The sequence below is a fragment of the Trichechus manatus genome, unplaced genomic scaffold, assembly GCF_000243295.1.
Source record: "Trichechus manatus latirostris isolate Lorelei unplaced genomic scaffold, TriManLat1.0 scaffold00121, whole genome shotgun sequence".
Taxonomy (NCBI): domain Eukaryota; kingdom Metazoa; phylum Chordata; class Mammalia; order Sirenia; family Trichechidae; genus Trichechus; species Trichechus manatus.
The window spans coordinates 3379597-3506808 of NW_004444057.1; the positions used below are offsets into that span (position 1 = coordinate 3379597).

At 40.0% G+C, this 127212-nt stretch overlaps 1 protein-coding gene across 1 annotated transcript; it reads right to left on the bottom strand.

Moving 5' to 3' along the window:
• Positions 1 to 8220: 8220 nt before the first annotated feature.
• Positions 8221 to 117769, bottom strand: ZNF608 (zinc finger protein 608). Its single transcript, XM_023738684.1, has 8 exons — positions 116065 to 117769; positions 72114 to 72369; positions 18293 to 18380; positions 15308 to 17762; positions 13125 to 13542; positions 12368 to 12540; positions 10041 to 10194; positions 8221 to 8306 (listed from the first exon to the last, which is right to left on the bottom strand). Exons 1-8 carry the CDS (start codon positions 116971 to 116973, stop codon positions 8221 to 8223), a joined length of 4539 nt encoding a protein of 1512 aa, XP_023594452.1. The 5' UTR covers positions 116974 to 117769.
• Positions 117770 to 127212: the final 9443 nt, after the last annotated feature.

Sequence of the window (127212 nt, forward strand, 5' to 3'; positions counted from 1 at the left end):
TATATATAGTTTCCAGAAGGCTTCAAATAATCCATTCTAGACAGCATTCATGTGAAATCAACTGGTGACAATTATTGTCATCCTCATTTTAAAGCAAGAGTTATTCTGATGCTTTGGTGTGTTTAAAATACTTCATTATAAAAGTGACTGTACAAGTTCATGTATCATATGGCAGTACTGGGGCAGAAATTGAACTCAACCATCTAATACTAGCCCAGAACTTTTATTATCTCCCTGGTCGTATTGTTCTGGTCTTGAATTTTTTTTTTTTTATTTATAGTTTTTGTAAACCATTTACTTTTTATAGTACTTCATAGGGGAACAGAATCAAGAATCTACTATGCAAAGCAGAATTCTACATGATGGGGACCATGACAAATGTAAGTTCCTTCATGTTAGGAACTATATTTTAATCATCCCAAGTGTCTCATAGGACAGTTTACAAATTGCAGAAACTCAATGTGCATTTGGATAAAGATGACATGGATATAACAAAAAATAATTATCATCTGGCCCTGAAACCCAAGTGTAGGTACCCCTTTGTATAGAAAGCTGAGAAATCAGTGAACTGCTAGACAATCTGGAGAATACACAATGATAGGATAGGTGATTCCCATTTCCTAATGGGGAGGCAGAAAAGCTTGAGCCAGACCCATGGGGCCATAGTAGGAGGAAAGGATGGGCACTGGGAGTGTTTCTTACATGTCTTGGTACTTGGTCCTGGAGTGAACATTAGGATTGCTACCAAACGCAGTTCAAGCTGAGCATCTAGAACAGTGCTTAGTTCATGGTACATGTTCAATAAATATTTATTGTATAAATGAAACATGGGCTTAATCCGTAAGTGTACTGGTCACTTAGCTGTACAATCCTGAGCCACAGTTTCATCATTAATGGGAATACATTGTTATACAACTTTACATAGAGTATCTTATTTAAGCCTATACTAACCCTATGCTCAATAATTGCTGTCTTATATTATAAATGTGCTATAGGTCAAACAGAATGTACAAACCCAAGGAAGATCTGACTAGATATCAAAACATCAGCATATAGTTTTTCCCTCCTCCAAGACTATACATGATTGGAGTAGGTCCATTTAAAAAGTCTAGGCAGTAAATATCTACTCTCAAAGAGTTTGTTTATAACTTAATTTCCTCAAGGGGACAATTGATCATTGCCTTTCACCCAGGATTCCCTATTCTTTGGCTTTAAGCCAATCCTCAATTTGCAGAAATGTTCCATTTTGGTAACTAATGGTGGTTTTGTGTGGAGGGGGTGGCAGGTGGGAGGGACATTCCATTGTTTTAAATAATGTGGCACTGAAAACCAAAACCCTAGAAAAGTCTCTACTTTTTTGCCTAGAAAGTAATCTAGGAAACAAATCTAACGATACCTACTGAGATGTTTTCCAAACCAAGTGAACTTGGAATGCTAGGAGTAAACGTAAAAGAAAGAAAACCAACTTCATAAATCAGTATAAAGATGGGTTAATAGATAACAATTCTCGTTCTCCAACTTTTCTGATTAGAGGAATAATGGTTGCTTTAAAATGCTGAAGGTGAATAAATAATGTCCAAGTTTTTCAATAGTGGAAAGGAAGTTTAGCGTTAAGACTACTGGTCTAAGAATCAGAGGGTATGGATGCCCTTACTTATCCCGGTTTTACAAACAACAGCAAGGGGCAGAAAGATAGGTCATGATTCTGTTCCTCACGAAGAACTCAGTTTGTTGCAGAGGTGCCAAACGGGCTTCATTTTGCATGCCAACTTTGATCTGTTAGCTAGCAGTGGCTGCCTGGAGAGCAGAGCTAAGAAAGTTGTAAGGCCTCACCCATGCTCAGCTGGAGAGAGACAGCTGCAATGATTAGTGATGTCTCTTGTTGACTCAGGTAAGGGGTTTGTCCCACCTGTACCTACTTGCCATTTTGTAGACAGTAGTGTGACAACAGGTGGGCCAGGGCCAGGCCATGCTCTGATCAGACCAAAAGCCTGGACTCTGAACCTGCACATACCCGTGGGCATTGCCAGTGCCTGCGTTCATGGCTCGGAGACCTTGATTTTCTCCAGATCGCCCATTTGGTCAAGTTTTCTTTCATTTTATTTTCAAATGTCTAAACTTAAGTGGAAAAAAAAAGTTTCTTTGAAATATAAAGGTATCTGAGAATCTCCCAAAGTTTATTCCTGGGCATGAAAGAAATGGCTTTTCCTGTGGGAAGAGGATTTGAGTTTGAGTCTCACAACTCATTTAAAAATTACCCATTTTCCAGTTTTCTACTTGAAAGCCTTCATTCCGTGGGAAAACAATATGTCTGTTAGAGGGCTAGTGTGAGGATTTAAAACAACATACATGAAGCATATGTTGTTAATGATGTTCCGTGAGCTGAGTTCAGCTTTCAGACATGGCTTTAAATTGAATTTTCAATCTATGTTGTTATTGTGTGCTGTCGAGTTGATTCCGACTCATAGTGACCATATATGACAGAGTAGAACTGCCCCACGGGGTTTCCCAGGGGAAGGAGCCCTGGTGGTGCAATGTTTAAGTGCTCGGCAGCTAACCTAAAGGTCAGTGGTTTGAACCCACAAGCTGCTCCACTGAAGGAAATACCTGGCGATTTTCTCCCATAAAGATTACAACCTAGGAAACCCTATGGGGCAGTTCTAGTCTGTCCTATAAGATTGCTATGAGTCGGAATCATCAAGTCAACAGTACACAACAACACAAAGATCTTTATGGGAGCATATTGCCAGGTCTTTGTCCAGCAGAGCCACTGGTGGGTTCGAACTGCCAACGTTTCCGTTAGCAGCCAAGTGCTTAACCATTTGGCAACCAGGGCTCCTTTTATCAATCTATCAAGACTGTTAATTACTATGATAAAATCTGTATCATTGAATTCTCTTTAAAAAGCTGGAAGATCTGGCCCAGCTTTGCCCACATTGGTCAAATGAGCATCCCCATTATATTTTCATAGGTTACCAGGAGCCACTGTTGGCTTTCTAATCTTCTAAAGCAACCAAAAGCAAGAGAATTCAGCAGTCCAACTGTGGGACAGGGGTTAAGCAGATGTGACTTTCATAAGATCAGCTGGTTGTCAGAATTTGGGGAGGGGGGTGCTACTGGCATCTAGTGCATAGAGGCCGGGGGATGCTGCTGACCATCCTACAGTGAACGCACAGAATAGCCTCCCCACAACAAAGAACTGTCCAGTCCAAAACGTCAACAGTGCCATGGTTGAGAACCCCTGCTTTAGAGAGTGATTTTTAAGAAAAATTTAAAAAATACATGACAGAGCACTACTAATAGTCTGAGGGGGTGCTGCTTATTTTTTTTCCCCTCTGAAAGTTAACCAAAAGTAAACACCATTTATGACTCAGGCTTCTACAGGAAGCAGGGAATGGCAGACTGTGGCTACTGACAAAAACAATAATAAATGGCTTTGCCTGTCTTGTCCCTTTTTCATAGTCAGGGATGAAATGAAATGGTCAGTAATTATCATTCAAACTGCTGTTTCATCCTGTATCAATCAGAGCTATTCACTCTGGTTATTCAGAGACACTTGGTCTGAAGCCACACTAAATCAGGGTCAGAGCCAATGTGAACATATAAGGCCTGCCTTTTTACCATGCAAGCAAGCGTTAATAACCAGGGCTAAACATCAATGGCAAGTTTCCATGAAAGAGCCATCTGAGATCCTAATCTAGGAATAAATGGTTCTATATGGAGTCTATTACCTTGTTGCTAATATTCTGAATTCAGTGGGACCATAGCTGTAAAGAACTCTTCACTCCCATTTCTGCAGGAAGTTAACTTGCACTGTGTCAGCACTGCAGGCTTTTTTGCATATGTTCAGGACAAGCTGATACGAGCAGGCCTGAAATGAATAATGTTTGGTAAAATCAATAAACCCTATTATTAGTCACTAAGGGGACTGATTTTATGTCTATAAAAGTCAAACAATTAGAACTGTATTAATGGCAGATTCATCATAGTACTATAATGGAGCCAAGTACGCTTGTCTTTTGGGAATCTTTATCATTCAGTACTATGTACTCAGCCAGAGGAACGGCACACATAACATAAACAAGCTCTGGCCTTTGGCAATTCACGTTGTCATCGGCAAAGACGACACTAACAGTAAAAGGAAGAAACAAAACTTCACTTAGTGATTAATGTAAACCAGTCATGAATAATGTTCCAGTAAAAGCCTACGGGAAAAACTATTTAAATCGCATTGCGCTTTTGGTCTTACATTTTCTGTATTTATCAGCATTCCTGTTTATTACAGTAGCAGAGTTAAGCATGGTCTAATGCACCTATTTATAGCCCTATCTTATTTACTCGCCTAACTGGAAGTGATTAAAAGCCTGGTATGTAATAAATATACATCCAGTCATTTTAACAGCTGAAAGGTAAAACTGGTTTCATTATGTTTTATAAAATACATATTACTAAAAGCAGGGAAATCATCAGTAATCCACGGTATTTCCCACTCATCAACAGGAACATGATAAATTCCACTTGTGAAGTTGTAAGTTGACCTCAGTTCTGCTCCCAAGTTTCAACAATAAAACCCGGTCAACTCAAGCAAGAACTACGGAGGCAACCATTAAACAACAGACACAGTTTAAACCATATTCTGGACAGAGGAAACATACTTGTTTAACTGGTATAAGACATCTCCAGTGAAATTACAAGTCTGAGTACCTGGTGGTACAGTGGTTAAGAGTTGGGCTGCTAACCTAAAAGGTCAGCAGTTCGAATCCACCAGCCACTCCTTGGAAACCCTATTGGGCAGTTCTAGTCTGTCCTATTGGATCACTGTGAGTCAGAACTGACTGGATGGCAAGGGGTTTTTCATTTTGGTTTTTTTTTAATCGGTACATCAAGATGTGGTCTAAGGACTGAATAAATTTGATAGCTTTAAAAAAATGATGAGACTGTTTAATGAGAAAACTATTTGTTCTGTAAACCTTCACCTAAAGTACAATAATTTAAAAAAAAAAAGGAGCTGCTGTTTATATACAAAAAAAAAAAATGATGAAAAGTATGTGAAATACTCTTACATGTAAGAATAAACACCCTTTACAATGCTGCTTATGAAATACTGCATAGATGAAATTTAAAAGAAAAAAAATTGAAAATTAGGAGAAAAATGTCCTCCTATTAAAATCTGTTAAGAAGAATATGGACTAGACCTATTAGACAAGCAGCAAATACAACAGTTTAAGGTGGTCTTGCAAAAGCAGAGGGAACATATCTTTTTGGTTGCAAACTCTATTCATTTATGAAGCAAAGGCCTCTAAGTAAAAGAACTAGTCAAATTATACTAAGACAAATTCTATCAGCTTAAAGAACTTTCTAGCAAACCAAGCAGTAGAAAGGTCATTAGTAACTACAGTAAAAGCATAGAAATTCACAGCTGTAATGAATCGTTGCAATCAACGAGTCTGAACACACTAGTCACATTCTCACTTCAGAACTTTTACACTTGCTTTTTCATCTGCCTGAAATATTCTTCTGCCACAAATGTGCATGGACACTGTTATAGGTTGAATTCTGTCCCCCCAAAAGATATGTTTAAGTCCTAACCGCCGGTTACCTGTGAATGTGACTTGATTTGGAACTAGAGTCTTTGCAGATGTAACTAGTTAACACGAGGTCAGTCTGTAGTAGGGCAGGCCCTCATCCAACAGGACTGGTGTCTTTATAAAGAGAGAACAGACACAGACAGATACACACAGAGGGAAAGACCATGTAAACATGGAGACCGAGATGAAGTTAAGCTGCCACAAGCCAAGGAATACCCGACCAGAAGAAAGGATCTTTCTTCAGAGTCTTCTGAAATAACGCGGCCCTGCTGGCACCCGGAATTTGGACTTCTAGTCTCCAGAATTGTGAGACAATATATGTTTGTTGTTTTAAGCCACAGAATTGTGGTAATTTGTTAGGGCAGCCCTAGGAAACGGAACCCCTTCCTCACCTCCTCTTAACAACGCCTTCCCTGACCACTCCATTTGCAATTACAAACTCCCACATGGGTTTCCTATGCACCCTCCCCTTGCCTCATTTTCCTCCACAGCATTTATTGAACATATCAAACATACTCTATATTTTACTTATATATTTTATCATATGTTCACCCCACTCCCTACTAGAAAATGCAAACTCTGAGGACAGGAAGTTTTGTCTGCTTTGTTCATTGCTATATACCAGCACCTAGAACAGTGTCTGGCATAAAGTGGGCGCTCAACAAAAATTTGTTGGAATGGATGAATTAATGAAGCAGTTAATTCTGCACATTTGGTATAAATACTCTGGTAAACCAATTAATGACAGGTCAAATAAATGGCTAGTTGGCTAACTGACTTTTTATACATTTTGTCTACTGTCCAAATATCACAAGATTTACATCTCTGGAATAACATAGAAACTTGTAACTACCAATTTGTATTGATATATTGTTCCATGTTTGGATGTAAAAGTAGTAAATACCCTGTATATATGCATATATTCACTGAAGTAAGAAAAATAAGTATCTGTGTACCATATCTTATGCATGGCACATTCATAATATTAAGAAACCCTTCTTTGAAAATTACGATCACCATCAGCCAGCTAGAAATAACATGAGACAGACAAGAAGCCATTACAAAAAAAAAAAAAAAAACCTTTTTTAATTCTGATTGCCAAATTATTTAAGGCAGGTATAAAAAGGAAAGCATTCAATATACATTTTACATAAAATAAACTAGATTACAGCATAAAACAAGTAACCAGGCAATGGCATTAAAGTCTCTCTCTTCTAAAACTGGATAATTGTAAACATTTAAAAAAGAAAAAGGCGGGGCGGGGGGGAGACTGCAGGACTATTCAAGTAATAGAACAATCACAGATGTCTCTGGTACGCAGGCTATTGGGTTATTTGCCATTCAAGATTATCAAAAAATGACACCTCATTATTCACAGATGCTCATTATTTCCCCATTTTAATCTTTACATTATATACAACACAGTTTTTGTGGTACTGGCAACCCCATGCCTTCCAAAAGTATATTTTCCACAATACACAAGTACAATGAAACAGTGACTACAGGAACATTTTACACTGATGCGTTTTTAACAGGAGCCACCAAATTGACATCTAAATTGTACCAAAGTGTCATCATCACAGTTAGCCTTTCTGAGGGGCTTACGGGAAATATCTGAAGGGTATGCAAGGATCAGGCACACTGATACATAACATTATTTATTTACAATTTAAAGGAAAAGGAAAAAAAGTAAACAGCCTTTTGTGGCTAACACTTTTCAACATGACAAATACATTTTTTATTTCCATTACTGAGTGGTTTGCGACTTGGCAGCAGACCCTGTGTGTGCGAGCCTGGTTACTGATACAAAAAGTAAAGAATATATATATATGTATATATACATATATGTATACGTATATATATATAAAACAGAAGTTTAATTACAGCAACATTTGTTACTCTGTGATAAAATCTGTAATTTACAAAAATGAAATGACTGGTTTTTGCCTGCCATTAAGGCATTTCAAATTAACACCATGGAACTGATGTCTGTATAAAGCGCTTCCCCATGTGATCCAGTCACATGACAACGTACATTTCCAATCTTGTTACTCTCTGCAAAAGAAAAGAAAGCCTTAACATAGGGTTCTATCAACATTTAACACTGAATACGCGAAAACCCTAAGACTGACAGGTTTTTAATTCTATTCATTTTGTAACGCTCAATTCTATAGAAAGTAAATAAACACAAGAAAATAATATAGTGTGAAAGACAAATTATTTTCCTTTTCAAAACAATTTGTGGGCTAACATCAAAATAAATATCGAAGAATAAACATTATCTTTAGCGTAATCAAATTTCTCTACGTGCAACTTTATTTTTAAATAGAATAAAGCAAAGGGAGTCATGGTGAATTATTTTAACAGAGCTGTGAGGATAATCTAAGAAAACCTCAATTGTTTAAAAAACTTGATCAGTTGATTGTTAATCTACATTACAGTTGAGGTTCATGGAATATAAATAATACATAAAGAACAGTAAGTAGCATAGTAAGCAAATCCATTTCAATGATATAAAACCTTAAGAGATAAATTTTTGGTCTAAAAAGAATATACTTTGCTGCTTCTTCCCACCCATCCATCATCTCCATTAAAGTGTCTCTGTCTAAAAAATTTTAAATGCAGAGGATATTTACCTTCTTTGTGCAGGAAACATTCCTGATGCAGATGCCTGGGCAGCCACCTGCTGAGAGGCAACTAGGGCAGCAGAAGTCAAGCCTAGTGGGGAAAAAATGCAGGGTTTCTGTGACATTTATAAAGATAAGAGTAGATACAGGCGCAGTGGTGAAGGGCTGCAGATTCAAAAGCGGCAATTCGTCCTTTCCTAAACATACACATGAAACGTTTCATGGAGCAAGGAAGGCGTACAGAATGCTTGGTCTACCTAGTATCTATCCCCTTATCGAATACACTGCAGTTTTCTTAATAGCTATTCAAAGAGAATATAGCATTGCATCGCTCAGGCTCTGCATGGTGCTAAATAGTTTGCATGCATTCCTGAATAGGAAGATCGGGAGAAATAATAGGTACCAGGTAACAAGAGGAATCAACAGTCACAGTGAACTATAGAAGTGACATGCTATTTGCTTAGAATACAATACTTTCATAGTAACTTTTATCACTTTAACATTTTTTCCAGTGATTGAACATAATGCATCCCATAAGGTAAATGGAATCAGTGAATCAAATTTAGAAATAGTCTCAACTTTTATCCTGGAAGAGAAAGGTAGCATGAATGAAACAGCTCCAAATGACATGAAGTTGCCTAATAGGAAATTCCTTTGAATTCTATAGAAAACAGTCCTGGGAGAAAATAGAAGAGATGAATGCAAACCTAGGAAAGATTATTCTCTCCTTCTATGTCTTTTACTTGGATATATTTTATTTTCCCAGGGGCAACTTAAGACATTACAATAATAACATCTTGAAAGTGACAAGATTTTCTGCATATATGTGTGCATGTGTATATATATATGTAAAACACACATACACACACTCTTTATATATATATATATATATATATATATATGGAACTTGTTACAAGTAATACATCATTTCTTTTCCAAGTTCTTCTCACACTCAATAACAAATTGATTAGGAAATAGAGATGCTCTCTTTTAACACCACTAGCTGACACCAAGTTTAACAAGAGTTAAATGAGTTGAATAAAAAATGTACAAATACACATCTGTACAAACTCTCCATTTTCAAAACACCTTCACAGTTATTACTTTACCTTATATTCACACAACAGGGTATGAAGGAACTTGCAAAGATCCTAGCAAGTGTATGTGATGTAACAGGAGTGCCACTACCCACACTCTGTGAGGTGACAGAGCCAGGACAAATGGTACATGCTCATCTAGTACACTATGAATTGAAGGCTCCCTCATGGGAATTCTGTGCCATTTAAAAAATGTTTTTCTCTCTCGATTCTCATCTTTAGTGGAGGAGTCACAGCACTCAAGAGCCATGAAGAGTCCTTGAATTAGGTTGTGTAAAGCGTTAAACTTGATCATGTCACTCCCAATACTTCCACAGGAAAAGAGCAACTTAAATGGCCAGCAGAAATCAGGACAAGTAATTTCACCTGACTCCCCCCAGCCCTCCCTTTTTATCCTACAATTCCCTTGAAGTAGATATCTGATCTTCTGAGTATTACATTCACTGCCCCAGACACTGGCCACCATCTTTAGCCCATGAGATAACAGTAAGCTGCTGATAACATCAACCAGTGACAATTATTAAGTGGTAGTTACTTCATGCCTCAACAGAATACAAAGACGCAAGAATAGCCTTAGTTCTGTCCCTGGGAAATATTGCTAAAAACCCTCCACAGAGCAAAGTTTAACTCAAAGCTCAATATTTTTATTTTAAGAGATGAAAGGCAGTTTTAGCAACCATTTTCCAGAGCAGAATGAATGAAGGCAGAATCACAATAGAGCTGCTGACCTTGAAAAGGGTCATATTGACCAGGGATGAGTGGGTAGCCCATGCCAACGTGGGTGTGGTGATGTGTATGCAGGTGCCGCTGGCCGAACGGGGAGTGGCGATCCCTTTCGCTTTCCGCTTCCCGTTCCCGCTCGGTGGTGCCCTTTTCCACAGGCTGCAATAGAAAAGAGAGAATTTTCCCTTCTTAATTATCAGAAAAGAGCCCTGGTGGTACAGTGGTTAAGCACTCGACTGCTAACTGAAAGGTCAGTGGTTCAAACCCAGTAGCTGCTCCTAGGGAGTAAGATGTGGCACTCTGCTTCTGTACAGAATACAGCCTTGGAAACTCTATGGGGCAGTTCTACTCTGTCCTATAGGGTTGTCGTGAGTCGGAATGACTCGACAGCAGTGGGTTTGTTTTTGTTTTTTTTTTTTGGTTTAATCATTTGAAAAACAACCAGTAAAAGCTCTAAGCTTCCTTTGTCCCTTTGACGATATTGGGTTAGTGATTAAAAAGTAGACCTATAAACACTTCAGATTTTTTATTAATTGAAGGTAACTCCAAAAGGCACATATTAATTTCAGTTGAAATTAGCCAACACTAAAGAATTGCTCCACCCAAAGTGAACCACGTGATATCAATGTTTTTCCTCCAATAACTGAAATAAGAAGACTTCTCTCTACACTCACTCAATTGCAGGTTTAGAACCTACCCAATTTCTTCCCAGAAGCAACGTTTGTTTACACACGCATCAAGGAAAAGCAGTTTCTGCTATTTCTTTCGGGTCAAGTTCTCTAGTTACATTTTCATTCCATTTACATTTTGTGGGGAGAACCTATCCTGCAGCTTTAAACATATCTGTATCCATTTTAAGAGGCCATGGTGGCACAGTAATTGCTAACCAAAAGGTCAGCAGTTCGAGTCCACCAGCTGCTCCTTGGGAACTCTATGGGGCAGTTCTACTCTGTCCTATAGGGTCACTATGAGTCAGAATCAACTCGACGGCAATGGGGTTTGGTATCCACACATCCAGTGTTCTATAAAATACAGGAACTCATTGCCATTCACAAGAAATGCCTCGGGAGGCATTCTGGAATCTAAAATTTTGAACGTTCACATAGAAACTCTAGTTTCCCCAAATCACAGTTTGGTTAAAGATGGTGTGTTTCTTATACTCTTCTACCCACTGGAACTTAACCAACTTTTCAGTAAAGTTCTCTTTCTCACTTGAAAAACATCTTTGCACTTGCAAAGAGTACTCACTGAAACAGACTCATGAATCTCCGTTTCTAGACTCTATGGTGTCTCCAGTGGACTCATTCACACCACAGATACTATATTCTAATTTATTCCAAACTTCTCTTTTCTAGCAGAGAACCATCACATCCTCTTCTTGGGTCTCTCTCTTCACAAGAGTCTCTAGGGCTAGCAGTTACTGTTTATGCGAAGATAGCCATCTTTCACAAAGATACAACATTTGCATTACTTCAGCAGAGTTATAGGGATGTGACAATGAGTCAAACAAAAAATAGCAGATGCAGCCACCACTCTTCAGCTAAGTGACTCACTTTTGCATATGAACTGCACACTGTGCAAAACTCAAAATCTATGCCTGAGTAAAATTACCAGCTATTACATGGCATGGACCCTTAAGCACTGCTTGCAGTGACCCTGGAAACATGTGAATACCAAGACTCAACAGAATGGGCTGAACACTCAGATCTCTACAGATGCCAAGCCAACAACAGATGAGCAGTGCAGGCTGGGCAGGTTTTACTTATACACACGCTTACAATGATGGGGAGCAAGACAAACTGTCCGGGAGGGATACCTGCTTCCATCAATTCCTGCCATGTGATTCTGGACCAGATTTTATATTGTCTTAAGACAAAGAAGAAATCTTAATTGGCATGTGAAATATCTGACTTTTAAAAGCTGACTCAAGAGAAAGACATTTTAAAAGGCTCAATTTGCCCAAGAGGTCAATAGTTTGTGGCCTCTGAATCACTTTGTCACAAAATGCTATAGCATCCTCTCTATGTTTTATCAATAATATCCTGTTGGTTTCTATAAATTTCAAATCCACCGAACAAGCATCCTCTAGTATGCAAGATATACTAGATTTTGCAACAGAAAAGCTTGCTACCACACACACTTTAACATTTTTTTCCCTCATGTGTGAAAGCATCATACTTTTGAACACTCAATTCTTTATGTAACAGGATAAAACAACACTGAAATCACAGCTGGGTTCCCAAACCATTTATATTTCAGAATTGTTCTCTAGTTTGTCCCCTTTTCTTCCCCAAAACATCACGCCTTTAAATAGCAACAAAAGGAGGCGTACAGCAGGAGACTTGCTGCGGTACTGGTTGGCATGCTGCTGGAGCAAATCCAGTGCTTTAGATTCAGTGGTTGTTTTCGTGTTGATGCTAGGGCTGGTATTGACTTTCTCTGCCTCTTCTCTCCCTGACATCTTCCCATAAACAGGATAATGAAATCCTGGAGAGAGATAGGCCCCTGCAGATAAACAACAAATGCCACATCAAGTTACAGGCTACATCTTAAAAAAAAAAAAAAGAATAATAATTTGGATTACATGAATCTGGGATAAGAGTCAGAGATCTTAAAATAGGGGATTATGTTAAGAATAAGCTATATAATTTTTAAATTTTATCTAGGTTCTCAGATTTTCTTCTCCCAGTTAATTCATCCCGATGAACAGAGGTTATAAACAGAATTGAGCTTACAGTCATTTCGTACAGTTATGTGTCTGCTTAAGTGAAAAGAATAGAAACTGTAATAATTATGACAGTAAACGCTTAGAATATTTTCATAGACAATAAAGTACGTGTCACTCTAACAACTACAGCAGACCATCAAAGACTATGGAAACTATAGTTGAGAACTGACAGTTCATAAAAAAACAAAGAAACAAACAAAAAAACCATCTTATATCAGTTTCATCTTTGGAATTTTCAGCAGCATAAAAACAGGTAAAACAAACGGCGCTCTTGAAACTTCTAATTTATCTGGAGTTTTTAACAGTTAATATCTGAACATAGCCTCTTCCCTCCAATGTAATTATAATCCACAACACGTACCAGGGTAGCTGTGCATTAGGACGGGAGAGACAGCGCGGTATGCAGGGTGGCTGGGGTCATACATCTGTGGGTAAGGATAAGCATGCAAGTACTGTATGTATGACTGATGCTGACTCATGGGTGAGGAGACAGCCACTCTTGTTCCTCGAGAGTCCTTCCAGTTCACAGGCGTCTTCCGGTCATCATTTTTCAGCTTGTTCTCTTCCATTGATTGAGAATCGGGACGCTTGGCCTCTTTGGGCTCCTCTTTGATGCTTGTTAACGACACAGGTAGGCCGGACACGCCACTCTCTTTATTAGGAGTTTTCCTGGGACTATCCTCTTTCAATTTTTTCTCTCTATCAAGTTCTTCTGACTTTTGCTGATCCAGGTATTTGGGCTGGTATACATAATGATGCCATGTCCTCGAATCTGGATCCTGATTAAAACAACAACGGTAACAATAAAAAGAGTTGTTTTAAAGTTTTAACCTTTATATATGTGCTAGGTACTATGCTAAAAGCTTTACTTATTTCTCTCACATAGTAATGACTGAAGTAGACATTATTATTGATTCCTTTCACAGAAGAGGAAACCAAAGCTTTTATATCCCACACAGGTACAAAGAATTTTCAAAACTCAAACCCAAGCTAAAAACGGTAAATTTAAGTCATTATCATAGTGTTAATATCATTTAGAGAAAAAAAATCTTGGTTTCCTAACACATTTTCCTCATCTACTACTGCAGCTACGGCTTCTTAATATATTGGCTCACTTTTCATTATGTGCTAACTTCTTAATCAAAACGAAATTTCAAATTAATGGCACACATTACAGCTTTTCTATTATAAAACAATGCCATCTTTAAACCATAAAACCTGTATACTTCTTTTGCATCCCTGTGAAGCAACAGCCTGATTAAGGCCCCCAGAAGTGGAGGAACTCAGGATCTAAATGGCCTTTGTGACCCTGTTCCATTCATGGTATAAACCCCCTGGGTATACAGGTCCTGAGTGAACACTCAAAAGTTGGGTCTAAGCCCGTGTGGCAGAAATGTGTGCGAGGAAAGGATACTGTTACTCCGACCCCCAGGGAATAGCTAAGCAAGGGGGTGCAGGGCGGGCCCTTAAGGGGGACCTGGAGCTACCAAAACTAATGTTCACCAGGCCACAGTGCATCAGGATGTCTGAACCCTGACAGAAAATACTAGCACATATGTGGTTCCATGGTGCCTGATTTGCAGGTGTTTACACCTCCTCACTTATGAAGTATCTTGTTATCTGACATTTTGCATTTAAGACAATAGTAAAAAATCTACTGTGTGATTATTTTGCACATTAATGACATACATCTGGCAGCAACCAATGTCAAGATACAAGGTGAAAGTAACACTGGCTGATGGTTAAGGTTATGTGTCAACTTGGCTTGGCCATTATGTAACAATTTAGTCATCTTCCAGTTTGTGATCTGATGTGGTCATCCTCCATTTTCGCATAACGCCGATTTCACATAATGACTAGTCTTTGGAACCTAACCATGTTGATAAGTGAGGAGAAGGATGTACACATTTAACTCAGGTTGGCTGACCCCACTGGCTCTGGGATGACTGCTGAGGCCCATGCTCCTGAACCGCCTCGCCCTCCTCACAAATGCTCAGTGCCGAGTTCCACTTTAGGGCATTTTAGACATAGTGTAAGACAGAAATATAGGTGAAACATGTCTGGGCCCCAAATTTTATTAAAAAGAGGAAATAGGAATTTAGGGACCTAGTTTTAAAATTCCTAGAAGATGGTAATAGAAATTTGGAAAGATATAAGAACACATATTTTAGAGATCAGACTCAGAATCTCAGTGTTAGATGGGAACTCAGCAGCCATGTGGTTAAACACCCTCATTTTAGACTAAGTAAGAAATTAAGGGACCTCCTTGGAGTCACAGGGTCAGGTAAGGGCATGGAGCACAGGTCTGCAAACCTCATGCTCATAGTTCCTTTTACTACACAACGTGACAAAAAGACAGTGAATCATTTACATTTTAGAGCTACCCAGTAACTCCTGAGAATCTTTAAAAATATGTTTCAAGAGAAGAGAACAAAATCTAATGCTGGCTCATTTCCTTTTTGAGAAGTCCAACCATATCAAGCCCAGACATGTACAATTCTCAGACTGCTCTCTCCCTGTTGGGGCCACACTCCACAATCTTACTTGTTTAAATCTCGAGGTTGGGTCTACACCTGTCTGCTTCATAGAGTCCATGACAGATTTCATTTCTACAGCCTCCTTAATAAGCTGGTGGTTTTCCATCTGCTTAGCTTTGAAGCTGTCGGCCTGAAGCTGCTGCTGGTGATTGGAGAGAAGCTGCGATTTACCTGTCTCCTCAGTTTTATTAGGCACTGATGGCCCTAGTTTAGAATGGTTTTTGTTAGGCTCCGGAGTAGAGGGAGCTTTTGAGATTGTGGCCGATGGCATGTTTTTCTGCTTACAGTCCTCCTTGCCCAGCTCCTTCAAAGGGAGATCACTTTTCCTTTCACAGTCTCCTCTCCCAGCTTGGGCCATTTTCTGCTCTGCCAGTCTCTGGTCCTCATAGTACTTCTCATACTGCTGTCTGTAGGCAGGGCTGGTGGCCATCAGGGACTTCTGGTCCATATAGAGCCCATAGGCATACTGGCCGTAATACAGGGACTGAGCCAGGGCAGGGTGTCTTTGTGTGATCACTGACTGGTGCTGAGGCTGTAAGGAGGCAGAATTATGGTCCACTTTCTTAGAATCTAACTGCTCTGCCCTGTCTTTCTTCTCGGCGTCTTCCTCAGACTCCTTCTTGATCTTCATTCCCTGTGTACTCCCGCTGTTGCCAGCTGCAGGGGTGCCGACCTGTCCGGGGTGCATGTAACTGGGAGAATAATAAGGATCGTAGCCATGGTAATAGGGAGAATGGGACTCTTTCATTTGAGATGATTGTGCTGTAGTTGAAGAATGCCCTTTGACAACACCGTCCTTACTAGAAATAATATCTGCTGGAGAACTGGCCTTTGACCTCATGCCCTCTGACCTGCTGTCAGAACCACCGTCATCCACAGCATCAGATATGTCCGAATAGGCAGGGCTGTTTGTCTTCGTCACTGAACTCTCTGCCCCATTTTGTGTCAACACATGCAGTGGGGCCATTGGCGCCTGCCCATTCACCAAAGTGCTGCATTCCATTCTCGAGGCACTCCCTATCGAAGGGCTGGGGGCATTGTCTGTGAAAGTGTAAACCTTATCAGCTTCGGCTTTGATACTGGCCATTCGGCTCTCTTGAGACTCTGACAGTCCATTAGCCAACCCTTCATTCTTGTTGAGATGGTCCTTTAAAAAATGCCCAGACAAATCTTTCCCAGTCCCCTTGGAGTCCTCTAGCTTCCCCAGCTTAGCATCCATTTTCGGGCTTCCTGTCTCCTTCCCTTCTTTGTCCTTTAGCTTTCGCTTCTCCTTTTTCTTTTTGTCTTTGAGTGACACAAGAGCTGGGTTTACAGTGATGGGCTCTCCCATAATTGTGGGCTTTGGCTGAATGGGTTTCAATGGAGGACTCTTTGGTGTAGCCTGAACAACAGTCGTTGTGAGGGAGGGCAGGCCGGGTATTGTCCCCGTGGTGGTGGTCGTAAAGGCTGCAGTAGGTATTGCAATTAACTGTGGGGGCGTGGGGGCCGGAGCAGGGGCAATAGGCCGGGCAGTTTTAAGTTTAGAGAGATTTTTGTCCATTTTGCAGTTGTTTGCCTTTTTGCCCTTTTCTTTTTCTCCCAAGTTTTTCTTGTCAATTAATCCTTCTGCTTCCAGCTTGGGCATTTCAGCAACCAAACTGCTGTCTGCTGTGGAGCAACTGTCTAATGTAGCTGTCATATTGGAGATTACTGGAAGGTTGTTAAGTTCATTGTTCAGGCCCTTCTTTTTGCCAGAACTCTTTCCAGCTTTAGAACTGACAATAGAACCCGGGCCATTGCTCATGAGCTCTCTCTTTCCCTTTGGGGTCCCAGGGTGGTTCCCAGAGCCAGGGGATGCTGGTGTCTTCACCTGGTCATAAGTCGATACACTTGTGCTTGCCTCGCTGCATTCGAGGGCTACGTTACTTAATGCTTCCTCACAATCTGAGATCTTGTCCTCGCTGTCAGGCTCAAACTCCAGCTTGTTTTCTGGGTCTAAGTGTGCATGAGCCTGGTGGTACCTCAGGCCGTTAATGTGCTTGTACTTTTTGTTGCAGTTTGGGTGGGGACAATCAATTAACACTGGAGAAGAGCAGCCTTGGTCCAAAAAAGCAGTCTCTGGTTTCCCTTGAGGGGTGGTAGGAGTGCTTCGAGAATTTGTGCGGACACGCTTCCCAGGCTTATTGTCTTCAGAGCTGGAGTTCAGGTCCAGCTCCATCGGAGGCTTGTTTTTCCTTTTGTTGGTGGAAGAGGGGCTGGCTTTGATGTCCTCAGCGGCACAGTTTGGGGGTGTCCTTCGGCCACTAGTGTTGAGACTGCCCCTCCTCCCTTTCCCATTGGCGCCCCCTCTGTTCTTGTTCTGTAGCCCCCTGGACTCTGTGAAGCTGGCCTCCGAGCCCGGGGCGGCTGCGGCAGATCGTGCTCTCTTGCCTCTGCCCCGGCTCCCTCTCATCTCCAGGTCGCTTGTCGGTGACTCACAAAACCTAGGAAGCAAGTAACAAAAGTTAAAACGAGCGTCTCCAAAACAGCCAGGTGAAATCACAAAGTATGCAATGCAGCAAAAAACACACAGCACCACGATAACTCGAGGGCTGGGGCCAGCCCAGCCCAGAAAGGGACACCCTATTCTTCCATTGACAATTTCGACACCTGGAAAAGATCAGGTTACCAACGGCTCATATTCTTCCTCAGAAACTCTATGAAAAACAGCTCAGATAGCTAGCTTCAAACCCAGTTTGACGTCCTCTATAGAGGGGAAAAAAAAAAGAGAGAAAGAAAACAAAGGAGGTAGAAGAGATCTCCTAATAGGAAAGAAACCCAGCATCTACATTTTACTGTGTTCAGTCCTGAATTGCTCATTTCGCTTTTGCCTGCTTTCAATTACAAGCAGACTTTTATGTATTATTAATCTCTCTATATAGTTTCCTTGTAAAGAGAGAGTGGGGGAGGGAGAGGGGAAGAAGAAGGAAGGAGGAGGAAAAAAAGAGCCCGAAACAAAAGGCCTTATGCTTACCTGGGAGGGGCCCAGTCGTGCTTGGTGCAGTCCAGTAGGGTCCCCACGTATGTTTTATTCCTCCACGTGACATTGACCACTAGGACACCTGTGGGGGCAGGAAATAAAGAGGGACCACAGTTAGTACCTATTACTCTATTTCCGGTATATTTATTATCATCATCATTATTGTTTTTACCAGCAAAGTTCTATTCTCACTTGCTTTCAAAAGCTGTGGTTTGCTTTCTTCCTCTTTCTGGTTTCAGTGACCTCAAGTTAAAACCCACAGGAAATAGTATGTGTGTGTGTGTGTGCGTGTGTGTGTGTGTGTGTGTGTGGACGTGCGCGTGTGCACGTGTGGTACAAAGGGGTGAGCCTGTGTGTAACAGTGTAATCAAGATACTGCTGACAGAAGGAAATGGTTTTTGCCATGTCCTGCTGTAAAACAGCAACACTCAACTCTTAATTTTTCTATTATTACACATAATTGCTTTCGTTTGGCAAGCAGCCAACATAAACTAAGTGCCAGTTACCAGAGCTTAAACTAGAAGGTGACTGAAAAGAATCAGTTGTGTTTCCAGTTCAGTAATATAATGGTGATTTTTATTTATTAAAAAAAATTATGCAGGGTCATAAAGACAGGAATAGAGGGGAAAACGGGGGCTCAGACAGAGTCCACATAGCAGACAGTCAGCTATGATTTCTCATTCCAAATCCCTCCTTGACCTTGTGAGACAAGAATCAGCCTTAGAATGGTATCTGTTTCACTGTTTGGTCTTGTTTCATATTAAGGACTCCTAAAATAACCTCTTAAGAAAATAAATGTGCACAATAGATTTGCTCTTGAGGTTATCTTTAGAATCAACCTTAGTAAGCATTTGCCACAGAGGATTAGGAAAAAAAATCTCAAAACCAACACACTTGTTTCCTGCAAGCCATTCTGCTTTTCCCAACTGCTTTGCAGACAATTTAATTTAGCACTGCAGCTGTGAATTCCTGAACTTAAGTGCACTTAGTATACCAAATGTCACAGAGAAACAAAATATAACATCTTCTTTATTTCTCTAGAGTACAACTGCCATATTAAAAAAAAAAAAATCAGTCCTTTAAAGCACACATTAAAAGGACCTAGATTTTGAGACATACATAAAATATTAAGGTAAGGAAATGAAATATTTAAGTGAGACTTTGTTTTCTTTTCTGCACCAACCCCCACTCTTTCCGGAAAACATCAGGGGACATTACTCAAAGTATACTTCTAGTTAGTTTACTTACTTGCCTTACCACTGCCATTCTGAATTTTACAGAAAACCTGTACAGCTCCTTTACGGTAAGGGAAATCTCACAAGGTAGGATTCATTTCCTTGGGAATATTTTAATAGCAGGTAAAATATTTGAATGTTTGGGACTCAAGTACTCAGGAAAGAAGGATTTCTTTCAAAAGTCTCTAAAGAAGATTTTAAAATTGTTTCCCACATGGCCTATGTAGCTATTACTTAGGTGACAGCTGAATTCACTCACTGTTGCAATAGTCTAGAAGACAAAAAAAAAAAAAAGCTAGGATGAAGCAAAGCAAGCATTTCCTAAAATCACCGTTGATTCTATTGTAATTCCCTCAAGAAATTTTTTTTAACCACTGAGTATAAAAATTCACATTGAGATGAGAATCGATGGTAATTAGGCATTTGGTCCAAATTTGCAGAAGACGGGAACAATTGGAGGAAAGGATTCTTTATGAGCACATCCCGTCAGGAAAAGGGAGGGGGTGGGAGAGGAGGAGACAGGGAAGACGGAGCTGGTTTTCTCATCATCTGCTCTCTGGGGCACTGTGTGTGGTGTCAAAGACCTTTACAGCTGCTTAAAATTCTTCAGCATGTCAGCTATATTTACAATCCAGGAATATATCTGTATTGCCAGAAGGTTACTGCATTTTAGCTTTAGATGCAATAGGCTGAATCACTGCGTTCCAGAGTCCCTGATGTAGCACAAATGTATAATTAAAATAGCATGAAAGGAAACATGAAAGAAACAACAAAACCTCCATTCTTGCTGTAGTAAAATTAAAAACAGGAAAAGTCTGCACAGACACTTAACATTTGTCTGCAGTGAAAGGCTTTTGTTATTGCTTTTCCCCTAAGGGTTTCGCGTTTCCAGCAAAAGCTGGCCACGGATTGGCCAGCGCCTGCTGCGAACACTCACGTCTGATTGGCTGGGCCGACGTTGGCCGTCCGAAACACCCGAGGCAGCGGCCTCGGATAAATGAGTTTCGCGGAGGTAAAAGGATCCAACCCCAGCCGCGCGTCGCCCACGTGAGGGGGCCCGGCGGAGGAGGCCGGAGATCGTGAGCGAAAGCTGGGGTTCACAGGCAGGAAGCTCCCCGCAGCGAACGCTGCCCGTGTTTCCCAGCTCTGGAAATCAGCACTGGCTTGTTTGCACTAACAAGGCCAGTCAGTGTGATGAAAGGTTACTGTCTGCTTGACCGTGTTGTGTTTACCCATCAAGCCCCACGCCACTATGCGGCTCCAGAGAACACTCCAGCTCATTCAGAACCCTCAGAACCGAACTCGTTGTCTCAAAACAGGATATAGAGAAGCCTGGGGGCTGGGTAGAAGGAAGGGACTCCAAAACAAGCAATTAATCATTGGTTATCAAGGGCTGCACTTTGAAGCTGTCACAAAGGCGAAACTGAAGTTGCAACCTCCACACTAGAAAACTATTCATATCGCCTGCTACTATTTCTGGAAGATACAAGAGCAGATCTCTTATCTAAGTACAAGTCATCTTTTTATTACTATTATTAGTTTTGCCCTCCGTGGGAATAAAATCCTGTAAAGAAAAACCCATTTTCAACTTTAAACGGCCTAAATAAGTCACCCTTATTTTTCAAGAAGCCTTCGGTATTTAAAGACGGGCCCTGGTGGCTTAGTGGTTAAGAGCTCAGCTCCTAACCAAAAGGTCAGCAGTTCGAATCCACCGGCCGCTCCTTGGAAAGACTATGGGGCAGTTCTAGTCTGTCCTATAGCGTCGCTTTGAGTCAGAATCTAGTCCACAGCAATGGGTTCTGTATTTAAAATGGTCAAAATAAATGCGCTACTCCCGGAGATTCTGAACTGTTTCCAACAATCAGTGCTAATTAAATACGTGCATGTATGTCTATTTTTCTTCTTATGTACAAGCAGCTTCGGAAGGTCACAAAGCACTTATACGTGCATAGAATTCACGTGTGAATATACACATGCACATGTTTATATAACTAAATTTGCCTCTATATTGGAATGAAAGCTTAAGGAATGTTTCTTATATAAACGACAAAGTGTAGGGAAGTCTATGTTTAGACAACATCCTATTGTGAGGAGTCAAGTATAAAGGTGGTTGGTGTTTTAGCTCGAAAAGATGTAAACAGTTTATCGTTTATTTCACTTTAGTCTCAAAATCTTGAACATCTTGGAAGCCATGGCCATAGAAAACAGACTATACCTTTTTCAAAGGAGCAAATGCTCAAAATGAAAATTAGTTCTTTAAAAGTACAAATCTGAATTTTATAAATCTGGGCATAAAGTTATACTTCTCTGTTATCTTGTGTAAACTAGAAATAAATGTACATTTAGCCCAAAAAGATTTAATATTTTCTTTTAATGTGCATTTAGTCACTCAACCACCTAGCCTGTGAGAGAGATAAGGACGCTCTATACACACTCTATACAAGTCCTTTTCATCTATATTCTGAAGTACCCCGTCAAGTTTACTATCTTCCCCTCTCTACCGGTGGAGATGTTTTTTTTTTCCTCCACATAGCTAGTGCCTGCCCTGTAACATTTTATATTTGAAAAATATCTGAATATCAATATTGAAAAATATCACTAATAAAGAATACAGCTGCAGAGAGCAATGGATAGCTTGAGCGTGTGTTTTCCACGGAGTCTTCTTCTTTGTATTGTTAACGCTTTGTCTCAGATATTGATACTGAATCTAAGATGCCCCATATGACATATTACTTGTTGTTAGTTGCCGCTGAGTGTATTCCAACTCATGGTGACCCCACATGTGCAGAGTAGAACTGCTCCATAGGGTTTTCAAGGAGGTAATCTTTTGGAAGCAGATAGCCAGGCCTTACTTCTGTGGTGCCTCTAGGTGCATTCGAACTACCAAGTTTTTCAGTTAGTAGTCCAGTGGTATGGAGAAAGTATTGAAGTCGTCAAGGATTTCATTTTACTTGGATCCACGATCAACACCCATGGAAGCAGCAGTCAAGAAATCAAGAGACGTATTGCACTGGGCAAATCTGCTGCAAAAGACCTCTGTAAAATGTTAAAAAGCAAAGATGTCACTTGGAGGACTAAGGTGCGCATGACCCAAGCCACGGTGTTTTCAATCACTTCATATGCATGTGAAAGCTGGACAGTGAGTAAGGAAGACCGAAGAAGAATGGATGCCTTTGAATTATGGTGTTGGCGAAGAATACTGAATATACCATGGACTGCCAGAACAACCAACAAATCTGTCCTGGAAGAAGTACAGCCAAAATGCTCCTCAGAAGCAAGGATGGCAAGACTTTGTCTCAAATACTTTGAGCGTGTTATCAGGAGGGACCGGTCCCTGGAGAAAGACATTGTGCTTGGTAAAATAGAGTGTCATCAAAAAAGAGGAAGAACCTCAATGAGATGGACTGACACAGAGGTTGCAACAATGGGCTCAAGCATAACAACGATTGTGAGGATGGCACAGGACCGGGCAGTGTTTCGTTCTGTTGTACACAGGGTTCCCATGAATTGGAACCGACTCGACGGCACCTAACAACAACAGTCCAGCGCTTAACCATTTGTACCACCCAGGGATTCCTTCACACATTACCTATAGGACACTTATTAAGAACATGGTCTTTATTACACAGCCTAAGTCCATTACTTCTAAAAGGCAAAATAGCCTGAGATCTCAAAAGTATTCCACAGTCACTATGTTCTATTACTTCCACTTGTCAATATATAAAAAACTCAAAACCAAACCGGTTGCTGTCGAGTAGATTTCAACTCATAGCAACCCTACTGGACAGAGTAGACTTGCCCCAAAGATTTCCAAGGAGCTCCTGGTAGATTCAAACTGCCGACCTTTTGGTTAGCAGCTGTAGCACTTAACCACTGTGCCACCAGGGTTTCCTGTCAATATATAAAGCAGTTAATTATTCCCAGGGTCTGGCCTATCCTTAAGAAGCACTGGTGACACAGTGGTTAATAAAGCACTTGGCTGCTAACTGAAAGGTAGGCGGTTCTAACCCACCAGCCACTCCATGGGAGAAAGATGTGGCACTTGGCTATAGGCAGCTCTACTCTGTTGTATAGGGTCGCCATGAGTTGGGATCAACTCGACAGCAATGGAATGGGGGCTCATCCTCATCAAGCATTTACTGTACCCATATAAGGTAAATAGTAGGTATCTATGTGGCACTAGGAAGTCAACACTGTTTTGGCTGGAACTCAACCTAACCTCTATACTCCAAGAGTGCAATTTTGTAACAGTCATATACACTATAATCGAAAAGTGGAAGTAGAGTTTTGCATATTACTCATACCTACAGACTAGTCCCCTTATTCCACCACATTAAATTACAGCCGGATGTGACATTCATACTGCCTATCCTGTTCACAGTCCTTGCTCCATGGGTAGCCCTGGGTGACCAGGTTCCTATACCAGGTAACCCTAACCCTGGCCCCAGCTGACTGGACCAGTGATGGACACCTGAAACAAAGGCAACCAAACAGGGACTTACGACCAAGTAGACAGATTCAATGTTATCTCTTCTATGAATCCTCTCTAATCATATACATATCATGCACACCACCAAAAGAACACCCATGCTGTTGTGCATTGAACTGCGTCCTCCAAAGAGAAATGTGCAAGTCCTAACCCTATACCTGTAAATAGGACCCTATTTAGAAATAGCGTTTTTGTTTTTTTTTTTAAGTTATGTTGATAAAGTCATACCAGACTTCATTAGGTCCTAAACCTAATTACTTCTGAGTAAGTCCTTCTAAAGTGCAGAATAAACACAGAGATCCAGGGGGAATAGATCATATGCGGAACCGTCTACAAGCCAAGGAATGTCAAGGAATACCCGGCCGGGGCTACTGATAAGTAGGGACCCACCCGTAGAGCTAATCCCCGGATTTGGACTTCTGGCCTCCAGAACTGTGGGACAATAAATTTCTGTTCTTTAAAACCATCCCTCTGTGGTATTTTTATTACAGCAGCCCTAGGAAACTAAGACACTCCCACCTGGGCCCCCACTGCATCCTATATGCAAGCTACTCACCAATACGCATGTGCAGTATCTATGATTCCCTCTCCTTTCTGAGTCCATAGCTGGACTAACTTTCTCAGTCTCCCTACCAGTTAGATGTGACCGCTGGCTGAGTTCTATGAAAGGAAAGCGAGCTTACATGATGCGTGCTATTTCCAGGACTATCCCATAAGCACTTCCCTTCTAGGCTCTTGCCCTCTGTCTTAGTTATCTAGTGCTGCTATAACAGAAATACCACAAGCAGATGGCTTCAACAAACAGAAATTTATTTTCTCACAGTTTAGAACGCTAGACGTCTGAATTCAGGGTGCCAGCTCTATAGGAAGGATCTCTCTCTCTGTTGGCTCTGAGGGGAGGTCCTTGTCTCTTTTCAGCTTCTGTTTCTTGGTTCCTTGGAGTTCTCATGTGGTATGGCATCTATCTTCCCAGTTGCCCCATCTGTGCTTGCGTGCTTGCTCAATCTGTTCTTTTTATATCTCAAAAGGAATTGATTTAAGACACACCCTACACTAATACTGCCTCACCGACATAACAAAGAAAATCCAGTCCCAAATGAGATTATAACCACAGGTATAGGGCTTAAGATTTACAACACATATCGTGGAGGAGGCGGGTGCAATTCAATCCATAACACCTTCGGACTGGCTAGGCTGGAGATGACTAGTTTACCTTGGAGGCCACAAGCTGAAGATAGCAGAGTCTCCATCTGGGATGCTGAACGACAAGGAGAACCTTTACCCACCAGGGATACGCAACTCAGTCTATTAGGTGAGCAACACATAAACTCTTCCTGTGTTTGAACACTGTGGAGACTATTTGTGTTACCCTAATCCAGAGTCCTTTTAACATTTTATTCCACTCATATACACAGTACGCCCATTTCTTCCAACAAGACCATACCCTTGAAGTAGGAGTAGTGCCTGCACCTACAGCACCTGTGAGCATGGTGCCTAGTGTAGGGTGAGAGTTCATTAAACTCTTGGTAACTAACTGGATGGTGACTCAAGAGAATCTAGATTTGAATCCTAGTCAGTGATTTCTTTTTGCTATTCTCATACTTTCTCAATAAGCATAATCTCCTACTAGTTTACAGATGACGGAAAGTCTCTGTGGAGAGATTTTGCTCTGAAGACATTATAAATATGGTCTGTGAATTATTATTTCTAGTATTTGTGAGGATGTTTCCTCAAGAACTAGGCAAATGCCTGATTTCCCAGTGGATCAGCATAACTCTGTATTACAGTTTAAAGACTGTTTCAGAGTGTTTAGAGTGCCTCATCCCTGGGACAGAAGTCTTTGCCAAGCATTGCAAATGCTGAATTTGGAATCAGAGGTAGTGTTTTTGAACTTTTATTCAGACTACCACATCTGGACGGACTGGGCATGCACTCAGGCTGAAAACATAAACCTCACTCTAATAACACCAAAATGTAACCTGTTAATGCCATAATCCTTTTTTAAGTTTACACATTTCCTCCCTTGTATATATATATATATATATATATATATTTTTTTTTTTTTCCTAGTAGAAACTTTAGTGACAATAAAAAAATGCCACAATATGATGGTTTAATGAGTACAGGATAAAGTTCATACATTTTGGTTATCATATTACTCTCTATTTTTACTCTATGTGACTACTGTACTAGGTATGGCTTATCACCATTCCTTTGTACACAAGTCTCTCCCCCTAATATTTTGTTGCATTGACTTTTGCCATCCTGGTACTTCTTAAAATGCTGAGCCTTTAATAGAACACCCGTTCATTGATCTAGCGTCAGAGCTTTTACCTTTAGATAGGTCTTTCTTCAAAGGACAAGGCTGAGTTTATAATTATTTGGGAAATGTTTTAACTGACAACTAAAATTGCCCATAAAATACTTGCCAGCCAAAAAGCTGACTTTTCTATTACCTACGCCAAATACATATGGAGCACTATGACAAGAAAAGTAAGCGTTGTCACGTGACCAGAAAATGCAGTATTTTTTTTAAAGAGCCCAACCGCTGGGCTGCATGTTTGAAGAGTCACTTTAACCACATCCTGTAATCAAACCATCTGGAACACAGTGCTGCGATTAGTCACCCTGAACATTGGGCTTTATCTGAACAAATAGTGTACGGCAATGGAGCTCGGGAGATAGGGCAGTACTAACAAAGGGAAGTGTAATGAAACACTTTATGCCCTAGTGTGCCGCCACCCCAGTCATAAAGCCAGAGACACACTGCTCTGGTGTTAATGTACTACATTATGAAAGCACAGTGAGCTTAAAGATTAAAGGATTTAAGGGCTAAAAATTGCTGGTTTGGGTAGATCTTCTCTGTCGGTGGCTGGAATATGTTGGCATCACTCTATCTATGTTAATTATAACCTCTCAGATGATAGTTCAGCATTCCCATTAGGGTTTGGTGTTATTTTCAGGACATTATGAACAGGGTTCCTTCACGGGGGGATAGTTATTTTTCTTTATTGGCCAGAGGTTAATCTGAACACTGAGATAGTCTTTTTGGTTCATCTCAACCCTATCCATAGATAACAAGAAAAAATAAAACCTTAATCCAAATAAATATGCTAATCCAGTACCAAAACGCAAAGAACAACATCAAAATGCTGTTCTAATCTACGCTTTAAAAGATGGTATTCTTACTCGACCTGCGCTTATTTCTTTCAAAAGAACATTTGATCATCAGGATACAATCTATGAAGATCTTTAAAAAAAAAAAAAAAATTCTGAAAGGATTTTCTCCCCTAACTACACTGAATAATCCCTAAAAAAAAAAAAAAAAACACAGCTAAAGCAACCTTGTTTCCCCATGGGCCTTATGGTTTAATACACAAAAGAACACAGAGCCACTTCCATCACTGTCACCTCCTAGCAGCCTTTGTTCTGAGGCCTGATGAGCTGTATTGATTTGGGAAAATCATTGAGCTTCTTGGAAAACTAGACTCTCGCTTATTCACTGCCATCTATTTCTTTCCCATGAAGACAGGTGGTCAATATCCAGTTGACTGGTCAGCTAAAAGAAGCTCTTCTGCTTTTCTTTTTCTTGCTTCCCTAGTAACATTATCCTTTCCCATTTCTAGAAAATACAATGGCCTGTTAAGAAGTCTTGTGAGTAAGGAGAGGGAGCAGAAATAAGGCTTTTGTATCACACCACCAGCAACACTGAAATGCTGTCCCATACATTTGCACGGGTGCCTGTGGGCATACGTGGATGTTGGCAATGTTTTCACCCACGGCCTCTTACACAAGTTTAAGCACTAATGAAAACTTTGATAATCCAAGATATGACTTAAAAATAAATCAAAACAGATCATTAGAGCTTAATTAATGTTTACTGCAGGTAGAGATGCTTTACTTCTTTTAAAGAATTAGCACATACATTTTAACAAGTTTCCTATTTATAAAACGTCATAGGTGCCATTAGACATTTTTGGAGAACAAAAAGCGTAATTTGGAGGGGAAAAAAAAAACCAGAGGTCTTTAGAAAGTAATTTTTTAAATGATCAGTAACACTGGCTGCATTCTTTAAGTTGTGCAATCATTCTCACCCTCCTAAACTGCACATGTAGAAGTTGTTGAACTGGTGTATGTTTTGCTGTGTATATTCTCAACAACAACAAAATAAATAAAATTTAGAGAAAAAAATTAACAAACAAAGAATCATCTGGGGATCTTGTCAAAATGTAGATTCTGATTCTGTATATCTGGGGTGGAAAAGCAAATTCTCAGCAGGGAGCTTGTTAGAAATGCAAATTATCAGCAGGGGTTCAAACTGGAAGGAACCAGTTCTAAGCCCTGAAAATAACCCAAGTGAAAAGACACAGGGAAGCAGATTCAAAGAACACTGCAAAGTATTTATTACCACAAGCAGATCCCACCAAAGCAGCACCAGTCTACTTGATAAGAAGGCTGAGAAGACTTTAATTCCACTACACTCAATCTAAGAATAAATCTGCAACACCAAATAAATACACAACATAATAAGAACATCAACAAGGACAAACAATAGGAATGGCATTTAAAAGGCCAAAAAAAAAATCAACCGTTGGTTAAGTTCCAGCGATGTGTAAAGGACATTGAGATATATTTCTGATCTTCGTACCAGAAAAAAAAAAAGAGGGGGCATGTTATAAAATGTATTTCACGTACACATACTTAATTTAAAAGCTCTTATTTCTCAGATACTGCCACTTTTGGCTTCTACTTTTGCAGGAAAAAAAAATGATCAGTAACAAAATTTTGCTTTAAATTAGGCGGATACACATATTCCAAAGCAGCATTGTGCTTGATGAACTGAGACCATTCACATCACAATACAAAGTCCTTAATTCTTAGGCAGTTCCTATACTAGTTTCTGCTAAGGTGTCCAGAGACCCCACTTGGGGACAGACAGCGGGACAGGTTTGGAATGTGCCTAGCTCTCCAGTGACAGTGTGTGTGGGGGGGGGGGGGGGGGGGGGGGGGGTGTAAGATGTGAGGGGGGCAAGCCCCCTGAGCTTGCTTCAGCAAGGGCAGCAAGCCACACTTAACTAGGTTGCATCAAAAGCCACCTCCTACACTCTCATGGTATCAAGGCCCAGACAGCACACAGCAGGGTATGGTGCTAAGCTCAAGTAAAAGACAAAAGACGAAGGAGGGGGAAGACAGAAAGAGGGACTGGGAGTCAGAACAGAAAAAATACACAGCCTTCAGAGACAGACATTTGGAGCAGTTTAAATGCATAAAATGTATAGGTGCATATATGTGTAAAGTATCTATACACACCTACATATACATTTGTATACAGAAGTTTCATTTCTTGCCGCTGATTAAATTTTCCAGTAAGTAACTGCCTTCCTTTGAGGCCTGGTAGCACAAAGATAAGCAAAAGCAACACTCTGAAACCTAGTGCCAAGTTCAACACTTGAATTTTCTCCCAGCTCCTTGATTAGCCATCCATTGGTTTATCTGAAATCTGAGGAGTTTAGATGATGGTTTCTAGTGCTGGCACCCCCTCCGCCACCCTCACCCCTCACCTACTTGGAAAGCACAATTTCCTCATTAGAGTAGCAGGATGATTTCTCCTTCTCCTCCTTCCTTTCTTTCTTCATGGAAAGACAAGGGTTCAATGCCAACTGTAACAGAATTGACTCCCCTCCCCCGATCCAGCCTCACAAGACTTCATTATTAGCTAGTCAGGAGATCATTTACTTTTCCTTTAAATAAAAGCACTCAAAAATTTGGAAAAGCCATTTCATAGGTATTTACCGAATTATGAGCCATAATCATAATATGGTTCTTATTACCTCCTGATACATTGTTTCTCTTTTAAGAGCGGTATGTTGGAAGACCACTATGTACAAGGAACCCCACCGGCACAGCACATGGCCGGGCTCTCCCACGGTGAGGGGGAAGCAGCCGCCACGGACTCCCACTTTCAGACTCACATGTCACTGAAGATAAGCAACTGAAAGAATGCAGGCCTTTCAAATCATCAGTCCCAGTCATTTCCTGCAGTTAATATTAATTACAGGGTCTTTTCAGCTAACAACATCTATACCCAAGCTCTCCACAATGCTATTACTTCAACTTGTAAAACAGATAAAGAGAACAACAAAACCAGACAAAAATAAACTGTCTTTAAGGCAAAAACAACACAGGATACTGCCCCAAAAGAGCATACGCTAAGGCTAATGGGAAGGGGGGAGAAGGATGTAAAATACTATGAATCTGGAGTCATTTGACTGGTATCTGCCACTTTCCTATTTTCAGGCTCAGGCAGCCAGCCTTCTTCTTGCCAAATGCTTACTCCATGGCAGGAGCAAGGGAGGGAGGGACAGGCAAGGAGGCAAAATAATCACTGAGACGAATGAAACTGGAAGATGCAAAGGAAATGAAATGTAAGAATGAAAAGCCTCATATACCTTTAGGGGAGGGAGAAGGACAAGGAAAAGGCAATACGGAGGTATCCATCCTCCCAACATTTCTAATCACCCAGTCTTTCTCACAAACCCAGTACCTCTTGTAGATCAGACACCAGTCCAGGTCATGGGTGATTAGCAGAGTTTCAGGTTTAAACGTTACTGAATTGCTTGTCAAAATATATATAATATGAGATTATAGGGCTGTATTTTAAAGTAATTTCTTATCATCCTCAGTCCTTGAGATATAGGGAGACGGTGGGAACCAATTGACAATTATGTTCCACATCAAAAAGCTGCTGCTGATCCATATATCTCACTGGGATTGAAGAGACAGGCTTCATATAAATTATGATGCTTTATTTAAAGTCAGAACGCTTATTTGCTTTTGTGCCAGCTCTGGGCCCTTTTCATCTCTAGCTCTACCGGGCCCAGGAGAGAACACATTCCTACAGCTCTGCTGGCCACCAGCTGAGTCCTCCGTAAATCATAAAACCTCTGAACAAGTCATTTTTTACAAAAGCCAGCAGCATTTACTGGAGATGATCACTGTGCTATTACTCTACTTGTTGAAATTTAGAATAGCAATTTACAGCAGCAGCTGAAAACGAGAAACTGCCTCTCTTAACCGTGTGTGTATGAGAGAGAGAGAGAGAGAGAGAGAGTGTGTGTGTGTGTGTGGACAGGAGGGATATGCATGTATATGGCATGCCAAAGAGTACATTTTGTGTGTACACAGAAAGTTACCCTCTTTGCAAATCTGAAGGGAGCCCTGGTGGTGCAGGGATTAAGAGCCTGGCTGCCAACCAAAACTTCTGGCAGTTTGAATCCACCAGCGGCTCCTTGGAAACCCTATGGGGCAGTTCTACTCTGTCCTATAAGGTCGCTATGTTACTATAAGTCAGAATTGGCTCAACAGCAACGGGTTTGCTTTTTTTTTTTTTTCCATGTTTTACAAATCTGAAAGGGAAAGAGGAATGCTGATAGAAACTAACCTCAGTGCCCTCACACTGAAAGGCAATAGGGTGAATGAGGTTTATGCCGTTGGTAAAACACCCTGTTCTCACCGGGAGGTGGCCAGGCCCTGCAGGCAGAGTGGGAGGTAGTTCACATACTGGTAGTGAAACCACATAATTATGGCTCAGGTTCAGAATGTAATAAGGAAAGCTGAAGAAATTAACTCTAATCAAGTTTAGTCTGCAGTCAATTTTACTTTGAGGACTAGAGAGGAAGAAAGAGTAAGAGTCATTGGTGGTCAAATGGAGCACCCAAAGCATCTGAAGGAGTCCCTGGGTGGTGCAAAAGGTTTAGTGCTCAGCTGCTAAATGTGGGTGGAGGTTTGAGTCCACCAAGAGGCACCTCAGAAGAAAGGTCTGGTGATTTACTTCGGAAAAATCAGCCACTGAAAACCTTACGGAGCACAGTTCTACCCTGATACACATGGGGTTGCCATGAGCTGGATCAACTCAATAGCAAACTGGGTAAGCATCTGAAAACATGGCTTTGGAGACAGAACTATCTCGTCTTTTTAGCTGCTGCTTCTTGAGCTGAACTAAACCTCCCTGAGCCTCAGTCTTCACATCTATAAAATAGGGATAATTGGAATACTAAATAAGATGTGATTTATGTAGAGTATTTAACAAGGGGACTGGCACAAAATAGTCACTCAGCAAAAGTACTTTGTCTTCCTCATCTTGTTCAACTCTCCTGCAACCCAGGTCACAAGCTGAAGAACGGAGGGAGATATACCAAAACAGTAAGAATTTCACATTCAGAAATGTAGCCAGGGGCCGAGTCCACCTGCATTCCTTCCAGGTGCAGCAGCCTCAGATATGGATATCTGCACTATTTATGTTGTCGTTGCTGTTGTGTGCTGTTGAGTTGATTCTGACTCACAGCGACCCTATAGGACACACTACAACTGCTCCATAGGGTTTCCTAGGCTGTAAATCTTTACGGAAGCAGATCGCCAGGTCTTTCCTCCAGTGGAGTGGCTGGTGGGTTCGAACTGCCGACCTCTTGGTTAGCGGCTGAGTGCTTAATCACTGCACCACCAGGGCTCCTCACTTACTATATAGATATGGTTTATCTACCTTTTAGAGCTGAGAATTCTACCCTTAAGGACTTTCATTAATTCTATAACCACCCGATTTAAACCAATACAAAGTATCTTTCCTAAAGATCCACAGTTTTTAAAGCAAAGCCTTCCTCATCTGACCACCAAACCGTAATTAAAGCCAATTGAGAAATGCAGTTCTAAATCACTGAAGCCTCCTCTCTGAACTGTTTTTTGAGAGTAAGGAAGCCTCAGTTCAAGTGTTCAAGAACAGCTAACTGAAGGCCTGACATTTGTGTAAATTATAAAAGGCAAAATTAAAGCTCCCTAATACAGGGTCAACAGAAAGACTGCGTGCAGGAAGGCTTTGGGGGACGCAGACAGACAGAGCAGGTTAAACGTGAACTCATCTTTCCAGTTCCCGTCTAAGCAGACCGTTTTCTCGACAATGGTCACAGGCTGCCTTCCCACCCTCCCCCACGCTACATTCCAAAGTTCTTATCTTTCAGAGAAGAAAAAGGCCCAACAGAGTTACAAGTATTTCAATAACGTGCTTAGAGACCAGCTCTTTTCTGTAAACAAGCCTAATGAAGTGTGACTAATAGCGTTCTCCTAGAGCAGAGCGAAGGTAAAAAGGGCCTTTGTTAGCTCTTACTGGAGCACAGTCGTCATTTTACTGGAGCAGAGCAAAACTTAGCTGGTTATTGATTGACCAGCCTCGCTCAGTGTCACTGCTTTACTATTTCTATGTAGTGTGTGTATAAATACATGTGTTTATACAGACACAGAGATGTTCTGTATATACACACACCCCAAACACAGCCACCGAAGCTAACTTTTTGTGACGTTTCTCTAGAGAGCAGAAGGCATATTCAAGGCATCTGAGTGAAATCTAATTCCTCTCCGATATTTGTATTTAAGTCCTCAATAGTACCTAAATAACATTTTCTCTCAGTGTTGTCAGGGCCAGGTGCCTCAATTTCAGAGCCTGTAAACCGATAATCCCTGTGGATATGTAATAGTTTCCGAAGTCACTATGATTTAACCTAACCTGGTTATTACATTTTAGAGGTGATTTACTTTTGTTTTTTAATAAATCCAAAATTGCTGATGTCTCCTTTCCTGAAAGCAGGATTTCATCTATTGATTCTGAAATTTGGCTCCAAATGATAATCGCTAAATGAATATTCTATGATGACTTCAATTCTCTTCTTCGGTTGTCCTAAGTGTTATCAATACACATGGCAGGAAGGTCTGAAGTTGGCCCAGACTTCTTTTTTGGGCAGACTGAGAAATTCAAGTCAAAACCTGCTTTCCTTGGGAATCTAAGCACAAATTTCCGTATAAATTATTGACTGCACTTTGGCCTCATGTGAAACATTAGCCCCGCAGGCTGATAAGTTCTGACCCCAGGTGGCACATCAGTGCTCTCAGAAGAGGCAGCAACATCAGCGCTTTGCACGGGAGACTAAGGTGTGAGAGCCAATCAATCAAGCTCTCTGACAGTTTTTACAGTCTCTGCGCATTAGGCCCAAGTCGAACTCCAAGACTCCTATTGTTCACATTAGTCTCATCCTCTCTGGTCTGACGAAGTTAGGGTTAAGTCCAAGGCTTCAGCGAGAGAAAGGCTATTGTTAGTAACTCAGTCTTTATTGACTCTGACCTGCAGGCAGGGCAGCGGACTTCAAGCCTTTTCCAGAAAGTAATGTACTGTTAATTGCTGCTCATCATCAGGGTGTGTTTTATACACCTCTTTTCACTGAAAGAAGACCTGACTAAACATTTCAACATCTTTCCAGGTTGTGTCGTAATTCTCTCAACAGTTTAAAACACACAGACGTGCACACACACACACACACACACACACACATTCTGGCCAAAAATCTGATTTGTACCCACCACAGTTCCTGAATCACTAAATCTAATACCAACGCAAACATGGAATGTTTGGCTGGACAATGCTAACACTTTTGAGTTGGCATATAGAGCACTGAATAAATTTTTTTTTATGACATATCTGTGGGGATTAGTACACAAGGCAGGAAAATGCTTGATGGAGAAGTGAAATACAAACTATTATTTCCTTCTGATGGCCTCTGCTTAAAATCACTGAAGATCTTTTTCAGCTAAAACTCTTGAGAACTTCAGTGAAAGGAGATTCTTGGCCATATTTGTGAGCGGCCAGCAGCAGACTGCATGGCCTCAGGATGAAGAGAACAAAATTCCATTCAGGTTTGTTTGAAGAATTCAGCACTCTGAAAGTGTTGCAGAATTACTGGACCGAAGGCTTTCAGGTTTTCTTTGAAAAAGGAAAACCATTATCTCCTGTTACCCAAACAGGTCTCTCAGGGCAGGAAAAGGGGAAGGGCAAAGTGGCCCAGTAAAACGTAAGCACCAGCGAGCCCAAATCTTACGTGTTTTTCACTCCATCAGGGTACCTAGACTATGTCTGCCATACAGAAGCACCAAGATGGTGTTGCACAACTGGCTAGAATCTGAACGCTTCCAAGGAGAAACCAGATGTTGACATTTTGGAACTCAAATTCCTTGGATACTGGAAACATTACAAAAACCAAAGGGCTTAGTTTTTAACTTAGCTTCTGATTTAGACATTTTCTGCCACATAATCCTTCAACATTAGCCAAGGGATTATCCTATTTTAGTAAATCTTAGCATACAAAACAGTATATATGAACTAGTGCCCACTGTTCCAAACATGTGAGTGGAAAGCCATTTTTCCAATTAAATTCTGTTCCCTTTGAATGTTTGATAGGGTATTGACTCTGAGATATGTGAACATAAGACTAGATTTGATAAGCTTTCTGAAAAGGTCCTGGTTAAGAGAATAGTGCTTTCAGTGCTGATAACGTCTCATGGTGCAGAGGATTACATTTTCTGGTGCCATTCAGTCCAACACAACTTTAATATTAGAGAGAATTAGATCAAGAAAAACTAAAATCTGCAGTTAATCCTTTAGCTTTAAATTAAAGTCTTTTATTTACCTTTTTAAGAAATCCCTAAGTTTTAACAGCCAAGAATGCATTGTATAGCATATTAAACTCATAAATACAGTGGGTTACAGGGGCCAAAAAATGTATCCAAAACAAAAGCAAATGTGTAACCTGTCTGTTATCATATAAGAGGACTTTCCCCTTGGTAGGCCCATTTCTTATAGCCCAGAAATAAGTTAGTAAAAGATTCAGAGAAAATCAACTAAAATATTCAAGGAGCTGCCGCAGAAAGACAGACTACAAATTAGGACTCTTGAGTCAATAAAGATGGGAGCCACAAGGAGACAAAATACCGCTAAAATTTTGAAGCCTGAGGACAAACTGAACCTAAGATTTGCCCACTTAATCTTGGTTTTAGCAGAATTTGGGGTCTCCTCTGAAGCTTCAAAGACAATTCAAAACTAAGCACTCTATAACAGAACAGGTAGTTAACATTGTGTTATAGTAAAGGCAGAAAATAAGTATAAAGAACATTAAGTGCTTTACTTTGTGTTGTTCTCAAGAGTAAGTGTTCTTACACAGACTATCTCATTTATTCTTCATAGCCGATGTGGTGGGTTATTTTATTACCACTAGTTTACTGATGAGGAAGTTAACTCTCTAAGAAAGCTTAACTGGCTTGCCCCGGGTTAGAAAGTCAGAGATTTGAACGTGGGCAGTCTGACTTCTGATGCCATGTTCCTAAACACAGCAGGTAAGATTATATAAACCTGTTTATAAATAACAAATTTTCATGAAGGAACTGTAAATCCATGGATGGGGACCCACAAGGGTGGGTAAGGTAATCTACATTATGTGTACTGGTCACAAAATTGTGACGCCGATGGCGCACATCTCTTCCCACCTCCGTGTTCAATGCCGTCTCCTCGGCCATGGTAGGAGTATACACAACAAGGAGAACAGCAAACACGACAAATCAGGGCTCCCACCCACCTCCAGAGTGCTGATGTCAAACAATTATTTACCAGCACACGGACAACCTTAAGTAGCTGAACTGCTATACTTCCCTCACATAATGTCACTTGTCAAAGGAAAGAGTGGACTGGGAAAAGCATGGAACCGGGAAACCCTTCCACACTTATTGTGTTTAACTGCATAAGGGTACCCATTGTCTAGAACTCACTGCAGACTACAGTTCTAACTTCTTATGATTTCAGTTATTGTTTCAAAGGAGTCACAATTCATAATCCTAGACATCTCCTTTTGCTTATGCACTCACATCTAATCGGTCATCAAGGCATGCCTATTTCGAACTAATAATTCCCAGAAGGAGCCCTGGTGGTGCAGTGGTTAAGTGCTGTACTGTTAACCGAAAGGTTGGAGGGAGAAAGACGTTGCAGCTGCTTCTGTAAAGATTACAGGCTTGGAAACCCTATGGGTCAGTTCTACTCTGTCCTATTGGGTCGCTATGAGTCTGAATTGACTCAATGGCAATGGGTTTTGGTTTGTAGTAATTCCCTACTTCACCCTCTCCTGTTCATCCACTACCACTGTCCAAATCCAGACCTGAGTTTATTTTCCACTGTACCACTTACCTCACACTTCCAGATGCCCCTAAGTGTCCTTGGCATACAACAGGTTATTTCATACTTCCATGCTTTTGCTCCTACCATTTGCAGAGAGAGCCCTGCCCTGCCTTGCCTTGCCTAGCTTAGTCTTTTGAGTCTATGTTTAGGTGTCCTGAACTCCAGGAAGCTCTTCCCAAAAGCCCCTGCCTGCCGCTGTGAATATCTCTACCATAGGACTTACTAAAAGATTCAGGATGTCTGATATTTTACCCACCAACCTCTCCTGGTAGACTGAGCACTGTTTTCAAAGTACCTGACAAAGAGTAGGTGCTCAATAACTTTTTTTTTTTGAAGACAAATGAAATATTAAAATGAATAAGGGTATAAAACAGCCCATGTATTATGATGATACATACAAAGCAAAATATAAAGGCGAAAACTGCAAAGCTGAAAAGTATTCATCACCTGATTCTCATATCTCCTAAGTGAAGGTGCCCAGCTTGGAGGATTCTTTCCATTTTTTAAATAATTTGACTGCTAATAATACAGACATAAACAATTTGGCTTAATGTATCTTTTGCTTTTTATTAGAAATTTATGTGAAGTAATTAATCTTGTGAGTTAAAGAAATCAGGACCCTTTCTCTGGGATTTTGAAAGCCATCCACTTTTAGTAAACTACAGGCAGTCCCCGGGTTACGAACGTCTGACTTACATACAACCTGTAATTATGAACCAAGCCCCATAAAGCCCATTTATTAAAAATTCAAGATACATACAGTGGTTCATGATAACAAACGGGCCACTGTGCGACACATGTCAAAACATTATTATTACTGTATTATTATGTTAAAGATGTTTTAGTGTATCTGGAAGTGTTTCTTTAATGGTTTTTTATGGATAGAAAAGTACACTATATACTATATACTAAGACAAACATTTGACTAACTGATGTTAGATACAAACCGTACCTAACTGTTCAGACTTACACGTACAAATTCGACTTAAAGGCAGACTTAGGAGTAAAACTTGTTGGTAATCCGGGGACTGCCTGCATTACAAAAGCAAATGATGAGGTAAGGCAGTGCCAGGGTTACGAACGAGATCTGTTCCTAAGTGTGTCTTTACGAATTTGTAGGTAAGTTGGAACAGGTGCATACCATTCTTATTTGGCCTTACTTTAGTGCAAGAAAAGGCTCAAAGCCTTCTCAATGATTTAAAAGCTGCACGTGCAACAAGTAAAGGTGATTGTGACGAAGAATTTGTTGAGAGTAGGGGTTGGTTCAATCATTTCAAAGTGAGGGCAAATTTACACAACATTAAACGGCAAGTAGAAGCTGTCCGTAAGTTAGATGTTCGTAACTGAGGGACTTACTGTACAGTTGTCACTCACCTGATGCAGAGACTCTAAACACAGACCACAACCTGCCAAGCCATGGCAGACTCAGGTTGTTGGCTTCTCCCACTACTCCTTGCAATCTAATGAACAGTCATAACCAACAAATCTCCTTCCAATAGCCTGCCAATGGTTCTTCTCCTAGACTCTGGGCCCCAAAGAGAGATTTGTCATTGCTTAAACAAATTTTACAGATGTAATGGATAAAGGCAATAAAGAAAATAGAGATTTTATAAAGCAAAATTGACAGGGCAGAAAGCTATCTGTCCATAATGGGCGCGTACGTCTGTGCATATGAGGCTGCTTGTGCGTACCAAAGGGAAACAGACAATGAAGCTTAGAAAGCATGAAATGACAGCCTTCTTTGGCTTTCAGGGAATGTAAATTTTATTTGCTGGAAGTAAATCTTAAAAAGCCATGGTTTTCAATCTGCATATGTGATCATCACAAATTGACTTCAAGGACACATAAAATTATTTAACTGATTGCTCAGCAAAGCAAATCCCAGGCAACACATTCCTGATTATTTATAGTGAAAAACTCAGTGTTTTAAGGTGATGTTTTCCTGTTGTGATCCTTGTAGGCACAGATTATTTCATCTAACTTTCAGCTAATGTGCAACTACCAGAAGCAGATGCATGTGTCAGTTGGCCTTAACAAGTGGCCCGTGAATTCTAATAGGGACTTTCTTGGTGCCACCTGAAATATAGAAAGACACCTTTCTTTCCCAATGTGTTTTTTGATATCTCATGTTCTCCCAATAATATAAACACAGTTGTTTCTTTTGAAATGCCAGGTCCTCGGACTATTAGGAAACATGGACTTGGCTCCTAGTATAAGGAAAGAAAGATGGAAAGAAACCTATGTCAGTATTCTTGACTTCATAATGTACTAAAAGCACTTTTATTCTAGAAAATTAGTCATTCATTTTGACTAGTCTCTTCACAACTCAAATGATCGAAATACAAACTGGGTTTGTTCTGTGTTATAAACTGTTTATACATGGTGGCCTTTAAGGTTTAATCCTAGAGTTAATCTAATTTTATGCTAAGGCATATTTTTAAATAAAAACTTGGAAAATATGTACAAATAATGAGGGCAGACAGATATTCCACAAAGTACAATAAAAACTACCAGAAAATTTTTATAATAATTGCCATTCCAAAAAATGTGACCATAATAGCAAGAATGTAAATACCAGTAATTGACACAGGAGTAAATATGGTCACAATACATGCATCCTCAATGTCCTCTGGCACGGGCGGTTACAAAGATGTAAATTTTCATTTATTTTTATTTAATACGTATTAGCAATTCAATTCAAAGTAAAAATGAATTGCCTGATCCCTGGGTGCAGGAGGTATTTAGGAGCAACCCTTTAAGATAACTTTTGCTTAGAATATAATCACAACCCCAGTCACAACTTAATAGGAAAAAAAGAAATAAATTTATTGTTACAGGTTTGGGAGTAGGGGGGAATAAATATTTTTATAAAGCATTTACACTGATAAAGCACTGTTCCCAACTGCAGGTCTTCCTGCCATTTACACTCCGTCTGACCCAGGGGGAAAGCTGCTCAGACAAGCAGTGAAACTAGGCCCCTGGGCGTGGGGCTGGCTCACTGCAGATCCCGTGATGCATTCGCTCTCTGACCACAGCTTTCTTTCCCCCTCCCCTCATGGTCATTTTTGTTGGAAAGACTTGCAGTCAGACACCAGCTAGTCTGACGGGCTGTCTGTCAGAAAGGACACCCAAAGCAACATTAAAACCACTGTCAGTAACTGAAAGACGATTTGTAAGAATGAGGGCCTTTGTCCTTTCTAGGCTGGAATCCCAAATTACAGAGAACATGCTGGCAGGTTAATGAAAAGTATCCTCTCACGGCCTAGAACAAATATTACCACATCGGGAATTGTACTTCTATTTATTTGTTATTTTTTTCAAGTGAATATAGTGCTGACTATGTGCCAGGCACTATTCTAAATGCCTTACAAAAATATTTGTGCATTTAATCCTCCTAACAGTTCAGTAAGCTGGGTACTATATTAGCTCCATTTTACAAATGAGAGACTGAGGCACAAAGGCAGAAGTTACTGCCCGAAGTATTACCCAGTATTCCCATGTAAAAGATACAAGACAGTGCACTGTGAAGATACAAAAGAGTGAAATACACTACTGGCCCTCAACTCATGGGGTTTGTCCCTTACCTTAGGGCTAAATACACATGACAAGGTACATGATTCACGCAATAAGCAGTACTATATCGTGTCCGGAATTTCCATAAAGCAAACAACCCCCAAATCATATAATCTTCAAGCAAAAAAGGATCTTAGGAGATCATTTATTCCAAGCTCACTCTCTTTATTGAGAAGGAAACTAAATCCCTGAGAGTTTGTTAAATGGCTAGTTACAGTTCCCAAGCGTAAGTAGAACACAGCCAAAACCATAATAACTAGGTCACTGACTGGCTCCTCTTCCAGTGGTCCTTTCCCTCCTCACAGCAGCCTGCGGGGCAGGGTGGCAACGGGAACAACTACTGACTAGATCTCGTGCTTCTCCAATAAGCATGAGGTCCCTTCAAAACGCATCCCACAGCTGAGTAGCCCAAGAGACAGCCAGGAGCCTTTTGGGAAGTTGGCCCCAGTGAGACTAACACACATCTGAGTGATTAGAAGTCGCATTGAAGAATAAGGGGTATCAAGCGAAGGCTTCCTTGAGGAAGGAGCCAGTGCGATGAGCAACAACCAAAACCCTGTAATAAGCCACAGAGAAGCCAGGGATGCCTCTTTTCATTTAATCAATCCTGAATTTTTTGGCCCACCTAAACAGCCTTCAAGGCAGCTAAACATGAATGTCTCAATTTTAAGGCACATAAAATGATTGAAAATAATGAATCCGAAGACTATCTATTGGCAAGGGCATACTGCTAAAATACAACCCACTTAGTGCAATGCAAAGAAATAAATGGCAGCTGCATAAATAACAAGGGACAAGACTGCCTCCAGTGAATGTGACCCTAGACTTCCTGGGATACAAAGAGAGGGGCAGGTGGTAGAGAGGAGCAAAGATCTTGGTGACTCACCCCTCACTGTCTGTCTGATGGAATGATGTACATCTCTGTGCTGTCAGATACCACATTACAAAATGGAGTTGATCTACATTTGTATTGAAGCCTCCAGTTCTACCTGCTTCATTGTATCATTTTAAGGCTCAAAAAGTAGCCATTGGGGCTGAAAGACAGGGATGGGGTGTGGGGCGCTGCATCCCCAGGCATTCCTCATTCATTGCTTTCCAAATAGATGAGATGCTCTCAGGATGGCAATCAGGCAACACACTCCCTGGTTTAATGGTCTGAGAGAGGCGGCAGGACCGGTGAGTAACACGCAATACCAAACTCAAATGAGGGGAGAAAGGGCAATCTTATAAAAACAAACTCTACAAGCTTTAAGGCTATGGCCTTTGCTGAACACTGAGAATCAGGATTCCATTTTTGAAGGAAATACAAGGCAGGTTTCCTAACCTAGATCCCTGGATGGGATCTGTGAACCCTTCCCCCAAATACACACTACACATACACCCCTAGAAGATGGTACATATGGGTTTCAAAACCAGGTCTGTCAGACTCTAGTGTTCTCCCAAATTCACCCAGTGATAAAAATTCCCTGAGCACTTATTAAAAATACCAATGCCTAGGTCCTACTCCAAGCCTATTTCCAGAAAACCCTAGGGTTCTTTATTTTTAACATGCAGCTAAGTTGACCTTTATCAGAGCCATTAGGCTAGCAAGACTTTAGAGACAAATGTACATGGTATGAAATAAGATATACATAAACCATGTTGAGTTCTTCCAGGAAAGAAATGGAGAATAACGATCCTGATTAATTACTTTCCTACATTCTGGAGGATGGAGTTGCAGGTAGGAGGTATTATGCTATTCTTGTGGGAAAAGTCACCAAGGAGCTGGGAATGGGGCTGGAAACTTTTTATCTGCCATAGCCCTTTGGCAGGAGTATTAATACAACACAACAGTTTTACTTGGTTTAAAGAGAGAATTATTTCACCATCCGCGCTAATCTCTCTGGCAGGAGGCAGAATTCTGCTGTGGCTACTCACAAAAGATGATGGAGCCTAGCAATCCTTTCTTCACCGAGTGGAATTGGGGATTTTCAAAATATTAACATAATCTCACTTATTCAGACGAAATGATGTGCTAAAGCACTTAATTCTCACACTAGAGTCGCGATCTATTTTACTTTTTTTTTTTTAATGGAAAGGATCTATAAATAAGAGTGTGTTTTCATATTATTGCCTAAAAAATATTATCATCTTGATATGCTACATAACTGTGTGCTCTTTTATCAGAAGTCAAATAACTGGACAGGTCACGGTGCAAGATAAAATAAATTATAGCTTATAGACCAGACTAATACCAAGGCTAGTGTCTGCACTGTTCTATGTATGATTCTTATGCCAGGGCCATGCTTGTATGAGAAGGGGGTGTGCCTGACTCCACCTTATCACCCTACATTAGAATTAAAGTTAACCATTACCCTTTTCATTAAGTTTATCAAAGCCCTTTTCTTTTAAAAGGAGAGAAACAAAAAATGAAAGGGTAGGAGGGAGGGAGGGAGAGGAAGAGAGAAGGAGAGAAAGAAAGAAAGAACTTACTTTTCTACACTGCTCCATCACAAAAAACCTCTTGTGAGGTCTTCAGAAATAACAATTCAGCAAAAAGTGACAGCAGAGCAACCACTGAGTCAGCCCTTATAAGTCCTTTTCAAAAGGCTGCTTTCAGGGAATCAATTTCCAATGTTGTTTCAGTTATTCTTAGATAGAAATACTTTCCTACCCCCTCCCCTTCTCCTTTGGAAATTTGGTAACCATAGTTTCTGTATCCTGCTGAGACTTGATATGTAGAGCTGTATTCTACCTGCTATTAAGCTGCTGATAGCAGTGTTTCTGTTGCAATTTATGAGCAATGTCAGTTGAAGGCAGAGAGTATTGTACACACTATATTTTCCCAGCTGGAGATCTCCGTGAATGGAAAGCAGAAACATGAATACACATGCACTGTGGGCTTGAGAGAATAAAAAGACACAAAAAAAGTCAGCAGGCTAAAATCAGGTGGGTGGTCTTGATTATAAACCAAGTAGATAATAAAATATTCAAAGGCAACACTAACTAATGGTCAGGAAATAGACATGCACAATATAAAGGGAGGTCCAGAAAAGTTTTTTTCTGCCTGCACATCTCCCGCCCAATGCCTAGATTGGTAATATGCCAGGACTCACCTTGCCACCTGGGGTTTTAAATAACTTGCCGTATCTAAAAGGTCACTTGAAACCACAAAAACAAATCCCATTCCAAATTAAGTTCCTAATAACTACTACAGCATATACTTGAGTACAATGGGTCCAATTTCCAACCTGCTCTTCCGAAGGCCTTACCCACAGTACCTCAGAAGTCCATTTTGTCTCCTTTTCCTCTAGCAGAAATATTTGAGAGACAGAAACTGGGTTTTATTTGTGTGGCTAACAAATATACAGACTGCATTTTGTCCTTGGGCTTCTATATCACAGAGCACCCAGAAAACGTAACAGTTCTTCCAGAAGTCCAGCACTACAGAGAAAACCCAATGCTGTCAAGTTGATTCCGACTCATAGCGACCCTACAGGACCCAGTAGAGCTGCCCCATAGGGTGTCCAAGGAGTGGCTGGTGGATTCGAACTGCCAACCTTTTGGTTAGCAGCCATAGCTCTTAACCACTACACCACCAGGGCTCCATGAAAGGACCAAATAATTAACAAAAAAAATTACCCAGCAAACTTATTAAAATGCAAAAAAACTTTTCTTTCTCTAAAAACTCTACTGAGGAATATGACATAAAATGTTAATAGGCAACTAATTAAATAAACTTGATTCAACTCTTCCTTGGCTAAATAAAATGCAGAATTGATTTGTCTGTATCAGTGGTTCCCAATCCTGCTGCACACTAAAATCATCGGGGGAATTTTTTTTTTTTAAATAACCATCCCACGACCTGACACCTAGATGTTATCATTCAGTTGATCCGGGTTCCAGGCCTAGCACTTTTTTAAAAAAGTGATTCTAATACATAGCCAGTGTCGAAAACCACTGGTGTATGCTCTTCCTCTACGGAAACAATGAATCTCTACAAGGACTAATCTAACTATTCCCTCAGTAACATCAATAGGATACACAGACGGGGAAAACTGCCTCTGCTTCTAAAGGGGAAAATGCATGCCAAACAGATAATTACAAAAAAGCAAAAAAAATCACTCACTTATTTTCACTAGAACATAGCTTAAGGTGTTCCCCAAAATAACACTGGAGCTGATCATCAATCTAGGTGTTTCCTGGCTTCCTAATCTGAATTTAGTTTGGTTTTGATTCAGACACTCTATCTCACAGTATCAACAAAATAAAATAAAAATACTGAGCCTGTTAAATTTACCAAGCCCAGGGCTAAACCAGGGGAAAAGTAATTACCATTTAAATAGCAACATGAAGTTCTTTGAAGGAACAGCCTTTTGATGTTAGTGTCTCTTGACATTGTTCAGAGGAAGTCCGGAGAAAACAACTATGCCTCCTAAAAAAATCTTTCGTCAAAAAGAAGTTTATGAGCCTAAGTGTTTATCATAGGCTTGTAGTCAATACGTGGTGACAACAGTAAGGTCCTATTATTAAATTAAGGTAATGCTAAGGAGAAAAAAGAAACCACTGGAAGGAAAGGGAAGTCTAATGAACCGGCAATTCTTAAACTGCAGGAAAAAAAAGAGAAAGAGGGAGAGAGAAAGAGCCTGAGAGGCTGAGCACATGCAATTAATCCATTTCAGGAACCTCCAATATCTAGTGAAGGGGACCTGAGTATAATACCTAGGAGTACTGACACACCCCACCCCCCATCATCAATATGAGCATAGTGTGTGCATCCTTTCCAATAGATTCAGTACAAAGCAGGGATGCTTGTCATTATTAAACTCAGTCTCTTGACTTACTCTGGGGGAACGTCGTCCTACAAACGATTAGAAACACCAGGCAGTGTGACATTGGTTAACCAATTGGTAGATTATACAGGTTGTACATTACATAGGTACTATCAAACGTTTATAATTTATCCTCCAGCCACTAAGGATGGTCTTATACTTTTAATTTCTTTTCTAGTGGCTCACACAATGGGCACACAAATAGAATTCAATGAATTCTATTGACTGCCCATGGCTTTTCTCCTTCTTCCCTCCCTCCCCCACCCCTTTCTTTCTTGCTTTTTAAATATTGTATCTGAACATTTCCATAAAACAAAAATCATGAAAATGATAGGGTGAAACACAAACCAGACGAGTTTTCTACAGCTCCAAATTTTACAAAGACTCAACAGTAAGAGCGGGGAGGGGACTCAAGTTCAATGAGAATTTTTCATCAGCTTTCGTTTAATTATCTGTGATATGCCTACTCATTACAATACACAGCTGAGAATTTGCCATGTTCTGTGATCAAATGTTTATCTCTAAATAGGCTATTTTTTCAAGGATTTATGCAGCATGTAGTTTATGATCATTTAACTACAGAAAGAAAGTAATTATAATTGTTCATTGAAATGGCATGATTGCATACCTTTGGATGCTTATATACATTTTCCTGAATCTGAAATTCTTTTTTTTTTTTCTTCTTAATTATTCAAAAGACAGTGCATGCCTGCAAAAGAGGTTTCTCTGCTCAGAAGCAAACCAGGTAAATGATAAGAAAATCTGCCCAGCAACCACAATACAGTAACAAGTGAAATACTGAACTAGGGCCATGTTCCCTAAACTTTCCTTATTTTAAGCAAGAACCCGTGGGGGCTTGCGGTTCTCCAACTATTCCTCTGGAGATTCTGGAGCAGTGCCCAGGAATCTGCATTTTACCAAGCACTGCAGGTAAACTGTATCATCAGGCGAATATGGGAAACTGCTAAACTGGGCCTATCTGCGTCTGGCACGACATTCAATGGTTAGAAAACTTTGTTGTACATTAGAATCACCCAGGGAGGGAGGGACTTTTAAAAATGTCCAGGCTACACCCCATCCCAATTTATATCTGAACCGCTGGGAACAGGACCCAAGCACCATGGTTTAACTTCTCCAGGTGATTCCAATGGACAGCCCTACCTTTTCAGAGATACTGTATGTTCTCAACCGTGACCGTTCATCTGAATAACCTGCAGGAAGTTGGAGGAGTTGGGGGCCAATGCCAACTTAAACCAAATTTATGAATCAGCATATCTGGACAGGAGGCCTGGTCAATGGTATATTTTGAAAGCTCCCAATGTACAGCCAGGATTGAGAACAACTCGTCTCGTAGAATCTAAGGTTAAGAAAAAAGTATTTAAGTGACTTAATAAGCTTTTCTCTAAACACCCTTTCTCTGCAGAGCACATGGCTATGTTTGTCAAATACAATAATAAATTAAAAACGAAATATTCTCTACTTTCAAGGAGACTGCAACTCAGCTAGCCGGATAAGTAACACACCTAGATGAAATAACAAGAGACTATTACAAAGTTTTGGAAAGAGTAAAATTTATAGAACTCTGAATACTTAAGTGTTGAGAAGAAAAACTAAAAGTGTTCTCAGCAAGTTTCCAGTTCAAGTCAACTAAAGTGCACAAACCCTTCAAACGTGTGCAGATTCTTGATGAAAATGAAGCTGACCTGGAGTCACGGGTTTGAGAAAAATAAAAGGTCTGCTGGAAACTTCCAACCTAGCCAGCAGTTTACCTTTGAACAATGTTGTTTTCCTATAAAAAAATTCTAAAACATTTTCAATCCAAGCTCCCTTCAACAATTTTTAGACCTAGTATAATCAGTGGCAGTTTACATAACAACATCAGCAACACATCTATCCCATTTTTTTTAAAAGCATTTTTATATTTACTGGTGGCACAACAGCTACGTGCTAGGCAGCTAACCAAAAAGGCTTGTGGTTTGAACCCACCCAGCAGCAATACAGGAGAAAGACCTGGCAATCTGCTTCCATAAAGATTACAGCCTCGGAAACCCTATCAGGCAGTTGTACTCTGTCATATGGGGTCACTATGAGTCAGAATTGACTCAACGGCACACAAGAAGGTTCTATACTTATCACATTCATAACCCCATTTTATAGAGGAGGCAAATAAGGTGTCAGGAGTTTGATGACTTGCTTAAAAGTCTCCTGTACCTACCAGAATTCACTCTGAGAGTACAGCCACCCTTTACTTAGAAATATCCTTACTCTAGCTGTTATCTGGGAAAATTCATTTACTCAATACATTTTTATGCCCTACCTCCAAGTACTAGGCACTCCTGGGTGCCTGAAACACAGCAGTGAACAAGACAGAGTCCATGCCCCCAGGCACAAGACAAATATAATAAGTCCTCCAAGAAAATAAAGTAGGCTAAGGGTTTAGGGAGTGATAGAGGAGAAAATCCTTTGGGGCTGGGAGTCTAGGAATGTCATTCTTGGGAGTTAATAACTGAGCTGAAACCTGAAAAACGTGAGGCAGCTGACCATGCAGACCGTCTGGGAGAAGCGGGCTTCGGGCAGAGAGTTGCTGAAGCAAAGCCCGCGGGCAGCAAGGAGTTGAGGCTGCAGAAGTAGAGGTGTAACATTCCATAACCAGCTGCAGTTCAGTTAACTCCAACTCACGGCGACCACATGTGTGTTAGAGTAGAACTGTGCTGCATAGGATTTTCATTGGCTGATTTTTCTGAAGTAGATCACCAGGTCTTTCTTCTGAGGCAAATCTGGGTGGACTCAAACTTCCAACCTTTCAGTTAGCAGCAGAGCATATCTACCATTTATACCACCCAGGGATGTAGCATTCTACTCATTCAGCAAAGCCATACTTAAAGACATACTTGAAGAGTGGGATGTATTTATTGAGAACCTAGTGTGCCCTCAGCTTTATATGAAGCCTAAGAGATGCCATCAAAAGCCTTCAGTGAATGTCAGTAGACAGACGTAACCAGAACATGTGAAGAAGTCTGAGAGGTCAGTGCGAACAGTAAATGCGCTACGAGCACAGGAAGGGAGAAAGGAATGGAGCACATGTAAATAAGGTAGGTATTTCTTGCTGGAGGTTTTCTTTTCCTTGCGTTAATCTTTTTGGTCTTAAACTTCTGCTCGACTTTTCAAGTTGTAGTTTTAACAAATATTAATGGGATGCATTTTGCAGCAGCAATTACTTTTATCTGGACCACTATTAAGAGCAGAAAAACAGAGCTACTCTTCCTTTATATTGTTGGGTAAATATAGGCCTTTCTTTGAAGTGGGTAATAAACGGTCATTCTAGAATCTATAATATCTGGAATATTTTGTGACGTACTCTCTTAGCAAAACAAACCTTAAAAAAAAAAAAAAATACCAGCATACTGTTTAAAATAGATTGGCTTGTTTGAAAACTGGCTTGGATACCAGGAGATACACACAGGAAGGTTCACAGGAACAACATTTGAAATAGCAAAGAACCGGCCACAGTCCAAGCATCCATGGGCACAAGAATGGACAGATAATAATGGTGTATTCAAACAACCTGGCGTAGAAGAGAATGTGGGCTGCAACTATGTGGATACAGCTTCATGTTGAGCGAAAAAAGTAAGTTGAGAAAATATACTGTATACAATTCTATTTACATGAAGCTTAAAAACATGCAAAACTAAGCCATATATTATTTAGGAATTCAGAGGTATGCGATGAAACACGGGAATTAAAAAAAAACAAAACTCAGGATAGTGGTTACATGGGGATTCAGGAAGGGTTGGGTGTCAGGGGTTTTCAAAGGCACTGAAACCAAATTTTCTATTTCCTAATCCAGGTGGTAGGAAACATGTTTATTTTCATGTTGTTCTTTATACCTTACAGATAATGTTCAAAATACTATTTTACATTTATTTGATATCTAATAAAGTAAGTTTTTTAACACTGATTTGGGAAAGCTCAAATTTTTTTTTCACTCAAATGCAGCCCCTGCTGATTTCTTATTTGTATATAAATTCCTTTTTTGAGCTTAAGTTTTACATCTTTTCTTCCATTTACTCAATATTTTGGTGAACATAGCTGAAGAAAAGGAAAGTAACCACTCGTTGAAAGGGAAAACACCTTAAAACGCAAAGAAAATTGTGAATTAAAACAGCTTTCCTCTAAAAAGCCGTAAGAAACTGAAGCTTTTACTGTCCTCTTTGACAGAACATAGTCTATGCTGTCCTCATCTAATTGACACAACACACACCAAGTGTGTATTTTACAGGAAACCGAGGATTAATTTTCCCAAGGCTCAGAGGAAAGTACTTCCAAAAAAGGGAAAAATAAAACTATTACAAATCCGTGCAAATCAAAATTCATAGAACAGTGGCAGGCAGCCAACCCAACTATTTCAGGTCTGCTATCCCATCTGCTTGGCCTGTTAGCTGTCGGGAAATACAAGCAAATCGCTTCTTCTGCAACTAATTCTCAATAGGGCTCCTAAAAACTAGACTCCATGATGCAACTTTAGTAAGACAGAACAGCTTATTATGATCAATAAAGGAAAGCTTCCAGCAGTTGAAGAGCCAAAAGCTGGCTCCAATGTCTCTGGGATGGACATGGAGCATGGATGCCCTCCTTCCCCAGCCTGCAGAAGGCCCCAGGCCAGGAAACACTCACACACCAGGAAGCAGCCCTGTCTGTCCCGATTCCTTTCTGTACACGAACCCAAAGGCATTCTTATCCTGCTAGATTTTATTATCCCCAGTATATGGTGATTAATTTACTGTGGGCTCTTAATTCATACATGGATCAAATAAAGCCTTACATGGCTTTTGGCAGCTAACCCTTACTAAATTATGGTGACTAGAAGTTTGTTCAAATGCTGACCATAAGTCAGCCCCCTCAGCTTGTAAAGTTCAATTAGAGAGTTCTTAGTTTATTGTGTGCCTTAGAGCTTCAAAGAAGGCATTCTTCGTGCAACTTTTTCATTGCCAAAAAAGGAAAGCTGGCAATGAAGCAATTCCTAGAATGTTGATCCAGGTGTTACCAAGAAACTTTAAAACTTCAACTCTCAGTCCTAAAAGCCTCCACTTTGGAACACAATCTCAATGGACTGTAATAGACTAAGATTAATGTATTAGCAATGGAAATCTACATTAACAGTAAAAGTTCTGACCAAGAACACACAAACATAACCACCTACTTGGGTCTCTTTTGCTATATTCCCACTATAAGTGCCACATTACAAGTGATAGGCTCCTGTAAATATAGTCTAAATAGGATGGGAATTGAACTGAAGGCCAAAAAGGACAACTTGGAACCACCATTCCCGCAATGGGTTGTCAACTCAGTTCATGCCCACATCTAGGACAAGCAAAGCCAGGGGTACAGCCTGTCAAAGTTTGATCAGCATTTTCTGAAGCTACACGTAAGTTGATATGTGTGTTTTCTTTCTATGCTGTCTGTGTCAGATGGAGCTAATGGTAAGTCTGCCCAGGGCTAGTGGACCAAGAACTTTCACTCTGTTGCTTCCCTTCTGGCAGGCAAGTGACTAGACTCTAGCTCTCCCCTTCCCATGGGAGGTTCTGTGGTTGTCCTCAGGTATAAAAAGGGGTTGGTGTATTTTCCCAAGAGTACACCATTAAGTTAAGAGAAGTCCCGGGCAACAAATCTCCATGTCTGTCTGCAAAAGAAGAATTTAGTCCTGCCAGTTCTGTAAACATCCCAGCCTTTCCTGTTGCTGTGCAATTGACTTAGATGAAGGAGAAGGAAACAATCCCACTGTGAGCTACTGCCACGGAGGCCTAGGCTCTAAATCTCCTTGAAGCTGAAAACAAATTAGCAGCTCTGCCTGCACCAAGCTGGCCGTCTGAGAGGAGGCTCCTTTTCACTCCAGCATTACAAACTGTGCTCCTCTAAGATAACACTTTTAAGGATAAAAACGTTTCCTTCAGCTTACTGCCTGTCACTTTATTGACTCACCTGACAGAACAGGGTGTGACTCACACAACAAGCTCCCTCTCAGCACCGCCAGCACCACCAGCACCAGGGCTGGAGCAACATGGGCGAGAGAGGTGGAAGGAGGGAGGGTTGTTTTTAGTCACTGCTTTTTAGGTTGAAGGACAAAGTCGTGCTTGTTGCAAGGACAAAGTCATGGGTTAACCTGAACTCCTTTCTCTTCACCATTCATTTGTTCAGACAACACATATTTATCGGTAGATGCCCAGATGGTTGGCATCTGGGATACATCAGTGAACAAGACAGACAAAAATCTCTGTGATATTTATTATCTTTAAACTCAAGGAAGGAATAAGTACCCTTTATTCTTCTAAAGTAGGTGGACTAAAGGAAAAAACACCTTTCTCAGCTAGAAAGAAAAATTGGAAAATAAAGTAACTGCATGTACTTTGTTTAAGGGAGCAGAGTGCTTCCACCGTTGAATACACTCTGCCCAAGGGGTTGGTTCTACCACAGAAAACAAGCAGTGGACCCTTGGTTTTAAGGAGGTATCTTCAACACATCTGTTCCTTGTCTCAACTGCAGCTCAACTCTGACCTGTCTCAACTTCTGCTTTTTAGAGGTCCAAGTATTAAAAGGTTGCTCTAGAAAGATGAAGATGAGAGTTCTGCTGCAAGCATTGAAAGAATTTGTGAAAAACCAAGTTGGTGAACAACTTATGTAAGCTGAGTACGGCTGGAATGAACAGAGGTCAAAGCCCAAATAAAAATTTAGGCCAAGAAAGAGCCAATTTCAGTCCTACAAGGGAGTAGAGCTGAAGTTAGGAGAGAGTCTGTCAAATCCAAAGCTACTGAATTTTTTTTTAAATAACCAATAAGCAAACAAAAAAGGCCATTTGGTATCATTAAAAGTTTCATTTATATGCTGGCTGTTTTAAGTTCCCAAATTTATAGTCTGTCTGAAATCACACATAACTAATCTAGGCCAAGTAAACCATGACAACGATAAATTGAATAAGCTGATCTCTCTATAGAAGTAAAATGATGAGTACTGATGGAACATTCCAAATTGAGTGAACTCATCTCCATTTCAGGTCAGGAAATAAATGGTAACCAAAAAAACTAAACCCGTTGCCGTCGAGTCAATTCCGACTCATAGCCACCCTACAGGAGCAGAAGTGCCCCATAGGGTTTCCAAGGAACAGCTGGTGGATTTGAACTGCCAACCTTTTGGTTAGCAGCTGAATGCTTAACCACTGCGCCACTAGGGCTCCAAAAAGATATCTTACCAAAGGAACTTAAGGCTCTCTAAGAGTCTTCTCATCTGTAAAATGGGGATAATATCATATAAACCCACTGACGTCGAGTAGATTCCAACTCATAGCGACCCTACAGGACAGAGTAGAACTACCCCATAGGGTTTCCAAGGAGCAGGTGGTGGATTCGAACAGCCAACCATTTGGTTAGCAGCCTGAGCTCTTAACCACTGCGCCACCAGGACTTCATAATACCATACAGTCATTAAAAAATAGGAAGATTAGGCCAAAGTTTATATAATGCAAAGTCAAACCCTCACCTATCTTCCCCCTTGGCTCTAAGAAAGTTGGTAGCCAGGAAAACAGAGAAGGTCTTTCTGGGGAAACTGATCAAAGCACGAAAAAAGGCATATAAAAAAGCACAGCTGGGGAACCTCCTGGAGGACTGATCCCCAGATCTCCTTATACTGAGGCCTACCATCAACAAGCTCCACCCAAGCATGTGGAACTTCAAACCAGCTTCCTAGCACATCACTCTTAAGATAGACACAGATAACCAAGGATCATCCGGCATTAGAGGAACGTCTCCTGAACAAAATCAGAGGCCAAAACGAACGAAGAGGAGTTTGGAGAAATCAGAAACAATGCTGAGAGAAAAAACAAGATACTATCATTCATGACTAGATACTAGAATAGGCAGTTATAAAAAAGGCAACATTCCAAAAACAAAAAAGAGCTTCTGGAAACTAACACACACACACACACACACACACACACACACACACACACACACACACACACAGAGGAACAGAAATTTTTTTCAGTGAAAAAAAATTTATAGCTATTCAGAAGGTCTAAAGAATTGTCCAGATTGGAGCAGACCAGAAGACTACGGAAGAGACTAAAAGATGAAATGTATAGAATACTTGATGTATTTGAGCCAGGGCTTCCAACTTGCAAGTTCCCAGGTAATGCCAATGCTTCTGGTTAGGGACCAATTCAGAGGCCCACTAGTAGAGCAGTCTCAAAATTTATTATACATAAGAATCACCTGGGGATCATCTTAAACTATAGATTCTGATTCAGTATATCTGGGGGTGGAAATGCAAAATTCTCAGCAGGAGTTCAAACCAAAACAAACTGGTTTGCAGCCCTGATTTAAGTACACTGAGAAGCAATTTATAATTCTAGCAGGATAGTTTATGGTACATCAGTGATGAGTACATAGAACACTAAGCGAACAAGAAATAAAACAATTATTAACTCTAGAGAGAAAGTTGAATGAGAAATGAAACATAATCATACCACATGGCTGTGCTGTAAATTATAGTCACAATAATGTAAACAGTGAATATCAACCTAACCAAAAATTACTTGTGGTAGGCAGCTTCTATGACGGCTCCAATGATTCCTGTCTCTTGGTATACACACCCTGGTGAAATTCTCTCCCCTTGAGTGTGGGCTGGACTTACTGACTCACCTCTAATGAACAGAATAAATGGCAGAAGTGACTGGCTGTCATTTCTAAGACTGGGTTATAAAAACACTGACTTCCATCTCAGGCTTGGTCTCTCTTGGATCACACGCACTGGGGAAGCTAGCTACCGTGTTGTGAGCCACCCTATGGACAGGCCCATGTGGCACAGCAAAAAACTGAGGCCCACAGTCCAACAACCTGTGAGGAATTAAAGCCTGACAACAACTACATAAGTGAGCTTAGAAGTGGATCTTTCTGCCCCAGTCAAGTCTACAGATGACTACGACACTGGCCGACAGCTTCACTGCGGCCTCATTGAAGAACTTGAGTTAAGCTGCTCTCAGATTGATGACCCACGGAAACTATGAGATGTTTGTTGTTTTAAGGTACTAAAAGTTTTGGAATGATCTGTTACATAGCAACAGATAACTCACACATTTCTATATAGTTATATTAGGAATATGACTGTTGGTAAAATATATGTTTGCAGGGAGTCTAGTTAAAACAGCTAAGTCATCGTCATCCATAATAGGAAGTTACTACATACACAAGTATCTTCAATATAAGTTAAAATGAGAATTAAACTACATTTATGTGTTAACTCTCATGTAGTCACTAAATTTCCCATTTCACAGTTGTGTTTTGGGCATTGTAAGGAATCTAAGATAGATAGATAAAGTAGCACTAGAAATAGAGTTTGTGCAGGCATATTAGACTAGGAGTTCTAACGCCTGCTAATGAAATTACTATGACTCTTAGGAATCTTATCAGATAAAGTCTTTAATGCGCTCATTCTTCCTTGGAGAGTATCAGAGCATAAAATAAACAGCCTACTCAGACCGGAACCTGTTTTACCTGTACAACTGCTACGAGTTCAGAAAATGATTTGAGTAAATAGTCCTAAAAGTAGATCCATTTCTGGAGACTCAAGTAATGCCTACTGATTCACCAGGACTTGGCGCTAATCCAGAGGGTTATTTAAGGGTGATGCCATCAAAGCTGACTCTTCGCTAAAAATTTGCACAGCCTCCTTTAAGTCTGGAATGATTGTGGCATGAAAAACATCCTACAATCTTCACACTCCTTTGCTACCCGAAGTTCAGAGATTATGTACTCCCAAACCCCCACTTTATACATGAGGAATGTGAGGCCCAGAGCCAAGGAAACATAGCTAGATGGTAAGAAAAGCAAGACTACAGCCCAGTCTCTTGATACCCAGGCCAGTATTTTCTTCCAGGATTCTTGTTTTTCTTTGTACCTTAACAAGCTTCCCCAACAGTCCAAAGGCATTTCGGAATTACATAGTATTATTCATCTTATGTAAAATATGTTCATCTTCACAGTGAACAGATGATAGGATGTCAGCAAAAGCAGAAGAAGCAGGAATACCCAAAAGGAAGGTAAAGATTAGTATCTACATATGTGTCTGTCTGACTATCTCTCTGTTTATCTATCTATCTATGGCACTTTGAGTCCACCCAGAGGCATCTTGGAGGAAAGGCCTGGCAATCTACTTCTGAAAAAATCAGAATTGAGAACCCTGTGGAGCACAGTTCTACTCTGACACACATGGGGTTGCCATGAGTCAGAATCAACCTCATGGCAACTGGTTTGTTTTGGTTTATATATATATATATAAAATGGGGAGGTGGAAAGTAGGTCTTTACAATAAAAGTTAAATAGTCACATGGTTTTCCTCTTAATTGGTCCCGCTCTCTTAAGACCAATACACTATAGTAACCTCAAAATTACAGCAATCACATTATGTGTTTTAATTTGGTTTTTCTCATGGTTTAGTACCAGGTTTTGTCTCAGAAACTCTGTTTAGTAGTAGTCACAACTGTATTACCAACAACTCTTGGGGTTTCTGCAATAATACATTTTTCAAATCTGCTAAATGGATAGAAACTGGACACTGCAGCCAAAAAGCTAAAAGAAAATTTTTAATCAAACTATTACAGGTGCTTCTTATGCAAGCATGCCCTTCTAGAACTTCTTAACAAACACGATGTTTGGCAGGAAGTGGAAGATGCACCTTTTGCTACGTTATCCCAGGTTACTGCACAGGAGTGCGACTTTTCGCATGCTCATTTCATCTGACACTCAAGATGCTTTTCAATATTCAAGTAGCCAAAAAAACAAAGAGAAGTCCATAGACAATAGAAGAAAGGCTTTGGCTGCGTTCAAGATGTTTTAGTATTTTTATTTTTGGTTCTAATCAATCATATTTTGTTTACCAACTGGTCTGGCACTCTTGCTATTCCTTTGTCACTCTTCATTAATAATCACAATGAAATAAATGGAGGAGTAACACCCAACACTGAGCCATCCCAAATTAAAGCTGCTAGCATTTGGGGAGGGTGAAAGAACAACACAAAATTAGGCAGGCCCCCAAACCAGAAAAAAAACAAACGGTTGCCATGGAGTCGACTCCAACTCATGGCAAGCCCATGTGTGTCAGAGTAGAACTGTGCTCTACAGATTTTCAATGACTGATTTTTTGAAAGCAGATCACTGGGTCCTTCTTCTAAGGTTCCTCTGGGTGGACTCGAACTTCCAACTTTTCAGTTAGCAGATGAGTGTGTTAACCGTTTGCACCATCTGGGGATTCCCAGGCCCTGACAAACTCCCAATATTCCTCTATAAACACCAGAGGACTCTTTCTACTTTCCTAAAATATGCAAGCAATTTGCACTGAATAAATGCACACAAGTTAAAGGCTGCATACCCCCTGGCAAAAAATCTGCATCTCCCTTTGGTAAAGCATAGTATAAAGCCTGACTAAAGTCATCAGAAATGATCAGGGTAGGAGTGAAACATGAAATAAAACTTAACTAGCCTGAACACAGACCCCTGGAGTTCTGGCTTGGCTGCCAGGCCTGACTTCCCAGAGGAGGGGCCCAGCATAGTCCAGCTCATCTTGTCCTCAAACCTTGAGCAGAGCAAATGGGGGCAAAACCACTCTATCCCTCTCAAGCCATCACCAAAGCTACTGAAATTGTGTGACTTTTAACTCTACTTTAGATCGTGCCGTTTCCCCATCTCATTTTTCCCCGCTCTGAGAAAATAACAATGGTGATGCTAACCACAGTCTCAAACGGTTAACAGTCACACTCAACATATGATGAGCTTTGTTCAAATACCATACTTGGAAATTTGATACAGAAACTTGATAGACTAAAGCTCAGGAATGGTATGACTGATGGTATTTATATTAAGAAGGCATTTAATTCAAAAGCCAGGTATTAAGTGAGATGTCCTAGAGGGTATATACTTCAGAGATTCTCTAGCAAATAGTAAATGACTAGTGATTTTGAGGGAATGCACTGCTGAACCCTTGAAGATTAACGTAAAGTCAATATAATTTTAAGTAGCCCACCGCATTCTACCTCTTTGAAAACTGACCCTCCATTCTTAGCTAATCTCATTGGGTTGTCTCACTATCAACTCAGAACTTACCACATTTTTTAAAACTCCCTGTGAATGTGATAATGCCTTTCAGCCTTAGCCGCCCTATCAAGCAGGGGGTCTTTCTGGAAGAGACAAGTCCAACATGGAACTGGTGCTTTGCAATGAAGACTGTCACATTGCAGGTCTCTGAGCCCCTAACTTGTCTGCCTTTGAGTATCCAAAGACTCAGTGAACTCAAACCAACCCTTGTCATGCTTGCTTACTGCAACCAGCTTGGTTTCACGTTGAGAGAGTGCCAGGCAGGCCAATACCTCCAATTCCTGTTATGGTTCTTCCATGCTTCCAGTATCCAACCCATATATGTTTGTTTGAACAAGAAATAATATCTTTATGTATAAGGTGCTGGTAAGAAGCAGCTAACTGTGTGCACCTATCTGGAATGGGCTGGCTTTTCATGTTCTGAAAAGTTATTCAGTCTTCTCACAGAACTGAGGAAAGCTGTGGAAAGCAGCCCTTGTTGCTTCCTTTTAAACAAGTTGGCCCATGTTGCTCAAGTGAAATAAGACACACTAAATGTTCTCAATCAGCTCTTTCAACCTGGGTTACTTAAAAAGTTGTCCATCAACGTGGATATCAAGAAGACACCTACACGACAACATACAAACTGTGCAGATGTGCAAGCGAGTCCCTGAAGAGCTGGCGGGTACAAGCTGCCCACTGAGCCAGAAGAACATGTGGTACGGTCTCTCTGTTGCTCAGGGGTGGTTGGCCATTTTTTTTTCCTTGCTATGAAATACATGGTTTTGAAGTACATTTGAGATGTTTTTAAAAAAATATTTGATGAATATTAAATTTTAAAAAACATCTCACTCTGTAAGCCGAACTAAATCCCCATATTTCAGTCAAAACCTCAAAGTGACAGGCAAATGTTTGCCTTTTAGCATATTTTTAAAATAACTGGTTATATTCATACACACAGAAACACACACACTCAAAACTGGGAAAGGATGGTGATGTTAGGTAGAAACTAGAAATGCAGAAAAGACACACTCCATAGTCATTTTATTTAGACTGCCCCTCAATTTCTCCGTAAGAAAAACCGGGTTCATTATGGGAGTCTTCTACACAATGAGAAGATGCTAAAGGACTAATTAGATGGCGTCTAAAGAGCAATAAGGTTCCCCAAGCAAAAGTGGTTAATTATCCAGACACACTAAATGTGTCATGTGTCATGGAATGGACATGGCCACACTTCTAACGCCCAAGCGCTGAGATACTGTAAAAGTACCTCAAATACATACGGAGTCCGAAGGTTTAGTTATGAAGTGAATATATATGTGTTGTATATGTAATTGCTCAATTTACTCTTCAGTTATAAGCACTTATCAAATGAGCAATAAGGGCCTTGCCTACCTCACAGCACTTTGTATCCATCCCCCTCTTGGGTCTCCTGACTAGTTTGTGTTCCACCACACTTTGCTAGACACGCTGCAAATGTGCCCATGAGCCCTAATTCTCCAAACTTTCTTTGCATTCTCCCATATTACGGCTTATTTTCCTTTTGCCAGGAAAAAATTCAGCCAAACTTACTTGAGAACAGGAAAAGGGGCGGGGGTGGGTATACATGGGAACGTTTTGGTACATATTACTTTTTAAAACTACCTGGATAGCTAGCTCTTCCTCCTGCTGCAGTGACACACAAAAAAAGACAAAGGAAAAGAGACTATGGGAGGAAGTAATGCTGGAAGCAGGGGGGTGGCACGGCAGAAGGGGGTGTGCCAGGGAAAAACCTGCAAACTGCCTGAATATGTCAAGTGACAAATTATACATTAGAAACACGTATGACATGCAAAGGTTTCCACACAGATCCTGTCCTTCGTCCTTCCTTATACTGAAGGAGCAGAACCCAAAAGGAAGATGTCTGCAGTGACAGAAACACAGGTGGCTCAGATTCCTCCTAGTTCAGAATGGATGCTTTGACAGGCTAATTTTCTCTCCGGGTGTCTGAATTCCTTATATCTAAAGGTTTCTGTTAACTTCTTTCACTTGGGATAAAAAGCTGTAAAATGTCATTCTAGACACAAGCAGAAGTGAAATCCAAACCTTTCCATCATCCAGAGCAAAGCCTTCCACCAAGGCAGAGCTCTGCCGTGTGCTCTCTGAGGAGTATCACTTGCACACTTCCTTTCTCTTGGTGAACAATTTTGATTTTTATTGCAAGGAGAAAGTCTCATTCCCTTTCTATCTAGAGTACAACTCTGGATATGGGCATTGCAAACTATGCATGTGACCTACAACCTCATCTCTTTTGTCATCAAAATGTCACTGAGTCCAAAGTTGGGTAGGGTGAGACAGCTACACTCATAGCCAAGTGTCAACTGGCACAATCCTTTGGCATCCGTTAAGCAATACGCATTAAAGCACACTAAAAATGCTTCTATCCTAATGCAAACAGATAATTATACACCAATGTTCACTGCAGCATTATTCACCATAGTCAAAAGGTAGAAACAGCCTAAATGTCCATCAACAGATGAATGGACAAATAAAATGTGGTACATACATATGATGGAATAGTAGCCACGAAAAGAAAAGTCCTGAGGGAAATAAGTTAGTTACAGAAGGACAAATATTGTATGGTCTCACTTATATGAACTATCTAGAATAGGCAAGTGTATAGAGACCAAAGTTTTAGTGGTTACTAAGGGCAAACGGAAGGAAGGGGGAAAAGGGGACTTATTGCTTAGGGGATATTGACCTTCTGTTAAGTGTGGTGGAAAAATTTGGAACCGGATAATGGCAACAGTTGAACAATATAATAAACATAACTAATGTCATTGAACTGATGTTGTTGTTGTTAGATGTCGAGTTGGTTCCGACTCATAGCAACCCGGTGTACTACAGAACGAAACACTGCCCAGCCCTGCACCATGCTCACAACGGTTGTTATCCTTGAGCCAATTGTTGCAGCCACTGTGTCAATCTATCTCATTGAGAGTCTTCGTCTTTTTCCCTGATCCGGTACTTTACCAAGTATGATGTCCTTCTCCAGGGACTGATCCCTCCTAATAACATGTCCAAGGTATGTAAGACATAGTCTCACCATCCTTGCTTCTAAAGAGCATTCTGGCTGTACTTCTTCCAAGACAGATTTGTTCATTCTTTTGGTAGTCCATGGTATATTCAATACTCTTTGCCAACACCACAATTCAAAGGCATCAATTCTTCTTCGGTCTTCCTTATTCACTGTCCAGCCTTCACATGCATATGATGTGATTGAAAATACCATGGCTTGGGTCAGGTGCACCTTAGTCTTCAAGGTGACATCTTTGCTTTTCAACACTTCAAAGAAGTTTTTTGCAGCAGATTTGCCCAATGCAATGCATCTTTTGATTTGACTGCTGTTTCCATGGGTGTTGATTGTGGATCCAAGTAAAATGAAATCTTTGACAACTTCAATCTTTTCTCCGTTTACCATGATGTTGCTTAGTGGTCCAGTTGTGAGGATTCTTGTTTTCTTTGTGTTGAGGTGTAATCAATACTGAAGGTTGTGGTCTTTGATCTTTCTCAATAAGCGCTTCAAGTCCTCTTCACTTTCAGCGAACAAGGTTGTGCCACCTGCATAATGCAGGCTGTTAAGGCATCTTCCTTCAATCCTGATGCCCCATTCTTCTTCATATAGTCCAGCTTCTCGGATTATTTGCTCAGCATACAGACTGCATAGGTATGGTGAAAGGATACAACCCTGATACACATCTTTCCTGACTTTAAATCACGCAGTTTCCCCTTGTTCTGTTTGAACCACTGCCTCTTGATCTATGCATAGGTTCCTCATGAGCACAATTCAGTATTCTGGAATTCTCATTCTTCAAAATGTTATTCGTAAATTTGTTATGATCCACACAGTCGAATGCCTTTGCATAGTCAATAAAACACAGGTAAACATCTTTCTGGTATTCTCTGCTTTCAGCCAGGATTCATCTGACATCAGCAATGATATCACTGGTTCCACGTCTTCTTCTGAATCCGGCCTGAATTTCTGGCAGTTCCCTGTCGATATACTGCTACAGCTGCTTTTGAATGATCTTCAGCAAAATTTTACTTGCTCGGTAATTTCCACATTTGGTGGAATCACTTTTCTTGGGAACAGGCATAAATATGGATCTCTTCCAGTCAGTTGGCCAGGAAGCTGTCTTCCAAATTTCTTGGCATAGATGAGTAAGCACTTACAGCCCTGCATCCATTTGCTGAAACACCTCAATTGATATTCCATCAATTCCTGGAGCCTTGTTTTTCATCAATGCCTTCAGTGCAGCAGCTTGGACTTCTTCCTTCAGTACCATCAGTTCCTGATCATATGCTACCTCTTGAAATGGTTGAAAATCGATCAATTCTTTTTGGTATAATGACTCTGTGTATCCCTTCCATCTTCTTTTGATGCTTGTTTAATACCTTCCCCATTCGCTATTTCAATTCAAAGCCTGAATTTTTTCTTCAGTTCTTTCAGCTTGAGAAATGCATAGTTCTTCCTTTTTGGTTTTCTATCTCCAGCTCTTTGCACGTGTCAGTATAATACTTTACTCTGTCTTCTCAAGCCGCCCAGTGAAATCTTCTGTTCAGTCCTTTTACTTCATCATTTCTTCCTTTTGCTTTAGCTACTCGACATTCAAGAGTAAGTTTCAGAGTCTCTTCTGACATCTGTTTTGGTCTTTTCTTTCTTTCCTGTCTTTTTAATGACCTCTTGCTTTCTTCATGTATGATGTTCTTGATGTCATTCCACAACCCATCTGGTCTTCAGTCATTAGTGTGTCAATGCATCAGATCTACTCTTGAGATGGTCTCTAAATTCAGGTGGGATATACGCAAGGTCGTACTTGGGCTCTCATGGACTTGTTCTAATTTTCTTCAGTTTCAGTTTGAACTTGCATATGAGCAATTGATGGTCTTTCTGCAGTAAGCCCTTGGCTTTGTTCTGACTGATGATATTGAGCTTTTTCATCGTCTCTTTCCACGGATATAGTCAATTTGATTCCTCCATATTCCATCTGGTGAGGTCCATGTGTATAGTCACCATTTATGTTGGTGAAAAAAGGTATCTGCAATGAAGAAGTAGTTGGTTTTGCAAAATTCTATCATGTGATCTCTGGCATTGTTTCTATTACCAAGGCCTATTTTCCAACTAGTGATCCTTCTTCTTTGTTTCCAACTTCAGCACTCCAATTACAAGTAATTATCAATGCATCCTGATGGCATGTTCGATCAATTTCAGACTGCAGAAGCTGGTAAAAATCTTCAATTTCTTCATCTTTGGCCTTGGTGGTTGGTGCATCAATTTGAATAATAGTCGTATTAACTGGTCTTCCTTGTAGATGTATGGATATTATCCTATCGCTGACAGTGTTGTTCTTCAGGATAGATCCTGAAATGTTCTTTTTGACATGAATGCAACGCCATTCCCTTCCAAGTGGTCATTCCTGGCATAGTAGACCATATGACTGTCCAATTCAAAGTGGCCAATACCAGTCCATTTCAGCTCACTAATGCCTCTAGGATATCGATGTTTATGGGTTTGTTTCATTTCACTGAAGTGTACACTGGAAAAATCTTGAAATGGCAAATACTGTGACATACATATTTACCACAATTAAAAAAAAAAAGGTTATGTCCTTTGACTCAGCAATTTAGTGTCCTAAGAATGGATCCTAGCACAATAACTCCAAATTCATAAAACAAAACAAAAAACTTCATGTGCAAAGACGCACTATGCAGTGCTATTTATATTTACCTAGAAAGTTACAACAATCTTAAATATAAATCATCAGATGAATTTGAATTAAATTTTGGTATGTCCAGTTATTGGAATATTTTATATTAGTGAAAATGCTTCTTAGAAAGTACTTTAGTAACATCAGAAGTGTGTTTTAATATTAACATAAAGTGAAGGCAACATTCAAAAGCATATCCACCAGATGATCTTGACAATGTCTTAAAAAAATGTATATTCAAAAAGGTAAGAAAGAGGTAAACCAAAATATTAAGTGGTTGTTGCAATACTGGGATAATAGATAATTTTTTCTTTTCCTTTTTTTTTTGTTTTTCCCCCCAAATATTCTAAAATAGCCACGTATTTGTTTTGTAATCTGAAAATAAAAAGCATATTGAGGATGTGGAAGATTGAAGGAAAAATGCAAGCCAAATATTTTTTCTCCCTTTTTGTGCAGACTAGTCTAATAATAGGTAAGTTAAAAGCCAAAACATAATAAAATATAATCACATAGGATTTATAAGAGATTTTTTTAAATCAGCAACAAAATCAATTTCTAGAAGTATTATTTTCCGGATTGTTGTCTACACCACACTTAATTTATAAGTTACATTATTCCTGACTAGAAAACTACACTACTCAAATTTAAACAGGTATCACTTTGTTCCACGAATTCATTCAACATTCAACAAGTATGTATAGTGCACTTACTCTGTGCCAGGCGCTGGGAAGCCAACAGTGAACAAAACAGATGGGATTTGTGCACTTAAGAAGCTCACAGAATAGTGAGGTTGAAAGGAATGGTTTGTACACATCAACCCAGCTGAAGCCGAACCAGTTACACCTGTCAAAATCAGATGCTAGAACTACAAAGAAATTCCTATCATTCCATCCTTTAAAAAAACTTGGTTATGATGTCACATTTTACTCCTCTTTCCAAAGACCACTTTCTGAAGTGTAAGGGAACTTTTGAACAGTAGATAGAAATCCAGGACACCTGGAGTGGGTGAGAACACCAAGAGCTCTGAAAGCCCAACAGCCAGGGTTCAAATTCAGATTCCACCACTTGCCAGGTATGTTGCCTTGCACAGGTGAATCCCTTCTCTAAGTCTCCTTTATTCAAATATATTTAATGATATTGAGCTTACTTTGTATTTTGTTTTGAGGATTAAAGGAGATCACTGCCTGGTAAGCTTGCTCAGCACAATTCAAATCAATCATTTCTTTTATACATAAAACATACACAAAACCAAATGCACTGCCATCGAGTCGATTCCAACTCATAGCAATCCTATAGGGTTTCCAAGGCTGTAATCTTTACAGAAGCAGACTGCCGCATCTTTCTCTCGAGGAGAGACTGGTGGGTTCAAACCACTGACCCTTTTGGTTAGCAGTCGAGCACTTTAACCACTGCGCCACCAGGGCTCCTAAATATATGTGTTACACATATAACAACCCAGAATCAAGTAAGGACAAAGATGTAAAAGTCAGTACAATGAGGGGTTAGGGGAAAGTCGGAATGATTACTAATGGATATGAGTTTTGGGGTGATGAAAATGGTTGCCCAACTGTAAATATACTATTAAACTGTATACACTTTAAACAGGTGAATTGCGTGGTATATGAATTATATCTCAATAAAGCTATTGTTTAAAAAAAAAAAAAAAAGTCAATGAATTACTTTAAACAATATACCCAGATGGGCCAACAATGATTCTTTGCAACCCACGTGACCATCTCCACCATCAGGAAATATAACTTCAGTTCAAAGTCACCATAATAGTATGACTCTTTCAAGACTTCCTTACCAAATACTTCTTTATAGGGAAAGGATGAACAAGCAGACAGGACAATTCCACACACACAAATATTACAAGACAACTTCTTACATCTTTTACTATACTGAAGGCCTAAGAAAAGCTTAATTTTAAATGTTTTGCAGTCTGTATTCACATATAAGTTTAGCCACAATATCAACCAACCAAAAGGGGTAACAAAACGCCATTACACTGGAGTTTAAAACTTGTTGCTTCATTACTTAATACCTAATGTCACCACCAAAATATACACAAATGACACAAAAGAACAAATGTTTGGTCCCAAAACATTAAGCTGAAACTTGCCTAGCTGCAGCTTATTTTTCACATTGACAAGAGGTGAAATGGCTACGTTATTGCTTTCCAGCAAAACACACAATCATTTATCATATCCAAATTTGGGGCCCATTACCTCATCAGGAAGGCACAAAATAGGGAGATCCAAGAGTAGAGCAAAACCTAAGAAAATGGCAAGGACAAGCCTTCCCTCGCTCTCTTCCTTTCTCTCTCCTTCATTCATTAAATCTTTATTGAGTGTCCACCATAGGCCTATGTGAAACTCCATCACCCATTTTTATTATCTGTATTTTTCTGTAAAGCTGCAAACATTAGTTTCATCAATCTTAAAAACATAAAATACTTGATATGAGTTTTGTTGTTGTTTATAACATATCCTTAAATCAATTTTGTTTTTATTAAAAAAAATCATCACAGCACGCAGAATAATCAGAGGTGATTAAGATGGTGCAATGATCCCACAAATATATGGATCTGATTTTCTATTTGGGTTGCTATTCACATGTGAAAATGGGCAGCACTTGTGCAATTTGGTACGGTACTTCCTTCGAGCTACTCAGCCACCACTAGTGATGGCTCTCACTAACCATTCTACACTTTCATTGGCCACCCTGAGAACCAGTAACTCACACTAGCTGGCCCAGGAAGGTATGGGGGAAGTTCATGGCCAAGAAACAGAGAGGTGCTAACTAGTAGTTCCTTCAGTCCCTCAAAATCACTGTGGAGATATGCTGAGGATCAAAGCTTGGCCCTTCTCATTAGCACAGTGATTAAACAACAAATGCTCACCTGCCAAACTCACACACTAGGGCTGACTCATCTTCCTTTAGCATAGTACTGATGGGGAGCACTTCCTTCAGCCACGCATTACTGTGTAATTGTCATCACTGACTTGGGGACTACTGAAGTGCAGAAGTGAAAGTGGTCATCTTACTATTCTTGTGAGTCAAAGCTGAATTTATAAAATCACTGGGAAATATCTCAATCAATGGCAATATTTCAATTAGTTAAATATTGTACCAACTCCACAGTTACTGAAAACACAAAGCCTGGATTAATATTTAATCTCTTCTCAAATGAATGAGAAATTGAAAAGAAATATTCACTTTAAGTAATAAGACTGGTAAGTAAATGCTACAGAATAGGAATAACAATCCCATACTTTAGTTCTATTGTCAGTAATGTAGAATCTTTTGCTTTTAATGAATTAGCTTGAAACCCCCTGTATCGCACATTTAAACACTGTGCTCTTTTTTACTTTGGAGATAAAGGAGAAGCAGAACAATTTAAGAATATCTCCAGTGGTTTAAAAGAAAATTATTTATTTCTCCAATAATTATCCTTAAAACATTAGTTCCCAAGATCACTTTTCTTTCCTTGGAAAACACATAGAACATCAGGGGAAGGACCTCATATAAACAAGCATTTTTTCTCTAACACATCTGGTGTTAGGCCTTCTCTTTAAAACTATACTCATTATTACAGTAGTTGGTATTTGTATTCCACTGTCCGCTCTGAAAACTCTGAATGATTTTCTGAATATCCTTCTCTATTTGCTACATTATTATTTTTTCTTAATACTCCAGGTTGCTGAACTATTTCGAAGTAATTGAGTGGAGGCCATACAGCAACAAAACTATGTGTCTGGCTAGCTTGAGGAACCTAGAGTAAGGTGCACACTATTGTAATACATTAGGAAGAGTGGTACCAGTTAGTTGTTCACTAAGCTCCTCAAATCCTCTGTGGAGTTCATGTTGAGGATCAAAACTGGAGCCTTTTTCTCATTAGCACAGTGATTAAACAGCTATGCTCACCTGCCATTCTACAGCACCTTGACAGACACTATTTACCCTGTGAGGTAAGCAAGGCAGGTGTCTCTCACCTGTTTTATATTTTAAATGGGACGATAATTCATCTGACTTTCTTAAAGCAAAAAGGTCAAGCAATTTGCAAAGGGCTAGGACATCTGCTCTTTCCCCTGAGACACTGTTCTCAACCTTGTTTGCACATTACAACCACTTGGGGAGCTCTGAAAATACACCAACGCCAGGTCACCAAATCAGACCAATGGCCACCCAGACCAATTAAACTCCTAGGGGTGGTGTCTGGGCATCAGTATGTTTTTAAAATTACTCACGTGATTCAAAGGCACTGTCAGAGTTAAGAACCACTGTCTTATAATCTAAAAATGCCATCATTAGCAAATACCAGTTTTCTTTCTTTCAATTCCTTTTCTTCAGTGGGTTTGCTTAACCAATAGGAGCATGGAGGGGATGGAGAATGACAGAGTGGTGGTAAACGAAGGTCATAATACTGAATGACAGACAAAACTAAACCAAAAAAAAAAAAAAAAAAAAGCCCAATAAGAAACATGGTTCAATGTAAATCAAAGGGAAAATGCACCCACAAAAGCTAAAAAGCCAACTTCAACACGTGTTTACGCACATGGCTGTATACACCATGTTTTCTTGTTGTCTTTCTTTCTTTTCCTCCCCCATAAAGGAGAAAATTTTTAAACAAATAACTATACGCAGACATATGTATCCCAAATGTCAGGAATGAAATGCTACGGAAATTCTTTCCAACATCTGTGAGTAATTTTGTACAATACATCATTGCTCGTTTACGTATTCACCTTAAAGAAAGATCAGAGTAGAATAACCAAACATTCAAATGCAGTAAGAGTTTTTCTCTCCTGTTAAGCATGATCTGAAACCTACTAATTTTTTCCAGAGGGAGCTTCACTCGTAACACTTTATTTCTGAGTACAATTTGTTTCTGAGGCAACCAGGACTTCATGTATTGGCAGTAAGACACCAAGGGGAAAGAATGTGGCTAAAGGAATCCTTCTCTGATGAGGCATTCCAAGTACAAGAAACAATTAAGTATTAAGTTGGTATTTCAAATTCCAGTCTTGTAGTTCCCTACCACCACCCAAAGAAATCAGAAGAGTATTCAATATTCCCCTCAAAGACTGCAGACATGGGCCCTTAAATATTCTAGGATCTTAAAAAAACTAAAACAAAAAACACATACACAACCTTCATACACACAACGGCACCTAACACATCTGGCTTTGGGAAAAACAGTACCCATTATATAAGACCTTCAAAACGCAAATACCAGGGAAGAGATTTTATTCAATTCAATCTAAAGGACATTAGTCAAAGGCAACTGACAGTTTTATAAGTGCTCGACTTGAAGTTCTTTGTTAGTGAAACCTCATACTACAAAACTATTTAGGCTTCCCCCTCCCCTTCTCCTCAAATCCATCTCTTTTAGCTCTGCCAAATAACTGGTTCCAAATGTATTTGTTCTGTTTCTCTCTTTGTACTCCACAAAAGGAAAAAATTAATGGTCAAGTGGTTTAATTTTTAAATTGGTACAAAAACTTTAAACACACTGTACTGAGAAAAAACGCAAATGGAGCACTCTTGAAAATGGTTACAGATTAAACACACATCTTATGACCCAAGCCTTTGCTAAGACAAGTTCTTAAACTCTGTGGAGGTCAGAAGTTTAGTTTATTCAGCAAGAATAACTCTATTAACAGCTCCAGCCCCTTCTTGTCACCACAGTAAACATCCACACAATCCAGATCCTGGAGAATGTGAGGCAGTAAAGAGAAGGTTGGAGCTGCCAAGGGCTCTGCTACTGTGCCTGAAAACTATCTAATGCTATTGGTCTGCTGCATGAATCTACCGAGCACATCCACAGAGATGACAGATGACAGCATATAAGGCAGGTACACTGGACTCTGGAGATTGATTTTTCAGTAAACAGGGTGGAGCCTTTGTGGTGAGGCTTTAAATATATCACTACCAAATAATAATAATAATGAATAATAATACCTTAAAGTTATTTATTTAAGCACATGTCCAGAGTACCAGAATTCCACATCGCCCCACATACTGCAATAGTATTGAAACACAGACTTTTCTAAATAAGCCCATCTGTAACTGGAGGCTAAGGTTGAAAGTCAAAATTAAGCACACTTCTAAGCAAAGTAAAGTGAGAAATAACCCAAGCCTTACAGCTGTCCCAGAGAGTCTGTGGCTAATTTTCCAACATCTACCACCCGGTGAGGTGACACTGCAGGAACTCTGTCCTATCCCACACTTAAATAAACAAAATCGGGACAAGCAATAAACTGACTGGTGCTAAGTCATGGCTCCGAAATGAGAGGACAGTGCTTCACTCTAACGAGTCAATTATCCAAGCACAAGAAAATCTTACTTTTAAGTTTACTGAAAATTAACACTGTTCTTTCCAAATCCTTTCCTTTTCCTGGAAATATGCACACAAATTAATGAACTGTGACCTTATTAATGCCTTAGCTCCTCTTCTATAATCTTCACACCAAGATACCAGTCTGAAACCCTTATCCACCTCTCAGCTGTAGGGAAGGCAACAAGGCACAACCCAAAGAGGGGTAATGAAGAGAGGTTGTTGCCCACACGGAGCCTTGCACTGGAAGGAATCTGAACAGGCAAGCAAGATGGCAAAAACTGAATTCCAGTTTCTCCTCCTTCAGTTCCTCCCAATGTGGTTTCATGGTATTATTTCAAATGGCTTCTTAGAATGGAACCCTGTTGGTGCAGTGGTTAAGAGCTACAGCTGCTAACCAAAAGGTCGGCAGTTAGAATCCACCAGCCGCTCCTTGGAAACCCTATGGGTGGTTCTGCTCTGTCCTATAGGGTCACTATGAGACGAGACTGACTCAATGGCAAGGGTTTTTCTTCCTCCTCCCCGCTCCCCCAAATATCTGAAAGACCCAAATTAAAATAAAAGCACCAAGTTGAGGGGGAAGGGGCAAAACACCAAAAAAATTCTCAAGCCAAAAGCATATTTAACTATTCCTTTCACTTGAGGAAACAAGAGGGCTCACCATGACTGCTGCTTTCATTCCCTTCCCCTAGTTCCCTCCTGTAGAATATAGTCTTTATTGTTCTTTTCTAATGCTATCTAAGAATTTTTTAATTATGAAATATAGCATACAAATAAGTATATTTAATGTAACAGGTGGAATTCAAAGATTTGGCTAAGAATTTTGGTTTTCTATCTTGAAACAGCATGAGCTGTTGTCTGCCTTCTAACAACAGTACCTGCAACTGTCACCTAATTTTCATTCTTCATTTTTATTCTCTCCTTTCCTTCCCCAATTTCTCACATCCTTAACTACTTTCTCTCAGCTACCATGTCCCCCAAATGCCCTCAAGACATTTAGTGTCTCCTATCTACCGAGGCTCTTTTGCATATATTTATCTTCTCCCTTTTATTTTCAACCCTCAATTTTTTCCTCTTGATACAGAGGAACCTGAACAATGACTCCCGGTCTCAGACCCTTTTTATCACTCTCATCCTTGCCCTCACTCCTCTCCCAGTGGCATCACTAGGGTTGGTGTCACCCAGTGTGGTAACTCATGGTGTCACCGGCCCCCCCATGGACCTCTTTCCATACCAGACCATACACAATCCTTGGTAATGTTTTTTGTACTAATGGTATTTGCAAATCATAATTCCCACATATCACTCCTTCTTTTCCTTTAATTACTATTTCAATCTCAAAAGAAGTTATTGACATAGGCTCACAAATACTAATTACCACAATATTGTAGCTAAAGCATCAGAAAATTTGACAAAATCAGCGACTATAAAAACACCAGCAGCAACGAAAACAACAGTGTGTGCAGACGAAACCACGTGATTCAAAGTGTCATTGTAATTGTGTAATGACAGCTCTGACCAGAGCACATTAGAAGTTTCAAAAAGTAAATTAGCATAGAGTTTTAGCCTTGTAGGTAAAATGATACATGTAAGCTGGGCTTATGAAAATGTTTTTGTTGTTCTAACTAACTTCGGGGATATTTTCAGAGACGGTCATTTTGGTGTCACTCACCCCCTCTGACAGTGTCACCGGGTACAGTCTGCAACCCCCATACTCCCCTAGTGATGCCACTGTCCTCTCCCAAATAGCTAAGGTAACGAGGATTGTCATTTCTTTTATCCTGGGGACCAATCTAGCTTTAAGGGGGAAAACATGTTTCCTCCGTGTTCTTCATTGTACTCTGTTCCCTGCTGTACCCTGGCGTACCCTCTTCCTTATCTTTTCTACTCTCCTAGTTCTCCAATGTAGCGATGCAGCTCTCTTCTTGGTCTTTAGTTTTCAATTACTCTTGGCCTCTGTTAATGACACTGACCACTGAAACACTCTGTACCTGATGATCATGTGCTATGAGACGTGGCCAACCATGATTTGGATCCACCAGCAGTGTGGCATATGCTCTGATTTATTTTCCAATAGCAATGATGAATTAATCCTGATCCATTTCTCTCGCACCTTGTTTCCCACGTGACTAATGGATTGCATTTGCCAGGTGGCTGGCTGAGTTAAGGGGCGGGGAAGGTTCTATGTTTCCAACCACACCTCTTAGGGGAAAGGGTAACCCTCACCCTGCTTCTCACCATCCTTCATCTTAGCACTTAAAGTGGGGAACCACTTTTAGAGACATTTGATTCAGCCTGGATTTAAAGGCAGCTATGAACAAGAGGTCAAACATAGTTTTTGTTCAAACAAAATCCACTTTTCTTTTCTCTCTGAATACCACAGAACAACTCCCCTCAAAGGCACACATAAACCCAAAAAGGGTGAAGAGGGCATGGGGAAATATATAAAAATAAATTGTATTTACCTTCTTCTGTTTCATGCCACACGATCCCTTCCAAATTCACACTGGTCCCAGGTTCACAGGGCCCAAGACACTCTGGCTCTGTCACTACTCCAACTTCACACGTATTGACACCCACAGAACGAGTCCGAACCAAAAGCTGTTCAACCGGTGCTGCAATATTGGATGAAGATGGGGAAAAGTAGGAGGGTAGAATCTGAGGCGTGAGACTGCTGGTAATCGGTGGTGGTGGTGCTGGCACTGTAAACAGGGGGTCAACCTGAAAAACAGACAGGCTTACTGCAGTGGTGCTGCATTCTGTGGTTTCTTGTCAATGTCATCTGTTCATATCACTTCTAGAATATACCATCATTGCAAATTTCACTTGCAACTACAATTCGTTTTGAATGTTTGAATAGTGCCAAAATATAAAGTAGAACAGAAATGCGCATTTTTATTTTTTCATGCCAAACAAAGTAAACATCCGAGCTCTAGCCTCCTGAATTACAGGCAGGCCTTCAAAGAAGTCTTCTAAATTCACCAATGGCAACCTTTAGCCCCAAGAGACTTAAATGGAAATATGCGTAGCAAAATGAAAAGGATTTCCCACTAGTGATGAAATCTTATTTTTAAAATTGTAACACATTTTCCAAAGGAAAAATTCCAATAAATGCCACATACATCTTATTGGACATTTAAGCACAAGAGATGGACTCAAATTATTTTCAAAGTGCTTTATAAACCATAATGAATTAAATCACTACTAAAATATATTACCTTACTCTGCTGAATATATAAAATACATAAACTCAATTATATGCACTGAATCACATAAACTGGATACTATTAGCATGTATTAAGCATCAACTCCTAATGAAATGCTCTATTGCAAAGTTTAGTAGAATTTCTATTAGAGTGGAAACGTGTGTGCCCAACAGCAACAGAACTTGGGTTCTCCAATGCACAGGTTCCTTTAGTGGCCCAACTTTTAAAGCTCCCTGATGAGTCAGACCAAGGCTTAGCGGCTCTCTCAGCCCAGGAAACAGAAATGACAGCTAAATATAAGATCTTGTGGTACAATGCTATCTCCTTTGCACCACTACCTTTAGGACAGCAGCAAAGGAGTTCTTCATCACAAAAATGGTGGGAGTCTGGCCATAACAAAATCTAAGGCTATGCATGTACTAAATACACAGATCACCAACCAATCCATTCATTCATTTGGCCTACTGTGAGGACCATTGATAACTGCTGCTGAATAGCTTTGACCCTGCTGAAGGTTTATCAATTGTGAAAAAGCCAAATGCAAAGCACGTCTGTATCAGGACTCCAGATTACCTATGCCCTCATGTTGCAGATAGACACGGCCTACACATAAAGGACGACATCCCGCATGTTTTATCAGTTGGGCTAACAAACTGTATGTGTGAGAAGGACACACAGCAGGTCATTCTGGTAAACACCATCTTATTCTGTTGTTTATATATTCCCAGTTAAACTTTGTAAGAAATCAACACTTCACTACAAACATAATATTATACAGCCTTAGTTGTTTTCTTTTTTTTTTTAAGTGTATTTTAAGAGAAGTCATATGAGGAAGTGTACTCTACTCCTAGTTATACAGCTGAAGCAGTCATCTGTGACAGCTCCCTGTTCATATGACTGTAGAAACTATTTCTACAGTTTGCATTTCACTAAAATGATAAACTGACGTTCACTTGCCTGAGTGATCCAAGATGCAGCAGAACAGCCCTTCACCCATCTGCATGTTAAAGAAACTTAATTTCCTGCTCACAAAGCTGCCATAAAACTTCCTTTGCTCCATGCTTTTTATTGTTCTGCATTCTTGATCACAGAGCCCAAGAACGAAAAAGCATTTAACAGCCCCAAATCCCAGATACAGTGATTTATGCTTTCGTGTAAATGCCGCTTAATGTGGATCAAAGTTCACACAGATAGTTACTATTTTTAAACTGAGCTGACAAAAGGAGAAAACGGGGTTTTGCGGGAGGAAATTTAAGGGGGAAAAAATCTAATGCCACCTCATAGCCTTTATCACAATTAAACGATTGTGAGAGATTAGAATCTCTTTCCAAAATTAAAGATGATGACGAAGGTAATATAAACCAACTACCCTGCATTTTTTTTGTTTGCCTCTTTGTTTTTGCATGTTTCCCAGCAACTTCTATATCTGTAGAGTTAGTTGTAAACTGACTACAATCTGATGTTACACATATAAACTGAAAAGATGAAATGGAACAATATTCTGATAATATTCTGTACATCGCCGAGTCGATGACAAACATTAATACCAAGGGAACAAATACAGCTTCAACTGGATAAACAAGAGAGGAGAACAGAATCAAATAAAAGAAGTGAAGAGGCTTAGCATTAATTCTCTGATATGGGAAATGAGCACACAATGGCGCAAGGTGTGCAACAGAAGTTGCAGAGCAGACCATGTGACACTAGCATTTGGGCCCCAACTCTGTCCCTAATGAGCCTGTGCCCTTGGGAAAGTCATTTAACCTCTCTGAGGCCCATCTCCCTCCACTGGGAAATGTATTCTTTGGCTTTCTAATATTGATGACAAATCCTATCACAACAGAATTTCTAGAATAAATCCCTATTGCAATATAACTTTGTGAATATGTAGATATACACACACACATATGTTCGGGGGAGCCCTGGTGGCACAGTAGTTAAGAGCTCAGGCTGCTAACCAAAAGATCAGCAGTTCGATTCCTTGGCAACCCTATGGGGCAGTTCTACTCTGTCCTATAGGGTTTCTATGAGTTGGAATCGACTCAACAGCAACGGGTTTGGTTTTTGGTTTATACATTTGGGGATAATTAAGTGATTCCAAAGATCAAATATCTAAGGAATCCTGATGACTTGAGGAGGGGCCTGTAAGTACGTTATCCACGTTTACTTCCATGAACACAATCCAAATGTAATGATAAAAATTTAGTTGATGATATCTATAAAACCTTAGCAGGACCTTGGAACTCTGTTCTCACATATTTTAAAATGAGAAGGCTAAGATTCAAAGTTTGACTATAAATATAAACTTAATTGTACACAGACCCTCCCCATGTGAAAACAGACTAAAACTCTGAAACTCGTTAAGTAATATGGTTTTAAAGGTTCAAATCTCTCACTTACACAAATGTATTTCTCTCTTAGTTTTTCCACTGCACTGGCTTCCTCATGAGAGCTCAGAACTGCCATTCCCACGGGCACCTGGATCAGCACTACTAACCGTTTCTTTGAGCCTAAGCCAGGGATGAGAGGAGAAAAAGGAACCCCTCCCCTGCTGTGGGATTTCAGGATTTGGGAGAGGGACTCAAGCCCAAAGCCCACCCCTGTGGTCTACTGCAGCCTCCTCTTTCCCAGAGGTCACCAAGTGGAAAGGGGGCTGGGGTAAGTATGCTACTTTTAAAAAACATTGCAATTTTGGGGCATCATTTAAAAAAAGTAGGGAACAGTCTGAATGGCTATTATCTCTTAAAATAATAACTGCAACATGTGCTGCACTGGGCCCACCCCCCTCGTGGCACCAACCAACAGTGCTGACTGAGCAGCAGCAGCCTTCCCTTCAGCGAGGCAGTGAGCTGCCCAGCAGAGGCAGTGAAGTTCAAGCCGCCTGCTTTTCTGGAGGCAATTACAGAATGTTTTAGCTAGAAGGTCATTTGGCCTAACCTACTCATTCTAGAGAAAACGGAGGTCCATTTTTGTGCAAGGGCAATAAGCTATCTGGTGGCAGCCCTGGTGAGCATACAAGAGTAGCATCCTACACCCGGAAAATGTACAGGAATTCAACGCCAGAGGACTAAAAAGGATGGGAGGGAATAACTGAAACCGTGTGGCCAATTCTTTCTGCCAGATAATGCCCCCAGTGGGAGATGTTCTCCCAAAAAACGCTTCCGTTCTCCTGTGCATCTCATGGTGTCTAACACAAAACCACATATACCATATGTAAGATTTTAAAGGATTTTCAATAGTTACATTTGCCTCACACAAAAGATCAATTCCACTGTACCCTGGTTTCTCAGGTCACTGATCCATACACTAAACCATAATTTCTGCAAACCAATGAAGCTCATTAAGGCAGAGGGTGGGCAACAATTTCCACAAGGACTCCCCGGGAAGAGGCAGCATACCCAGTAGAGAACCTCTGATTGTTAGCAGACAGGCATGGGTTCAAATCCTGGCCCTGTCAGCACTTGCTACGTGGGACCCTGAGCAAGTTACTTGGCTTCTCTGTGGTTCAGTGTCTGGATCTGGGAAATGGAATAATAATAATAATAATAATGGGAATTATGAATACCTTTCTGTAACACCTATATGGAATGAAAATGTACTAATAATGACAACTAGGAATACCTTCCTGGGAAGACTATTAAAAATCATTACTCCCAGAGGGTTGCTGTGAGATAATTCTTGCACAGTAAATGCTTAGCACAGTGCTTAGCTCAGTAAACGTGGACTTAAAAAAGTCTTTGGTCTGATATTACAGCTCCCTAACCCTACACGCTACCTTACAAATCTCCTTTTTATATCCCACTATATTTAACATAAATCTATAATCCTCTCCAAACGCATGGTTAAGTGCAGTTAAAGTATGTTAAAAGTATAAGAAAAAGGGCTTAACCCTTAAAAGCTCAGCCTAGGGAAATACCACTTCTTTCATCCACTGACAGCTGGCAGCAGTCGACCCACTTAATCCACCCCATCTTACAGCAATCTCCATGAAGGTCCTGATTAGTCCAGCATTGCTGTACAATCTCATTCCACTAATCTTTTGTTGCACCTCTTTCTTGTATTGCTCCCAGAAAAGTCTCCTCCTACTTGCCTAAACTGTATTACACATCCACCCAGTAAATAATTATTACACACCTGCTGTGTACCAGGCACAGTGCAAGCCGCTAGTCAAGTGAGAGTGCTGACCAGTCCCTACCTTCATGGACTCACTGCTTAGTGGACAACACTGTGGCATTCATCAAATAATCACAGAAATATAGCAAAATCAGAACTGTGAGAACAGCATCCACACAGCTGTCTATGGGGGCACAAGTGAAAAAGGGCGGGGCGGGGGGGGGGGCGCATGTAGTGGAAGATAGAATGGGTAAGGGATCACTCTTTGGAGCTGGAATCCCAGTTTTACCATAAACTGCATAACCTTAGGCAAGTCGCTGGATCTTTCTGGGACTCAGTGCCTACATCTGTAAAATGGAAATAACACCTGGCGAAAGTGACTATATGAGATCATGCAAATAACCTTAGCACAGGGCCTCATACAGTTACAACAAATAATAGCTACTGCTATTGTCAATATTATTATCATTATTAGAAATACATGAGACCTAAACTAAAAAGAAATTGGTAGATGGTTTGGTTTTGGAGGGACAAAATCTAGGATTTGCTACCTTCAAAGGCAATTCCGAATACCTTTTAGGGGAGGGGGAAGAAACCCTAATATAGTTCTAAAGAGATAGTCCTCATCTACAAAGAGGTGGGGGATTATTAATCGAATAATACTAATAACTGGAATAAAAGATCAGAACAGAGAACTGGCTGGTTTTAGCAATGTTCCTTTGTCAAAGCTCTTTCCTGTCATTTTGATGGGACACTGATGTAACCTATTAGAGCCCAAAAGAGGAAAAAGCAGGAAAGCAGCCATCTCCAGTGGAAAAAAAGACCCATAAGTCTAACAGCTGGTGGTGGCAGCCTGTCAAACTGAGGAAAGTTAATGTCAAGAACAGACGCACGGCAGTCTCTCACTGTTATTTTTGCATGATTATTCCCAGGTGTTGGTGCACGCCGAGCGGTAGCCTGGCTATTTATCACACGAGAGAGCCTAAGAGTATGGGAGTGGGGAAGCAGGGAGGGTGGAGGGAGGTGGGGAAGAAAAGGTTATTTACACAGATAGCGGCACTTAGTGTGTGTAATCAGAGGGCTGGAGAAAAAAAATCTGCAGAGAGATTCTGGCAATATTTTCTCTGTTCACCTTATTTCAAGGGCTTCCTGAGTGCCGATTAGCAAGGAAGGCTCCAAAGCTGGAGTGCTGTTTGTGGCAGCTTTTCATCACTCGAGCATCTGACTGTGTCAGCCGGTGATGGTTTTCAGTACCAGGAAACTGACAGCAAATGAGGGAGGCTCGCCAGGGCAGGACTGGTGGGTACTTCTGCGAGCACTCCTGCTCCACCCCGCCCCAACAGAGAGCCATTTGGGTGGCTCTGCCGCGTAAAACAGCTAGTGCTGCAAGGCAGAGGGGGAAGAGGAAAACCCAGTGCCGAAGACAAGCCAGCCTCCGCCATGAACACATTCCCTCCCGCATCCCCCTGTCACGTCTAAACGCTGACAGGGGAGCTTGCCCCGGGTTTCTTCCATCTGTTGCCACAAATCTCCACACTCGTCTTGCTATTAACCCCTCAATCCTAGGATTCTCTGATCACCAACAATCTGAGTGAGAATGGCGTTTTATTTTGCTCAGAGTCATTATTTTTACATTCGATGAGCGCGTTGCGGCACTATTACTTAACGCTCACGTTTTCTCCATATCCTGGTATTTGGCTGTTTTATGAGATTGCCCACAGTCACCTCTTTAATTTAAAAAGCATTAGACAGAGACTGAACACCAGTGTAGGGGAAATCACAGCTCTTTAAAGGTGACCATGGCCACAGTCTCTCACTTTGCATTTTCATCACCCTTGCTGTCTGACATCATGGCTTCATTAGCAGAGCCAAGGAAGCTTAAAAAACTGCTTCCGTGAGCACTGATCTTTTCTCCAAAATTAATTGCCAAGGGTGAATTTCCACTGTGACAGGAAGACCTGGAACAACCGTACTTTGGTCATTTCTTAATCTGTCACTCCTAAATGTGGTTGAGACTTTTCCTTTCAGAATCATGATCTAAATAATATATACTTTACAGCCTGCTGTGGGAACAACATGGGCAAATTCTTACTAAGGGTCTCCTGTGTACCAGGCACCATACATATTCCATCCCCTTCATTCTCACAGCATCCTCATTTACTGAGACAGAAACTGAAGATCTCAGAAGATGGCAGCTTCTCCAAGGAATTGAAATTCAAGGACAGACCTCTCTGATTTCAAAGCCCATAGGTATTCTCGTAAAAATAGTAACAACAGCAGCAACTACTATTCAGCACATACAATGTAGAAGAGATTGTACTGAGTGCTTTATGTGCATTCTCTCAGTCAAGCTCCACATGAGGATTGTGAAGGGAGGTATTTTACAGATGAAGAAAAGGAGACATGGGACAAGTTAAGCAACTTAAAAGGTCACTTAAGGTTGGTGGCTGAGCCAGAACTTGAATCCACATTGGTCTAAGACCAAAAGCAAACTCTTTCTAAATGTAAAACAGAACTAGAGATGGAAAGAAACCTTTCTCCAAAGGTATTTTCTGACCCTTTCCTGTATGTTGAAAGCCAACATACCTGAATCACCTGTTTTTGTACATAGTTTGGAACAGGGCATTTCGGTACTTCCAAGCAAATACTGCAATTCCTTCAGAAACCTCATTTAAAAAACCTCAGAAACCGAAGCTCGGGTTTTGTTTTGAGGTTGTCGTTGTTGATATAAATCATCCAATCCTAAGAGCTACAACTGTGCACACTGACTGGGAATTATATCACCATTTCCATTTTTTCATTCCAGCTATGAAGATCACTCTAAAAACCAAAACCAAACTCACTGCTGTCAAGTCGATTCCGAATCACAGCCACCTTATAAGACAGAGTAGAACTGCCCTATAGGGTTTCCAAGGAGCGGCTGGTAGATTCAAACTGCCAACGTTTTGGTTAGCAGTCGAGCTCTCAACCACTGCACCACCAGGACTCACACTGCCCTAAATGAAAAGCGACCAAAGGCATCTTGAAAAGTGCTGCTACAGGTTTAGTAGCCTGACCTGGCAGGACTCAGCCTGGGGATGGACCAGGGCTCTTGCCTCAAGGCCAGCGGGGCCAAGACAGATGCTGCCATTCCCAGCCAGGATCCCAGCCACGTTAAAATCGCAGAATGCCAACCCAGGGTCTCCAAGGCGCTGCGGGGGAAGGTGTCCATTGACTGGTAGTGTACCACCCTAGGAGTGGCCCAAGGTACAGACCCCAAAGCAGAGGCACACATGGGCCAACCACATGTGTAAAGCATGCCAGAAAAAAGAGTGACTATTTTTAACTTTATTTTCTAGCAAAACAGAAGGTATCGGGTATGTAAAGGCAAAGAGTTATTAAACCGCTCTATTCAATGTCTTAAAAAATGGTTTTGTTTTGAATCCAAGCCAAATTCTCCCCAGCAGACCCGCAACTGTGTAGCGTTCCATAGCAAAGTGACGCTGGTAGAGGTGGAAAAAGGGCCAAGGGGCTCCGGTCTTGAGGACACTGTCTCCACCAGACCACATCAGTTGTCACACACTTAGCCTCATTTGTGTTCTTTGAAAAAAAACTGGTCCTACCGCTGAAACACAGATACTTAAGCTGTTTTAAAAGTGCCGCTGACATCTTTCACTGCTCCGAGAGCTGGCTGTGCTTTAAATAGTAGCAGTAAATGATCAGTGTTTTCATATCTTGCCCATAAGTGTTCTCTGATTTCCTCTCATCCTGCCTATTCCAAAGACACTCAAAACACAAAAATAAGCCACAAAGAAAGGAAACAATGACAAAGGTATTAAAAAAGCCTGTCTTCTTGGGATTAATCCTTTTCATGAGTCCCTTTACTTTGTACAAAGCTGAATTCCTCAGAAGTTCCAAACAAATCCCTTTTCTATCAATTAAATCTTTTTCCCAGCCCCTTAAGAGTGAGAGACTTTTAAAAAGAAGCTCAGCAGTACACTCTGGATTTTTAATACCGGATTTTGCAGTATTGCAAAACGTGTGGTACACCTGTATGAGTGAACAAACCCATTTCAAAACCACCCAAATACAGTGGTAAATACTGGCAATAAAGTACACTGCCTGTTTTTGAATGACTCTTTTAATTTTTCCTTGTAAGGTGAAGGAAAGGTTGAAGGCCTCGCACCCTCGCCCTTCTAGACACAGGCATGATTTAAGAAGGGAGTGTGGAGGGGGTAAAAGGAAAGAAAAGCCTGTTGGGGGAAAATCACCCTACTCTCATTCCTCTCAACGGTAGTTCTTTTCTTCACCTTATATTAGGGTGTCTCACTTGTAACAACACAAAGGAGTATTTTCAACTATAAATTTAGATATTTGAATTATATTAATGCAGTACATGCTGGCTATAACGAATTAAATAATAAGGAAGTACCTGGGTCACCTTATGTGGAACTAAAATAAAGAATGAAAGAAAGGTCACATTGTGTGGAAAGAGTCAAAAACCCCTTTTCCAAAACAAAGCCACAGAAGGGGACATTTTTTTTACTCCCTGTCTATGGTACCATCTTGTACCACCATTCACTCTCCTCCCTGCAAAATCTTAAAAAGTTTTCACAAAAATTCATCATATTTCTAATTAGGCTTAGCATGTACCTCATGTCCCTTATTCCTTCAAATACTGATTCAAAATACTGACCAATGTCAAGAAATTGTCGAAATTTTCATTTCATACTGAATCACAATAAATGACTCAGCAAAGTGTTCCACAGTTTATCACAGAAATGAAACAGTGTGTTAAAAGAAAGAAAATCGTAAAGCTCCTATGGGTCGTCTATGTACCTATTTTCAAGGGCACTTTAAAGGACTCGGAAACCCTCGTGGCATAGTGGTTAAGAGCTATGGCTGCTAACCAAAAGGTCAGCAGTTTGAATGCACCAGGCACTCCTTGGAAACCCTATGGGGCAGTTCTACTCTGTCCTTTAGGATTGCTATGAGTCGGAATCGACTAGACAGCAAACGGTTTGGTGTTTTTTGTTTGTTTGTTTGTTATTTTAGGACTCACACTCACTCTTACTACAGCTCTACAGAAAGGCAGGGATGAGTTTTCTCATCAAATTTTTTAAAATGGAAGTTTTCAGAGATAAGTTACCTCTAGGGTCAGAAGCAAAAGTAAGAGACCATAGACTATCCCAGTGAGGTTTGCCATGCCCTCTGCCAAGTCTACACCATAATCCAAACTTTAAACAGTTCTTTCTCATAGAGTCCCACACAAAAGAGCTGCTCGCAGGTCCAGAATTCTGTTTTCCCACCTGAGGACAGAGCAGATTTTAAAAGCCGACAGGTCACTCTCCAGAGACAACCTCCCTCCTAACACTTTCTTGTGCCTCCTTCCAGAAACTTTTATCCATATAAGAACATACAGAGGAGAAGGGGATTATGTCTCATCCTAAATCCTTCTGCGCTGCTTGAAGTTTAACATGATCATGTCTACTTTTAGAAGGGGCGGGGCGAACCTTAATATTTTTATAAAAAGATGCTAAACCATTCTACTTTACAATAAAAGTAAACATAAGCTAAGGCAGAGGAGAGACAGTACATGACTGAATATTATTTCAACCCCTCAACCAGCAAGTCAAGGATGGTATAAACGCCTAGTGTGTGTGACAGGAGGACATGAATTAACCCCATACCCTCTTCCTCCCCCCATAATGGTTGCTACTTAAAGCCACCTCACTGTTGGGGAAGTCATTCCCTCAGGCAGCAAATTTTCACCGGATGCCTACTATGTACTTGTATATATGCTCCTAACAGAGCCCCATGCTGGCAGGGGAGACAGTGGCTGCAGTGCAGCTTGTGGCCAGGACTGGATGGTCAGTTAAGCCCAGGGCATTGTGGGAACACCAAGGGGGTGGGGCAGGGAGTGTTCACAGACGGATGAAGAGATCAGAGGTGTGGGCAGAGCTGAGTGGCTCTGGAAGTCACGTTTTGTTAAGGGGTTCAAAACTTAGGGGGTCAGGGAGAATGCAGAGAGATGAGGCTGGAGAATCAGGCAGCTCATAAAGAGCCCAGGCCAGACTAAGAATCTGAGGTTTTATCGTGGAGTCAGAAGAGAGTACTGAGGATTTTTAAGTAGGGGAATGGGATGATCAGATTTTCATTTGGTAAAAAGTACACTGGAAGCTGTGAGGAAAACAGATGGGGGCGGGGAGGACTGGAGGAAGAAAGACTAGTTAGGAAGCCATTAGAGTACTCAAAAGAAGAGATGGCAGTGTTGGTGGGGATGGGGAGGAAAGGCTGACTGAGGGTGGGGGAAGTGAACTCAAAGATGAGGCCCAGGTTTCTGTCACAGTTGGTTATGGGGAGTGGGGGTAGGGGTGGGCAGAGGAACGCCTGTGGGGACATGTCTGTCAGGAAACTCTAGGATTAGGAGTGTCTGCAATTCAAGAAATATCTAGATTAGAGAGATGTTGCTGGCATAGAGAAAACTTCATTTTCTCAGTGAAGCCAGGGGACCAATGAGATGGCTTAGAGAAAATGCGAGGAGTACGAACAAAGCAGAACCCTGCAGTCCTCAACGTTTATAAGGCAGAAAGAGGAGAAGAGTGGCTGGTGAAGTCACAGCAAACTAGTCTGTGGAGTGACAGAAACCAAAGGAGAGAGAAGCTCTAAGATCAGAGTGGTCTGACAGGTCTGGTGTCCAACTCCATAGAAAAGGCAAGAAGAGACAGTACCTGCCCTTGAGAAACTGGCACAGTGTCCCTTCCTAACTTCCACCTTCCAGAAAAACAGGGCTTCTAGCCTTCTTAAAGGCTGCTGATGCCCAAATATCCCATAATCTCACCCCAGCAGCTGTTGGGGACCCCAAAGTGTGGTCCCCTACACCTCCCAGAAACCTTCCATTAGGATCCAGGTAAAGAAATAATGACAACACCATGACCACAACCACCTCTTTTCCAGAAGATGACTCTTGATCTTTAAGAACCCAGACCCCACCCCTAAATGCTGCCTCCCTCTCAATCCTTTATGGATCACTAGCAGCCAAGAAGATTATGAGGCCTTCACTTCAAGGGGGCTTATACCAGGAAAATCAATGTATATACTGAATATGCTTCTTCAGACTCCCCCCACCTCTTACTGCCCCTCCCACAGTCATGTCCCAATAAGTCCAAGGCACCTTCCTCCTTGAGAATCACTGTCGGACTCCGAACAGAGATAAACTCACTCTCTCTTTTCTCTTCCTACTCTTGTATCCCTTACCATTATGCTCCCTCATTCCCTATGTTCTTGTTTCCGCCATATAAATCCCATTCCCCCTACTGTGAACACCTTCCCTTTCTAGGCTTGGAGCAATGAGCCTTTGCAGAGGAAGAATACCAGGGGCAGCTTACCCTGCTCTGGGTTTCTCTTGATCCAGTCTAGTTCAGGGATCAGCAAAGAAGGGCCTGTGGGCCAGATCCAGCCCACTTTCAATTTATATACAGCCCGCAAGCTAAGAATTTTTTTACAAATAAATTCTTGCAATCGATTTGATGATAGCAAACACTACCTTTGAATTCAATTATGTGAAATGTTATTCTTCTCCCAAAAAAGAATTCCATTATTTTCATTGTTGTTGTTGTTGTTGGGTGCCATCAAGTGGATTCCTACTCACAGGGATCCTACCGGACTGAGTAGAACTCCCCAATAGGGTTTTCTAGGCTGTTATCTTTATGAGAGTAGATCACCAGGTCTTTTCTCCTGCAGAGAAGCTGGTGAGTTCATACCACCAAATTTCAGTTAGCAGCCGAGTGTTCTACCCATTGTGCCACAAAGGCACCTTTTTCCTTTTCATTAATAGACTTGTATTACAAAAAATGTACTCAATTATCACTATATTTTAAATTTTGTCAATAAAAACTGTGGAAATTTGCTTTCTCTCATTATATAAGTACCTACATAATATTTTTGATTGTACCTCTTGGCCCACAGGGTCTAAAATATTTACTATTGGCACTTCACAGAAAAGGTTTGCCGAGTGCTGTTCTAGTGAATGGGAAATGCCTGTATTTTTAACAGCATGCTTAGGTTTACCTTGGACTTTATATGTTGGCAGGAGGGGAAAGGGGACAAGAGTGTATTGGAAGAGGGCAGAAAAGAAGAGAAAAAAAAGAAACAGAGAGTAGGACAGAAGAGTAAGGAACAAGAAGTACAAATACAGATCCGTTTCTGAGTAAGGGGGAAACAAAAATACCCACTACTCCTTAGCTCTCCTAATAAAACCCAGAAGGCAAGATGCAGAAAAGAAACATGGGAATCCATGTATCGGTTGCTAACTTAAGGAGACATAATTTAAAGCATTTAATAAATATTTACTGAATTTCTTTTATTTGCCAACCATTGTCCTAGGCACTAATATAATGATAATGAAGACAGACAATATCCCTGCCTTCATAGTGCTTACAGACAAATTAATTTAAATATATATATAAATATATATAATGTATTGACTATATATACATATAGTCAATAAATTATACCTCTCTATTCCTTCAGGAATAGAAAAAACAGGCATCTTATGTAATTGCAACGTGTTTCTGGTGACATTTGGAATCCCGAAAGCAGAATACTTTCTTAATTCTCTCGCAAGTGAACGAATTAAATGAAACAATTATTGTTCTCAAACACATTTTGTTGGAGGCCAGAAATGAATTGGGCAATCCCAGAAATCTGGAATTTTTTCATCCAGAAGTCTAGTCATACATGAGACAACTAAAACTATCAATGCCAGAAACTACTTCTCAGAGCATAATGGCAGACAAGTCATTATCACATGCCAAGAGTCCCACTTACGCTTCTGAACTGAGTAATATGGTGTAATAGGTAAGAGTGCAGTCTCTGTGTCTCTCAGATTGAGTACCTACTAGCTACATAATCTTGAACAATTTACTTAACTTTTCGAAACCTCAGTTTTTTCACCTATAAAGTGGGGATGGTAGGATAAACTACTTGTATTTAATGTAACAGGCACATTAAATGAGATAATCCATATGAAGCTCAATTACATCCATCACATAAGTGCTCAACAAAGGATATCTATTATTGTTGTCCCCAGCACGCACTGATCTCAGCAACCTCAACAGAATATGTTTACAGGGCTGATTTAATTTGTCACATGGCTAAGCACAACATATGAAAAATAATGTTACCAAGGTCTCTGAAAACCAGAGGACAGTTTTCAAATTAAATAAAAAATGAAAAACTTCAAAATATCTGGGGATGGGTTTATAATTGAAAATTCACTTATTTAGAACTGGTCATATAATAAGATTTCATTTAGGGAAAACAATTATCTTTTCATCTTCCAGAAGCTGGTGTCCTGGGAGGAATCCTAGTATAAGAATGAGGCCAGGACCTTCGAGTGTCAGCTTCCACAAAATGGAATTAAGAATGCTTGCCCTAGCTATTTTACGTTGTCTGTCGTTGTCGTTAGTCACCATCAAGTTGGTTGACTCATAGTGACCCTATACCAAAAAAAAAAAAAAAAAAAAAAAACCCAAATCCACTGCCATAGAGACGATTCTGACTCATAGTGACCCTACGGGACAGAGGAGAACTGCCCCATAGGGTTTCCAAGGGGCGCCCGGTGAATTTTAAACTGTCAACCTTTTGGTCAGCAGCCAAACTCTTAACCACTACGCCCACCAGGGTTTCCAGTGACTCTATAGAGGTACTTAAATAATCAAATGAAATAAACTTGGTGAAAACGGTCTCAAAAAAATACACAAATATAAATAAAAACGAATATTAATATCATCCATTTATACTAGCAAGGAGCCCAGGTGGCACAGTGGTTAAAGCAATCAACTGCTAACCGAAAGGTCCATGGTTTGAAGCCACCAGCAGCTCCTCAGGAGAAAGATGTGGCAGTCCGCTTCCGTGAAGATTTACTGCCTTGGAAACCTTATGTGTTTTGGGGGGTATATTTACTAGCAAAGTCACTAATCCATTCTAGGTACTCACTATTGAAAGCCAAAAAGGAATGGGGATGAAATGAGGGAAGGAGGGAAGATACAGTCACACTATTTAGCATCCATATTTCCAGAATATTTGTTCATTTTTACATATGCCTCTTATTTCAGAACAGAATTTATATGGCTATAACAAATTATTAAGAGTAATAATTGGGTGGTGATTCACCCAACCTCATACCTATCAAATAATACCTCCTTTAAATCTTGGTCACAAAGAACCATAAGAGATCAGCTCCAAAATAAACATGTGACCACAACTTTTATAGCGGATACTATGACCTGTCCAAGATTTCTTAATCAATGAATAACAAATTTTGTATGATGTGATGATCATGATGACGGATATTCTATACACGAATATCAACCTGTAAGCACTCTGTGGATGAGGAAGCCTTCCAGAATTATACTAAAATATTTATTTCTATCATGTTCTCCCTTAATGTTAAAATAAGTTCAAGTTAATTTTGATAAACACCTGCAAACAGTCTTAGCATTAGACTAAGCTAAATTTAAATCAAGCTGATTTGAATCATGATTTAAATCATCAGTCAAGAAGAACTGGTATCTTTTTAAAATTAAAGAACGCATATGTATTTTTGCCAAAATTGTAATACACTTCATAAAAGTCACACACACACACACACACACACATAACCTTTTTAAAGAAAATATTATTTAAGGGTGCTGTAAAAAAATTTTTTACTATTCCAATTATTTTTATTCTTAATATCATTCACCCCTTACATGTGCATGCATATTCTGTATATAATCAAAACCATACTCAATACCTTTTAATGCAATTTTTTCATATTTTGCAGCTACATTAGAAATTCCAGTGCAGTTGTTTTATGAAGTATAGCTAAACGAAGCATCCAATTAAATCACAGAAAGTTAATAGTGGATATTTTTCCACAGTACATATAACCAAAACAAACTACATTTCAATTGTTTTGTTTAATTAAAAAAGGGAGGGGGGTATTTCCTTCAATCACAAATCATTTTCAATAAGCAGCTTAAGTTAAGTTCTTTAGTTTATCAATAAACATTTAGTCTTTGACTATGGTGCTAATTTTAATTACAGCCCTAAAATTTACTAGGGGAAAAGGAGTGCTTATGTCAAATGCAACTCTTAGGCAGCCAAGGAATAAAGTTGGCGCCTAGAATTGAGGACACAAGTGAGAAAATACACCAGAGAAATGGTTTTACATATATAAAAACATGACACGTTATATAAAGAGCACATCTATTAAACATTTTTTAACCAACAATTTTAAATATCTTTAACAATAACTAAAGCACCCTGACGTCTTATGTGACTTGTGTTTTGTTTCGTTTTGGTAGAAACTAAGAAAACCAAACCCGTTGCCATCGAGTCGATTCCGACTCGCAGCAACCCTACAGGACAGAGTAGAACTGCGGCATATGGTTTCCAAGGAGCTGCTGGTGGATCTGAACTGCCAACCTTTGGTCAGCAGCAGTAGCTTCTTTTTTTGTAGAAGAGGGTGGAATTTGTTTCGGGAAGCTCTGGTGTTAGGTGCGTTTTCCTCCGTTCTTGTATTCTAGAGCCCTAATAACTCTTTTAATTATAACAATGTATTAATAAAACACCCCAATGTCAAACATTGCCATGTAACATAATATTATTCTGAACAGAAGTTGTAAATGTATTTAACGTCTGACATACTTTGTAAACTTCTCTTAATAGCAATTTAATTTTTTTTAATCCAGGTTAAAAAAAAAACAGTTTTAAAAATACTAACAAATAATTCTGATTTAACCACCTCTTTAAAATCTAATAATACTATATCTCAAAAATTAAATGAAGGTTAATTAACTAATGTTAGCAAAAAGGCTTTGTTTGAGAGGCTCTGGAGCAACACACCCCAAAGATATTACAAAATTACAGAATGATAGAGGCAAAATGACCTTAGAAATTATGTAGTCCTCTTTAAAAAAAATTTTTTTATAGATAGGGAAAGTTAGCTCAGGCCTCAAGAGTCTGTGACAGAAAAGGGGCCCAAGGCTCAGTGGAGATTCCCAATCAAGGCCCAGTGTGTGGGCAGTGTGTCACCTGGTTTCATTTCTGTAGTGCCCGGCAGTTCCAGGCAGATAGTGGACTTTAGTTTAGGTGTGTCTGTGGCCAACATTGTGTCCCCATTATGAGTAGTGCAGGAGCACAACAGATAGGATTTCTGTTACCTCTTCTTATAAAATCTTCTTGTTTTCTCTTGGCCTTCCATAAAGCAGAATCTTACTTTGATGCATGGGTTCAGTAATATACTATGCCCAAATAGTTGGCACAATCTCACAGTTCTAGATGGCCTACCCTTGCCAAGTCACAATGTGACTACAGGCCCACATGTTGAGAACTTCTCCCTCACTGGCTTCTTCTTCTTTCAGAGCATGGCCCCAAGAAATTTCATGTTGGAGTAACAAAGGCAAAAATACAATCTGCCATCCCAACCTGCACATCTTCCCATTGAGAGTGGGTAATCTTTCTCTGCCTACCACTCTCCAAGTGCCTTGTTAGAGGAACAACAACAACAAAAAAAATCCTCTTTCACGTACGTTAGAAAGTCTAATATTTTGTCAAACAGAAATGAAAAATAAACCTAATCTAAGCTGTCACAGAATCATGAAATGCCTCTGGCAGTTCTATCCAAGTATGTAGACATGTACGGACTCTAAAATGAAACTGCAGTTTATCAAGTGTGATTTATAAGCAACACTGATTTAGCTGGTAGATAACACTGCTGTCTAATCATTAATAGTCAGACAACAGCCGTGTGAACACATCAATTATGGGCCACTGCCAAAAGCCCTTGAGATTGTGGAGATTAAGAGCCAATCCTCTGTTTTACAAGCTCACATCAAAAAGAATATTAATAAGAGGAGGAGCAATGTGAAAGCTTGTCAGAGTAATTCAGCCACTAAAACAAGGCATTTTTTTCCTCTCCTCTCTGTTGAATTGGCCCAAGAAAGAAGCTGGCATCAGCTACAAAGTGCAAAGCTGCCAATTTCTTGGAAAATGTTTTCCACTAACATATGGGAACTTCTAAGGGTCTGCACAGGGGTGGATTATCCAATAAAGCAAAGTAAGCACGAGCTTACTTGTGCTTACTTACTAATCTGTAATGAACAATTTCACATTTTTTCACCACATCAAAGATTCTGCTTCTAGGTATGGCTGGCAGCTGTCTCTCTCCCAACCTCACAGCATCTTCCTACAGAATCAAAACCTCCATTTTCAAATTTGCAATCCCTGACAGGCAGATGACTCAGTAAGCAAGGTAAGCACAGCTTACTTGTGCTTACTTACTAATCTGTAGAGAACAATTTCACGAGGGTTTCACTTTGATGTGGTGTGGTGAAATTGTTTACTACAAATTAGTAAGTAAGCATAAGTAAACCTGTGCTTACTTTGCTTATTGGATAATCCACCCCTGGGTCTGAAAAACTGCTGTTTGGTGACTAAAGACAGGAGAGCCTTCTCCGTGTTCCTTTTTTAATGTTGGAATGAAAAAAATGGAGGCATGATTGAATTCTTTTTAAATTAACATACGTAATAGAAATATACACCGGCTTTTTCCTGTAGCCTCAAAATCAGACATTTTTTAAAACATAACATATACCCATTTCTAATACTTCTGACATCTACAAATATTTAATTAACTAACCTACACATTCATGAGTTTCTTTAAATTAACATGATTCCTTCCAAGGTATAACAAAAATGTGCGGTCTCTAGCTTTAAGCACTTAAATTCCTTCTTTCCAACACTCTCAGGAAACCAGATATAAGTCCCATTGCTATTTCTGCAATTAGAATTAAACTAGCTCTCACAACCCATATATAGAAACCATTTGCAAACATACACGCCGCGGGCACAACATTCGTTTCAGTTATATCAGTATTTAACATACACACCAGTGAGGATTGCTATATTTTTGTAAATGATCAGATTAAACCAAACAGCTGGCAACTGACGGTGTAGTGGGGTTCCAGCAGGCTCCCCAATATATGAACATAAGCCACACTACACAATGTGTGGCCTGGGTTTCCCCCACTACTTAGAGATTTGTTTGCATTTACATTTGTGGAACACTCTATATTTACAAAGTGTTTTCCTATTATTTTACTTGTTGTTCAACATTTTAAAATCAGCATGGGGTGGTGGGAAAAACACTAGGGGAGGAAAAAGAAACATGGGATTCTCCTTGGTGCTCAGTAGTTAAGCTGTTTAGCCCCTAAGCAAGTCACTTAATTCAAGGGCTTGTTGACAAGCAATTGTTAAATGAAAGATGCTTTACCTGGGGTTCAAAGACTTTGCGGAGTCTGAGAAACCCTGTAATTACAGAAGCAAAGGTCTCTGTGTTTCTACATATGCGCACTTTCTCACCCTTGGAGAGAAGGTCCATAAATGCTCAATTAAATCCTTACCTAAAAAAAAAAATCAGAGTTAAGAAGCACTGAGCCGATGGTAAACTAAAGGGCAAGAGATACGGCTCTTTTTCATTACAGTGAGCACTCAATATTCACTTGCTAAACTATAAAGGCACTGCATTAGTTCTAAATCTCAGTTTCTTGACCTGTAAAATCAGAGCCATTACATGTACTCTGATGACCTTTGGAGGCTGTCATAAAAAACAAACAGGATATCACTTTGGAAATACTTAAATATAAAATAGTGTTATTCAATTCAACAACTTGGGCAGCTAGATGACAGGCACTGTAGTTTTAAAAAATTACTGAGTGCATTTTTGGTATTAGAAAAGGGACAGCCTTCTCAGAATACAATTGACCTGAGGAAATTATTGGGGTGGGGTGTGGGGAATCTCTAAAAGCATGTCTCAAAAGGAAACTACACCCAGATGCTTTGTTGATGCCATGTAGAAGTTCACTCCAAAAGATGTCAGATTTCTTATTAAAGACCATCATCATCTTTTGTTATACCTCTGATAACCAGATTCTCTTTTTCTACCACCTTTCCAAGAAGCAAAAGTTCTGTTAATGTCCAAAAGGACATCTTAGTAGAGACTCTAGAAGAATCACAACTGAGCCATGACTATCTAACACAGCCACATTAGAACTCTTTCAGGTGAAACAAACCTTTACAAAAAACATGTATTTCAATCTATTACATGTATATTGGCAAGTATGTTTTTTGTAGAAATTTATTTTAATAACATGTTGGGTTTAATGGTTAACTTCAAGGCAAAAATCAAACCACTGTTCTTTTTAACAGGTTATGACTATTACTGACATGTGATTGTGTTCATTTATTATACACCAAAGTTTTCAGAATGGGCTGTGCTCCAAGTCTTTATACAAATTTCAGCAGACATTAAAAAAAATAAAAATAAAAAGCCGAACTCATTGCTGTCAGTTCTGACTCATAGGGACCCAACTGGACAGAGTAGAACGGCCCCATAGTTTCCAAGGCTATCATCTTTATGGAAGTTGACTGCCACATCCTTCTGCAGAGCGGCTGGTAGGTTAGAACTACCCGCTTTTTGGTTCTCACTCAAGGGCTTAAACACTGTGCCACCAGAGCTCCTTTCAGCAGAGATAAAGGGGTCAAATTCATCCCTCAGTTTCTAAGATCTTATTAGGCTCCAAACTCCTGGGCCGCCACCCCTTTTTCCTTTTCCCAGATTAAGCAGCTGTTATGGGTTAAATTGTGTCCCCCAAAAATATGTATATCAATTTGACTGGGTCATGATTCCCAGTATTGTATGGTTATCTACCATTTTGTCATCTGATGTGATTTCCCTAAGTGTTGTAAATCCCACGACAATGATGTTAATAAGATGGATCAGCAGCAGTTATATTGAAGAGATCTACAAGATTAGACAGTGTCTTAAGCCAATCTCTTTTGAAATATAAAAGAGAAAAGCAAGCAGAGACACAAGGGGATCTCATACCACCAAGAAAGTAGTGCTGAGGCGTCCTTTGGACCCACAGTCCCTGCGCTGAGATGCTCCCAGACCAAGGGAAGACTGATGACAAGGACCTTCCTCCAGAGCCAACAGAGAAAGAAAGCCTTCGCCTGGAGCCAGTGTCCTGAATTCAGGCTTCTAGCCTACTGGACTGTGAGAGAATAAACTTCTCTTTGTTAAACCCATCCACTTGTGGTATTTCTGTTATAGCAGCACTAGATAACTAAGACAGTAGTTAACTTGGTCTACATCAGGGCTTCAAACTGATTCTGTCTGGTTTGGACCCCTGCTGAGAATGTGTATTTCTAACAAGTTCCTACTTAGTTATATGTTAAGAATCACCTGGGCAGTCTTGTTAGAATGTTGATTCTGATTCAGTGTATCTAGGGTGGAAATGCAAATTCTCAGCCAGAAACTTGTTAGAAATTCAAATTCTCAGCAGGGGTACAAACTTGGTTCCGTCAGGTTTAAACAACTTTCCCAAGGTCACAACTAAGTTATAAATTATACACTTCTCTCTTACTTGAATAATGACAGACATTTTTCATAAAAAGGAGCCGTCCGTTTGAGCCCTGAGGGTTTTGTGGGTAACAAAGAAATCATAAGACAAAAAATCTGCCAGCAAACAGGATGCCATTGCAAACTGTTATTCTGACACAGTATAACCCTTCTGGGTAAAGCATCTTTATCTTTATTCTTTAAAATTCAACAGGCATTCTCCACCAGACCTGGGAAAGCAGGTGCAATAGAACCCAATTACATATATGACAGTGCTTTTAAAAATTTAAAAAGCCCATAAATGCAAGATATAAGAAAATCCAGGTAATTCCCAGCAATGTTATTGCCTGTGATCTCTACATGGAAGACAAAAGGATGTGGAACCAGTGGAGGCAGCCTTGAGGGCCTCCTGTGCTCTTCAACTCAACTAAAAGAGAATCCATTTCAACAAATGTTTACTGAGAACTTTCTAGTATCAGGCACAGTGTCAGGATCTGGGGAGATAAAATACAAGTAAGATAGATTGAGGTCCTCAAGAATCTCAGGCTGGAAGAGAAAACATGCATTCACAGAAAACAAGAAAGGTAAAAGACAAGAGTCTCCAGGCACTTGGCTAGAAGTAGAGGAAAATGATCCAGAGATGGATTATCCAATAAGCAAGGTACACAGGGCTTACTCATGCATACTTACTAGTCTGTAGAGCATAATTTCAGCTGTTTTTCAATGTTGTAAAAAACCCATGCGTGCCTTGTTTACTGGTTAATCCACCTCTGAGTGAAACCTGTGAGAGCTGGGACTTGACAGGTCTGCCTTGTCTCTCTGGGTCTTGCAAGTTTTCCGCCTTTGACAGGGTGCAGTCTTAACCACTTTTCTTTCTTTCGCTCATTTTAGTGGAGAATAATTTGAGTTTTCCCTCTCTGACAGATTTCCACCTTACACAGTTTCCGGCTTTGGCAGGTTTTAGTGTATAACTCTTTCAGTACTGGAAGGACATTCAGAAACTAAGTCCCAGAGGCACTGGCTTTTTCCCAGGGTCATCAGGGTAGTCATCAAAGCCAAAGCATCAAATGGATCCCAATCTCCCACTTTCCAGTTCCAGAGGTTCTCCCCCTGAATCGCGAATCTGACCTAGGCAAGAACCGGACCAAAGGGGCTGCAACAGGGAACAATCTACCTGAAGACCACATGTAGGCAAGATCAGCAGGACTAGATCAGCTACAGAGAACAACTCTACCTGAAGACCTCACATGGCCAACATCAACAGGACTTAATGGCTATGCTCCGCTGACTAAGAGGGCACGACAGCAAAGTGTCAATTTTCTGAAGCTCACTGGACCAGAAGAGATGGCCTCCAAAGATCAGACCTACAGCAGTAATACTTACAACTGCATGCTTTACACATTCCCAAAACATTTCCTCCTATCTCTGTGGCAATTACCTACATGCTACTAAACCAAAATGGCTAACTAAGCAAAGCCATGGCACATCTTTACTATTTAAGTAGTGCATTTGTGCAGGGATGCCTCTGCCCAAGGATCCAGGAAACACCAGTAAGGGTATTTACCTGGCTATAAATATTCCTGGGGCTGGAGCTGCAAATCATCATCCTTCCTGCTCCACCTACCATTTGACCAAGTACACTAATTAGCCACCTATAAAACACTTAATGAAGTCATATGTAAAGCAAATGCTGTGGTGATTTTTCTATAGTCTTTAAAAAAAATGTGACTCCTAATAACCACTCCTAACATCTGTCTTTTGAAAGAAAAAAAAAAAGGTCTTCAAATGAACTATTTAAGCAATGAAGGAGCCTCCTCTAGAGCTAAGAATCAGAATAGGGGTAGGGGACTGGGGAATGGTTATCTGGGGATAGGAAAAAAATTACACATTCTTCAGGTGATGCAGATGCACAGCACTGGTTAAGAAACAATGCTTAAAGGAAGGGTTCAAGGATTTTGGATACTGGATCAAAATTGTATAATGACCCCAAAAGTCAATAAGGTGAAAATAATTCTCACCTTTCTGCTGAAGACCATAAAGACAGTCAACTACCGTAAAGTAACTAAAGACAAAAAAAAAAGTTTAATAATCTTGGAGTAAGAAAGGTCTTCCTAAACTGACATAAAACCCAGAAGCCATAAAAATAAGTAAATTATAAACCTGACCACACAATTTAAGATATATGCACAGGAAGAAAAAAAAAAAAAAAAACCCTAGCATAAATAGAACCAAAAGGCAAATGAAGAAATGGGAAAAATAGTTGCAAAATACATGAAAAAGGGCTAGTTTAATTAGTATACAGTGAAACACTTTAAAATTGGTAAGAAATAGCTGACAGCTTACTAAAAAATTAGACAAAGGTTATAAATGATCACTGTGTAGGAAAATAAATAAATACAATTGTTTATAAACATGTAAGATGCAAAATAAAATAATGGATTACTATCAGATTAGCACAGATTAAATTATAATTCACAGTATCAACTAAATTGTAGAAACACAGGAATTTCATGTTCCACTATTAGTGGGAATACAGTCAAGTTGGGGGACAATTAAATTTTGAAATGTATGCTTGCATAGGTGACTCCAGGAACATTTTTGGTAACTGAGAAAAAAAGACTGAAAACAACCTAAAAGCTATTTGTAGAGAACCAGTTAAAAAATTATAGAATCAAAGAAGAACAAGAACATTGGAACATATGATATCCAAAACACACACAGCAACATGAAAAGAGAAAGGTGCAGATCAGTTTATTTAATATGCTCTGGTTTGTATAAGGAGACAAGAAATATAAATATATATGCTTGAACATATGGAGACTATTTCGGGAAGGATATACCAAACTGTTAAAAGTGGTTGACTCTGGGGAGCAGGCTGGGGTTTAAAGGGGAAGTAAAACCTACTTTCCATTATATAACATTTTAGTACAGTTTAAACTTTTACAGATTCATGTACTACTTTTTAATTTATTTTTTAAAGTCGATTATAAAGTATTTTTTTTAATGTAACTAGTTTCTCAGAGCTGTAGACCATCTCCAATGTGGGAGGCATGCTAAACCCAGGGAGTATGCAAGCAATCCAGTATAAGAGAAAGAAAAAAAAAAAACAAGACTGGAATTTCTATTATTCCCTCACCATTTTCTACTTCTATTGTTTACATTATAGTAATGATGGACTGTATTAATGCAGTAGAATATGTGTGTCTGTGCGCATGCCCATGAGTGCCAGAAACACCTGGAAAACATTTGCTCTGGGGAAATACTCTTTTAATGTCTTCTCAAGAAGTTACCATTTTATCCACTCTGAAAAAGCCTATTAATATTTATGATCTTGGAACTGAAATCAGTTGGTATTATGCACACAAGATAGCACTTCCATTTCCCTTAACCACTTCTAAATGAGACAACACACCACCCAGGCCTATTCCAGGGCACCTTATTCCCTCTCTTTCTGGTATCTTCAGCTTTTCTCTCTCTCCTGTATCATCCCCATCAGCATACAAACAGGCTATTAGAGTTCTCGACTTAAAAAGAAAGAAAGAAAAAAAAGACGTTAAAACCTAGATATAGTACATGATATAAATAAGATACTTCCTAATTTCACATTGTCCCTTATAGAAAAGGGTGTTATACTCATTGTGTTGTTTTCCTCTCTCTCACTCAAAATCCAAGCACTCCAATCAGGTTTTCCCCCATTCCCATGCCACTTTTTTTAAGCTAACCAATGACCTCCATCAGTCCAAACTCATCAATGCCAAATCCTCATCTCAACTGACTTCTCAGTAGCATTTGGCACAGCTGATCAACACGCAGTCCTCCTTCCTGGAATAATTATTTCACTTGCTTTTCAGAAACACCAGACTGCCCTGGGTGTTCAGTGTTCTCCCCCATCCCTCACTGGGCCCTAGTCTTTTTCTAACTACCCTCACTCACTGGATGACCTCTTCCAGCCCCCTGACATTAAAGCCCAAATCTATGTCTCTGGCCCCAGCCAACCATTGAGTTTCATCACTTAGCAGCCAGAGTGTATCAAAAGTGTATCAGACCCAAGACAGACCAAAAAAATGAGTGTATGATTACATATGGATGGATATAGACATATGGGTAGGTATAGGTGTATATGTATGCGAGAACAGAAAGAAGTATCTATATGTAAGTGTAAATATACGTATGTATGTACAGGCACATATATTCATTGAAAATACAACTACAGAAACTCCTCAGACATAACAAAATACCTTTTGAGATTGGTTTTCTAGGTTTGAAGGCTAAGGACCATAGTCTCATGGGACAACTCAGTCAACTGGCATTAATATAGTTCACAAAGTCCAAGTTCTACATGCTAGTGAAGTGAGTAGCGTCAGGGATCTTAAAATCTTGTGGGCAGCCATCTAAGATACAACTATTGTTGGTCTCCACTCGTCAGGAGCAAAAGAGTAAGAAGGTAATCAAAATCTCAGAGAAGAAACAAGTCTATAAGGCTGAGAGCCTCCCTGAGCCACAACCTCATCTACCCTGAAACCAGAAGAACTACATGGTGCCCGGCTCTCACCACTGACGTTCTGACCAGGGTCACAACAGTTGGTCCTGGATAGAATGCGAGAAAAATGTAGAACGAAAATCAAATTCTTAAAAAAAAAAAAAAAAAGCTAGAATAACTGGGCCAGTTGAGACCAGAAAACTCCCCGAGACTATTGCCTTGAAACTTTAAACTTTGAATTGAAACTATCCTCTAAGATCACCTTTTAGAGAAATAGCAGAGTGGCACACAAAATAAAGGATATTACCCGTGAGATCAATGCTATCCTAAAAAACTATCTGTATGATACTTAAACATCAACATTTACTCTAAAGCAAAGATGAGAAGATAAGGGGGGCAGGGAAACTAGAGTACTAGAAATGGGGTAACCAGAACACAAAGAGAATGTTGACACACTGTGAAAAACGTAATGTCACTGAACAATGTGTAAGCTGCCAAATGGGAACCTGATTTGCTATTTAAACTTCCACCAAAAACACAACAAAAAAATTTTTTTTAAAAAAAGAGTGTATCAGAACTCATGAATTCACCCACCCCAAAAATCTTAGGTGTCATTCTTAATTCTCATTCTCTCATGACTCCATATCAAGTCTTGTCCTCTCTACCTAATGCAATGTGACCACTTCTCACCAATTCTAAGACTACCAACGCAGTCCATCGTCTCACTTGGAATACTGAAACAGACTTTTAACTGACTTCCTTAGTCCTCTTCTCATCCCTCTATAGTCAATTCTCCACACAACAGTTAAGAGTAAGCTTTTAAAAACAAACCATGCCACTTCCTTGCTCAAAATTCTGCAAGGGTTTCTCATCATATTCAGACTCAAATCCAAACTCCTTACCATGGCTTCCCAACTCTCAATCCAATCTGGACATGGTCTGTCCAAAACACATTCCATGTGTGTTATCTGAGTGGATTTAACAGCATGTGCAATCAGCCAAGAAACAGACTGAAAAGCATGTCCAGAAAAAAAATGCAAACATCCAATCAACTGGAGTCCAGGCATTGGTTCCACTCTCAATTCCATTTCAGTTGCTGAATCTGCTTTTTCTCTCCCGTCTCCAGTTTATACTTGACACAGCTTTCTAACCTGTAATAGGGCTTCAAAACCATAGCTATGTCAGACCCTACTTCAACCTTATTCCTTACACCCCATTCCTAGCTTTAAAGGTCTTAAGAAATGTCAACAGGAAAGATTCTCAACAAGTAAGCAAATACTCCATTTTCCCAGTGAACCTCTTCTCCACTGTGTCTTAAGATGTGCCAGGATTTCCAACTGAAAGAATGCGCAACAGTGTGCTCTGTTAGCCCCGAAATCCTATCCTATACCTAACTCACGGAAATAAAGAGTATCACCAACCAACAGTTCCCCAGCACAAACTGTGGGGAACTCTGACCTACAGTGAATTGAGAGGAGTTGAGAGGTACACAGATGAGTTTCTGTCATCTATTATATTTCTGAAGATGGTGGCTGGGATTCCAGTAGCCTTGACCTTGACAGTTGCCCATACAGAATCTTTTTCAGTTGTGCACATTATTTCCATTTCTCAAATCAATTTTATCAGCTATATTTGAACTTTAAAGAAAAATACAACTTATATGGAAACGCACACACACACATAAAAAACCAAACCAGTTGCTCATCAAGTTGATTCAGACTTATGGCGACCCCACGTATTTCAGAGTAAAACTGCTCTCTAGGGTTTTCAGTGGATGTGGCCTTTCAGAAGTAGACTGCCAGAACTTCCTTTCAAGACATCTCTGGTGGATTCAAACCACCAACCTTTCGGTCAGTAGCTGAGCACTTAACTGTTGCACCACCCACAGACTCCCATACACACACATATATATACACATATACAAATATGGAAAGCAGAAATATATAAAATTTATACTGCTCTCAAGTCTGACTGAAACCCTAATGACAATATAAATTCTTGGGATCTCATTTGCCTGTTAGGTTTCTATCTGAATCTCACTTCTTAAATTTGTTCTAAGCCGCTTAAAACGTCCACTGTGAAATCAGAAAAACAGACCCTACTTCAACCTGAGAAAACCCAGTGACACAGTGGCTCCAACAATGGGCTCAAACATAGCAATGACTGTGAGGATGGCACAGGACCAGGCAGGCCTTCCTTCTGTTGTACACAGGGTCACTATGAGTCTGAACTGACTCGATGGCATCTAACAACAACAAGTAGAACACATGAGAAAGCAAAAGAAATCTATTTTTAAAAGGAATTTCACCAAAGGGATCAAAGCAAAGATCACCTCTACTTCGGAAAGTGTACATTGTTTACCTTGCTCTTCTACGCTAGTGACAATAATAGCCTCACAGACATACACTTCCTCCTCCTCAGGAAGGTTCTCCTCTTGGCCTACATGACACATTTTCCATAATCTGAAAATCACTCTCCCAACATGGCTGGCCTAATGCTTATCTTCCCTACAATGCAGGGCAACCTCAAGATAGCTCCTTGTGCCCTTTTAAAATGCTGAGGGCTCAAAAATCAGACATAAAAGCAACTGATTATGTGGCAAATGTAATACATATAAATTTATCTCATTTTTCTACATTTCTATATTACAAAATGTGTTTACATAGAACTCTTTGGGCATACTTCCACTCATGTGAAAGACAAAGTATCCACACTGCTTGCCTGGTGGACCACTGTGCCATGAACCCCATCCACTCCACTAAAAAAAAGAGCAGACCCTATCAATAGCCCTGTGGGCTCAACTCCTCCTGTCCTACTACTTCTTACATGATACTTTACTCTTCTTTCCTCTATTTCTCTCCATAATTCCAGGTAATACAAATAAAGTTCACTATAGACCCTTGTTAGCCTACCAATGTCAAAGCATTAAAGGAATGATTCTCTACTGCCCCAAGATTTAGGTACACTGTGTTGCCACTACAGAACGGGGCCAATTTCTTTCTCTTATGCTCTCATTTGCACAGGAAGCGACCAGAGGAAAAACAGGGTCCTGAGCAGCTTTAAAAGCACCAGCTCAGATTACCGTACTGTTCCAGTATTGCCATCAAACGAGAGAACTGTGAGGAACAAAGAGATACTGCCAAGGCGGCTCATCCTCAGGTAGCACTAATCACTAACTGCCCCTTTCTGCAAACTTATGCCCTTCTTTGAGCTCCACAGTTGTGGTTTTGGAAGAGCCGGCTGGCCCAGACCACAGACAGCACCACAGCTAGGGAGACCTGCCAACAAAGTCCTGGGCAAACTGGTATTTGCCATCCGTAATGTTTGGTGAGGTAACTACCAATGCTCCGTAACCAAGAATAGCCAGTGACAAAAAGTAGTGTCATAGCACACTTGAGATAAACTTACTCCAAGGCCAGGAAAGGCCAAACACACACATACTAGGAAACACTTGTGAACAGAACATACTAAATCATTAAACAATAAAAATCCCTTCTCTGCTATATCCTATTTGTTCATGCAGACTATTGTAATAAATTAAGCTTTTCCTTGACTCTATATACATATACATGTCTATGCGTAATTTTAAGTATGTATGTCTATTTGTGTTTATAAATATATAATGTACATAGATGCTCTACTTAGTGATTTATGGCTACTTTTCGTTCTTTTTTGTTGTTTAATTGCTGTTTCCCGCCCTCCCTCAAAGGGTGCTTTGAAATCGTTCCAGTTTTTACAATTAAACCTAACCATCTGGACAAAAATCTTCACATTCACTAAATTAGTCACAGATTTTGTGGGTAAGCTGAGAAAGTAAATGCTATGCTCAATGCTAGGATTTAAACCACATCTACCACAGCAAAACACTCTCTCTCCAATAATCTCTCCAATTATGCACGCACATTCAGGCTCAAATAACATGGAGGCAGCTACACCTCATTGCACAGGATATGTTTACAGTTAGTATTATTCTCTAGATCCTGAACTGAGTTACAACAGAACCAAAGTGAAATTCTTCAAAACCCTTTTAGAATTTATTTTACCAACAAAAGATAAAAACAGTGCCTATTTTTCCACCACATTTACTTCCTATGAGTCAGCATCAACTCGATGGCAACTAGCAACAACTACTGGTGTGTGCTGGGAAGCTGCTTACAAAAGTTCAAAGGTAATTTGAAGAGGTCTGTACTTATGTGTTGAAACGTATAAAAATGTAATTTGAATACATTGGATATATTTTCTATGTTTTTCAAGCTCTGAAGGCTTCAAACCTCTTCAGATTGCACTGTAAGCGTCAGAAAAAGAAAATTCAACATGTTGAGGATTCAGCGTACTTCGCCAAAATCCAACAAGGGCAAGTGATTTAGTGTTGTCATCTAATCACTGGTAAATAACTGTAGATATTACAGAACTTCCATCAATCTAAAACTGGACAGGATTATCTGCCGGAAGTAGCTCTTCAGCTGTAGTAACTCCAGGTAAATGGAAAACACTGGTTTCTACAAGGAAATAATGTGCATGAATTTACAGCAGGCTTATGGATTCATATGCTAGCCTTTCAAAGGACACTTTAACTAAGCCTTTAATATGAGCTAAGATCTAAAGTATTAGACTTTGGTGTAAGCAGCTTTATAAAAATAATTTTCAGAGAGTCTTAGAAAGGTTAACATTTTTCCTTTCACATTTTACATGGGCAAAAAAAGGATCCACTTAAACAGTATATAAAAGAATAGGTTAGAGATGAGGAGCAAGAGACAAGAGAAGAGAAGCCCTTGTTAATATGAAATTCTGAGGTGTAGGAAGCTCAGGACTCCTCGTTCTTTATGAAGCATGTGTTCACGTGGACTACACAGATGATATGTTTAGCTGGTGCATTTTTTTTAAACCCTCAGCAGTATTCACATCTTGGAGGCCCTGACGATTTGGTAAAAAGCTTTCTTTTCGGGAGGATTAAAACTGCAAAAGAGATTTCAAACTTGCAAAGCCTCCAGCCTGTCATAAATATTAACATGAGCCATGGTTTTTATCTTTGCACTTTGTTTTTATTCTGCTAAGTAAACCTAGGTTAAACACATATTAACATTCAAACAGCACCCAAAGAAATCAAATTTAGGTGAGCATTTACAGGATTTGTTTCACCTATTTGGTAAATGACTGTATTTTTTTTTTAGCCTATGCAAATTTTAAAACTTATTTATACAAATTTAATCTACTTAGTGACTATGGCGGTGCTAAATTGAATGAGATTTAAATGTCTGAAGTTTTAAAAACTATGTTGGATGCTCTTAGAAATGAAATCAATTCTCTTTCCTCACTAGTACCAGAAATATTAATAGAAATAAACATAAGAAATGAACAATAGCACATTAAAAATTCACTAGTTTGATAAGACAGAAAACATTGAGGCCTAACATTTTAAACCTTCTTTACTTCCCATTCGATAATCCTGTTGCTCACTACCCGCTGAAAGAAATAGGTCTGTAAAATGAAGATATCAGCCGTGACTTGGGCTCAGAAATCATGCCATTTCAAAAGGTTCCTAATACTAAAATAATGGTACCGGAACTTAAAGGGGAAAAAAACAAAGCAAAACAAGATCACCTTAAGTCAATTAACATATTAAAAACTTCAATTTATAAGATATGCATTAAGTAGCAAAGAAATGACTTTAATGTTAGAGAAGGGCGACCATTTATGCAAAAATGAGCCGTCTGAGATAAAGGGTTCACTCCCCAGGAAGATAAATGTAAAAATAAAAACAGTGAATTGTGGAGGTTTCAAATATACGTCTAGAAAACAATACTCTACTAATGATTTCCTTAAGCCTATTTAGTCATAAGAGGATTAGAAGGACCAACTACAACTACAATGGGCACAAATGTCATTATTATGATTTCTGGTCTTCTACTGTTAAATACAATCTAGTCCTTACAAGGGGACTTAAAAAAAAAATAAAAGGCATCCTGAAATCCAGCTGGCTAGTCAACAGCTCTTCCCCTCAAAACTGCTGTGCCACTTTACTACCATCGCTCTATTCAGTAACATGGCCACTAAAACTAAGGAAATAATGTGAAATTTCTATGTTGCTGTTGTTAGCTGCCATCAAGTTGATTCTGACTCATGGCAACCCCATGTGTTATAGACTAGAACTGCTCCATAGGGTTTTCTTGGCTGTAATCTTTTACAGAAGGAGCCCTGGTGGTACACTGGTTACTGGCTCAGCAGCTAACCCAGACAGAAAAAAGGTCAGTGGTTCCAATCCACCAGCAGCTCCACAGGAGAAAAGGTCTGAAGATCTGCTCCCATACAGATTTCACCCTAGGAAACCCTATGGGACAGTTCTACCGTGATCTACAGGGTCGCTATGAGCTGGAATCAATGGCATACAACAACAATCCTTACAAAAGCAGATCACCAGGCCTATACACTGTGGTACTGCTGGGTGGGGATGAACCACCAGTCTTTAGGTTAGATGATGGCAAACCACTATGCCATCCCGGCTCCTTGAAAACGTCTGTAAAAACCAAAACCAAACCCACTGTCATCGAGTCGATTCTGACTCACAGCAATCTAAACACTGCCCAAATTATTCAAGAGAATGTATGATCTACAGCCACTTCAACAAAGGTTCTTCACTACCCACCCCACTTTTTTTTCCTACTTTTTACATCACACCTCTCCCACCACCCACATTTGAACCAACAGGAAAACTAAGCAGCAGCCTTTGCCCCTCTCTTCAGCTAGCAGAACCCTAAATTTTCAGCTTCTTGACCACGCAGCAAAGAAATGACAACCTATTTCCCTTCCACCACCACCCCCCACCCCCTTACAACTTAAAAAGTACACTTGGCCAGGCAGTTCTCACCATTAAACAATTCAGTCTTCTTTTGCCTCCTTTGTGAAAAGGGTAAGAAACAGCGGAGCATGTTCACAAAACATTTAACGCTAGGCATTCAATTCCTGTACCTTAGGGCCTCATTCTTTCACCTCCTGGTCCATAGGATTTGGTGACTGAATAAGTCTTAATCTGTAAACAAATGGTTTTGCTCTACAATTAAACCATTCTTTTTTTTTTAAACTGCTTGGCGGCTGCCCAACCCAGAGACTTCTAGGTTCTTCCATTATTTAGCGCTCTCAATGGTTAAAAGGCAATAAGCTCATTTGGAGTTTATAAAACTATGCACCGTCAACAAAAGCATGTAATGCTTCCAAGATGCACAGTGGCTTCTACACACACAATGGGGAGCTGTGTGTAGTCTCCCCCAAAACAAAAATGCCCAGGCCCTATTAAGCACCCTGGGGGCCTTCAAAGCAGTTATGCTAAGTTGCAAATACAGCAAGATCCACTTGAACTCCAACTGTCTGTGTGCTTTTCCTCCTCAAGTAGGGAAAAAGCCAGGGCAGACTGACCTCATTAAAGGGTAATTAGTGAACCCAGGGACTTGAGAGGCTACCACAATTGTGCCTATTATGAGCGTTTCACAATGGGGCCACTACCTTTTTTTTAAAAAAAAAAAAACCCTGGAGGTCTCTGCAATCTGTAAGGCCCACATTTAAAATTTTTAAGGATTTCAATCTGTCTATTTTTCTACTATCAATCACTGAGTAAGAAGAAAGGAAGCAATCCAGAAAGCACTCCAAAGTCTTTTGTGGAATTCTGGCATTGCTAAAAATAAGTTTTTAAAGATTTTGTTTGAAGGAAGCGAAATAAATGCTCCACCTCCTGGTTTCAGAGCTTGAAAATCAAAAACTAAACCAAACCCGGCTGTCTTCGATGTCGAGTCGATTCAATTTCGACTCATAAGCGAGGCTGTAGGACAGAGTAGAACCGCCCCACAGGGTTTCCAAGGCCATAAATCTTCACAGGAGCAGCCTGCCACATCTTTCTCCCACCAGGGATTGAAAATAGTACATAAAAAAATGACATTATAAATCAATCATTATAGAGTTTTTATGATTATATGTGACAATGATGTGGGGAAAAAAACAACTGGTGCATCCATTTACATGAGAAAGTGAAACCAATACAGAGTGATGTGATCAAGGGAACCACTTTACCATCAATAAAATCCTTCACACCTCTTTAAAGCCTATTATTACTGTTGATATCAATCTATCAAGATGCTGACTAAACTCTACTATAAAATGCACCAGTAATATAGCTGTTTACATACGTTAACAGTACCACCTTTCCATATATAATAAACCTGAGATCCACTGTCTTGGTATTATAATCCTCCAGTACTTGAGAAAGTAGTTTTTAGACAAGTAATAAATGTAATCTTGACGACTTTTTCAGCAACCAAGATTTAAACAGCTCTAATATTTACGTATAATCAGGTGGGTCAACATCTTCATATACAATCAATGAAAAGGCGAAAACAGAGTTGGGGTGATTACCTTCTTCAGAGTGGAACCATCCCAAAACCCTCAAAGAAGCATATTCCCTTCACAGTGGATTATGTAGTGGAAAGGGGGCTACTAAAGTCACAGGGATAGTCCCTGGGTGGCGCAAATGGACTACTAACCAAAAGGATGCAGTTCAAACCTGCCCAGGAGTGCCTTGGAAGAAAGGACTGGCAATCTGCTTCTGAAAGGTCACAGCTATGAAAACCCTATAGAGAAGTTCTACTCTGCACACATTGGTCAGAACTGACCCACAGCAACTGGTTTAAAGTCACAGGAACACACAGCACAACAACCAAAGCACAACAGCTCTTTGAGGGTGTGCTGCAAGGACCTATACACAAACTTGTAGGATACACATTTGACATCTTTAACGCTGCCCTTATATTGGTCGTGCCAATTAATTACCCAATTCTTTTATTTGGATTTACAGTTTTGCATATCAAATAAAAAATTTAAAAGTGTGCACAAAAGTCTCTGTTTTTGGCCAAATATATTTAAGCTATATTTAGAACTAACTTTGTATTTGTGTTCTATTAAAACTGCACAGGGACCCCTCTGTTAAACTAGGCCAAACATCCTTGTTTTGTTTATTTTAGAAATATTACAAAACTTATTTGCATAAATTAAACATATGTAATACGTTTTGAAAAATCTTGAAAAGATAGACAAGGCTTACAAAGGGAAGAGGAAATCCCACCACAGTTGTTTTGTTTTTTAAAGTATGCCCGGTATATGAGGCTTTGAGGAAAAATGTAAATCCTGGAAGTCATTCCAAACAGTTGGAAACTCTTCCTCTTAAAGTAAATCCAAGGGCTCAAAAAATAAATATTCAAGAGCATTAATTTGTTTCTAGATGTGTGCGTGCAAGTAAAACAGCAGTCATAATGTGGAAATTTCAGTCACATTTTGCAACTAATTGGAAGCAGATTAGAATTCTGCCTCAGGGGATCGTTGTCAAACTAGAAGCTTGAGCAAATGAAGAAAGAGGTGAAGGCGTGGGGAAGAGCTGACAGATTTACAGCGCTGAGAGCCATAAACGGGTCCTGGGCGGGAAGGAGGGCGCGTCCCCGGCCGCGCGCCCCCGACACCCGCCAGGAGCGCGCAGCCTAACCCTTGACGCGAGCGGCCACGCCCCCAGCCACCCTGGGCCTTATAGCTATACCATTGGAGAAAACAAACGGGCTTTTCTGAAGAAACCAATGGTACTGATAAGATATAAAACCTGCAGACTGCTCAACTGGAAGATACAAAAGTCAAAGAGAGAAATGGTTTCTTTATTTTTAAAGTGGGGGGAAGGGAAAGAAAAAGAAAGCAGATTGTGAAGGATAATACAGCAATGGAGTAATGGAAACAGCTGCTGGCTTTCTACTTCAGTGTCTGGCATCTGCTGCAGCATCATGGGAAAGGCTGGTGAAGGATTTGGGCAAGGAATGTAAATGTAGACAGTTGGCCAAATAGAGTTTGATGCGGAAAGGCTCAATTGCTCCATTTTAAAATCATGTTTTTCCCTTTGGGGAGCAGAAGCAAACAATATTAGTTAACTCAAATTCCACCTCCAGAGCAGCTTAAACATTTGGGAATGTGAATTTCTTTTCATTCAGTTATTTAAGATGTAAAACAACACATGGGATAAAGGCTAGTTGTTGGAGCAGCCTCCATTTGTTAAAGTGTTCAGCTCATCCTTCACACGTCTTCACAAAAAAGTTACATTAAAGCACTTTTCTGTATATTTCATGTCATTTGAAAAAAAAATTTTTTTTAAACCCATCACCACTGCTTACTTCCAAACTGGCTCAAGGGACAATTTCTATTTGTTGTGCCTATTTTCCCCTTCGCTGCAAAGATTCAGTTCTAATTTCATTTCCATCACAAAAGAATTGGCAAAGAAATAAAATGCAGAAACACATAACTAAAGTGTTGCTGCGATAGTCATAAGCCTATAATAAAGCACAGATTTGATAGCATTATCCATGTACTGTGGCGAACCACACACAAATAAACAGTTCTCCATGAAGAATGAAAACCCAACGCTCCAATCCTTCCAGTTCAAACATTGTTGCTTTTAACATGAGCCATCCATAAAATCAGCCAAGGAGGTGACAGGAAATCCAAAAGCAATCTGGTCTAGCTACGCACACTTTGCAAAAAAAGTTAGAAGATGCTTTCCAACTCATCCTGATGCTGTTTTACGTGAGGAATGGGTAAAACTGTAAAATCTAGGCATAGAAACAAATAGTACTTTTGTCCTAACTGAATTCTTGTCATTCATGATGAGTGTAGCAACCAAAAAATAGGAAATGGGGAATGCTTGCTGACCTAACTAGGAACAACTTAGACACAACCTCTGAACCCTCACTGACTAATGTGAAAGACAAAAAGTTGTACCCAAAGCAACCAGAGGACCAGATGTGCTTTCCTAAGAAACCAAACCCGGAGTTTTCTTTAATCAAAAGAATGAAACAGTGACTTCTAGGAGTTTAGGAAAGTGTGACCAATTGGAACTTTGTCTTCTGTTACTAATTGAAGCATATAAAAGAGTCTATTTCTTAAAACATACTACAAACACTTTTTTTTTTTTTTTTCAAATTCACTGCCACATGACAAAAACCAGAATCAAGTTGACTGGTAGAAGATCAGTACAACCAAAGACCAGCTATTATTTCAAACTGTCAAGGGAAGGCAGTAAAATTGCTACCAGGTCTCCTTAAGCTACCCTTCAATAAAAAGAAGCCATCAGGGAAATAAGAGGAAAAGAAAACACATCAAAACCTTAAAAGTTCCTTTAAGTAAAATTATACATTTGTGGCACCATGCCATCTGCTCTCTGGTTAACATAATAAGCCAATTCCACAACCTAAATATCTGCTTTCTAAAATCACTATGTAAAACACAAAATGTAATCAATATATTTTTATTTGTTCTTTTAAACTGTAAAAGCTGCATTCATATGGCATTACTGGAATATATCTAAATGTCCCTGTAGGCACATTTTTTCTTAAGTTGCTCGCTGACAATGAGGATTCCCAGGAGGCAAAAAGCTCAGCGGTTGAGCTAGAATAGTCACAGTGAATAATAATCAAACGGGGGGGGGGGGCAGAGAATGAGAAAGAAAAGGAAATGGCTTTGAAAAATCAACAGTAGTATCTATTAATAATTTCTAACCCATTTCTTCTACCTGAAACATCCTTCACTTTGAATTCACTATTATAATCCATATTTTTAAATTTTCATTTAGTTTCACTGGAGAGGATGACTTCTGAATACCAGATGAAGTCCATGCAGTTCAAGGCCCACACTAACCTATCAAAAGGTAAGAAGTATTTGCTTTGTGATCATTTCTTCAGGCAAAACCCATAATCTCTTTTAATACATTACTAAAGATATTTCTTCCCAATATTTAGCAAATATGCAGAATTCAGCATTAGGAGCAAAGTGCCAATCTCACCCTCTTGAATATCCTTTGAGCTCTCAAAATAACATTACAAACAGCCCAACTGCTGGTCAATCTACTATGAATAGTTTTAACAATCTTTTCATTCAGTTGCAAAGCCTTTATTCCAATTGCCAAAATCTTTCGCTTAAATTAAAAGAGCAAGTAGTCACTAGTGAAACTTCAGCTCAGAGACAACTGGAGACTGAGAAGCCCATTTACTATGCAGCAGATTGTAACTTAAAATCAACAGTGACATCTTTTTTAATAAAAATATAAAAGCCCATACTAACTAAATACCCCCAACCAATTCCCAAGCCAGCATCTAAATATGCAGTTACAGCATTTATATACACATATCTATGAAATGCCAGAGTTACAGGGCACCAGTATGATTCCTATACTATTACTCTATAATGATAACCCACGTCATTCCTGTGGTGGGGAACACACTTGTTCTGTTTCCCCTAAAATCTTAAATGAGGTAGAGACAATGAGGGTATCATTAATTGAGAACAATCCTGGTGAAGGAAGGTTATTTCCACTAAGACGTCGCTAACAAGGTTAGCCCAGGAATTCCTTACTCTGGCTTCCATTTTAAACAAGAAAGCTATACAAGTAATTTAGGAATAAACCGTCTAGTACTCAAGCAAAAACCCTTGATGTTCAGATCACTGGCAAGTTCAGAGTGTTGGCAATCAAAACTATGTTGTGCTAGAGTAATTACTATGAAAAAACTTCCAGCGCTTAATATTAAAAGAATAAAATAACATGACCCTTCCACCTTGTCTATACCTTTCGAGTGTGTTCAACATGGCAATTATCGTCATTCAAGAAGCAAAGAGTTTAAACTGCATTGAAACTCAATTATACCCATGACTTTTTAAACACACTCTTCAAAAGGCAGGTTTCATCACATTCAGATCACTGAACAAAATCTCTTCCCTAACTTATAAAAAATATCTTTTAGTACCCCCACACACACGTGACATCCTCAGGTACAAAAATGATTCCTTTATAGCTTCTGGACCCATTTTTTCACTTCATTAAAAGAGAGGGATGACTGAGCAATGATGAAAGACGAAGAGAGATCCCATCTAATAAAAAGTCTTAGAACTGTCACTGTTTAAAAAACCAGATCACACACTTGTTAACAAAAAACACATTACTTTGCTACTTTTAAGAATGCAAAGGAACTAGAAGTAGTAGATTTATGATTTAAGTGCTTGTGGCTAAAATAGCTTTCCAATTATCAAGGGCCTCTTAGGAAGAGCAAGAATGCATTATGTGTTAATGACCACAACCAGGGGTCCCTTCTCGACTCTTTTGTCAGAACCCAGGCAGATCCTCCCCGCAGCTTCACCATTAACATGTCTGTTTCCTGTCAGCCCACTCAGAGATAATGTCATTTATCTCAGGGAGGCACAAGCCCAGTCATTAGCTTCAATAAAAGACCTCAAACAAAGGCCGGATAATGTTTTACCCAGGGCTCTTGCTAAATCCACGAATTTTAGCATCTAAAAGTCAAGGACTCAGAAGTTATTACTGAAAGAATATTTTCCTCATTATCAACAATCTTACGCTACAGCTCTGAATACGAACGAGGTCTATGTATAGTAAACACCAGTCCATGGCACTAGCACATACAATTAGATTAACTGATAAGCGCTGACCACAGTTAGCCTGTGAGAGCCTTTTCCCCCTCTTGCCTCCAGGGGGAAAACTGACAGAATAATTCAGGTACTGACTAAATAGTTAGATCTTTGAGAACTGACCCCTCATTGTGATTGCCTGCAGGAACTGAATAACCATTATAAAGTGTTCAATGGCTGGGCTTCTGGAAATCTTTTAAATAAAAGTGGAACTGGTTAAAATAAATGTAGGAACATGTGTTTTCACAGTGTTGCTCATATTACTGCAATTTGAAGTTTCTATGAAGTACCAGGTGAACTTTTTTAAATTAAAAAAAACACACACACACAGTCAAAATTGGAGCAAATCTCCGCCATTCAATCCCTGCTTTTCATGCTGAAAACGAAGAACAGATGGTACTTTCCATCTTGTTTGAATCTGGTTATTGAACACCTCTGTGGTTAGGGAGATTTCTGCTTAGCACTTTCGGCATACATTTCATTTACTAACTATAAAATGCTGCTTAGGAAAAATAAGTCTTTATAACACTAATTAAAACAACCTTGCAGCCAAGCAATTTCACTTGAAGGGCATTCTTAACCTCATGACATTTAGGCAATCAATCCCTTCCCTTTATTTATTTTTTTTTTTTTACAGACTATTTGCAAAGTTATTAAAAGTTGCTAAACATTACTTATCTCCTTAAACACAATCTTGATCAGCTGTGATTTTTTTTTAAATCTCTCCAGCAAACCCAAAAGATTTTAAATGCTAGACAAAGAAGAAAATTCAGTTATGGGCCTGTTCACACAAATACTCCAAGCTCCGTAGGTTCTCACAGAAAACTTCCTCGGGGAAAGGGCATCCCCTCTGCACTCACCTCAAAAAGCCCTGTCACCCTTCAAGGAAACCTATAGAAAAGTAAGAAGCTGGATCAATGCTGATTGGGAGCCACCCTTAGTTATCAACGATTTTAACAGCTAAATCCCTTATGTAGCTTTCAAAACAGTTTGCTGTTGGACAACAATGGACTTTGTTCTTTAATTATAGCAAGTGACCTTTCTGCCCTTTTATTTCACAGTAGATAAACTGCACACTCTAAGCCAAATTTGTAGGGGGCACTATTAAAAAAAAAAAGCATTATCATCCAGAAAACTCATTAATCAAAATATGTTCTTAAGCTCCTTACACTCAGAAAATGCACCAGAATTCCCCAGAATAAAGACTTCTACAAGAGGAAAAAATTAAATGAATGATATCCATTACAGAGGGGTTCATATGTAGACAGCAACTTTGGGATGTCAAGAACCATACCAATGAAAGCAATATATTAAAGAAATAATTCTTTTTTTCAGAGTATTTACTAAGTAATCAGAACCGTAAGACACAACTGTAAGACCTCCCATGCCTTTCGTTTCTATTTAAGTATCAGCCATTTAAGAATTTTTCCACGTACTTTCGAGTTTTCCCATGATCAGATAAACCCATGTACTCTATATAACTGTTTAGCCCAGCTGAATGCCTCCATGTCTGATGTAATACTGCTAAGGAGGATACATGAAGAAGCACCTCAATACAAGGCTATTATGCTTCAAAAGAAAGGAGGGGAGAGGGGAAGAAGCACGTTTTAACAACCAAACGCTAGCCCGTCAAATCTACTTATTCAGACATGTCACTGGTGGCTTAACCACAAAATGGGCTATAGAAATATAGCTCAAACATCTTAGAATTATGGCATGTTTTGATTTTGTTCACGTATTAAGGGAGTGGCGACTTTTACAACATACTTGTGGTTTCCTCATAAAGGAGTAGAACACTCATTGATTTAATTAGGTTTCATAAGGTCCAATTTATCATGTTTTACATGACTTTGTATAGTCAAGAAACAGAACAAACACACCAAAAATAGACCTTTAAGCATGCTGTGAAAATTAACCAGTGACAGCTAGTCTTATGAATCTCCTGTGAATTTTCCAACCACAGGGGAAAAAAAAAAAAGGCACACACACACAGACAGGTTTTTGGTCTTCACATTTGGCCCTTCATGAGCCACATCTGACTGCTGAAAGTTAGTCATCTCTTGAGGCACTTACTCTTCATAAACCCATAAAATCAAGAAAGGTTTAAATTAAAACATTGTATAATGCGTCCAAAAGAAACCTTTCTTAAAGATGCCTCCTGTTGAAATGTTTTGTAAGATGAAGCTTGTCCTACTAAATCTTTACTTCCTAATAGGTATCCTCATATCATTAGGAAGTATTTTCTAAACTAAAGTCTAATTTTACACAACCACGAGTTAGTGTTCCTTGGGTGGCATTCACGCAAGGAGTTCCTTCCATTTCTGTGTGCCAAGAATAAAAGCATTCTTAAGAGATGTCATTCTGGGTTGGTGGCGGGGGGGGGGGATGTTGGGGAAAGGAGTCTTAGGAATACTGTTTAAGATCCAGAGCCAACGCCTGACAGAGAATGGTGAAGCCCGTAGGGTTCAAGCCCCTCGAAGTCGTCCCCATAGGCCCCCTGTGCCAACACCAATGGCTGTCTTTGGAAGTGCTGCTTCCTCCGGGCACAGGGGCCAGGAGCGAATCTAAAGGAAAAGCGCTCTTCCACTCCTTCTCCCCTCCTCCACCCCAGACCCACAGTGACTTGTTTGCTCTTCATTTATGTAATTCACATTATCACATTTATACTGCTCTGACTGAAGATGAGTTGCATATATATGAATAATTTAATTCTTCCATTCTTCACCTAGTTTCTCTGTGACTGGAACGTGAAAAGAACACAAAAACTGGAGAACCGACACCACGCTCTAATCTCAGTTGCCATGACAGCAGCCTTTGAGATACTGAAATGTTCCGATTGCCAGCTAAACAAAATTGTTGAATGCGAACATTTGGCTGGAAGATTAAAAGGCTAAGGAGAATGCAAAAGGGCAGTACCTCCCACATTCCAGGCAGCCAGTGAATCCAATCAAATGGCTCTGACTCCTTAACCACAGCCATTGTGAGCACTGGATTAGGGCAATTCATCTAGATAGTTAAAGCAGATTAGAACTGCAATTTGAAGACTATTGGTAACAAAAGTAAATGCCCTACTGTACTAAGTTAATAAGAGGACTTCAGAAAGCCGTTTAACAGAAACTATATGGAACTGCACATTTAAACATAAGAATAGAAACCTGGGGTTTTTAAAAATTCATTTAAGTTAACCAATTAAAATATTGTCTGACCAAGGGGATATGAATAAAGGAAGAGTTCAGAGGCTTTCAGTACTTTCTGCATTCTCTCTACCTTAATTGTTACCTTCATAAGCTTCTAAAATCACAATATCAAAACTTTATTCCTGTACTCCAACTTAGATCTGAACACATACATATATATATAAAGGCTTAAATAGAAAGCAGTGAATAACTTTACTCGGAAATAATTTCCCAAACACATATTATCACCTCTTAAAATTCTGATCAAATCAGAAATAGCAAAAATCAAATTATTTACTAAGCATATTTCCAAACAACCATGCCACAAACCACATCAGGATATAAATTTTGCTTCTGCAAGGCACAACCTGTAGAATTAATCTAAGGGGTAATTTATAGAAACATCAGTCACACCCCAGCTCTCTCCCGACCTGCTTGGTAAACAGAGCACTTTCTGTTCCCAGACATTACTCAATGCACAATAATCACTAGACCAGTAAGACAGGCCTCCATCCCTGAGCAACACAACACTGGAGCAGTTTTTCAAAGGCAGTCTCAACTACGGACTACCGATTTTAAAGTAATGACAAAGACGGGAGTAAGGGTCCATATTGCTCAAATGCAACACATAATTCTAGTGTTCCACTTCGCTGTTACCACCCACATTCCCTTGGGTTATGTTTTCACATTTCAGGAACACCAAATCTATTTCACTTTTCTTGCCAACCTTTCAGCTCCCCAGTCAAACTAGAAATCCAAGTTATCTAGCCCCAGAGTGATCCAAAGAGTGCTAACACTCTTAAATCTCCAGCTAAGAACTGGGTGAGGGAACAAGTATAGAATCCAAGCAGCAACCAAAAGCATTCCAATCTGTACGCACAGTTTCGAAACCAATGACCCAAGGACACCAAGGTTGGGATTTGACTCAGGACCAATAACAGGAACCCATCCAAGGGTATCCTTTGACAGAACTATTTTGGTGCAAGTGGGGCAGGGGCGGGTTGAAGGTGGAGTGCAAACAAGAATCCTCGACATAGCTCTCCAGGGAGGGAACGTGAACCCTGCACCTAAGGACACATTACCAGAAATACTAGGATGTGTAAATTAAAACAGAAGACAGTAATCCCCAGGGGAGGAAACCGGGACATGAGTCAAGTGGGTGCATGAGCAGGTTTTCTATTAAAAGCACACGACATCTAGCTGACTGGCCTCGTTGCCCATGTGCAGGGCAAAAGGGACTTCTCCTAAGAGCACTCAGTCCCTCCCACCTGGGGACTCAAAACACTAGCACCACAAAGCAGCAGCAGCAGCAGCAGCAGTAGAAGCAAGAGCCAAACACTGCACACAAGTAAGCTCCCCCATACCAAATTTTAATGTAAAGGATACATATAATAGAAATTTCACGGAGAACCAGAAAGCAGGAGTAAGAAATGTTAAGGCACACAGAAGCACACCCCCCAACACACCCACACAAATGCACACAAAGAGGAAAGTGGGAGATCTAGGAAGGCGATTTTATCCTACCTTCTCAGTTTTCAGTTTCTTGATTCGCCTGTGGCTCTCTTCCTCCTCCTCTTCCTTCTTTACCAACATAGAGTTTCCCATGAGCCCTGAATCCGGGGCACTTTTGCTAACTTCCCCTGCAGCGGCGACGCTGCCACTCCCAGTGCCCCCGCAGTGGAAGGGGCTCGTGCCACCTCCATTGCTCTTGGCCCCAAAGCCATAGAGGTGCCCCCCGGAGGGGGCCTGGCCGCCACTGCCATTCTGGTGGCCCTGAATCAGGTCGTGCTTGTCCTTCCTGGATTTCCCCGCATCCTTATCCCGTTTGGCTCCTCGGCTGCTCTGGCTTTTACCTGGCTTCTCCTCTTTGCCTTTCCCACAGGAGGCTGCCCCCGCAGTGACAGCGGAGGTGCTGGTGCTGGTACTATTGCTGTTTGGGTTGCCGCCGCCGCCGCCGCTGTTCACACTTTGACCCAGTGCTGAATTCATGCCAGTTGCCTCTCCAGGGCGCCCTTGGACTTCCTGCCTCTTGCCAGTGCTGCTGATCTCGGGAATCCCATACAAGGCAGCAGAAGGCAGAGATTTATTAGCATCCTTAGAAGTTTTACTCCTTTTCACTTTTGATTTGCCGGTCTCTTTGTGTGAATTCCCCTGGGGAGCAGAGGGCTGAACAGAAGCAAATTTTAGGCCATCAGCTAAGGCTGTGGTAGAACCTGCCCCACTGGAGGCCAGACCTCCACAATCCTTAGAGTTGCTGCTGCTAGTGGTGTTAGTGGAATTATTCATCTCAAATTTCTGTCTGTCCTTCTCCAAATCAGCGTCCAAATCAATTATTAAATTTCCAACCCCGATTTCCCAATCATCGCCACTGTCATAAGTATCAACCGTATTTGGATCCACACCTTTTCCTGCAGTAGAAATGTTCACTGACATCCTGAAGATGAGCTCTCTAGAATAAAAATCCGATGAACTTTCCTTTGGAGATGAGGGGACATTCGTTTAGCTCCGCTGGGCTCTCTTAAAGAAAAAAAAAAAATCTTCTAATCTTCCTCTTCTTTTTTCCTGCCCCAGGAATGTGTCCAGGGATTTTACACCCTTCAGTCCAGGTCCACCTTTTCCTGTGAAGGGGGGAAAAGTCGAATATTTCTTGTCTGGGTGTTACCAGAATAAAAAACGATTAATACTGGGGAGTCAGTAAGGGGTACAGGGAAGGATGGAGAGTAAAGTGGCTCATGTATTGTCTCCACAGTCCAATATCAGGTTTAAAAGAAAATAACCAAACCCAAAAAACATACCCATGGCAGTAGGCATTTTACAGCAGCTAAAAAGAAAATCCCTTTATCAACAACACAAAGAGAATCACTTTTTAAAAACCATTAAACTATCTTAAGGATCTGATTCAAGTCCAAAAAGGTTTAAAAAAAAAAAAAAGATTTTTGTCTAGCACGTGTGATATCTCAACCCCAGAAACACAGCCTGAATACTCAGAAGAGAGGGAGGAACACAGCCTTAAACACCCCTGAATATTTCCTAGATTTTGCCATTTAAAAGACCAGACCAGGGAAGTTCTCTGAGGCTAGTTTTCAAAATGCTGCTGCCTGAATTTTCCTTATTTCTAATTTTATTACTTCTTACATATTGGTCTGGGCAATCTGGTTTTTGTTCCCAGTAAGGAACAGAAAAAACAACCAATATACCCCCACCGCATACACACAACTCCCTCCCATCCTCTTTTCCCCAAATAGTTTATACATATTTTGAAATATACACACGTCTTTAAGAGCATTTCTCTGTGGAAAAGACGGTGTTAAATAAAAGGTTAAACATCTGCCTTCTGAGGAAAAAAAAAAAAACACATCTAAACAATTCTACCGTATTCCTAGGTCACAGAATTGCTCAGTCTGTTAAATATGGTGCTGACTGCACAGGAAACTGATTAAGACATACACTTTAAGTGATCTGCGCCAAGGTGGCCTCAATGACCGCAAATGAGTGTGTGTTTGACAAAGATCAGTTAAAACGGTTTTTAAAGGGATCAGCCCCCTTTTAACAGTTGATTGTGAAGAAAAAATAATAATAAATATACATACACACACACACAGACATTGCTTACCTTTAATCCTTTATCATATTTTACTTAGGCCAGCAAATCAAAATGCCTTTCCCACTCCACTCGGCAAACAAGCCTGTGCCTCATTTTACTTAAACACCAAATGATCAAGAAGGAAGAAACCAAATAACACATCTCAGCCAGAATAATCACTCGATAACATTATTCCACCTCCCCACCCCCCTTTTGGCAAACGGATCAGGAGTCCTTTTCTCCTTAAAAAAATGTGTCACTGTACAGCTGGAAGATAATGTTTCACATTCACAACAGAAGCACCAAGGGTTTTTTTTCCTCTTAACAAGCATCGAGAATAATAGTTTAAAAAAAGAGAGAGAGCTTAGAGAAAAAAGTTTTCCCAACTTCTCATTCCGCCTTCAGTTCCAGACTTCAGAGTCACCGTGATCAGTAAGTAATGATCCCATGTAGCAAACCTACAGACGTCCGCTAGTAACAAGACAGAATGTGCTAACATCGGGATAAATTAGTGAAAGGAAAGGAAGAAGAAAGGACTGAAAATCTGGGCTGGATTCCGCCTGTTAGTCGGGAAGTGGCATTTTTCCGCCCGTCCAGACAGATTTGATTTCTTGAACTAACTTAAGAGAAAAGGAGGGGGAAGGAGAGCGGGAGGAGGAGGAGGAAAAAAGGGTGGGATGAGAAGCTGGGTAAGAGGAGAAAAAGAAAGGTGTGGAGGGGGAGGGGAGCAGATGATTCAGTAAGCTTATAAACCAGTTATAACAGCATTCGCTTGGGGCGGGGGTCGTTGGGGTGGGGAGAATAACGGCGTTTAAAATTGGTTCAGTCTTCTAACCCTAAAGGATGTGATGTTTTCCTGTCTTATGTTGTTTTAAGAAAAAGGAACCGAGTTCCTAGCATAGTCCCGGAGGGGAAAAAAACTCGCTGTCGCTCAAGCCAATCAGGTCATGTGGTAATTCGATAATTAGAGTCAAAAAAAAGATTTTTTTTAAGGCGACCTTTTTCAGGACAGATTTTCCCCCTGATATTCGCAGCAAACGGTGCGTCTCCCTTTTATTTATTTTTCTCTCCTCCTCTCCCCCTCCCCCTCCTGTGTTTAGTCAGATGGCCTCGGAACTTGGCTTAGTATTTTTAATTAGCTGGCGTTTGGAAGCTAAAAGCTGTAATGAATTGTTGATGGATTGGAAGTGGAGAGTCGCTTTGCTGGAAATGTCGGGGCTGGGAGAGGGGGATGGGCGAGGCAGCAACAACCAACCATCTAAAAGGAGCGATTTTGTTACAGTGCAAGCCTTTCACATCACGTGAGGATCAAGGGCTCAACTGGTTGTCGTGAGAACAAAAATGGTGACAAGCGTATCAAGAAAATACTGATCTGGTCTTTAAAAAAAGCTGAAGGTCTCTCCCCTCCCCTAGCACACAGTCCCCCCCACCTCCGCCTCCCCCCTGCAGTGGTCACAGCTACAAGTTATGAATGTGAAACATTTCTCGGAGATCTAGGATCTCGGAAGTTAGGAGGGAGTGAAATGTAATAAGCACAAGAGCAAAGCAGATGTTTTAAAGAAACACCTTATAAACCTTTCCTCAACTTATCCCCAATTTGTCGGCTTTCCCAAGGGGCTAGGGACTGGGACGCCTGGGGAGAGGGTGCCTCCAAGCTATTTGGATTTTAGGGACCCCTCATGTATTAAACAAAGAAAAACATTTTGCTAGCTCCCATCCAGGTCCTGTAATAAACACACCATTGTTACTATTTGTGGGTTTGTTTGGGTTGGGTGGGGCTTTTTTTCCCCCCTTAATGGTGTTTTCGCTGCTGGTTTTTTTTTAAGGAGGGGGAAATGGTAATTATAACCATTACATGTCATGGGTGGCTATTCCCTTGTTTAATATTAAATTATTGGACACTGGGCTGTGACAGGCGACAGAAATCGGCTTGTTCTGCTCCTGCCCCCAGTTCCCTGCCTCGGTTTCGAAGGAGGTCTGCCCTCCAAGGATAGGAGAGGGAGGTAGTGAGGTGAGCTGGAGAACGGACACTGCAGACCAGGATATGTAACTGTGTCACTTTTATTCTCCTTTGGGTTAAAGCCCAAGAGGTAATTTACTCAAAGTTAACCCGAGTGCCCAGTCAAGCTTAATTTGTGTGAAGAAGTTACAAATACTTCACCCTCCACTGAATAAAATTCGCCCTTCTTGGGTTGTTGTTTTAAATGCAAAAGCCAAACCCTGTAACTAGTTCCTCATTTCAATGCATAAAACTCGCACATTCCCCTGCATGAAGTCCCCGCTAAGTGCTATAGAGACACACCACGCAACCGTACTTACGGTCTGTATTGGATCGAGTTGACCTTTTCCTTCTAACTGCATTGAATGTGTTTGGTTGCAGCCGCTTTATTTTGGAAATTATAATCTCTTCAACAAATTTATTAAAGAAGATGGACCATCAAGTGTCACAGACCGTCCTGTGTATTTTTTATAAAAGCAAAAAGAAAAAGAAAAAAGAAAACAGAAATCTCCCTGGTGCACACACACAACAAGCTTGTTCTGCAACACTGAAATCAGGACTGAAACACAACACACACACAGAGGGAGTGGAGCAAAAGGAGCTCTCAGCCTCTATACCTGAAAGGGACTTTTCTTTGTTCCCAGTGCCCTTTCGCATCGGGCCAATCATAGAGCAGCTTTTATGAAACTGGGCTCTCTGATTGGCTGGCTGCTTTCTCTTGGCTACTGTAGGGGGTTGAGATCTACACACGTATAAAACACACAGTGAGAGCGGGTGGGGGTGCGGTGGGGGGTGGTTGTGGAGACAAAGCGTTTTATTTTGCAACCAGATTGGGGTTGAGGAACCTCCTGCAGTAAGGGAAAGAAAAAAAAAAAAATGGTGCGCCTGTTTCAATTACTACATCATTCACATAAAACACTTATTAAAACAAATCTCAAACAGGCTGCGAGGAGTGGATGTCGGTAAATACAAGTTTGATTGTGTTATCTTGGGGGAAATAATGTACGTGATCGCTCGGTGGCAGAGGGAAGCCAAATGAGCCACTAGCGCGTTGCGAGGAGAAAAGGGAGGCTAGCTGTGTGAAAATGACTGCGAGCGTTTTGCTGGCTTCCCCCTACCTTGTTCCAGTGCGAACTCCCAAGACTGATTTTCTGGACTGCAGCTCCTGGCTTTCAACCCTCCCCCACCACTTTGCCCTTCCTGCAATTTTTCCTTCCTCTGTCTCTCTTTTTTTACTTGCTGATTAAATAAGAAAAATCGATCTGGGGGTACAGGCGGTGGTGGGGAAACAAGTAACCCTTTTGTTTCCAGTCTTCTGGTCTCAAGCACTGAAGTGTGCGTGCTGGCAACCATCTAGCCACCACCACGTGAACGGTTCTTCCCTGGTATTAGTAACAAATCTTTTCCACCTGGTCTTTGCGGCTCCAAAACAAAAATTAAATAAGGTTCCAGCTAACCATATTAACACCTCGGGCCCGTCTCATTTTTTAAAAATCGATTTGTAGAGATAAATATACTGGGAAGATTAACCCCTTAAACAATCCCATTCCGCATTTTTAAACTGATCGTCAGAGTTACCCTTCCCCTAAATCCGTAAACCTGTCTTCAGCGGGTTGAAGTCCTCTGAGTGCTACATCAGTCAATCCACCAAGAATACAAAAATATTTTAGAATTTATTGAATTTATTGTAGGACTAATGCCAGCAACCAAGTTAACGGGACTCTGAGGTCAGAGAATAAGAAAGTTTAATATGAAATAAGTTTAGTGTTGTACTAGAACAGCTAATATAGTTAATGTATTTATATATGCTAAGTCTTTAGAACATGTTTTATTTTTGATTTTTCATTGTTGTTTTCCTTTATTTTTAGGTATCGTAATATAGAAATTCTAAAGCCAAAGGATGCTCTGAATTCAATAAAAAGCACCACTATGCCAAGTTTTAAGGATCTAGCATACTGGGATTGTAATTTCTGCATGACAATTACAATTTAAGAATGTGCCTTAACTGAGTCAAAGAAACATATAACATGGATTAGTGCTATCAGAAAATAGCTTATGATGTAAACATTCAGTGAAGACTTTGTAGATCAATAAAAATATTTACGTCACATGTTTTAAGTAATGGCTATTGACTCATGTTTTAGCTTTCAATATATTAGTCCATAAAAACATTGCCAATTAGTTGTTTCACAACCCCAGATGAACTATATTTGATGCTGCAACTAATAAACAGCAGTTTCCACCCTTTACTGATGTATATAAACCAGAGGAATGCAATTTATAACAGTGCTTAGATCTCCATAAATCAATTTGTATTCAAATTAAAGCTGTACATTAACAAATGAAATCGGGCAAATTAGATATCTGATATCCATTTATCCTCCTTTTAGCTTTGATGTTTTGCGTTTTTGAGTGTACAGGTTTTACAATTTGGGTATGTCCCATTAATAATAACGCAATGCCATGTGGTGATTTTAAAATTTTCTTCTTTTAGAAGAGTGGTTCCGCCTAGGACCAGATCACTCTTGGGCACTTTCTGTGTCCCTGGGGTGTCATCTACATTTCAGCCTTCAGAAGCCCATGGCTATCCCATATGCTATAACAGTTTGGAAAAATCAATGGTTAGCTCTTAAAACAACAAGATTTCAAAGGGCATAGAAAATTGGAGAAGCGTGTGAGCACTCCTCAAACACACTCCCTTCTTAGCAAAGCAAATCAGAGTCTGCAGCATAGTTTTAGTACAACTAAAAACAAATTTATGCTTCCTCATTCTGAAATAATCTGTTCTAATCTTAAACCTTTTCAATGAGCTCCACTAGCCAAAAATGAAGATTTAGGCAGAAATGAACCACATACTTAACCGACAACATATTGATAAATTTAAACATGTTCCTTCTATTCCAACGTAAAACAACCCGTTGCCATCGAATCAATTCTGACTCATAACAACCCTATAAGGCAGAGTAGAACTGCCCTATAGAGTTTCCAACAAGCGCCTGGTGGATTCTAATTGCCAACGTTTTGGTTAGCAGCCATAGCTCTTAACCACTAGGCCACCAGGGTTTCAATTCCAATATAGCCACACTCCATTTACATCCCACCCCCATCTCCTGCCCCCAAAGTTCTTCCAGGAGACTTCTGAATAAACCAGTGTTGTTATGCTGGCTTTGCTCCTGTTTGTTTTGTTTTGTTTGACAAAGGGGCTAATCAAGAGAGATCAGAGGGCTATCTGCTAACTGATGACTGAAACTAAGGTAATTAACTACCAGCTTTGAAAATCAGAACTACTCCCCTCATAGAACTGGGAAATTCTATGTATTTGTTGAGGAAAAAGTTTTATCTTAATCTCTTATCTGTGTAACAGGAAATATTCTTTTCTCCATACCAATAGCCACAGGTATATACTTGATGATACCAGTGCACTCTTGTATAATTGTGTGCAGTTTGTAATTTTACATTTTAGTGCGCATCTAGTAGAGATGTGGTAGAGGAGAAAAGTCTGAAAATGAGTCTGGGAGGAATTGAGGGGCAGGAGGAGCATGAGGATGGGCAGTGAGTGTCATATCACCTCCAGTAACACTACCACCTCCTCCCTGGGCCCCAAGATCAAGTGCTACATTACTTACAAAGTGATAAGAAGGTCCTCCTTTTTAAGGGCAGAAGAGCACAATGCTGGGGGGAGGGGTGTTGAAGCTGTAACAATATATGATGGCCTTCCTTTGATGCCTACTTGTTTTAATTTAGGGTATATTCAAGATCAGAAATAATTTACTGGGTTTCAGTTAACATGGAAGGGAGTCTATACCTAGTCCTAGATTTTCTAAATCTATGCCGACATTAACCCTGGAGACCAAGGGGAAAAAAAGTAGAAAGCAAAGTTACAAAAAATAAAACCTACCTGGAAATGGACTTAATTTAAAGGGAAAGGAACTTAATTTAGACACAATGAGAAATTTACTAGTTACCCAAGAAGACTGCGGGGAAAGATTAATATCTGTGAGTGGATGGCAACGGGCTTTTTGGAGTTTTTTTTTAAAAAAACAGGCCTGCCTCAGGGCAGAGGAGCAGGTGACCTGTCCTGTTTTCTAGGGAATGTAGAGCTGGTGATTTATTAAACACTCACACAAACACTAGAAGGTCTTCAATCCTTTCACCTAGAGGCAAAGTCCTAGCTTCCTACCCTGCTAAAGGACTTCTAGAGAAAACTTTCTCTGCCTTTTCAAGTTTCTGTGGAGTACTTTTAACAATATCCATCTCTAGATAACTGGCACCCGAAAGAGATGAGCAGTGTTCTTGTCAAACATTTGCCGCTTTGCTTTACCCTGAAATTTCACTAAACCAAGATAAAGCTCCTAGATGTAGGTAATAATAGAGACCCAGCACCCGGAAACATTTCAGATGCTTCCCAGGTTTTTCTAGGGAAGAAAGACACCAGTGGTGTTCATCCAGCTAAGGAAAACTAGTGAACAATTCCAATATATGTTTTGTCAATATGGATACTTACATACTTTTTATAACACCCTTGTGTTAACTTTTCAGGTCATTTCTATGCCCTATTAGCTCACCTTCAACTTAAACTCCTTGGGAGTATTGTAAAGGACTGACTCTACAGCCAACGGAGGGAGAACAATGACTGTCCTGCCGGATCTCTATGTCCCAATTTAGCTTAAACAAGTTGAGCTGATATAAAGTAAATTTTACATGGTCTGATTTAAGACTACTATGAATTTTAATAGTAAAGAAACCTAGATGTAAAGAAGGAGGTGCTTCTCCCCATATGTTCATAGATTTCCCCATTCCTTCTCCTAATACTCCATTTTAAAATAGTCAAAAGAAAAGCAGCGAATCCTGTCCCTTTTATGCCTTGCAGCTCTATAGAGCCTAACAAAATATTGCAAAACAGCACATACTTCTAAAGGAAAACATTTGTATACTACTTGCATTAAGAGAACTGCAATGTAGGTCAGTGTTAAGTGTCTGAAATCTTACCTCTGCTGGGCCCAGGCTCTTGTGGTGTGGTATGTGCTACTATATCTGAACGGGTGCCCAAGCAAGGTCTGTGGATCGGTTAGCAAAGTAAGGCAATTTACATCGCATGTAATGAAACCATTTCTGGAAAAGGATTTTTCTTTTATGCCAGTGGAGACCGGGTGCATAAAGAAGATCAAAACACAAGCCACATTTTTTTTTTAAAAAACTACTTATTGGAGAGTGCTGTTGCTGGTTTTATTACAATATGTATTTTACAGATTTAGGTAATAGCCCTGATTTTTCAAATCGACCTCTGTTTAGACACGTTTCACTTTGGGCTGTTTCTTGTCTGCAAAATTACAGTCATTTGCACGTTATTACAGTGAGTAGGAGACAGATTGTATTTAACGTTGGGTGGGGGAAGGGTTATTATGGGAAGTGATCTGCTACGGTCAGCACATAATTTCAGCCTGAAGAAAATTGCTTCTGAATGGCTGGTCTGTTAGCTAGCCAAGAAATGGTCACTGGGAGAGACTGCAAAATACTTCTGCTTAATCTGCATTATAGAGCTATTCTCATTTCCAGAAAGATGGTCTGTGGAAAGAATGTTTGTAAAACTAAATTTAAAAACTTGCAGTGAAATTTTGTCACTATTCTATTTGAAGTTAAAAACGATAATAAATAAAATAAGATACTATTAAGCAAGAGAAGGTCAATAGGGTGCAGATACAGCCATTGTTTTCCACTACCATCGTTCTTTGCCTCTCTTTCTCTGCCCCCCTTTTGTCATTTTTAAAAATCTCTACTACTTAATGACAGTGAATTTTTATATGCATGTAAAAATTTGTGAGAACAATACCAAATATGTTGGTAAATTTATCTCTAGCTTTGAGACATATATAATGGTAAAAAAAAAAAATTGCCTAAAATAGCTTTTTTTTGGAGAGTGGAAAAATTCTTTTAATTGTGAAAGTATTTCATATACTTTTTGGTGTTTAAATTTAAGGATTTTTTCACATTTTATGAATTATATTCTATTTGTGCACATTTCACAAAGCTGACAGAAGATTAATAAAGCAAAGATGTTTATTAAAGATAATAACCCCTTTCTAATTCATAATTTAAATCAACCCCTTATGAATCTCCTAGGAAGTCTTACCATATTTGGTTAAAAGAAATCAGGGGACTAAAGTTTATTTTAAAGAAAACTAAAAGTACCATTATATTAGGCTTTTTGGCAGTTGAAAACCGCTTTTGTTGTGAACAACTGTGCCTCTTTTGTTTTCAAAACAAGCTTTCCTAAAGGATGAATCACTACAATCACTTGAAGAATATGCAATAAACAACAGAAAGTTGTTTTGCTATTATCTCAGCCCAACATTTCCTTCCCATTCTCTCATAGCTCAGCTGAGCCTCCAGTCCACCAGCCAATCATCATTATGGAAATGTGCTTCTCAGCCTCCTGATTCGCAGATTCCTGGGCAAGTATTTAAGGTTTCAACAGCTCAATACACACACTGCAGGCCAGCCTGCTCTTTGTACCCTCTTGTTCTAAAAATATTTAAATCACATGTGTTTTTCTTTACTTTGTTCTTCCTTTTTTTTTTTAAATAAGATTCTTAAAATCATCCAGAGAAGCACCTTTTTTTTTTTTTTTTTTTTTTAACACTTTTAAAACATATTGGTCATATTGGGGATCTGCTAAGAATAGATTTGAATATAAAAGGACATTTCTTCTAACCATATTGTAATGTTTTCTGTTTATTTGGGTTATCATGGTGTGCCTTTGGATTTTAGAGGAATCTCATGAAAGTTAAAAGAACAAATTGTTCTAACATATGTTTTAATTTTACAGTTCTAAACATTAACGATTCCTGACAAGGAATTTTTTTTTCTCCTGAAATTTCTTGTTTGGCTTTAACAAACAGAAATTTATTTTCTCATAGTTTAGGAGGCTAGAAGTCTGAATTCAGGGCACCAGCCCTACAGGGGAAGTCTCTCTCATTCTGTCTCTCCCTCTATCTATCTCTCAGCTCTGGGGGAAGGTCCTTGTCTCTTTTCAGCTTCTGTTCCTCAGTTCCTTGGCATTCTTTTTTTTTTTTTTTTTTTTTTTTTTTTT

Coding starts and splice junctions, on each gene's coding strand:
- ZNF608 (XM_023738684.1), bottom strand. CDS start 116,973: ATGTCAGTGAACATTTCTACTGCAGGAAAAGGTGTGGATCCAAATACG. Junction 18,381..72,113: donor GTGGCATGAAACAGAAGAAG/GTAAATACAATT, acceptor CTGCCCCCACAG/GTGTCCTAGTGGTCAATGTC. Junction 8,307..10,040: donor TCAATATGACCCTTTTCAAG/GTCAGCAGCTCT, acceptor TTTCCCCACTAG/GCTTGACTTCTGCTGCCCTA.